Genomic DNA, 140,981 nt, shown 5'->3' with positions numbered 1-140,981 from the left:
CGTTGGCCTCATTGTCATCAGCTAACTCCTTTGGGTCAAGGTCTGGTAGTGCACTAAACATACTACGTATGTAAAGATTATTTGCTCTATTTTTTGGGTCTTTCAGTAGGTTTTTACTTTTTATCTCAATCTGTTGAACAATAATAAATCTTAAATTAATCTTACTTCCGATATTAAAATTCAAAGAACCCCCAAAGTTAACACAAAAGATGATTCATTTCAAAACATAATTGTTACATAACAAAAAAGATAGAACCAAAGAAAGTTACTTCTTGTTTACATTCATAAAAACCTAACCCTAATATTAGCATTTAACCAAGACTACAACAAACCTATATTACCTTCATCAAGATATAAACCTTAAATGACCAAATCACCTAAGAACGGCTAAACTCACCAACGGCTTTAAGCCCTTCACTAGCAGCATGCTTTGCGAGTTGACCAGAAAGAACAAGACGAACTGCATACACAACTTCCCGAAAAGTTATAGTTTGCTTCTTGTTGTATCTAGCCAACCTAGATGATTCCTGAGCAAGTCTCTCAAAGATATCATTAATGAAACTGTTCACAATCCCCATAGCTTTGCTTGAAATTCCCATATGAGGATGAACTTGTTTCAAAATTTTGAAGATGTAAATCTTGTAAGTTTCAACTCTCTTCTTTGATTTCTTTTTCTTCTTGTCGGTTGAAACTCCGTCTTTGGTGGGTAGTTTCTTCTCAGCCTTAGGTTTCTTCTCTGCAACTGGGGCTTTCTCGGCCTTCTTCTCTTCGGTGGCTGGTTTCTTCTCGGCGGGCTTCTTCTCGACTTTGGGTGCCATTGTTTATAACTTGGAAAGAGAGAGAGAAAATAAAGGAGATTTCTAGAGAGAGAGAAAGGAAGATGTTTTGATGGTATTGTTGAGAAGAAACCATCTTCTTTTTAACGGGTGTTATTGTAAAAAAGACAAAATATTTTATTGTGTTTTAATATTAAAGGTATGGTGTTTACAACCGTTAGCTGTAAAGGGACAACATCAAATCAACATCAAATCAATTGTTTTTTTCAAACAATTGTTTTTTTCAAACAATTGTTTTTTTAATATGAAAGATATAAACAACCCGATTTTCTTAGTACTTGTCAGACTTTATTCTTTGTAATTTTTTCAGATAAGTCAAATCAATTGTTTTTTTTCAAACTATTGTTATTTTAATATGAAAGATATAAACAACCAGATTTTATTAGTACTTGTCAGACTTTATACTTTTTTATTTTTTCAGATAAGTCAAATCGATATTTTTTTATTTTTTTTGTACTTTTTAGAGAAGTCAAATCGATAGTTAAATTACGAAAGGACCGATTTTTTATTTTTTATTTTCAATTTTTCCATTGAAATCAATGGCTTAAATTAAATCTCGAATTTAGATTTTTTTTCTCTTTGATCTTTTTTGGAAGTCAGACTACGATCTACGTAAGTAGTTACATTTGGCACTTGATACATCATACTGCCCACTCAAACACTCACAAAACCGTATCTATATCCCAACTAGACAATGGCCTAAAACCCAACAACATTATTTACACCCTAATAATCTCAATTTAAATAACCAAAGATTTCTTCCAAAGATTTCTTCTTCTCTGGGATTCGAACCTAGGACCTCTGAGGCTTTCTGGAGTTTATGTCAACACCTTGGAACCACTTGGGCTACCAATTGTTGACCTTTAATTGAACTTTTAGACTTATATAACATTTATACTTATTCTAAACAACAATCCTTCTTCTAAACATTCCTTCTTCTTTCAAAAACTTAGTTTTTCTTTCTTTTTCATCAAATAACTTCAAGTTCTTCCATAAGGTATGTAAAGGATACAACATAAACTATGTGATCCTTATATTTCTAACATTTCATGCATAAGTTATAAAACTACCCTAAGATGGTCAGTGGCGACTGCACCAGAAGCAGGCCACCAGTTAGATCAGACAGCTCTAGTGGCACCCCAAGTGGGCATAACTTGTCTTGTTTGTCCGATTATGGTTGTGTCTTTGTTGTTTAAACTTCATGTTGTAATCCACATTAGCCTATGGGCCTTTATATGAAGTTTGATTTCCAAAAAAAAAAAAAAAAACATTTCATACATGTCTTGTATTTCCAACATCTTTATGTTATTTTATTTGAAATGTTTTATTTCTTTTACTTTGTAGATTAGATAACATACATGGAGGATGTACGTGGAAAGTCTATAGTTGTACAAGAGTCGGATGATGATTTACAGGTAGAAGAAGATTTTGATGGAAGTGAAAAAGACGTGGATAGTTCAGAGGATTTAAGAACGACCCCCCAATATGGACCACAATACGATGATTCGGTAATGTTTTTCTAATCGAATATTTTTTCGGTTATTTATTTTGAAGTTCACAACATGAAACTCTATAAGATCTTTTTTTTGTAGAATATTGGTGGTCCATCTGAGATCTTGGCTACTCAAGAAAGCATTGATGCATCATCAATTCAAGGGAACAATTATTTTAATAAACATACAGACAATATGCTCATTTTGATCCTAATGGAAGTGTGATTGTTTCTATATTATATCGATACATAGACTAAAACCCATTTGGATTCAATCTGAGAAGTAGGTATTTGTCAGACTCCAATTTACTAATTACAAGTTCGGTTTTCTTCCAGTAACCCACATAATCAAGTCGTCAATCTCCCTCCATATAAAACAGTCGTCAATTCACTAGCAGCATGCTTTGCGAGTTGACCAGAAAGAACAAGACGAACTGCATACGCAACCTCCCGAAAAGTTATTGTTTGCTTTTTGTTGTATCTAGCCAACCTAGATGATTCCTGAGAAGTCTCTCAAAGATATCATTAATGAAACTGTTCACAATCCCCATAGCTTTGCGTGAAATTCCCATAAGAGGATGAACTTGTTTCAAAATTTGAAGATGTTAATATTGTAAGTTTCAACTCTCTTCTTTGATTTCTTTTTCTTCTTGTCGGTTGAAACTTCGTCTTTGGTGGGTAGTTTCTTCTCAACCTTAGGTTTCTACTCTGCAACTGGGGCTTTCTCGACCTTCTTCTCTTCGGTGGCTGGTTTCTTCTCGGCGGGCTTCTTCTCGGCTTTGGGTGCCATTGTTAATAACTTGGAAAAAGAAAGAGAAAATAAAGGAGATTTCTAGAGAGAGAGAGAAAGGAAGATGTTTTGATGGTAGTGTTGAGAAGAAACCATCTTCCTTTTAACGGGTGGTATTGTAAAAAAGACAAAATATTTTATTGTGTTTTAATATTAAAGGTATGGTGTTTCATACCGTTAGCTGTAAAGGGACAACATCAAATCAACATCAAATCAATTGTTTTTTTCAAACAATTGTTTTTTTAATATGAAAGATATAAACAACCAGATTTTCTTAGTACTTGTCAGACTTTTTTCTTTGTAATTTTTTCAGATAAGTCAAATCAATTGTTTTTTTTTCAAACTATTGTTTTTTAATATGAAAGATATAAACAACCAGATTTTATTAGTACTTGTCAGACTTTATACTTTTTTATTTTTTCAGATAAGTCAAATCGATACTTTTTTATTTGTACTTTTTAGAGAAGTCAAATCTTAAATTACGAAAGGACCGGTTTTTTATTTTTTATTTTCAATTTTGCCATTGAAATCAATGGCTTAAATTAAATCTCGAATTTAGATTTTTTTTTTCTCTTTGATCTTTTTTGGAAGTCAGACTACGATCTACGTAAGTAGTTACATTTGGCACTTGATACATCATACTGCCCACTCAAACACTCACAAAACCGGATCTATATCCCAACTAGACAATGGCCTAAAGCCCAACAACATTATTTACACCCTAATAATCTCAATTTAAATAACCAAAGATTTCTTCCAAAGATTTCTTCTTCTCTGGGATTCGAACCTAGGACCTCTGAGGCTTTCTGGAGTTTATGTCAACACCTTGAAACCACTTGGGCTACCAATTGTTGACCTTTGATTGAACTTTTAGACTTATATAACATTTATACTTATTCTAAACAACAATCCTTCTTCTAAACATTCCTTCTTCTTTCAAAAACTTAGTTTTTCTTTCTTTTTCATCAAATAACTTCAAGTTCTTCCATAAGGTATGTAAAGGATACAACATAAACTATGTGATCCTTATATTTCTAACATTTCATGCATAAGTTATAAAACTACCCTAAGATGGTCAGTGGCGACTGCACCAGAAGCAGACCACCAGTTAGATCAGACAGCTCTAGTGGCACCCCAAGTGGGCATAACTTGTCTAGTTTGTCCGATTATGGTTGTGTCTTTGTTGTTTAAACTTCATGTTGTAATTCTCATTAGCCTATTGGCCTTTATATGAAGATTGATTTCCAAAAAAAAAAAAACATTTCATACATGTCTTGTATTTCCAACATCTTTATGCTATTTTATTTGAAATGTTTTATTTCTTTTACTTTGTAGATTAGATAACATACATGGAGGATGTACGTGGAAAGTCTATAGTTGTACAAGAGTCGGATGATGATTTAGAGGTAGAAGAAGATTTTGATGGAAGTGAGAAAGACGTGGATAGTTCAGAGATTAGTTCAGGGGATTTAAGAACGACCCCCCCAATATGGATCACAATACGATGATTCGGTAATGTTTTTCTAATCGAATATTTTTTCGGTTATTTATGTTGAAGTTCATAACATGTAACTCTATAACATCTTTTTTTTTGTAGAATATTGGTGGTCCATCTGAGATGTTGGCTACTCAAGAATGCATTGATGCATCATCATTTCAAGGGAACAATTATTTTAATAAACATACAGACAATATGCTCATTTTGATCCTAATGGAAGTGTGATTGTTTCTATATTATATCGATACATAGACTAAAACCCATTTGGATTCAATCTGAGAAGTAGGTATTTATCAGACTCCAATTCACTAATTACAAGTTCGGTTTTCTTCCAGTAACCCACATAATCAAGTCGTCAACCTCCCTCCATATAAAACAGTCGTCAATTCACTAGCAGCATGCTTTGCGAGTTGACCAGAAAGAACAAGACGAACTGCATACGCAACCTCCCGAAAAGTTGTAGTTTGCTTTTTGTTGTATCTAGCCAACCTAGATTATTCCTGAGCAAGTCTCTCAAAGATATCATTAATGAAACTGTTCACAATCCCCATAGCTTTGCGTGAAATTCCCATAAGAGGATGAACTTGTTTCAAAATTTTGAAGATGTAAATCTTGTAAGTTTCAACTCTCTTCTTTGATTTCTTTTTCTTCTTGTCGGTTGAAACTCCGTCTTCGGTGGGTAGTTTCTTCTCAGCCTTAGGTTTCTTCTCTGCAACTGGGGCTTTCTCGGCCTTCTTCTCTTCGGTGGCTGGTTTCTTCTCGGCGGGCTTCTTCTCGGCTTTGGGTGCCATTGTTTATAACTTGGAAAAAGAGAGAGAAAATAAAGGAGATTTCTAGAGAGAGAGAAAGGAAGATGTTTTGATGGTAGTGTTGAGAAGAAACCATCTTCCTTTTAACGGGTGGTATTGTAAAAAAGACAAAATAATTTATTGTGTTTTAATATTAAAGGTATGGTGTTTACAACCGTTAGCTGTAAAGGGACAACATCAAATCAACATCAAATCAATTGTTTTTTTCAATCAATTGTTTTTTTAATATGAAAGATATAAACAACTAGATTTTCTTAGTACTTGTCAGACTTTATTCTTTGTAATTTTTTCAGATAAGTCAAATCAATTGTTTTTTTCTAACTATTGTTTTTTTAATATGAAAGATATAAACAACCAGATTTTATTAGTACTTGTCAGACTATATACTTTTTTATTTTTTCAGATAAGTCAAATCGATATTTTTTAATTTTTTTTGTACTTTTTAGAGAAGTCAAATCGATAGTTAAATTACGAAAGGACCGATTTTTTATTTTTTATTTTCAATTTTTCCATTGAAATCAATGGCTTAAATTAAATCTCGAATTTAGATTTTTTTTCTCTTTGATCTTTTTTGGAAGTCAGACTACGATCTACGTAAGTAGTTACATTTGGCACTTGATACATCATACTGCCCACTCAAACACTCACAAAACCGGATCTATATCCCAACTAGACAATGGCCTAAAACCCAACAACATTATTTAGACCCTAATAATCTTAATTTAAATAACCAAAGATTTCTTCCAAAGATTTCTTCTTCTCTGGGATTCGAACCTAGGACCTCTGAGGCTTCCTGGAGTTTATGTCAACACCTTGGAACGACTTGGGCTACCAATTGTTGACCTTTGATTGAACTTTTAGACTTATATAACATTTATACTTATTCTAAACAACAATCCTTCTTCTAAACATTCCTTCTTCTTTCAAAAACTTAGTTTTTCTTTCTTTTTCATCAAATAACTTCAAGTTCTTCCATAAGGTATGTAAAGGATACAACATAAACTATGTGATCCTTATATTTCTTACATTTCATGCATAAGTTATAAAACTACCCTAAGATGGTCAGTGGCGACTGCACCAGAAGCAGGCCACCAGTTAGATCAGACAGCTCTAGTGGCACCCCAAGTGGGCATAACTTGTCTTGTTTGTCCGATTATGGTTGTGTCTTTGTTGTTTAAACTTCATGTTGTAATTCTCATTAGCCTATTGGCCTTTATATGAAGTTTGATTTCCAAAAAAAAAAAGAAAACATTTCATACATGTCTTGTATTTCCAACATCTTTATGTTATTTTATTTGAAATGTTTTATTTCTTTTACTTTGTAGATTAGATAACATACATGGAGGATGTACGTGGAAAGTCTATAGTTGTACAAGAGTCGGATGATGATTTACAGGTAGAAGAAGATTTTGATGGAAGTGAAAAAGACGTGGATAGTTCAGAGGATTTAAGAACGACCCCCCAATATGGACCACAATACGATGATTCGGTAATGTTTTTCTAATCGAATATTTTTTCGGTTATTTATTTTGAAGTTCACAACATGTAACTCTATAACATCTTTTTTTTGTAGAATATTGGTGGTCCATCTGAGATCTTGGCTACTCAAGAAAGCATTGATGCATCATCAATTCAAGGGAACAATTATTTTAATAAACATACAGACAATATGCTCATTTTGATCCTAATGGAAGTGTGATTGTTTCTATATTTTATCGATACATAGACTAAAACCCATTTGGATTCAATCTGAGAAGTAGGTATTTGTCAGACTCCAATTTACTAATTACAAGTTCGGTTTTCTTCCAGTAACCCACATAATCAAGTCGTCAATCTTCCTCCATATAAAACAGTCGTCAATTCACTAGCAGCATGCTTTGCGAGTTGACCAGAAAGAACAAGACGAACTGCATACGCAACCTCCCGAAAAGTTGTAGTTTGCTTCTTGTTGTATCTAGCCAACCTAGATGATTCCTGAGCAAGTCTCTCAAAGATATCATTAATGAAACTGTTCACAATCCCCATAGCTTTGCGTGAAATTCCCATAAGAGGATGAACTTGTTTCAAAATTTTGAAGATGTAAATCTTGTAAGTTTCAACTCTCTTCTTTGATTTCTTTTTCTTCTTGTCGGTTGAAACTCCGTCTTTGGAGGGTAGTTTTTTCTCAGCCTTAGGTTTCTTCTCTGCAACTGGGGCTTTCTCGGCCTTCTTCTCTTCGGTGGCTGGTTTCTTCTCGGCGGGCTTCTTCTCGGCTTTGGGTGCCATTGTTTATAACTTGGAAAAAGAGAGAGAAAATAAAGGAGATTTCTAGAGAGAGAGAGAAAGGAAGATGTTTTGATGGTAGTGTTGAGAAGTAACCATCTTCCTTTTAACGGGTGGTATTGTAAAAAAGACAAAATATTTTATTGTGTTTTAATATTAAAGGTATGGTGTTTCATACCGTTAGCTGTAAAGGGACAACATCAAATCAATTGTTTTTTTCAAACAATTGTTTTTTTAATATGAAAGATATAAACAACCAGATTTTCTTCTTACTTGTCAGACTTTATTCTTTGTAATTTTTTCAGATAAGTCAAATCAATTGTTTTTTTTCAAACTATTGTTTTTTAATATGAAAGATATAAACAACCAGATTTTATTAGTACTTGTCAGTACTTTATACTTTTTTATTTTTTCAGATAAGTTAAATCGATACTTTTTTATTTGTACTTTTTAGAGAAGTCAAATCTTAAATTACGAAAGGACCGATTTTTTATTTTTTATTTTCAATTTTTCCATTGAAATCAATGGCTTAAATTAAATCTCGAATTTAGATTTTCTTTCTCTTTGATCTTTTTTGGAAGTCAGACTACGATCTACGTAAGTAGTTATATTTGGCACTTGATACATCATACTGCCCACTCAAACACTCACAAAACCGGATCTATATCCCAACTAGACAATGGCCTAAAGCCTAACAACATTATTTACACCCTAATAATCTCAATTTAAATAACCAAAGATTTCTTCCAAAGATTTCTTCTTCTCTGGGATTCGAACCTAGGACCTCTGAGGCTTTCTGGAGTTTATGTCAACACCTTGGAACCACTTGGGCTACCAATTGTTGACCTTTGATTGAACTTTTAGACTTATATAACATTTATACTTATTCTAAACAACAATCCTTCTTCTAAACATTCCTTCTTCTTTCAAAAACTTAGTTTTTCTTTCTTTTTCATCAAATAACTTCAAGTTCTTCCATAAGGTATGTAAAGGATACAACATAAACTATGTGATCCTTATATTTCTAACATTTCATGCATAAGTCATAAAACTACCCTAAGATGGTCAGTGGCGACTGCACCAGAAGCAGGCCACCAGTTAGATCAGACAGCTCTAGTGGCACCCTAAGTGGGCATAACTTGTCTTGTTTGTCCGATTATGGTTGTGTCTTTGTTGTTTAAACTTCATGTTGTAATTCTCATTAGCCTATTGGCCTTTATATGAAGTTTGAGTTCCAAAAAAAAAAGTAAACATTTCATACATGTCTTGTATTTCCAACATCTTTGTGTTATTTTATTTGAAATGTTTTATTTCTTTTACTTTGTAGATTAGATAACATACATGGAGGATGTACGTGGAAAGTCTATAGTTGTACAAGAGTCGGATGATGATTTAGAGGTAGAAGAAGATTTTGATGGAAGTGAAAAAGACGTGGATAGTTCAGAGGATTTAAGAACGACCCCCCAATATGGACCACAATACGATGATTCGGTAATGTTTTTCTAATCGAATATTTTTTCGGTTATTTATTTTGAAGTTCACAACATGTAACTCTATAACATCTTTTTTTTGTAGAATATTGGTGGTCCATCTGAGATGTTGGCTACTCAAGAAAGCATTGATGCATCATCAATTCAAGGGAACAATTATTTTAATAAACATACAGACAATATGCTCATTTTGATCCTAATGGAAGTGTGATTGTTTCTATATTATATCGATACATAGACTAAAACCCTTTTTGATTCAATCTGAGAAATAGGTATTTGTCAGACTCCAATTTACTAATTACAAGTTCGGTTTTCTTCCAGTAACCCACATAATCAAGTCGTCAATCTCCCTCCATATAAAACAGTCGTCAATTCACTAGCAGCATGCTTTGCGAGTTGACCAGAAAGAACAAGACGAACTGCATACGCAACCTCCCGAAAAGTTGTAGTTTGCTTCTTGTTGTATCTAGCCAACCTAGATGATTCCTGAGCAAGTCTCTCAAAGATATCATTAATGAAACTGTTCACAATCCCCATAGCTTTGCGTGAAATTCCCATAAGAGGATGAACTTGTTTCAAAATTTTGAAGATGTAAATCTTGTAAGTTTCAACTCTCTTCTTTGATTTCTTTTTCTTCTTGTCGGTTGAAACTCCGTCTTTGGAGGGTAGTTTTTTCTCAGCCTTAGGTTTCTTCTCTGCAACTGGGGCTTTCTCGGCCTTCTTCTCTTCGGTGGCTGGTTTCTTCTCGGCGGGCTTCTTCTCGGCTTTGGGTGCCATTGTTTATAACTTGGAAAAAGAGAGAGAAAATAAAGGAGATTTCTAGAGAGAGAGAGAAAGGAAGATGTTTTGATGGTAGTGTTGAGAAGTAACCATCTTCCTTTTAACGGGTGGTATTGTAAAAAAGACAAAATATTTTATTGTGTTTTAATATTAAAGGTATGGTGTTTCATACCGTTAGCTGTAAAGGGACAACATCAAATCAATTGTTTTTTTCAAACAATTGTTTTTTTAATATGAAAGATATAAACAACCAGATTTTCTTCTTACTTGTCAGACTTTATTCTTTGTAATTTTTTCAGATAAGTCAAATCAATTGTTTTTTTTCAAACTATTGTTTTTTAATATGAAAGATATAAACAACCAGATTTTATTAGTACTTGTCAGTACTTTATACTTTTTTATTTTTTCAGATAAGTTAAATCGATACTTTTTTATTTGTACTTTTTAGAGAAGTCAAATCTTAAATTACGAAAGGACCGATTTTTTATTTTTTATTTTCAATTTTTCCATTGAAATCAATGGCTTAAATTAAATCTCGAATTTAGATTTTCTTTCTCTTTGATCTTTTTTGGAAGTCAGACTACGATAGTTATATTTGGCACTTGATACATCATACTGCCCACTCAAACACTCACAAAACCGGATCTATATCCCAACTAGACAATGGCCTAAAGCCTAACAACATTATTTACACCCTAATAATCTCAATTTAAATAACCAAAGATTTCTTCCAAAGATTTCTTCTTCTCTGGGATTCGAACCTAGGACCTCTGAGGCTTTCTGGAGTTTATGTCAACACCTTGGAACCACTTGGGCTACCAATTGTTGACCTTTGATTGAACTTTTAGACTTATATAACATTTATACTTATTCTAAACAACAATCCTTCTTCTAAACATTCCTTCTTCTTTCAAAAACTTAGTTTTTCTTTCTTTTTCATCAAATAACTTCAAGTTCTTCCATAAGGTATGTAAAGGATACAACATAAACTATGTGATCCTTATATTTCTAACATTTCATGCATAAGTCATAAAACTACCCTAAGATGGTCAGTGGCGACTGCACCAGAAGCAGGCCACCAGTTAGATCAGACAGCTCTAGTGGCACCCTAAGTGGGCATAACTTGTCTTGTTTGTCCGATTATGGTTGTGTCTTTGTTGTTTAAACTTCATGTTGTAATTCTCATTAGCCTATTGGCCTTTATATGAAGTTTGAGTTCCAAAAAAAAAAGTAAACATTTCATACATGTCTTGTATTTCCAACATCTTTGTGTTATTTTATTTGAAATGTTTTATTTCTTTTACTTTGTAGATTAGATAACATACATGGAGGATGTACGTGGAAAGTCTATAGTTGTACAAGAGTCGGATGATGATTTAGAGGTAGAAGAAGATTTTGATGGAAGTGAAAAAGACGTGGATAGTTCAGAGGATTTAAGAACGACCCCCCAATATGGACCACAATACGATGATTCGGTAATGTTTTTCTAATCGAATATTTTTTCGGTTATTTATTTTGAAGTTCACAACATGTAACTCTATAACATCTTTTTTTTGTAGAATATTGGTGGTCCATCTGAGATGTTGGCTACTCAAGAAAGCATTGATGCATCATCAATTCAAGGGAACAATTATTTTAATAAACATACAGACAATATGCTCATTTTGATCCTAATGGAAGTGTGATTGTTTCTATATTATATCGATACATAGACTAAAACCCTTTTTGATTCAATCTGAGAAATAGGTATTTGTCAGACTCCAATTTACTAATTACAAGTTCGGTTTTCTTCCAGTAACCCACATAATCAAGTCGTCAATCTCCCTCCATATAAAACAGTCGTCAATTCACTAGCAGCATGCTTTGCGAGTTGACCAGAAAGAACAAGACGAACTGCATACGCAACCTCCCGAAAAGTTGTAGTTTGCTTCTTGTTGTATCTAGCCAACCTAGATGATTCCTGAGCAAGTCTCTCAAAGATATCATTAATGAAACTGTTCACAATCCCCATAGCTTTGCGTGAAATTCCCATAAGAGGATGAACTTGTTTCAAAATTTTGAAGATGTAAATCTTGTAAGTTTCAACTCTCTTCTTTGATTTCTTTTTCTTCTTGTCGGTTGAAACTCCGTCTTTGGAGGGTAGTTTTTTCTCAGCCTTAGGTTTCTTCTCTGCAACTGGGGCTTTCTCGGCCTTCTTCTCTTCGGTGGCTGGTTTCTTCTCGGCGGGCTTCTTCTCGGCTTTGGGTGCCATTGTTTATAACTTGGAAAAAGAGAGAGAAAATAAAGGAGATTTCTAGAGAGAGAGAGAAAGGAAGATGTTTTGATGGTAGTGTTGAGAAGTAACCATCTTCCTTTTAACGGGTGGTATTGTAAAAAAGACAAAATATTTTATTGTGTTTTAATATTAAAGGTATGGTGTTTCATACCGTTAGCTGTAAAGGGACAACATCAAATCAATTGTTTTTTTCAAACAATTGTTTTTTTAATATGAAAGATATAAACAACCAGATTTTCTTCTTACTTGTCAGACTTTATTCTTTGTAATTTTTTCAGATAAGTCAAATCAATTGTTTTTTTTCAAACTATTGTTTTTTAATATGAAAGATATAAACAACCAGATTTTATTAGTACTTGTCAGTACTTTATACTTTTTTATTTTTTCAGATAAGTTAAATCGATACTTTTTTATTTGTACTTTTTAGAGAAGTCAAATCTTAAATTACGAAAGGACCGATTTTTTATTTTTTATTTTCAATTTTTCCATTGAAATCAATGGCTTAAATTAAATCTCGAATTTAGATTTTCTTTCTCTTTGATCTTTTTTGGAAGTCAGACTACGATCTACGTAAGTAGTTATATTTGGCACTTGATACATCATACTGCCCACTCAAACACTCACAAAACCGGATCTATATCCCAACTAGACAATGGCCTAAAGGCTAACAACATTATTTACACCCTAATAATCTCAATTTAAATAACCAAAGATTTCTTCCAAAGATTTCTTCTTCTCTGGGATTCGAACCTAGGACCTCTGAGGCTTTCTGGAGTTTATGTCAACACCTTGGAACCACTTGGGCTACCAATTGTTGACCTTTGATTGAACTTTTAGACTTATATAACATTTATACTTATTCTAAACAACAATCCTTCTTCTAAACATTCCTTCTTCTTTCAAAAACTTAGTTTTTCTTTCTTTTTCATCAAATAACTTCAAGTTCTTCCATAAGGTATGTAAAGGATACAACATAAACTATGTGATCCTTATATTTCTAACATTTCATGCATAAGTCATAAAACTACCCTAAGATGGTCAGTGGCGACTGCACCAGAAGCAGGCCACCAGTTAGATCAGACAGCTCTAGTGGCACCCTAAGTGGGCATAACTTGTCTTGTTTGTCCGATTATGGTTGTGTCTTTGTTGTTTAAACTTCATGTTGTAATTCTCATTAGCCTATTGGCCTTTATATGAAGTTTGAGTTCCAAAAAAAAAAGTAAACATTTCATACATGTCTTGTATTTCCAACATCTTTGTGTTATTTTATTTGAAATGTTTTATTTCTTTTACTTTGTAGATTAGATAACATACATGGAGGATGTACGTGGAAAGTCTATAGTTGTACAAGAGTCGGATGATGATTTAGAGGTAGAAGAAGATTTTGATGGAAGTGAAAAAGACGTGGATAGTTCAGAGGATTTAAGAACGACCCCCCAATATGGACCACAATACGATGATTCGGTAATGTTTTTCTAATCGAATATTTTTTCGGTTATTTATTTTGAAGTTCACAACATGTAACTCTATAACATCTTTTTTTTGTAGAATATTGGTGGTCCATCTGAGATGTTGGCTACTCAAGAAAGCATTGATGCATCATCAATTCAAGGGAACAATTATTTTAATAAACATACAGACAATATGCTCATTTTGATCCTAATGGAAGTGTGATTGTTTCTATATTATATCGATACATAGACTAAAACCCTTTTTGATTCAATCTGAGAAATAGGTATTTGTCAGACTCCAATTTACTAATTACAAGTTCGGTTTTCTTCCAGTAACCCACATAATCAAGTCGTCAATCTCCCTCCATATAAAACAGTCGTCAATTCACTAGCAGCATGCTTTGCGAGTTGACCAGAAAGAACAAGACGAACTGCATACGCAACCTCCCGAAAAGTTGTAGTTTGCTTCTTGTTGTATCTAGCCAACCTAGATGATTCCTGAGCAAGTCTCTCAAAGATATCATTAATGAAACTGTTCACAATCCCCATAGCTTTGCGTGAAATTCCCATAAGAGGATGAACTTGTTTCAAAATTTTGAAGATGTAAATCTTGTAAGTTTCAACTCTCTTCTTTGATTTCTTTTTCTTCTTGTCGGTTGAAACTCCGTCTTTGGAGGGTAGTTTTTTCTCAGCCTTAGGTTTCTTCTCTGCAACTGGGGCTTTCTCGGCCTTCTTCTCTTCGGTGGCTGGTTTCTTCTCGGCGGGCTTCTTCTCGGCTTTGGGTGCCATTGTTTATAACTTGGAAAAAGAGAGAGAAAATAAAGGAGATTTCTAGAGAGAGAGAGAAAGGAAGATGTTTTGATGGTAGTGTTGAGAAGTAACCATCTTCCTTTTAACGGGTGGTATTGTAAAAAAGACAAAATATTTTATTGTGTTTTAATATTAAAGGTATGGTGTTTCATACCGTTAGCTGTAAAGGGACAACATCAAATCAATTGTTTTTTTCAAACAATTGTTTTTTTAATATGAAAGATATAAACAACCAGATTTTCTTCTTACTTGTCAGACTTTATTCTTTGTAATTTTTTCAGATAAGTCAAATCAATTGTTTTTTTTCAAACTATTGTTTTTTAATATGAAAGATATAAACAACCAGATTTTATTAGTACTTGTCAGTACTTTATACTTTTTTATTTTTTCAGATAAGTTAAATCGATACTTTTTTATTTGTACTTTTTAGAGAAGTCAAATCTTAAATTACGAAAGGACCGGTTTTTTATTTTTTATTTTCAATTTTGCCATTGAAATCAATGGCATAATTAAATCTCGAATTTAGATTTTTTTTCTCTTTGATCTTTTTTGGAAGTCAGACTACGATCTACGTAAGTAGTTACATTTGGCACTTGATACATCATGCTGCCCACTCAAACACTCACAAAACCAGATCTATATCCCAACTAGACAATGGCCTAAAGCCCAACAACATTATTTACACCCTAATAATCTCAATTTAAATAACCAAAGATTTCTTCCAAAGATTTCTTCTTCTCTGGGATTCGAACCTAGGACCTCTGAGGCTTTCTGGAGTTTATGTCAACACCTTGGAACCACTTGGGCTACCAATTGTTGACCTTTGATTGAACTTTTAGATTTATATAACATTTATACTTATTCTAAACAACAATCCTTCTTCTAAACATTCCTTCTTCTTTCAAAAACTTAGTTTTTCTTTCTTTTTCATCAAATAACTTCAAGTTCTTCCATAAGGTATGTAAAGGATACGACATAAACTATGTGATCCTTATATTTCTAACATTTCATGCATAAGTTATAAAACTACCCAAAGATGGTCAGTGGCGACTGCACCAGAAGCAGGCCACCAGTTAGATCAGACAGCTCTAGTGGCACCCCAAGTGGGCATAACTTGTCTTGTTTGTCCGATTATGGTTGTGTCTTTGTTGTTTAAACTTCATGTTGTAATTCTCATTAGCCTATTGGCCTTTATATGAAGTTTGAGTTCCAAAAAAAAAAGTAAACATTTCATACATGTCTTGTATTTCCAACATCTTTGTGTTATTTTATTTGAAATGTTTTATTTCTTTTACTTTGTAGATTAGATAACATACATGGAGGATGTACGTGGAAAGTCTATAGTTGTACAAGAGTCGGATGATGATTTAGAGGTAGAAGAAGATTTTGATGGAAGTGAAAAAGACGTGGATAGTTCAGAGGATTTAAGAACGACCCCCCAATATGGACCACAATACGATGATTCGGTAATGTTTTTCTAATCGAATATTTTTTCGGTTATTTATTTTGAAGTTCACAACATGTAACTCTATAACATCTTTTTTTTGTAGAATATTGGTGGTCCATCTGAGATGTTGGCTACTCAAGAAAGCATTGATGCATCATCAATTCAAGGGAACAATTATTTTAATAAACATACAAACAATATGCTCATTTTGATCCTAATGGAAGTGTGATTGTTTCTATATTATATCGATACATAGACTAAAACCCTTTTTGATTCAATCTGAGAAATAGGTATTTGTCAGACTCCAATTTACTAATTACAAGTTCGGTTTTCTTCCAGTAACCCACATAATCAAGTCGTCAATCTCCCTCCATATAAAACAGTCGTCAATTCACTAGCAGCATGCTTTGCGAGTTGACCAGAAAGAACAAGACGAACTGCATACGCAACCTCCCGAAAAGTTGTAGTTTGCTTCTTGTTGTATCTAGCCAACCTAGATGATTCCTGAGCAAGTCTCTCAAAGATATCATTAATGAAACTGTTCACAATCCCCATAGCTTTGCGTGAAATTCCCATAAGAGGATGAACTTGTTTCAAAATTTTGAAGATGTAAATCTTGTAAGTTTCAACTCTCTTCTTTGATTTCTTTTTCTTCTTGTCGGTTGAAACTCCGTCTTTGGTGGGTAGTTTTTTCTCAGCCTTAGGTTTCTTCTCTGCAACTGGGGCTTTCTCGGCCTTCTTCTCTTCGGTGGCTGGTTTCTTCTCGGCGGGCTTCTTCTCGGCTTTGGGTGCCATTGTTTATAACTTGGAAAAAGAGAGAGAAAATAAAGGAGATTTCTAGAGAGAGAGAGAAAGGAAGATGTTTTGATGGTAGTGTTGAGAAGTAACCATCTTCCTTTTAACGGGTGGTATTGTAAAAAAGACAAAATATTTTATTGTGTTTTAATATTAAAGGTATGGTGTTTCATACCGTTAGCTGTAAAGGGACAACATCAAATCAATTGTTTTTTTCAAACAATTGTTTTTTTAATATGAAAGATATAAACAACCAGATTTTCTTCTTACTTGTCAGACTTTATTCTTTGTAATTTTTTCAGATAAGTCAAATCAATTGTTTTTTTTCAAATTATTGTTTTTTAATATGAAAGATATAAACAACCAGATTTTATTAGTACTTGTCAGTACTTTATACTTTTTTATTTTTTCAGATAAGTTAAATCGATACTTTTTTATTTGTACTTTTTAGAGAAGTCAAATCTTAAATTACGAAAGGACCGGTTTTTTATTTTTTATTTTCAATTTTGCCATTGAAATCAATGGCTTAAATTAAATCTCGAATTTAGATTTTTTTTCTCTTTGATCTTTTTTGGAAGTCAGACTACGATCTACGTAAGTAGTTACATTTGGCACTTGATACATCATGCTGCCCACTCAAACACTCACAAAACCAGATCTATATCCCAACTAGACAATGGCCTAAAGCCCAACAACATTATTTACACCCTAATAATCTCAATTTAAATAACCAAAGATTTCTTCCAAAGATTTCTTCTTCTCTGGGATTCGAACCTAGGACCTCTGAGGCTTTCTGGAGTTTATGTCAACACCTTGGAACCACTTGGGATACCAATTGTTGACCTTTGATTGAACTTTTAGATTTATATAACACTAGGCATAACCCCCACCCTACGGGCGGGGGAATGCCCTTTAGGCAATATATAGAACATGTAGTTTCTTTAGTCACGTATAACAAACATTGGTCACCAATATAAAACTAATTCTACAACATATAGTTTCTGTAATCACTAACTCAAAAGATAAATATATTTATCTCATGATCTCCTCTAACCAAATGTACACTTCAAAGAAGAAATGTAAATCGTTGCATATACAGTCTTGTTTTATGCTCAGTTGACTTCACAAATCACATTTGAGCATAAAAGAAACAATTACGACCATAAAGTTTTCTAAACTACATCGAAGTCCATTCAAATTTCAAGCAATGATCACAAAGAAAGTAATCTTCAGCCAATAGGGTTTCTTTAATTTCTAGAGATAAAAATTACTATCAACATGTTGTCCAATTGGACCAGAATTTAAAACCAGGTTGCGAGAACTTCTAATGATAGACAACTTCAGATGATAGACAACTTAATAAAATAGATTACTACTAGAGAAGATTTAATTTTCCAACATCGCCTCTAAAGCTCCGAAACCAGTTTATAAACATGAAACCTAGCTATAAATTCAGTTTTTCTGTCTTCCATAAGGTACATAAAGCGTCGCTTTGGAGTTGCATTCCCAGTTTATAAACATGAAACCTAGCTATCATATTATAGAGCGTCGGCTTTGGAGTTGCATTCCCTGGGAGCATAAGTGAAGATTATATCTGTGAACTGATTCTTCAGATCTAGAGACTTTGAGATGACTTGTCTAGACTGTCAATGTAAACCGTCGCTTTGACCTTTAATGTACTTGATGATATTTTGATTGTCTCTTTCGATGTGAACATGTTGTATACGAAGTTGGATGGCCCATAAAATGCTGTAGCGTATAGCTAGACTTTCACATTCTTCTGCATTTTGTCCCCTGACTGTGTCTGTTGCCGCTATGATAAAGTTTTCTTCTTCATCATGGATAATACATCCTATTCCTGCTGGTTCGGGAAGTTGCGTAAAGGATGCGTCTACATTGATTTTAAGATATGGTCTCGATTGTTGTTGTCGTGGCTCATCCCTGCATTTGTTAGTTATTAGGAAATCAATTTTGAGTGGCGTGGTTGACGTGTTGTTGATGCGATTGATCATCTGCAAAGGAGTTTGTTTTTTAGCAGTAAAGCAATTTTCGCACCTAGCTTTCCATATAAATCATAGGATTTTGGCATATAAATTAGTAATCTCCTCATCCAAATTTTTCCATTGTTGAATCCATTGTCTTACCGGTGATTAATTGTTCCAATCTAACCTGAAAATGAAACCATATCGCTCTGGCGTAGTTGCAGTGTAACATCACATGGTCTAAAATTTCGTTATCATTACAGTTTATACAAGTACAAATGTTACCGATATACCTCCCAATTTCGTCCTTTACTGGTAGGCTATTCGTAGAACATTTCCAACGGAATAGTTTTATACGTGGTATGGTATTCAGATTCCATATGAAAAACCAGTCGTTGGAGTCATGCATAGGTCCATTGCTACCTTTTCTTAAATAATTATACATCGATTTAATCGAGAAATTACCTGATTTTGTGAGTGTCCATTTTGTTGAGTCCTCCTGATCAGTCTGGAAATTAATACTCAAAATCGCACTACAAGTTTCACTATCAAAAAAATTATTAATCAAGTCAGTATTTCAAGTATTATTAGTAATGAGCTGGGCAACCCAGTTGAGGTTAGAGTTACTTTGATTAGTGATGGGAAGGGGATGGTTCGGGATCCAGAAATCGTGCCAGATACTAATACGAGTGCATTTGTTAATATCACAAGAGACTAGACCATCCATTTGACTAAACTGTTTACTTATGGTTTTCCAAGGCCAGAAGTTGTTAGCTTTAGGAGGGGAGGGTTTATGCGGTTTAGGAAAATATTTACCCTTGAAGACTTGAACCCAAATGGCATAAGGATTATTGAGCAGCCGTCAGTTAAGTTTGTTGAGGAAAGCTTGATTATCAAGGAGAGGAAGTTGAAGCCCTAGTCCTCCTGATTTGCATGGCTTGCAAATGGCGGACCAGCTGATGGCATGGAATGTTTTGGATTTTCCCCACCAGAAAGTCCTTTGTAGGGACTCGATGATGTTACAAATGCCTTCGGAAATGGCAAAGCACAACATTTGGTATCGGGGAACGGCTGCTGCAATAGTTGAAATAACTATCGAGCGACCAGCTTGTGAAAGAAGGTTGGTTTGCCACTTGGAGAGTTTATTTTTAATTTAAGTGTGAAGGGATTTGAAAGCTTGTTTTTTGTTTCTGTCGATGAAAAGATTTGTTCTAAGGTATTTGTCTCCGGACGAAGATTGATGGACTTTGAGGTTACGAATGATCATTCTTTTGAATTTGGGATGCGAGTTTTTGGAAAAAAAAATGTTGGATTTAGTATAGTTTATAATTTGACCAGAGGCCTCACTGAATTCTTTCAGAATTCGTTTGAGTTTGTGCACATTCTCGAGAGTATTCTGGCAGAAAATGATGTAATCATTCGTTTGAGTTGTTGTTATTCTCCAGCAAACGACTAAGACCTTCGTTGGAAATTGCGAACAAGAAGAGAGAGAGAGAGGATCACCTTGCCTAATTCCTCGGCTAACCTCGAAAGCAGATCCAAGTCGGCCATTTATAAGCACTGCTATGGTGCTGGAGTTGAGACAAACTTTGATTAGATTTATCCATTGAGAAGAGAAACCCATGATACCCATGATTTTCTCCAGATAGCTCCATTCGATGCGGTCAAAAGCTTTAGACATGTCAAGTTTGAGTTCGAAGTAGCTTTTAGACCCGCAAAACTTTTTAAAGGAATGGACAAGTTCTTGGCTAATGAGAATGTTGTCAGTGATCTGCCTGCCTGAAACATAAGCTGCCTAAAAAGGAGAAATGAGATGTGGCAGAATGATTTTGAGACGATTTGCCATGATTTTGGTGATAAATTTATAAGCACTGCCTATAACTATACATAAGATTCAATCCCGCATTTAATCTCCAATGATGGTATATTTGATATAAGCCCATCACGACAATGTAACCATGTTGTTACTCATGATAGAATCCAACCCATACCTTGTATCCTTCTCATATTTGATTATGACTATACTTACTAATTACAAAAGGATAGAAGAAAGATTAATATTGCACAAATGAGATCTCAATGTCTTTCCATGGTCCACAAAAAAGGCGAGACCGAGATCGATTTAAAAACAATATAATTGATTGAAAGGTCTATGTTTCTAGTAAATTTTAAAGTCAATCAAATCTAACAAAAGATCACAAAGACCAATCAATTGATCATTAAATTGACTATTGAATGCGAAGTTCTGCACAAATAAGAAAAGAATGATGTGAAACAAAATCAGAGAATAATAATACCTTGTAAGATTTTTTAGATATCCTTTTGGTAACCATGACAGACCATAAAATTATGAAAAATAGAGAAGAAATAGAGAAGAAAAGATATATGTTTAGAAGCCATGGTGAAAGCTGAAACCCTAAGATCATAAAAGTCAGAGCAAAGATAGAGCAAAGTAAAATGGTTTAGTTTTCTGAAGTTACATGTTCTTATAGCGAAAAAAATGGGAAAACTGCGAGCATATGCGTGAAAAAAGTACTTTATTTTTGAAGAAAAATCCATTTCCCTTTCCCCGTTAATAATTGGATAGAATGATCCTCAGATGAATATACAGAAGAAAAAGTCAAATTATAAATGAAACGAAAAATATGAAGCATACTCAAACTTTGATCATATATTCTAAATGAAATAAATTTTGACTTAAACACCAATATAGATACTCACTTTGATTAAATAATAATTTCTCGAATTGAATTAATAATACATAACACACTTCTGTCAATGAAAGAAGCTCTCACCACCCCCCAACTATGATAAAATTTACATAAGCAGACCAAATAGAATTTCAGTTAAGGATGAAGATTCAAAATTAATAAAACAACAAGCAGAACCGTAGAGACTTCTCCAGGAAGTAACAAACCTGGAATTTCACAATCATTGCAATGAAATTGTCTTTTATTAGTCTAAAATTGCAGCCAAATAATAAAAACCGAGTAAAATACAAGATTGAAAACGATGCTCCGTAATTCAATAGGTGAATGAAAAATCACTCTAAAATACCAAAATATATGAGCAAATTATAGATAACATGGTTGAAATATTAATTTCTTAGTAAGTGGAAACCAAGACGTTGACTGCAACAAAAAAAACTTAGGGATCAAAGTAATTACCCAAGACCTAACTAATACTATTGTATTAATTTAAACATCCACTTCATAGAAAGTAATTACCCAAGATATATAAGCTAACATACTAAAATACCCGAAAATACAACCCAATGTTGTCGTATTGAACTGTTTCCACATTGAACAAGAAAAAAACAAAGAAAATCAAATAAAACAAAGAAAAAGAATTTTGTTTATAGAGAAGACGGTAAATAAAGGAATAACTCAATTGGGAATGTGGATACTACTTCCCAAATTTTGACTATGGAAAGATGAAAATCAAAACAAACCCATTGTTAACTATATCAGTGAAGGGAAAAACCAAAGAAATTTGCCTAAAGAAAAACAAGAATCCATTAGTAAATGTACCAACATACATAATCAGTAAAGAAAAATCCGATGAAGTTTCCTATGAAGAATAAACCAATATCTCCCTTGGATTTTTTTTTTTTAAATTGTTCAGCGTGTCTCGAACCCTTGACCTCTAGGATGGAAGATTATACCTCTACCACTCCAACCAAGGGTTGTTGACATCTCCCTTGGAATTGTAGTCTACTACTTCACCCATTTTGAATCTGGATTGATCAACACCATATTATATAATTCAACAATGACCATCTTAGTTTCAAACATCATCATAAGCAGTATTTTCATCAAACCATAAAACAATTCAGCAATGACCTTCAATCGGAAAAATTCAAACTCGAATACCTAAACCCAAACCAACCAGCAATATTCCCAGCTTTATAAATTCCAATCCTAACTTATTGGCACACTTAATAGACTGTTTGAGGAAATTTGGTGGGAGAGAAAGAGGTTGAGGGCGATGAAGTTTGAGTAGTGGGAGACACGTGGGAGGTGAAGAGTTTTGGATATAATTAAATGTAAAAAAGTTATGAAGGGAAACAATGAACATGAATGAAGAATATACGAACCAGATTAAAAGATGAGAGTACATGAATGAAGAATAGATGGACCAGATTAAAAGATAAGAATTTTCCTAGTCATATGTCTGCGTGGCTGTCCAGTCATCATATAGGAGTATTTATTTTGTCCTAGTCATATTGATCTGTTTTGTAATATAGATTTATACTTATTCTAAACAACAATCCTTCTTCTAAACATTCCTTCTTCTTTCAAAAACTTAGTTTTTCTTTCTTTTTCATCAAATAACTTCAAGTTCTTCCATAAGGTATGTAAAGGATACAACATAAACTATGTGATCCTTATATTTCTAACATTTCATGCATAAGTTATAAAACTACCCAAAGATGGTCAGTGGCGACTGCACCAGAAGCAGGCCACCAGTTAGATCAGACAGCTCTAGTGGCACCCCAAGTGGGCATAACTTGTCTTGTTTGTCCGATTATGGTTGTGTCTTTGTTGTTTAAACTTCATGTTGTAATTCTCATTAGCCTATTGGCCTTTATATGAAGTTTGAGTTCCAAAAAAAAAAGTAAACATTTCATACATGTCTTGTATTTCCAACATCTTTGTGTTATTTTATTTGAAATGTTTTATTTCTTTTACTTTGTAGATTAGATAACATACATGGAGGATGTACGTGGAAAGTCTATAGTTGTACAAGAGTCGGATGATGATTTAGAGGTAGAAGAAGATTTTGATGGAAGTGAAAAAGACGTGGATAGTTCAGAGGATTTAAGAACGACCCCCCAATATGGACCACAATACGATGATTCGGTAATGTTTTTCTAATCGAATATTTTTTCGGTTATTTATTTTGAAGTTCACAACATGTAACTCTATAACATCTTTTTTTTGTAGAATATTGGTGGTCCATCTGAGATGTTGGCTACTCAAGAAAGCATTGATGCATCATCAATTCAAGGGAACAATTATTTTAATAAACATACAGACAATATGCTCATTTTGATCCTAATGGAAGTGTGATTGTTTCTATATTATATCGATACATAGACTAAAACCCTTTTTGATTCAATCTGAGAAATAGGTATTTGTCAGACTCCAATTTACTAATTACAAGTTCGGTTTTCTTCCAGTAACCCACATAATCAAGTCGTCAATCTCCCTCCATATAAAACAGTCGTCAATTCACTAGCAGCATGCTTTGCGAGTTGACCAGAAAGAACAAGACGAACTGCATACGCAACCTCCCGAAAAGTTGTAGTTTGCTTCTTGTTGTATCTAGCCAACCTAGATGATTCCTGAGCAAGTCTCTCAAAGATATCATTAATGAAACTGTTCACAATCCCCATAGCTTTGCGTGAAATTCCCATAAGAGGATGAACTTGTTTCAAAATTTTGAAGATGTAAATCTTGTAAGTTTCAACTCTCTTCTTTGATTTCTTTTTCTTCTTGTCGGTTGAAACTCCGTCTTTGGTGGGTAGTTTTTTCTCAGCCTTAGGTTTCTTCTCTGCAACTGGGGCTTTCTCGGCCTTCTTCTCTTCGGTGGCTGGTTTCTTCTCGGCGGGCTTCTTCTCGGCTTTGGGTGCCATTGTTTATAACTTGGAAAAAGAGAGAGAAAATAAAGGAGATTTCTAGAGAGAGAGAGAAAGGAAGATGTTTTGATGGTAGTGTTGAGAAGTAACCATCTTCCTTTTAACGGGTGGTATTGTAAAAAAGACAAAATATTTTATTGTGTTTTAATATTAAAGGTATGGTGTTTCATACCGTTAGCTGTAAAGGGACAACATCAAATCAATTGTTTTTTTCAAACAATTGTTTTTTTAATATGAAAGATATAAACAACCAGATTTTCTTCTTACTTGTCAGACTTTATTCTTTGTAATTTTTTCAGATAAGTCAAATCAATTGTTTTTTTTCAAACTATTGTTTTTTAATATGAAAGATATAAACAACCAGATTTTATTAGTACTTGTCAGTACTTTATACTTTTTTATTTTTTCAGATAAGTTAAATCGATACTTTTTTATTTGTACTTTTTAGAGAAGTCAAATCTTAAATTACGAAAGGACCGGTTTTTTATTTTTTATTTTCAATTTTGCCATTGAAATCAATGGCTTAAATTAAATCTCGAATTTAGATTTTTTTTCTCTTTGATCTTTTTTGGAAGTCAGACTACGATCTACGTAAGTAGTTACATTTGGCACTTGATACATCATGCTGCCCACTCAAACACTCACAAAACCGGATCTATATCCCAACTAGACAATGGCCTAAAGCCCAACAACATTATTTACACCCTAATAATCTCAATTTAAATAACCAAAGATTTCTTCCAAAGATTTCTTCTTCTCTGGGATTCGAACCTAGGACCTCTGAGGCTTTCTGGAGTTTATGTCAACACCTTGGAACCACTTGGGCTACCAATTGTTGACCTTTGATTGAACTTTTAGATTTATATGACATTTATACTTATTCTAAACAACAATCCTTCTTCTAAACATTCCTTCTTCTTTCAAAAACTTAGTTTTTCTTTCTTTTTCATCAAATAACTTCAAGTTCTTCCATAAGGTATGTAAAGGATACAACATAAACTATGTGATCCTTATATTTCTAACATTTCATGCATAAGTTATAAAACTACCCTAAGATGGTCAGTGGCGACTGCACCAGAAGCAGACCACCAGTTAGATCAGACAGCTCTAGTGGCACCCCAAGTGGGCATAACTTGTCTTGTTTGTCCGATTATGGTTGTGTCTTTGTTGTTTAAACTTCATGTTGTAATTCTCATTAGCCTATTGGCCTTTATATGAAGTTTGATTTCCAAAAAAAAAAAAAAAACATTTCATACATGTCTTGTATTTCCAACATCTTTATGCTATTTTATTTGAAATGTTTTTTTTCTTTTACTTTGTAGATTAGATAACATACATGGAGGATGTACGTGGAAAGTCTATAGTTGTACAAGAGTCGGATGATGATTTAGAGGTAGAAGAAGATTTTGATGGAAGTGAAAAAGACGTGGATAGTTCAGAGATTAGTTCAGAGGATTTAAGAACGACCCCCCCAATATGGATCACAATACGATGATTCGGTAATGTTTTTCTAATCGAATATTTTTTCGGTTATTTATTTTGAAGTTCATAACATGTAACTCTATAACATCTTTTTTTTGTAGAATATTGGTGGTCCATCTGAGATGTTGGCTACTCAAGAAAGCATTGATGCATCATCAATTCAAGGGAACAATTATTTTATTAAACATACAGACAATATGCTCATTTTGAGCCTTATGGAAGTGTGATTGTTTCTATATTATATCGATACATAGACTAAAACCCATTTGGATTCAATCTGAGAAGTAGGTATTTGTCAGACTCCAATTTACTAATTAGAAGTTCGGTTTTCTTCCAGTAACCCACATAATCAAGTCGTCAATCTCCCTCCATATAAAACAGTCGTCAATTCACTAGCAGCATGCTTTGCGAGTTGACCAGAAAGAACATGACGAACTGCATACGCAACCTCCCGAAAAGTTATAGTTTGCTTCTTGTTGTATCTAGCCAACCTAGATGATTCGTGAGCAAGTCTCTCGAAGATATCATTAATGAAACTGTTCACAATCCCCATAGCTTTGCTTGAAATTCCCATATGAGGATGAACTTGTTTCAAAATTTTGAAGATGTAAATCTTGTAAGTTTCAACTCTCTTCTGTGATTTCTTTTTCTTCTTGTCGGTTGAAACTCCGTCTTTGGTGGGTAGTTTCTTCTCAGCCTTAGGTTTCTTCTCTGCAACTGGGGCTTTCTCGGCCTTCTTCTCTTCGGTGGCTGGTTTCTTCTCGGCGGGCTTCTTCTCGGCCTTGGGTGCCATTGTTTATAACTTGGAAAAAGAGAGAGAAAATAAAGGAGATTTCTAGAGAGAGAGAGAAAGGAAGATGTTTTGATGGTAGTGTTGAGAAGAAACCATCTTCCTTTTAACGGGTGGTATTGTAAAAAAGACAAAATATTTTATTGTGTTTTAATATTAAAGGTATGGTGTTTACAACCGTTAGCTGTAAAGGGACAACATCAAATCAACATCAAATCAATTGTTTTTTTCCAACAATTGTTTTTTTTAATGTGAAAGATATAAACAACCAGATTTTCTTAGTAATTGTCAGACTTTATTCTTTGTAATTTTTTCAGATAAGTCAAATCAATTGTTTTTTTTCAAACTATTGTTTCTTAATATGAAAGATATAAACAACCAGATTTTATTAGTACTTGTTTGACTTTATATTTTTTTATTTTTTCAGATAAGTCAAATCGATACTTTTTTATTTTTTTTTGTACTTTTTAGAGAAGTCAAATCTTAAATTACGAAAGGACCGGTTTTTTATTTTTTATTTTCAATTTTGCCATTGAAATCAATGGCTTAAATTAAATCTCGAATTTAGATTTTTTTTCTCTTTGATCTTTTTTGGAAGTCAGACTACGATCTACGTAAGTAGTTACATTTGGCACTTGATACATCATACTGCCCACTCAAACACTAACAAAACCGGATCTATATCCCAACTAGACAATGGCCTAAAGCCCAACAACATTATTTACACCCTAATAATCTCAATTTAAATAGCCAAAGATTTCTTCCAAAGATTTCTTCTTCTCTGAGATTCGAACCTAGGACCTCTGAGGCTTTCTGGAGTTTATGTCAACACCTTGGAACCACTTGGGCTACCAATTGTTGACCTTTGATTGAACTTTTAGACTTATATAACATTTATACTTATTCTAAACAACAGTCCTTCTTCTAAACATTCCTTCTTCTTTCAAAAACTTAGTTTTTCTTTCTTTTTCATCAAATAACTTCAAGTTCTTCCATAAGGTATGTAAAGGATACAACATAAACTATGTGATCCTTATATTTCTAACATTTCATGCATAAGTTATAAATCTACCCTAAGATGGTCAGTGGCGACTGCACCAGAAGCAGGCCACCAGTTAGATCAGACAGCTCTAGTGGCACCCCAAGTGGGCATAACTTGTCTTGTTTGTCCGATTATGGTTGTGTCTTTGTTGTTTAAACTTCATGTTGTAATTCTCATTAGCCTATTGGCCTTTATATGAAGTTTGATTTCCAAAATAAATAAAAAAAACATTTCATACATGTCTTGTATTTCCAACATCTTTATGCTATTTTATTTGAAATGTTTTATTTCTTTTACTTTGTAGATTAGATAACATACATGGAGGATGTACGTGGAAAGTCTATAGTTATACAAGAGTCGGATGATGATTTAGAGGTAGAAGAAGATTTTGATGGAAGTGAAAAAGACGTGGATAGTTCAGAGATTAGTTCAGAGGATTTAAGAACGACCCCCCCAATATGGATCACAATACGATGATTCGGTAATGTTTTTCTAATCGAATATTTTTTCGGTTATTTATTTTGAAGTTCATAACATGTAACTCTATAACATCTTTTTTTTGTAGAATATTGGTAGTCCATCTGAGATGTTGGCTACTCAACAAAGCATTGATGCATCATCAATTAAATGGAACAATTATTTTAATAAACATACAGACAATATGCTCATATTGATCCTTATGGAAGTGTGATTGTTTCTATATTATATCGATACATAGACTAAAACCCATTTGGATTCAATCTGAGAAGTAGGTATTTGTCAGACTCCAATTTACTAATTACAAGTTCGGTTTTCTTCCAGTAACTCACATAATCAAGTCGTCAATCTCCCTCCATATAAAACAGTCGTCAATTCACTAGCAGCATGCTTTGCGAGTTGACCAGAAAGAACAAGACGAACTGCATACGCAACCTCCCGAAAAGTTATAGTTTGCTTCTTGTTGTATCTAGCCAACCTAGATGATTCGTGAGCAAGTCTCTCAAAGATATCATTAATGAAACTGTTCACAATCCCCATAGTTTTGCTTGAAATTCCTATATGAGGATGAACTTGTTTCAAAATTTTGAAGATGTAAATCTTGTAAGTTTCAACTCTCTTCTGTGATTTCTTTTTCTTCTTGTCGGTTGAAACACCGTCTTTGGTGGGTAGTTTCTTCTCAGCCTTAGGTTTCTTCTCTGCAACTGGGGATTTCTTGGCCTTCTTCTCTTCGGTGGCTGGTTTCTTCTCGGCGGGCTTCTTCTCGGCTTTGGGTGCCATTGTTTATAACTTGGAAAAAGAGAGAGAAAATAAAAGAGATTTCTAGAGAGAGAGAAAGGAAGATGTTTTGATGGTAGTGTTGAGAAGAAACCATCTTCCTTTTAACGGGTGGTATTGTAAAAAAGATAAAATATTTTATTGTGTTTTAATATTAAAGGTATGGTGTTTACAACCGTTAGCTGTAAAGGGACAACATCAAATCAACATCAAATCAATTGTTTTTTTCAAACAATTGTTTTTTTTAATATGAAAGATATAAACAACCAGATTTTCTTAGTACTTGTCAGACTTTATTCTTTGTAATTTTTTCAGATAAGTCAAATCAATTGTTTTTTTTCAAACTATTGTTTTTTAATATGAAAGATATAAACAACCAGATTTTATTAGTACTTGTCAGACTTTATACTTTTTTATTTTTTCAGATAAGTCAAATCGATACTTTTTTATTTTTTTTTTTTATACTTTTTAGAGAAGTCAAATCATAAATTACGAAAGGACCGGTTTTTTATTTTTTATTTTCAATTTTGCCATTGAAATCAATGGCTTAAATTAAATCTCGAATTTAGATTTTTTTTTCTCTTTGATCTTTTTTGGAAGTCAGACTACGATCTACGTAAGTAGTTACATTTGGCACTTGATACATCATACTGCCCACTCAAACACTCACAAAACCGGATCTATATCCCAACTAGACAATGGCCTAAAGCCCAACAACATTATTTACACCCTAATAATCTCAATTTAAATAGCCAAAGATTTCTTCTTCTCTGGGATTCGAACCTAGGACCTCTGAGGCTTTCTGGAGTTTATGTCAACACCTTGGAACCACTAGGGCTACCAATTGTTGACCTTTGATTGAACTTTTAGACTTATATAACATTTATACTTATTCTAAACAACAGTCTTTCTTCTAAACATTCCTTCTTCTTTCAAAAACTTAGGTTTTCTTTCTTTTTCATCAAATAACTTCAAGTTCTTCCATAAGGTATGTAAAGGATACAACATAAACTATGTGATCCGTATATTTCTAACATTTCATGCATAAGTTATAAAACTACCCTAAGATGGTCAGTGGCGACTGCACCAGAAGCAGACCACCAGTTAGATCAGACAGCTCTAGTGGCACCCCAAGCGGGCATAACTTGTCTTGTTTGTCCGATTATGGTTGTGTCTTTGTTGTTTAAACTTCATTTTGTAATTCTCATTAGCCTATTGGCCTTTATATGAAGTTTGATTTCCAAAAAAAAAAAAACATTTCATACATGTCTTGTATTTCCAACATCTTTATGCTATTTTATTTGAAATGTTTTATTTCTTTTACTTTGTAGATTAGATAACATACATGGAGGATGTACGTGGAAAGTCTATAGTTGTACAAGAGTCGGATGATGATTTAGAGGTAGAAGAAGATTTTCATGGAAGTGAAAAAGACGTGGATAGTTCAGAGATAGTTCAGAGGATTTAAGAACGACCCCCCCAATATGGATCACAATACGATGATTCGGTAATGTTTTTCTAATCGAATATTTTTTCGGTTATTTATTTTGAAGTTCATAACATGTAACTCTATAACATCTTTTTTTTGTAAAATATTGGTGGTCCATCTGAGATGTTGGCTACTCAAGAAAGCATTGATGCATCATCAATTCAAGGGAACAATTATTTTAATAAACATACAGACAATATGCTCATTTTGATCCTAATGGAAGTGTGATTGTTTCTATATTATATCGATACATAGACTAAAACCCATTTGGATTCAATCTGAGAAGTAGGTATTTGTCAGACTCCAATTTACTAATTAGAAGTTCGGTTTTCTTCCAGTAACCCACATAATCAAGTCGTCAATCTCCCTCCATATAAAACAGTCGTCAATTCACTAGCAGCATGCTTTGCGAGTTGACCAGAAAGAACAAGACGAACTGCATACGCAACCTCCCGAAAAGTTGTAGTTTGCTTTTTGTTGTATCTAGCCAACCTAGATGATTCCTGAGCAAGTCTCACAAAGATATCATTAATGAAACTGTTCACAATCCCCATAGCTTTGCGTGAAATTCCCATAAGAGGATGAACTTGTTTCAAAATTTTGAAGATGTAAATCTTGTAAGTTTCAACTCTCTTCTTTGATTTCTTTTTCTTCTTGTCGGTTGAAACTCCGTCTTTGGTGGGTAGTTTTTTCTCAGCCTTAGGTTTCTTCTCTGCAACTGGGGCTTTCTCGGCCTTCTTCTCTTCGGTGGCTGGTTTCTTCTCGGCGGGCTTCTTCTCGGCTTTGGGTGCCATTGTTTATAACTTGGAAAAAGAGAGAGAAAATAAAGGAGATTTCTAGAGAGAGAGAGAAAGGAAGATGTTTTGATGGTAGTGTTGAGAAGTAACCATCTTCCTTTTAACGGGTGGTATTGTAAAAAAGACAAAATATTTTATTGTGTTTTAATATTAAAGGTATGGTGTTTCATACCGTTAGCTGTAAAGGGACAACATCAAATCAACATCAAATCAATTGTTTTTTTCAAACAATTGTTTTTTTAATATGAAAGATATAAACAACCAGATTTTCTTAGTACTTGTCAGACTTTATTCTTTGTAATTTTTTCAGATAAGTCAAATCAATTGTTTTTTTTCAAACTATTGTTTTTTAATATGAAAGATATAAACAACCAGATTTTATTGGTACTTGTCAGACTTTATACTTTTTTATTTTTTCAGATAAGTCAAATCGATACTTTTTTATTTGTACTTTTTAGAGAAGTCAAATCTTAAATTACGAAAGGACCGGTTTTTTATTTTTTATTTTCAATTTTGCCATTGAAATCAATGGCTTAAATTAAATCTCGAATTTAGATTTTTTTTCTCTTTGATCTTTTTTGGAATTCAGACTACGATCTACGTAAGTAGTTACATTTGGCACTTGATACATCATGCTGCCCACTCAAACACTCACAAAACCGGATCTATATCCCAACTAGACAATGGCCTAAAGCCCAACAACATTATTTACACCCTAATAATCTCAATTTAAATAACCAAAGATTTCTTCCAAAGATTTCTTCTTCTTTGGGATTCGAACCTAGGACCTCTGAGGCTTTCTGGAGTTTACGTCAACACCTTGGAACCACTTGGGCTACCAATTGTTGACCTTTGATTGAACTTTTAGACTTATATAACATTTATACTTATTCTAAACAACAATCCTTCTTCTTTCAAAAACTTAGTTTTTCTTTCTTTTTCATCAAATAACTTCAAGTTCTTCCATAAGGTATGTAAAGGATACAACATAAACTATGTGATCCTTATATTTCTAACATTTCATGCATAAGTTATAAAACTACCCTAAGATGGTCAGTGGCGACTGCACCAGAAGCAGACCACCAGTTAGATCAGACAGCTCTAGTGGCACCCCAAGTGGGCATAACTTGTCTTGTTTGTCCGATTATGGTTGTGTCTTTGTTGTTTAAACTTCATGTTGTAATTCTCATTAGCCTATTGGCCTTTATATGAAGATTGATTTCCAAAAAAAAAAAACATTTCATACATGTCTTGTATTTCCAACATCTTTATGCTATTTTATTTGAAATGTTTTATTTCTTTTACTTTGTAGATTAGATAACATACATGGAGGATGTACGTGGAAAGTCTATAGTTGTACAAGAGTCGGATGATGATTTAGAGGTAGAAGAAGATTTTGATGGAAGTGAGAAAGACATGGATAGTTCAGAGATTAGTTCAGAGGATTTAAGAACGACCCCTCCAATATGGATCACAATACGATGATTCGGTAATGTTTTTCTAATCGAATATTTTTTCGGTTATTTATTTTGAAGTTCATAACATGTAACTCTATAACATCTTTTTTTTGTAGAATATTGGTGGTCCATCTGAGATGTTGGCTACTCAAGAAAGCATTGATGCATCATCAATTCAAGGAAACAATTATTTTAATAAACATACAGACAATATGCTCATTTTGATCCTAATGGAAGTGTGATTGTTTCTATATTATATCGATACATAGACTAAAACCCATTTGGATTCAATCTGAGAAGTAGGTATTTGTCAGACTCCAATTTACTAATTACAAGTTCGGTTTTCTTCCAGTAACCCACATAATCAAGTCGTCAATCTCCCTCCATATAAAACAGTCGTCAATTCACTAGCAGCATGCTTTGCGAGTTGACCAGAAAGAACAAGACGAACTGCATACGCAACCTCCCGAAAAGTTGTAGTTCGCTTTTTGTTGTATCTAGCCAACCTAGATGATTCCTGAGCAAGTCTCTCAAAGATATCATTAATGAAACTGTTCACAATCCCCATAGCTTTGCGTGAAATTCCCATTAGAGGATGAACTTGTTTCAAAATTTTGAAGATGTAAATCTTGTAAGTTTCAACTCTCTTCTGTGATTTCTTTTTCTTCTTTTCGGTTGAAACTCCGTCTTTGGTGGGTAGTTTCTTCTCAGCCTTAGGTTTCTTCTCTGCAACTGGGGCTTTCTCGGCCTTCTTCTCTTCGGTGGCTGGTTTCTTCTCGGCGGGCTTCTTCTCGGCCTTGGGTGCCATTGTTTATAACTTGGAAAAAGAGAGAGAAAATAAAGGAGATTTCTAGAGAGAGAGAAAGGAAGATGTTTTGATGGTAGTGTTGAGAAGAAACCATCTTCCTTTTAACGGGTGGTATTGTAAAAAAGACAAAATATTTTATTGTGTTTTAATATTAAAGGTATGGTGTTTACCACCGTTAGCTGTAAAGGGACAACATCAAATCAACATCAAATCAATTGTTTTTTTCAAACAATTGTTTTTTTTTAATATGAAAGATATAAACAACCAGATTTTCTTAGTACTTGTCAGACTTTATTCTTTGTAATTTTTTCAGATAAGTCAAATCAATTGTTTTTTTTCAAACTATTGTTTTTTAATATGAAAGATATAAACAACCAGATTTTATTAGTACTTGTCAGACTTTATACTTTTTTATTTTTTCAGATAAGTCAAATCGATACTTTTTTATTTTATTTTTGTACTTTTTAGAGAAGTCAAATCTTAAATTACGAAAGGACCGGTTTTTTATTTTTTATTTTCAATTTTGCCATTGAAATCAATGGCTTAAATTAAATCTCGAATTTAGATTTTTTTTTCTCTTTGATCTTTTTTGGAAGTCAGACTACGATCTACGTACGTAGTTACATTTGGCACTTGATACATCATACTGCCCACTCAAACACTCACAAAACCGGATCTATATCCCAACTAGACAATGGCCTAAAGCCCAACAACATTATTTACACCCTAATAATCTCAATTTAAATAGCCAAAGATTTCTTCCAAAGATTTCTTCTTCTCTGGGATTCGAACCTAGGACCTCTGAGGCTTTCTGGAGTTTATGTCAACACCTTGGAACCACTTGGGCTACCAATTGTTGACCTTTGATTGAACTTTTAGACTTATATAACATTTATACTTATTCTAAACAACAATCCTTCTTCTAAACATTCCTTCTTCTTTCAAAAACTTAGTTTTTCTTTCTTTTTCATCAAATAACTTCAAGTTCTTCCATAAGGTATGTAAAGGATACAACATAAACTATGTGATCCTTATATTTCTAACATTTCATGCATAAGTTATAAAACTACCCTAAGATGGTCAGTGGCGACTGCACCAGAAGCAGGCCACCAGTTAGATCAGACAGCTCTAGTGGCACCCCAAGTGGGCATAACTTGTCTTGTTTGTCCGATTATGGTTGTGTCTTTGTTGTTTAAACTTCATGTTGTAATTCTCATTAGCCTATTGGCCTTTATATGAAGTTTGAGTTCCAAAAAAAAAAATAAACATTTCATACATGTCTTGTATTTCCAACATCTTTGTGTTATTTTATTTGAAATGTTTTATTTCTTTTACTTTGTAGATTAGATAACATACATGGAGGATGTACGTGGAAATTCTATAGTTGTACAAGAGTCGGATGATGATTTAGAGGTAGAAGAAGATTTTGATGGAAGTGAAAAAGACGTGGATAGTTCAGAGGATTTAAGAACGACCCCCCAATATGGACCACAATACGATGATTCGGTAATGTTTTTCTAATCGAATATTTTTTCTGTTATTTATTTTGAAGTTCACAACATGTAACTCTATAACATCTTTTTTTTGTAGAATATTGGTGGTCCATCTGAGATGTTGGCTACTCAAGAAAGCATTGATGCATCATCAATTCAAGGGAACAATTATTTTAATAAACATACAGACAATATGCTCATTTTGATCCTAATGGAAGTGTGATTGTTTCTATATTATATCGATACATAGACTAAAACCCTTTTTGATTCAATCTGAGAAATAGGTATTTGTCAGACTCCAATTTACTAATTACAAGTTCGGTTTTCTTCCAGTAACCCACATAATCAAGTCGTCAATCTCCCTCCATATAAAACAGTCGTCAATTCACTAGCAGCATGCTTTGCGAGTTGACCAGAAAGAACAAGACGAACTGCATACGCAACCTCCCGAAAAGTTGTAGTTTGCTTCTTGTTGTATCTAGCCAACCTAGATGATTCCTGAGCAAGTCTCTCAAAGATATCATTAATGAAACTGTTCACAATCCCCATAGCTTTGCGTGAAATTCCCATAAGAGGATGAACTTGTTTCAAAATTTTGAAGATGTAAATCTTGTAAGTTTCAACTCTCTTCTGTGATTTCTTTTTCTTCTTTTCGGTTGAAACTCCGTCTTTGGTGGGTAGTTTCTTCTCAGCCTTAGGTTTCTTCTCTGCAACTGGGGCTTTCTCGGCCTTCTTCTCTTCGGTGGCTGGTTTCTTCTCGGCGGGCTTCTTCTCGGCCTTGGGTGCCATTGTTTATAACTTGGAAAAAGAGAGAGAAAATAAAGGAGATTTCTAGAGAGAGAGAAAGGAAGATGTTTTGATGGTAGTGTTGAGAAGAAACCATCTTCCTTTTAACGGGTGGTATTGTAAAAAAGACAAAATATTTTATTGTGTTTTAATATTAAAGGTATGGTGTTTACCACCGTTAGCTGTAAAGGGACAACATCAAATCAACATCAAATCAATTGTTTTTTTCAAACAATTGTTTTTTTTTAATATGAAAGATATAAACAACCAGATTTTCTTAGTACTTGTCAGACTTTATTCTTTGTAATTTTTTCAGATAAGTCAAATCAATTGTTTTTTTTCAAACTATTGTTTTTTAATATGAAAGATATAAACAACCAGATTTTATTAGTACTTGTCAGACTTTATACTTTTTTATTTTTTCAGATAAGTCAAATCGATACTTTTTTATTTTATTTTTGTACTTTTTAGAGAAGTCAAATCTTAAATTACGAAAGGACCGGTTTTTTATTTTTTATTTTCAATTTTGCCATTGAAATCAATGGCTTAAATTAAATCTCGAATTTAGATTTTTTTTTCTCTTTGATCTTTTTTGGAAGTCAGACTACGATCTACGTAAGTAGTTACATTTGGCACTTGATACATCATACTGCCCACTCAAACACTCACAAAACCGGATCTATATCCCAACTAGACAATGGCCTAAAGCCCAACAACATTATTTACACCCTAATAATCTCAATTTAAATAGCCAAAGATTTCTTCCAAAGATTTCTTCTTCTCTGGGATTCGAACCTAGGACCTCTGAGGCTTTCTGGAGTTTATGTCAACACCTTGGAACCACTTGGGCTACCAATTGTTGACCTTTGATTGAACTTTTAGACTTATATAACATTTATACTTATTCTAAACAACAATCCTTCTTCTAAACATTCCTTCTTCTTTCAAAAACTTAGTTTTTCTTTCTTTTTCATCAAATAACTTCAAGTTCTTCCATAAGGTATGTAAAGGATACAACATAAACTATGTGATCCTTATATTTCTAACATTTCATGCATAAGTTATAAAACTACCCTAAGATGGTCAGTGGCGACTGCACCAGAAGCAGGCCACCAGTTAGATCAGACAGCTCTAGTGGCACCCCAAGTGGGCATAACTTGTCTTGTTTGTCCGATTATGGTTGTGTCTTTGTTGTTTAAACTTCATGTTGTAATTCTCATTAGCCTATTGGCCTTTATATGAAGTTTGAGTTCCAAAAAAAAAAGTAAACATTTCATACATGTCTTGTATTTCCAACATCTTTGTGTTATTTTATTTGAAATGTTTTATTTCTTTTACTTTGTAGATTAGATAACATACATGGAGGATGTACGTGGAAAGTCTATAGTTGTACAAGAGTCGGATGATGATTTAGAGGTAGAAGAAGATTTTGATGGAAGTGAAAAAGACGTGGATAGTTCAGAGGATTTAAGAACGACCCCCCAATATGGACCACAATACGATGATTCGGTAATGTTTTTCTAATCGAATATTTTTTCGGTTATTTATTTTGAAGTTCACAACATGTAACTCTATAACATCTTTTTTTTGTAGAATATTGGTGGTCCATCTGAGATGTTGGCTACTCAAGAAAGCATTGATGCATCATCAATTCAAGGGAACAATTATTTTAATAAACATACAGACAATATGCTCATTTTGATCCTAATGGAAGTGTGATTGTTTCTATATTATATCGATACATAGACTAAAACCCTTTTTGATTCAATCTGAGAAATAGGTATTTGTCAGACTCCAATTTACTAATTACAAGTTCGGTTTTCTTCCAGTAACCCACATAATCAAGTCGTCAATCTCCCTCCATATAAAACAGTCGTCAATTCACTAGCAGCATGCTTTGCGAGTTGACCAGAAAGAACAAGACGAACTGCATACGCAACCTCCCGAAAAGTTGTAGTTTGCTTCTTGTTGTATCTAGCCAACCTAGATGATTCCTGAGCAAGTCTCTCAAAGATATCATTAATGAAACTGTTCACAATCCCCATAGCTTTGCGTGAAATTCCCATAAGAGGATGAACTTGTTTCAAAATTTTGAAGATGTAAATCTTGTAAGTTTCAACTCTCTTCTTTGATTTCTTTTTCTTCTTGTCGGTTGAAACTCCGTCTTTGGTGGGTAGTTTTTTCTCAGCCTTAGGTTTCTTCTCTGCAACTGGGGCTTTCTCGGCCTTCTTCTCTTTGGTGGCTGGTTTCTTCTCGGCGGGCTTCTTCTCGGCTTTGGGTGCCATTGTTTATAACTTGGAAAAAGAGAGAGAAAATAAAGGAGATTTCTAGAGAGAGAGAGAAAGGAAGATGTTTTGATGGTAGTGTTGAGAAGTAACCATCTTCCTTTTAACGGGTGGTATTGTAAAAAAGACAAAATATTTTATTGTGTTTTAATATTAAAGGTATGGTGTTTCATACCGTTAGCTGTAAAGGGACAACATCAAATCAATTGTTTTTTTCAAACAATTGTTTTTTTAATATGAAAGATATAAACAACCAGATTTTCTTCTTACTTGTCAGACTTTATTCTTTGTAATTTTTTCAGATAAGTCAAATCAATTGTTTTTTTTCAAACTATTGTTTTTTAATATGAAAGATATAAACAACCAGATTTTATTAGTACTTGTCAGTACTTTATACTTTTTTATTTTTTCAGATAAGTTAAATCGATACTTTTTTATTTGTACTTTTTAGAGAAGTCAAATCTTAAATTACGAAAGGACCGGTTTTTTATTTTTTATTTTCAATTTTGCCATTGAAATCAATGGCTTAAATTAAATCTCGAATTTAGATTTTTTTTCTCTTTGATCTTTTTTGGAAGTCAGACTACGATCTACGTAAGTAGTTACATTTGGCACTTGATACATCATGCTGCCCACTCAAACACTCACAAAACCAGATCTATATCCCAACTAGACAATGGCCTAAAGCCCAACAACATTATTTACACCCTAATAATCTCAATTTAAATAACCAAAGATTTCTTCCAAAGATTTCTTCTTCTCTGGGATTCGAACCTAGGACCTCTGAGGCTTTCTGGAGTTTATGTCAACACCTTGGAACCACTTGGGCTACCAATTGTTGACCTTTGATTGAACTTTTAGATTTATATAACATTTATACTTATTCTAAACAACAATCCTTCTTCTAAACATTCCTTCTTCTTTCAAAAACTTAGTTTTTCTTTCTTTTTCATCAAATAACTTCAAGTTCTTCCATAAGGTATGTAAAGGATACAACATAAACTATGTGATCCTTATATTTCTAACATTTCATGCATAAGTTATAAAACTACCCTAAGATGGTCAGTGGCGACTGCACCAGAAGCAGGCCACCAGTTAGATCAGACAGCTCTAGTGGCACCCCAAGTGGGCATAACTTGTCTTGTTTGTCCGATTATGGTTGTGTCTTTGTTGTTTAAACTTCATGTTGTAATTCTCATTAGCCTATTGGCCTTTATATGAAGTTTGATTTCCAAAAAAAAAAAAAAACATTTCATACATGTCTTGTATTTCCAACATCTTTATGCTATTTTATTTGAAATGTTTTATTTCTTTTACTTTGTAGATTAGATAACATACATGGAGGATGTACGTGGAAAGTCTATAGTTGTACAAGAGTCGGATGATGATTTAGAGGTAGAAGAAGATTTTGATGGAAGTGAAAAAGACGTGGATAGTTCAGAGATTAGTTCAGAGGATTTAAGAACGACCCCCCCAATATGGATCACAATACGATGATTCGGTAATGTTTTTCTAATCGAATATTTTTTCGGTTATTTATTTTGAAGTTCATAACATGTAACTCTATAACATCTTTTTTTTGTAGAATATTGGTGGTCCATCTGAGATGTTGGCTACTCAAGAAAGCATTGATGCATCATCAATTCAAGGGAACAATTATTTTATTAAACATACAGACAATATGCTCATTTTGAGCCTTATGGAAGTGTGATTGTTTCTATATTATATCGATACATAGACTAAAACCCATTTGGATTCAATCTGAGAAGTAGGTATTTGTCAGACTCCAATTTACTAATTACAAGTTCGGTTTTCTTCCAGTAACCCACATAATCAAGTCGTCAATCTCCCTCCATATAAAACAGTCGTCAATTCACTAGCAGCATGCTTTGCGAGTTGACCAGAAAGAACAAGACGAACTGCATACGCAACCTCCCGAAAAGTTATAGTTTGCTTCTTGTTGTATCTAGCCAACCTAGATGATTCGTGAGCAAGTCTCTCGAAGATATCATTAATGAAACTGTTCACAATCCCCATAGCTTTGCTTGAAATTCCCATATGAGGATGAACTTGTTTCAAAATTTTGAAGATGTAAATCTTGTAAGTTTCAACTCTCTTCTGTGATTTCTTTTTCTTCTTGTCGGTTGAAACTCCGTCTTTGGTGGGTAGTTTCTTCTCAGCCTTAGGTTTCTTCTCTGCAACTGGGGCTTTCTCGGCCTTTTCTCTTCGGTGGCTGGTTTCTTCTCGGCGGGCTTCTTCTCGGCCTTGGGTGCCATTGTTTATAACTTGGAAAAAGAGAGAGAAAATAAAGGAGATTTCTAGAGAGAGAGAAAGGAAGATGTTTTGATGGTAGTGTTGAGAAGAAACCATCTTCCTTTTAACGGGTGGTATTGTAAAAAAGACAAAATATTTTATTGTGTTTTAATATTAAAGGTATGGTGTTTACAACCGTTAGCTGTAAAGGGACAACATCAAATCAACATCAAATCAATTGTTTTTTTCCAACAATTGTTTTTTTTAATGTGAAAGATATAAACAACCAGATTTTCTTAGTAATTGTCAGACTTTATTCTTAGTAATTTTTTCAGATAAGTCAAATCAATTGTTTTTTTTTCAAACTATTGTTTCTTAATATGAAAGATATAAACAACCAGATTTTATTAGTACTTGTTTGACTTTATATTTTTTTATTTTTTCAGATAAGTCAAATCGATACTTTTTTATTTTTTTTTGTACTTTTTAGAGAAGTCAAATCTTAAATTACGAAAGGACCGGTTTTTTATTTTTTATTTTCAATTTTGCCATTGAAATCAATGGCTTAAATTAAATCTCGAATTTAGATTTTTTTTCTCTTTGATCTTTTTTGGAAGTTTATGTCAACACCTTGGAACCACTTGGGCTACCAATTGTTGACCTTTGATTGAACTTTTAGACTTATATAACATTTATACTTATTCTAAACAACAGTCCTTCTTCTAAACATTCCTTCTTCTTTCAAAAACTTAGTTTTTCTTTCTTTTTCATCAAATAACTTCAAGTTCTTCCATATGGTATGTAAAGGATACAACATAAACTATGTGATCCTTATATTTCTAACATTTCATGCATAAGTTATAAATCTACCCTAAGATGGTCAGTGGCGACTGCACCAGAAGCAGGCCACCAGTTAGATCAGACAGCTCTAGTGGCACCCCAAGTGGGCATAACTTGTCTTGTTTGTCCGATTATGGTTGTGTCTTTGTTGTTTAAACTTCATGTTGTAATTCTCATTAGCCTATTGGCCTTTATATGAAGTTTGATTTCCAAAATAAATAAAAAAAACATTTCATACATGTCTTGTATTTCCAACATCTTTATGCTATTTTATTTGAAATGTTTTATTTCTTTTACTTTGTAGATTAGATAACATACATGGAGGATGTACGTGGAAAGTCTATAGTTATACAAGAGTCGGATGATGATTTAGAGGTAGAAGAAGATTTTGATGGAAGTGAAAAAGACGTGGATAGTTCAGAGATTAGTTCAGAGGATTTAAGAACGACCCCCCCAATATGGATCACAATACGATGATTCGGTAATGTTTTTCTAATCGAATATTTTTTCGGTTATTTATTTTGAAGTTCATAACATGTAACTCTATAACATCTTTTTTTTGTAGAATATTGGTAGTCCATCTGAGATGTTGGCTACTCAACAAAGCATTGATGCATCATCAATTAAATGGAACAATTATTTTAATAAACATACAGACAATATGCTCATATTGATCCTTATGGAAGTGTGATTGTTTCTATATTATATCGATACATAGACTAAAACCCATTTGGATTCAATCTGAGAAGTAGGTATTTGTCAGACTCCAATTTACTAATTACAAGTTCGGTTTTCTTCCAGTAACTCACATAATCAAGTCGTCAATCTCCCTCCATATAAAACAGTCGTCAATTCACTAGCAGCATGCTTTGCGAGTTGACCAGAAAGAACAAGACGAACTGCATACGCAACCTCCCGAAAAGTTATAGTTTGCTTCTTGTTGTATCTAGCCAACCTAGATGATTCGTGAGCAAGTCTCTCAAAGATATCATTAATGAAACTGTTCACAATCCCCATAGCTTTGCTTGAAATTCCTATATGAGGATGAACTTGTTTCAAAATTTTGAAGATGTAAATCTTGTAAGTTTCAACTCTCTTCTGTGATTTCTTTTTCTTCTTGTCGGTTGAAACACCGTCTTTGGTGGGTAGTTTCTTCTCAGCCTTAGGTTTCTTCTCTGCAACTGGGGCTTTCTCGGCCTTCTTCTCTTCGGTGGCTGGTTTCTTCTCGGCGGGCTTCTTCTCGGCTTTGGGTGCCATTGTTTATAACTTGGAAAAAGATAGAGAAAATAAAAGAGATTTCTAGAGAGAGAGAAAGGAAGATGTTTTGATGGTAGTGTTGAGAAGAAACCATCTTCCTTTTAACGGGTGGTATTGTAAAAAAGATAAAATATTTTATTGTGTTTTAATATTAAAGGTATGGTGTTTACAACCGTTAGCTGTAAAGGGACAACATCAAATCAACATCAAATCAATTGTTTTTTTCAAACAATTGTTTTTTTTAATATGAAAGATATAAACAACCAGATTTTCTTAGTACTTGTCAGACTTTATTCTTTGTAATTTTTTCAGATAAGTCAAATCAATTGTTTTTTCGGGGGATGGGATTTAAGTCCAAAATCGCATGATCAACGAGTCTAGAGACCAAAGATAATCTGAAATAGAAAATAAATCCACTCAAAGTAAATTACATGTATATCCTTTTATTCTCTTTTACTGCCTAACCTATCCTAAGGTTAAAAAAAACAACCCAAAATAAAAGATACCATAATATATAGAGATTCATTAAATTATTTCTTCAAAAACAAACTTTCTTTCCCCGGAAAAATTTGCCTTTTCAGTTTAACATAACAATAAAAAATAGCCTTTTCTGTTTCAAAAAAATAACCAAAACAAAAAAGTTGCCTTTTCCTCAAATATCAAATCGAAGAGAGAGAGAGAGAGGGAAAGTCTTATCTTAAACACGCCCAAAATGAACCTAACAGAGAGAGAGAGAGCATCGAGTAGGAGAGAGGGAGAATCTATTGTTGGTTTCGTTCATCATCATCAACAGTAAAGAGTAAGTTATTTTGATTTTCATCATTTTTGTTGTTCCTTCAACTTTGTTTATGATTTAGATTGATTTCTACAACACAAAACGAATTAGGTTTTGATTTTTACAACTTTAACTATGATTTATTTTTCTGAAATTGATTAGCTAATAAGAAATTTCTAGGGTTTAGTTGTTTCGAAGTGATTTAATGGAAGTTATTTTCAAAACCCTAAATCAGTTCAAAGTGAAGAGTATGTTTCTTTTTTGCATGCAACAAAAAATTTGTATGGTTACCTTGTCTTTGTTGTTGTGTAATTTCTTTGAAGAAATAACATATGAAGCTTGATCTCTTTATAAATTGTAGTTACTACTACATCTTCTGCTTAAATTTTTATTTTAGACCGACAATTTAGGGTTCTATCTAATTTAGGATTTTGTATTGTAGACTTTCAAGCATAGTGTTAGATCCAGAATATAGTTACTTTCAATAAAAACTTAATATTTTGTCTAGCATTATTAAGTTTCTTATAAAACTTTACCAATGGTTACCTGTCAAATCTGATTTTTTGACAACCATAGAACATTACATGGTGTAATATGGAAAAAAAAATGAGAGAATAAATTGAATTGTAAAAACAATGTCATTTTTTTGGCTAGTATTTTTGAAGTTTATCATAAAACCTTGAAATGGTTACTGTTCAAAACTGGTTTCATAAGAAAAATGACTTGTTTGACTAGCATTTTTTAGTTTCTTATTGAAACGCATAAATGGTTACAACCCAAAGATGTTGAATTGGTTTGTTGTTTCAACTTTGACAAGCCTGATTGTGGGTTGTATGTGATTTTGCACATGGAAGAACTTTATATCGAATCGAACTATAAACATTTTCCTAACGAGATGGCAAAAGATGATTGGACAAAACTAGCGGAAAGGAAGAGGGGTGAACTAACTTGGTTGTTGCTGAATGAATCGAAGGATATATGGAGAAAAAATGTTTAAGTACTTTAACTTGTATTTTATAACAGGCTATGTGATAAAACGTAGCAAACATGTTTATGTTTTAAGTTTGAATAACATCTTGAGCAGTTATGGGATTATTTATCAATGTTCTATAATACCACAATTATATTATATTTTGGATGTCGTTCAACAGGTTTATAGATACGATAAAGATGTTACTCAAATTTCTTGGACACTACTCAAACTATACAATTATAATACATGGTAGGGCAAAGGCATGATGAACTCAAACACTTAATGTTGAATCCATTGACAACATATATAACTAAGGAAACAAATAGTTCGTACAAAAATATATAAAAAATCTGGACATTTTGATTAAAATATAACAAAGGCTAAAACCAACCTGCTTTGATTGTATTGAAAATTGCTAAATTGCTAGAAACATCAAACAAATTTTTCTAGCAATTTCCAATGGGTATAAAGATACCAGTAACATGTTGACAAAATTTCACCAACACTACCAGCATTTTTTCAGTTTTTCGACATTTTGTAACTTACTCTAGCCAAATCATAATACCAACTGAAACATTGATCCAAATACATATGAGTATAAGTAAATAATATCGTAATCATTGATAAAATTTAATAGGAAGTAGGAAAATCCTCTTGTTTAAATACGATAATCTGGTAACATTGATCAAATTCTCTAAACATATAAAAGACATAAGTAGAATATTTATGTTTCTAGCAGAATAAGTAAACCTGCATAATCAAAATTTAAGTTAGTTATTATATAGCTGCCGTGCATGAGGCACTGTTGTGATAAGCCGGTTTTTTACACCGACCGCAAACCCTCATTTTTTTGGGTATGTTTCCTGAGCTCTCTCTTCTTACTGTCCTTGGTCTTCCCGGTTTTCTCTTTGTCAACGGAGGTAGTGTTCTTGTTTCATCGTTGTACTCCATTGGCTCATCATAATTTGGTATTGGGTAGACATAATATTGATAAGTGTTGACGAACGCTTGTTTGGTGAAAATGATCAAAAAAACTTGTCGTATCACCATCATAATTCTTTATGCACAACATGGCATGTTGACAAGGGATACCACCTATCGACCACCTACCGCAACTACATGTGAGATCAATGAGATTGACAGAGTGGGTAGGAAATGAGCATACCTCATACACAAGCTACTGTAACAAATTCATAATAGATGACACTAGAATCAATAAAATGCTAGTAGAATACGGGAAATGTAACAAAAACAATTTCACCTTATACATTTTAATTACTGAAAAGTATTTGTTAACCTACTGTAACAAATTCATTCAACAGATATTGATAGATTGTAGAATATGCTAGTAGAATCAATAGGATGCTAGAAAAATAATATTTGCATTTTAACCTACTGTAATAAATACGTTCAACAGATGCTAATAGAATGTAAAAAATGTTATTAGAATCAATAAGATGCTAACAAAATAGTATTTACTTTTTAACCTATTGTAACAAATTCATAACAGATGCTAATAGAATATAGAAAATGCTAGTAGCATACAGAAAATGTAGCAAACACAATTTCACTTCATGAAATTTTTTTATTGAAAAAAATATTGAATTGATAAAGATTTCAACATTCACTTTTTACCAAAAAGTGATAAAAAATGTTACATATAAGTTTTTTGTTAGAATAAATAATTTTTTTTAAGAAGATTGTAGTAAAGAAATCGTAGTAATAGAGATTTATAGATTCTAACGATCAATTTAAGTTGGACATACCTCACAAACGAATTTGTAGATGTCTAATTAGATCGAGGTAGAGATAAAACGCAAATCAAAACTTCATACTTTCTTGAAGTTCAAAAAACAAAGAGTTACAGAGAGAGAAATTCGTTTTTGGGATTGAGCATCTCGTTTTAGGTAAATATCCATTGATTTGGTAGGTTACTTTAATCAAATACAACGGATTTAGAAATAATATACTTTCTTGAATTCAAAAAATATAGAGTTACATAGATAGAAACTCCTTTTTTTGAGAGGGTAACTCGTTTTTGTTAAATATCCACTGATTTGGTTAAATATTTATAGAGTTTATGGAAATAAAGATTCGTATTAAATATCCAACATAAATATTATTTCATAAAATTTATGGAAAGAGTTATTAAATTAACCAGTATAAACCTTTGGTTTACCAATGGTTAAAAAATATTTATGAAAGGGTAAAAATGAGAGATAATTAAAGGATTAATGCATGGGGCCCACCAAATAGTTAATTTTTGGACTTATTTTACATTTTTGATTTATTTTGGTTTTATTTTATTTATTGATTTAGGAGTGGATATATGACTCATTACCCCCCTTATTTTTGGACTTTAAACTCAAAAATCCTTGTTTTTTTTCAAACTATTGTTTTTTAATATGAAAGATATAAACAACCAGATTTTATTAGTACTTGTCAGACTTTATACTTTTTTATTTTTTCAGATAAGTCAAATCGATACTTTTTTATTTTTTTTTTGTACTTTTTAGAGAAGTCAAATCATAAATTACGAAAGGACCGGTTTTTTATTTTTTATTTTCAATTTTGCCATTGAAATCAATGGCTTAAATTAAATCTCGAATTTAGATTTTTTTTTCTCTTTGATCTTTTTTGGAAGTCAGACTACGATCTACGTAAGTAGTTACATTTGGCACTTGATACATCATACTGCCCACTCAAACACTCACAAAACCGGATCTATATCCCAACTAGACAATGGCCTAAAGCCCAACAACATTATTTACACCCTAATAATCTCAATTTAAATAGCCAAAGATTTCTTCTTCTCTGGGATTCGAACCTAGGACCTCTGAGGCTTTCTGGAGTTTATGTCAACACCTTGGAACCACTAGGGCTACCAATTGTTGACCTTTGATTGAACTTTTAGACTTATATAACATTTATACTTATTCTAAACAACAGTCCTTCTTCTAAACATTCCTTCTTCTTTCAAAAACTTAGTTTTTCTTTCTTTTTCATCAAATAACTTCAAGTTCTTCCATAAGGTATGTAAAGGATACAACATAAACTATGTGATCCGTATATTTCTAACATTTCATGCATAAGTTATAAAACTACCCTAAGATGGTCAGTGGCGACTGCACCAGAAGCAGACCACCAGTTAGATCAGACAGCTCTAGTGGCACCCCAAGCGGGCATAACTTGTCTTGTTTGTCCGATTATGGTTGTGTCTTTGTTGTTTAAACTTCATTTTGTAATTCTCATTAGCCTATTGGCCTTTATATGAAGTTTGATTTCCAAAAAAAAAAAAAACATTTCATACATGTCTTGTATTTCCAACATCTTTATGCTATTTTATTTGAAATGTTTTATTTCTTTTACTTTGTAGATTAGATAACATACATGGAGGATGTACGTGGAAAGTCTATAGTTGTACAAGAGTCGGATGATGATTTAGAGGTAGAAGAAGATTTTCATGGAAGTGAAAAAGACGTGGATAGTTCAGAGGATTTAAGAACGACCCCCCCAATATGGATCACAATACGATGATTCGGTAATGTTTTTCTAATCGAATATTTTTTCGGTTATTTATTTTGAAGTTCATAACATGTAACTCTATAACATCTTTTTTTTGTAAAATATTGGTGGTCCATCTGAGATGTTGGCTACTCAAGAAAGCATTGATGCATCATCAATTCAAGGGAACAATTATTTTAATAAACATACAGACAATATGCTCATTTTGATCCTAATGGAAGTGTGATTGTTTCTATATTATATCGATACATAGACTAAAACCCATTTGGATTCAATCTGAGAAGTAGGTATTTGTCAGACTCCAATTTACTAATTAGAAGTTCGGTTTTCTTCCAGTAACCCACATAATCAAGTCGTCAATCTCCCTCCATATAAAACAGTCGTCAATTCACTAGCAGCATGCTTTGCGAGTTGACCAGAAAGAACAAGACGAACTGCATACGCAACCTCCCGAAAAGTTGTAGTTTGCTTTTTGTTGTATCTAGCCAACCTAGATGATTCCTGAGCAAGTCTCTCAAAGATATCATTAATGAAACTGTTCACAATCCCCATAGCTTTGCGTGAAATTCCCATAAGAGGATGAACTTGTTTCAAAATTTTGAAGATGTAAATCTTGTAAGTTTCAACTCTCTTCTTTGATTTCTTTTTCTTCTTGTCGGTTGAAACTCCGTCTTTGGTGGGTAGTTTCTTCTCAGCCTTAGGTTTCTTCTCTGCAACTGGGCCTTTCTCGGCCTTCTTCTCTTCGGTGGCTGGTTTCTTCTTGGCGGGCTTCTTCTCGGCTTTGGGTGCCATTGTTTATAACTTGGAAAAATAGAGAGAAAATAAAGGAGATTTCTAAAGAGAGAGAAAGGAAGATGTTTTGATGGTAGTGTTGAGAAGAAACCATTTTCCTTTTAACGGGTGGTATTGTAAAAAAGACAAAATATTTTATTGTGTTTTAATATTAAAGGTATGGTGTTTACAACCGTTAGCTGTAAAGGGACAACATCAAATCAACATCAAATCAATTGTTTTTTTCAAACAATTGTTTTTTTCAAACAATTGTTTTTTTTTAATATGAAAGATATAAACAACCAGATTTTCTTAGTACTTGTCAGACTTTATTCTTTGTAATTTTTTCAGATAAGTCAAATCAATTGTTTTTTTTCAAACTATTGTTTTTTAATATGAAAGATATAAACAACCAGATTTTATTAGTACTTGTCAGACTTTATACTTTTTTATTTTTTCAGATAAGTCAAATCGATACTTTTTTAATTTTTTTTTGTACTTTTTAGAGAAGTCAAATCTTAAATTACGAAAGGACCAGTTTTTTATTTTTTATTTTCAATTTTGCCATTGAAATCAATGGCTTAAATTAAATCTCGAATTTAGATTTTTTTTCTCTTTGATCTTTTTTGGAAGTCAGACTACGATCTACGTAAGTAGTTACATTTGGCACTTGATACATCATACTGCCCACTCAAACACTCACAAAACCGGATCTATATCCCAACTAGACAATGGCCTAAAGCCCAACATCATTATTTACACCCTAATAATCTCAATTTAAATGGCCAAAGATTTCTTCCAAAGATTTCTTCTTCTCTAGGATTCGAACCTAGGACCTCTGAGGCTTTCTGGAGTTTATGTCAACACCTTGGAACCACTTGGGCTACCAATTGTTGACCTTTGATTGAACTTTTAGACTTATATAACATTTATACTTATTCTAAACAACAGTCCTTCTTCTAAACATTCCTTCTTCTTTCAAAAACTTAGTTTTTCTTTCTTTTTCATCAAATAACTTCAAGTTCTTCCATAAGGTATGTAAAGGATACAACATAAACTATGTGATCCTTATATTTCTAACATTTCATGCATAAGTTATAAATCTACCCTAAGATGGTCAGTGGCGACTGCACCAGAAGCAGGCCACCAGTTAGATCAGACAGCTCTAGTGGCACCCCAAGTGGGCATAACTTGTCTTGTTTGTCCGATTATGGTTGTGTCTTTGTTGTTTAAACTTCATGTTGTAATTCTCATTAGCCTATTGGCCTTTATATGAAGTTTGATTTCCAAAAAAAAAAAAAAAACATTTCATACATGTCTTGTATTTCCAACATCCTTATGCTATTTTACTTGAAATGTTTTATTTCTTTTACTTTGTAGATTAGATAACATACATGGAGGATGTACGTGGAAAGTCTATAGTTGTACAAGAGTCGGATGATGATTTAGAGGTAGAAGAAGATTTTGATGGAAGTGAAAAAGACGTGGATAGTTCAGAGATTAGTTCAGAGGATTTAAGAACGACCCCCCCCAATATGGATCACAATACGATGATTCGGTAATGTTTTTCTAATCGAATATTTTTTCGGTTATTTATTTTGAAGTTCATAACATGTAACTCTATAACATCTTTTTTTTGTAGAATATTGGTGGTCCATCTGAGATGTTGGCTACTCAAGAAAGCATTGATGCATCATCAATTCAAGGGAACAATTATTTTAATAAACATACAGACAATATGCTCATTTTGATCCTAATGGAAGTGTGATTGTTTCTATATTATATCGATACATAGACTAAAACCCATTTGGATTCAATCTGAGAAGTAGGTATTTGTCAGACTCCAATTTACTAATTACAAGTTCGGTTTTCTTCCAGTAACCCACATAATCAAGTCGTCAATCTCCCTCCATATAAAACAGTCGTCAATTCACTAGCAGCATGCTTTGCGAGTTGACCAGAAAGAACAAGACGAACTGCATACGCAACCTCCCGAAAAGTTATAGTTTGCTTCTTGTTGTATCTAGCCAACCTAGATGATTGATGTGGCGTGAAAATGCCACATTTAGGTCACTTAACTTTGATGAGTTAGTTCTTTTTGAGTTTTATTTCTTATTATTTATGTGTTTTTATTGCTAGGTAATTTATTTGGGGTTTGACGTGTAGTTCGGAATAAAGAGAGCGAATTATCACATTTTCATCTTATGCGGCAAAAGGGAAGAAAAGAGCACCAGGGGTATTTTGGTCATTTTGGTCAAACTCAGAAGTCAAACAACAAGTGAAGTCAATGACGAGTCCGACGGTGAAAACGAAAGTCGATTCGGAGTTCGGACGGAGAAGTTGTGAATGAAAGAAGCCGAGGTTCGGTCTTGAAACAAGGATTCTATGAAGGCACCCCCCTTGGTTCTAAATGTGGAGACAAGATGAAGGCACTCCCTTGCTTTAGAAAGAAGCCCAACCCAAGAGCCCAAAGAGGAAGAGAATAATGGAGAACTTATGAGCACCCTCTCTTTGGTCCAAGTCAAATGGTTTAAGACTTAGTCAAGTTTGACTAAGTCTAGGGTTGTGTATACACAAGTGAGAAAAAGGGGTCAAAAGAGAAAATGAACTATTCATCATCTTCTTCACCAAGCACCAAGGAAAGGAGAGTGTTCTAGAGTGGGAAAGAAAGCAAGAAAGAGGAAGGAAGCAAGGAGGAACAAGGGAGATAAAGAACAAGGTTAAGAGGTAAAGAGGGCTGCTCCTTGGCCGACCATTAATGGTAGCAGCTCGGTCCGAACTGCTGCTGCTCCTGTCCGGCCGGACAGGGCAGCAGCAGGCCGAGCTGCTCCTTGCCGGTCCGGCCAAGGAGTGCACCCGGTCGGACATAAGGTTCTTGGTCCGGCCGGAAGCTTCATGCTCCATTTCCTCTTCTTTGTTCTTGTTCTCTTTATGTTTTCTTCTTGACTTTTCTACTTTAGATCTTCTTAAATCTTCTTGTTACTTTTAGATCTAGGTTTCTAGAGTGAGAAGGGGTTAATTTCAATAGTTTTGGGTTGGCTTTACTTGGTTTTGATTCTATTGTTAGAGAGAGAAAGCTTCATTTAAGCTTCCATGGAGTTTGAATTATTTTGGGGAAGAACATGAAGTGGATATGGGGAAACAAGATTCCTACTAGGGGAGTGAATATTTCACTGCTAAGGGGACCCACAATTCTGCTATTGGGAGGTCTGCTGCAACAATATGGATTATCTTTCGATCAACCATAGCTTGCGATCAAATCGAAAGGGGGATTCTCTAACTCTAGCTATTTAATTTTCTTCTTTCACTTGCTTTAATGTATAATAACTCCATGGTTAGCTAATTATTTTGAGTCGAGGTTAAGGGATGATGTATTTCGGTTAAACGACTATATATATGTGTGTTCAAATATTTGATAATAAATTGATGCTCCTTTTATTCGATTATTTGTTTCTATCGTATTTTCATGTGTTTTGTCATGCATCTCGCATAGTTAATAGATGAAGCAAAGTGATCGATATCGATCGTTGTTTAGATCTACTTTCATGGGATATGTCATGCATCTTCCATAGTTAGGCGAATAGACGACACTCTCGACGACTCGGTATTAACCGACAACGACGTTTGTTTGACTAAGTATGATCAATAGATATACGTAGTGCTTATAGACATCTATCTTAGGAGTCGAGCTAGATTTAGTATTGATTCGTTCGATCGCACCATACATAGACGTAGAATCGTCATAATAGATTCCCGAGCACTCGACACCTCTCTCACCCATCTCTCTTACTCGCCCCTATTCTCAACTCCTCTCTCGTCCGTTACGTTGATTATTTAGTTTAGCTTTACTTGCTTTCTTCTCTTATTACTTATTCATATTAAAAACCCTCATTTATCTTTGTTTCCTTTCCTATTTAGTCTAAGTTAGCATTTGACACATAGACCGGGGGATAAGACCCTTCGATATCTAAACTACCTTCCTATCCTTGGATCGATCCCGGCTTTGCCGGATTACTACTTGATACCTCCGCTTGGGTGTGCAACCTTTTCGGGTGCATCAAGTTTTTGGCGCCGCTGCCGGGGATAGGTTTAGTAGTTTAGATATCGATTACGTGTTTTGTTCATTAGCTTAGTGTTGTTTGCCTACTTGGACGTTTATTTTCTTTGTTTTTTTTAGTTTCTTTTCAATTCTTGTTTTCTTTGAGGTACTTATCCAAGGAGCTTTAAAGGACGAAAGCAAACAAGTTTGGGGATAAAAAGGTAGAGACAAGAAAAGGGAAGAGGATCCAATTGTGGTAACAAACGCCACCTCTAGTATCGTTCTCTAACCTTTACCTATTTGAGCAGCTTAAGTGCATTTGCATCTTGTCTATTATTGATAGTTGTAGTCGAATTGAACACTTGTGATTGCTTGCATTTTTTTAATTGTGCTTCAATGGATGTTAATGGGACTGATAGTTGGAATGATGGGTATGAGGTTCATCGACCGCCTAGAAGTCTTAGGGACTACCTTGAACCTAATATGGCGAGCATACCTTCATGCATCATATTTCCGAGTAATGTGTGTAATTTAGACATAGACCCTAAGATTATTCCATTACTTCCTATATTCCGAGGCCTAGAGAATGAAGATCCATATTTTCATTTGAGAGAGTTCGATGAGATTTGCTCGATACTCCCAATCAATGGAGTACTTGAGGAAGTCGCTAAGCTCAAACTATTTCCATTATCATTAAAAGAAAAGTCGAAGATATGGTTTCATTCTCTAAGGCCTAGGACTATAAGAAGTTGGGATGAGATGACTAGGGCGTTTTTGAAAAAGTTTTTCCCAATCCATCGAACCAACACCTTAAGAAGAGAAATTATGAATTTTGAGCAACACAAAGAGGAGACCTTCTTTGGGTGTTGGGAGAGATTTAAAGACCTCCTTCTCGCATGTCCACATCATAACTATGAAATATGGAGGGTCATCGGGTTCTTTTACGATGGCTTGACCTCCAAAATGAAACATTTCGTGGAAGTGATGTGCAACGGAGGGTTTATGAGTAAAAATCCTAATGAGGCTTGGGAGTATCTCGACCTCTTAGCGGAGAAGGCCCAAGATTGGGACACACCCGTTAAGAGTGACAAAGATATAGCCGAAGGAAACCATTACTCAAAAGGAGGCATATGCTTTTTAAAGGAGAACGGGAAAGTAGAAGATAAAATTGCCTACATGACTCGAAAAGAATTTATAGATATGCATGATGGTGATTTAGCGATTGATAGTGTCTGTAGCATTTGTGCAAGTCGAGAACACCTAGCGAGTAAATGCCCTACTATTTCTCTTTGTCGAGATGTCTCGCTAGGATGCACAAATGTCGTAAACACTCATATGAAGCCCGTAGGTTCGAGGAGTGATGTCTTTACCAATGATTATGAGAATCTTCAAGAGCCCTTAGTTAGTTCTTATGCGTCTCATCATGAGAGAACTCTTGAAGATGTTTCGAAATCATTTTATGAGGCAAAAACTCAGATTAGCCAAAACACCTTGCACGCCCTTGAAGAGATGGAGGAAAAATTAAAAGACATCGAGAAAAGGGTTTCACAACCCCAAACTCCAACAGATCTCAAGGGTATAGGTGAGGGTAATACACCTAGTGCTAATGTTAAGTCCAGCTTCATTCTTGGAAGTGATGAAATGATTAGATTGGATACTCCTATGAAGGTAGACATACCCGAGGATCTTACAAATTCCGAGAGAGGAGATGGACATAACGAGGTTTTAAAGTCGAAATCTGAGTCTGAACTAGTTGATGAACCTCATTCCACTTTTCATAAACAATTGTTCCCTACTCGTGATATGAATATGCTTGCATTGATAGTTAAGAGGGACAATACTACTAGTGCTCAGGAGAATCATAACGACATGACTAATTTTTTACCTGAGACCTTTGTAGCTAGTAAAAATGGACGAGATGTGGATGCCCTCTTGAGCGGGGCTATAGATTTTCCTAAGGACACATATGATATCGAGACAAGAATAATGTTTAAAGGATTGGTTGAACCCTCACTTAAGGAAACTTCTGACTTAGTCTTGAGCCTTATGGGCAGCCCCTTAGGTTTTAGTTCGACATCTCAACCAATATCTCATACATATGTAGATCCTTTTAGTGAAATGCATGTTTTCCCTGTTATTATATCAAACTTTGTTGCATTGTCATCATCCAAGTTTGGGGATTACCTCTTATTTTTTACCGTCTCACTTATGTACCAATGTCATTACATTGTTGTGAGACGGTTCTTACCGGTTACATCTTTTCTTTGGGAAGACCCCCAAATCTTTCGTCTTTTGTTATATGATTGGTTGGTCTATTGAGGTGGGACCTTGATGTTTGTGGGTAGCATCTCTGAAAACCCTCCACGAGACAAAACTCGTGCTCTCGTGCATACGAGAGACTCAAAGGCTAGTTGCATAGCTTGATGCAATCGAGTGATCCCGCGTGAGTGGTCATTTTATATGGTCATGCTTATGCTTCATTCTTATTCTATTATTGATGTGTTAGGAGCGTTTCTCAATTTGTATACCTTTGGGACGTGGTTCGTTCCAAGTTTGGGGATGGCGTTGGGCTCATCATCAACTTGGAACTCGAATACACAAGTCTTGGTAGTATTATCTTTTATCTCCTTCGGCTATGGTAATATCCTTCCACTCTTCTCTTTAACTTATTGTACCTCTTATATTTTAGTGAACATATGCTTAGAACATTGAGGACAATGTTAGTTTTAAGTTTGGGGATGGGGATACGACCTTTTGGTCGCATGACATCATGACCTTAGATTTCAAAAGGCAAGAGGGTTCAACAAATTGACCAAATTTGAAAATTGTTCAACAAATTGACCAAATTTGAAAATTTTTGGGTAGATTTGGTATGACTCTAGTGGTATTTTTAAGTATGTTGATACATGTGGTTCTTTCTTGATAAATCTTATGCATGCTCTTAGTCTTTTCATGAATGTTAAGTCCTTTGGTGTTGGTGTCTTATCATGTGAGTAGCATCTTAAGGAAGAAGGAACACTTCTAAGTGACCTAAAATAGTCATTAGTGGAGACTTCAACCCATGTGAGATATCTGAGCCTTTCTATTGCTTTTGAGTGTACTCTTCCGCGCTAACTCCGAGTAGAATGAAGAGCTACTCAACTTCGCAACTTTCAAAAGAGCTTAGATGATCTCATGAGCTCAACTTCCTTAGCCACTAGGAGTGACATCGGGATAGCGAATAAACCTTACTCTTGTAGTCCATGAAACTCGATAATAGTGTCGACTTTAGGGAAACGGATACTCCACCATCCATTCATCATACTACTCCCGAGAATGAAGGCATGAAAAGTAAAGAAGAAAGAATGTGAAAGCAAAGTGTGAAAGTAAAGGTGATTTGTTGAGAATACTAGTTTGTACTTTTGTGTTTGGTTATGTGTGTAAAAAAGAGAAAAGAGAAAGAAAAAAAGAAGAGAAAAATAAAAAAGAGAAAAAAAAAGAAAAAAAAAAGAAAGAAACTTGTTTTTGTGTAAAAGTTCATGTGAACTTTTGAGTGTTTATGTAAGTATTTGGAATAAATAAAGTATTCAAAGCAAAAAGTCAAGTTAAAGGTTGTTTGAGTGTTCTTTTATCATTGAAGGCGTCGACATTCTCGGGATTTCATCATCTTCCATTCCATCACTTGTATCCGTTTACCTTTAGGAGACATTATTAGAGGGTACAGTGGGTGAGAAGGGTGAGTGAGCTTCCCCATTCCGTTAGTGGTTATTTCCATTCCTAAGAGATCATTTCGTTTTAGAACTTGATATCCTCATTTAATTTTTATATGTGTCGAGTTTACTTTATTCCATGCTCACACATGAGAGTGAACCATTAGATTCCATTTTGAGTGATTTCATGTTTAAGAGCGTATGACCGTGAGGCCAAAGTCGAGGCGAAATGTGCTATGATAGGAAACAAAGTTTTGTTACTTTAGACTTGGATGATACTCATGATGATGGGATACTTACATTTGAGTATAAAACTATCAGTGAGGAGATTCTTAGCATGCTTTTGTGTTTATTGGTTTGATTCATATGTTTGACATACTTAAGTCTCTCACTTGTTGATCATCACCTTATTTGCATCGATAGTTGAACCCTTATGTCTCTTGGAAATCTAGAATTTTGTGGGTGTATTCACTGGAAACCCTCACGAGACAAAACTCGTCCTTTAGGGGTAACCTAAGGGTTTAAAGGCTTGTTGCATACGCTAAATGCAACCGGGAGTCCTCCGAAAGTGAGTTAGGTTTACTTTATTGTCTTGTTTTGTTTGTTTGCTCGAGGACTAGCAAATTCTAAGTTTGGGGATGTTTGATGTGGCGTGAAAATGCCACATTTAGGTCACTTAACTTTGATGAGTTAGTTCTTTTTGAGTTTTATTTCTTATTATTTATGTGTTTTTATTGCTAGGTAATTTATTTGGGGTTTGACGTGTAGTTCGGAATAAAGAGAGCGAATTATCACATTTTCATCTTATGCGGCAAAAGGGAAGAAAAGAGCACCAGGGGTATTTTGGTCATTTTGGTCAAACTCAGAAGTCAAACAACAAGTGAAGTCAATGACGAGTCCGACGGTGAAAACGAAAGTCGATTCGGAGTTCGGACGGAGAAGTTGTGAATGAAAGAAGCCGAGGTTCGGTCTTGAAACAAGGATTCTATGAAGGCACCCCCCTTGGTTCTAAATGTGGAGACAAGATGAAGGCACTCCCTTGCTTTAGAAAGAAGCCCAACCCAAGAGCCCAAAGAGGAAGAGAATAATGGAGAACTTATGAGCACCCTCTCTTTGGTCCAAGTCAAATGGTTTAAGACTTAGTCAAGTTTGACTAAGTCTAGGGTTGTGTATACACAAGTGAGAAAAAGGGGTCAAAAGAGAAAATGAACTATTCATCATCTTCTTCACCAAGCACCAAGGAAAGGAGAGTGTTCTAGAGTGGGAAAGAAAGCAAGAAAGAGGAAGGAAGCAAGGAGGAACAAGGGAGATAAAGAACAAGGTTAAGAGGTAAAGAGGGCTGCTCCTTGGCCGACCATTAATGGTAGCAGCTCGGTCCGAACTGCTGCTGCTCCTGTCCGGCCGGACAGGGCAGCAGCAGGCCGAGCTGCTCCTTGCCGGTCCGGCCAAGGAGTGCACCCGGTCGGACATAAGGTTCTTGGTCCGGCCGGAAGCTTCATGCTCCATTTCCTCTTCTTTGTTCTTGTTCTCTTTATGTTTTCTTCTTGACTTTTCTACTTTAGATCTTCTTAAATCTTCTTGTTACTTTTAGATCTAGGTTTCTAGAGTGAGAAGGGGTTAATTTCAATAGTTTTGGGTTGGCTTTACTTGGTTTTGATTCTATTGTTAGAGAGAGAAAGCTTCATTTAAGCTTCCATGGAGTTTGAATTATTTTGGGGAAGAACATGAAGTGGATATGGGGAAACAAGATTCCTACTAGGGGAGTGAATATTTCACTGCTAAGGGGACCCACAATTCTGCTATTGGGAGGTCTGCTGCAACAATATGGATTATCTTTCGATCAACCATAGCTTGCGATCAAATCGAAAGGGGGATTCTCTAACTCTAGCTATTTAATTTTCTTCTTTCACTTGCTTTAATGTATAATAACTCCATGGTTAGCTAATTATTTTGAGTCGAGGTTAAGGGATGATGTATTTCGGTTAAACGACTATATATATGTGTGTTCAAATATTTGATAATAAATTGATGCTCCTTTTATTCGATTATTTGTTTCTATCGTATTTTCATGTGTTTTGTCATGCATCTCGCATAGTTAATAGATGAAGCAAAGTGATCGATATCGATCGTTGTTTAGATCTACTTTCATGGGATATGTCATGCATCTTCCATAGTTAGGCGAATAGACGACACTCTCGACGACTCGGTATTAACCGACAACGACGTTTGTTTGACTAAGTATGATCAATAGATATACGTAGTGCTTATAGACATCTATCTTAGGAGTCGAGCTAGATTTAGTATTGATTCGTTCGATCGCACCATACATAGACGTAGAATCGTCATAATAGATTCCCGAGCACTCGACACCTCTCTCACCCATCTCTCTTACTCGCCCCTATTCTCAACTCCTCTCTCGTCCGTTACGTTGATTATTTAGTTTAGCTTTACTTGCTTTCTTCTCTTATTACTTATTCATATTAAAAACCCTCATTTATCTTTGTTTCCTTTCCTATTTAGTCTAAGTTAGCATTTGACACATAGACCGGGGGATAAGACCCTTCGATATCTAAACTACCTTCCTATCCTTGGATCGATCCCGGCTTTGCCGGATTACTACTTGATACCTCCGCTTGGGTGTGCAACCTTTTCGGGTGCATCAATGATTCGTGAGCAAGTCTCTCAAAGATATCATTAATGAAACTGTTCACAATCCCCATAGCTTTGCTTGAAATTCCCATATGAGGATGAACTTGTTTCAAAATTTTGAAGATGTAAATCTTGTAAGTTTCAACTCTCTTCTGTGATTTCTTTTTCTTCTTGTCGGTTGAAACTCCGTCTTTGGTGGGTAGTTTCATCTCAGCCTTAGGTTTCTTCTCTGCAACTGGGGCTTTCTCGGCCTTCTTCTCTGCAACTGGGGCTTTTTCGGCCTTCTTCTCTTCGGTGGCTGGTTTCTTCTCGGCGGGCTTCTTCTCGGCCTTGGGTGCCATAGTTTATAACTTGGAAAAAAGAGACAAAATAAAGGAGATTTCTAGAGAGAGAGAAAGGAAGATGTTTTGATGGTAGTGTTGAGAAGAAACCATCTTCCTTTTAACGGGTGGTATTGTAAAAAAGACAAAATATTTTATTGTGTTTTAATATTAAAGGTATGGTGTTTACAACCGTTAGCTGTAAAGGGACAACATCAAATCAACATCAAATCAATTGTTTTTTTCAAACAATTGTTTTTTTTAATATGAAAGATATAAACAACCAGATTTTCTTAGTACTTGTCAGACTTTATTCTTTGTAATTTTTTCAGATAAGTCAAATCAATTGTTTTTTTTCAAACTATTGTTTTTTAATATGAAAGATATAAACAACCAGATTTTATTAGTACTTGTCAGACTTTATACTTTTTTATTTTTTCAGATAAGTCAAATCGATACTTTTTTATTTTTTTTTGTACTTTTTAGAGAAGTCAAATCTTAAATTACGAAAGGACCGGTTTTTTATTTTTTATTTTCAATTTTGCCATTGAAATCAATGGCTTAAATTAAATCTCGAATTTAGATTTTTTTTTCACTTTGATCTTTTTTGGAAGTCAGACTACGATCTACGTAAGTAGTTACATTTGGCACTTGATACATCATACTGCCCACTCAAACACTCACAAAACCGGATCTATATCCCAACTAGATGGCGACTGCACCAGAAGCAGGCCACCAGTTAGATCAGACAGCTCTAGTGGCACCCCAAGTGGGCATAACTTGTCTTGTTTGTCCGATTATGGTTGTGTCTTTGTTGTTTAAACTTCATGTTGTAATTCTCATTAGCCTATTGGCCTTTACATGAAGTTTGAATTCCAAAAAAAAAAAAAAACATTTCATACATGTCTTGTATTTCCAACATCTTTATGCTATTTTATTTGAAATGTTTTATTTCTTTTACTTTGTAGATTAGATAACATACATGGAGGATGTACGTGGAAAGTCTATAGTTGTACAAGAGTCGGATGATGATTTAGAGGTAGAAGAAGATTTTCATGGAAGTGAAAAAGACGTGGATAGTTCAGAGGATTTAAGAACGACCCCCCAATATGGATCACAATACGATGATTCGGTAATGTTTTTCTAATCGAATATTTTTTCGGTTATTTATTTTGAAGTTCATAACATGTAACTCTATAACATCTTTTTTTTGTAGAATATTGGTGGTCCATCTGAGATGTTGGCTACTCAAGAAAGCATTGATGCATCATCAATTCAAGGGAACAATTATTTTAATAAACATACAGACAATATGCTCATTTTGATCCTTATGGAAGTGTGATTGTTTCTATATTATATCGATACATAGACTAAAACCCATTTGGATTGAATCTGAGAAGTAGGTATTTGTCAGACTCCAATTTACTAATTACAAGTTCGGTTTTCTTCCAGTAACCCACATAATCAAGTCGTCAATCTCCCTCCATATAAAACAATCGTCAATTCACTAGCAGCATGCTTTGCGAGTTGACCAGAAAGAACAAGAGGAACTGCATACGCAACCTCCCGAAAAGTTATAGTTTGCTTCTTGTTGTATCTAGCCAACCTAGATGATTCGTGAGCAAGTCTCTCAAAGATATCATTAATGAAACTGTTCACAATCCCCATAGCTTTGCTTGAAATTCCCATATGAGGATGAACTTGTTTCAAAATTTTGAAGATGTAAATCTTGTAAGTTTCAACTCTCTTCTGTGATTTCTTTTTCTTCTTGTCGGTTGAAACTCCGTCTTTGGTGGGTAGTTTCTTCTCAGTCTTAGGTTTCTTCTCTGCAACTGGGGATTTCTCGGCCTTCTTCTCTTCGGTGGCTGGTTTCTTCTCGGCGGGCTTCTTCTCGGCCTTGGGTGCCATTGTTTATAACTTGAAAAAAGAGAGAGAAAATAAAGGAGATTTCTAGAGAGAGAGAAAGGAAGATGTTTTGATGGTAGTGTTGAGAAGAAACCATCTTCCTTTTAACGGGTGGTATTGTAAAAAAGACAAAATATTTTATTGTGTTTTAATATTAAATGTATGGTGTTTACAACCGTTAGCTGTAAAGGGACAACATCAAATCAATTGTTTTTTTCAAACAATTGTTTTTTTTAATATGAAAGATATAAACAACCAGATTTTCTTAGTACTTGTCTGACTTTATTCTTTGTAATTTTTTCAGATAAGTCAAATCAATTGTTTTTTTTCAAACTATTGTTTTTTAATATGAAAGATATAAACAACCAGATTTTATTAGTACTTGTCAGACTTTATACTTTTTTATTTTTTCAGATAAGTCAAATCGATACTTTTTTTTTTTTTTTTTGTACTTTTTAGAGAAGTCAAATCATAAATTACGAAAGGACCGGTTTTTTATTTTTTATTTTCAATTTTTCCATTGAAATCAATGGCTTAAATTAAATCTCGAATTTAGATTTTTTTTTTCTCTTTGATCTTTTTTGGAAGTCAGACTACGATCTACGTAAGTAGTTACATTTGGCACTTGATACATCATACTGCCCACTCAAACACTCACAAAACCGGATCTATATCCCAACTAAACAAAGGCCTAAAGCCCAACAACATTATTTACACCCTAATAATCTCAATTTAAATAGCCAAAGATTTCTTCTTCTCTGGGATTCGAACCTAGGACCTCTGAGGCTTTCTGGAGTTTATGTCAACACCTTGGAACCACTAGGGCTACCAATTGTTGACCTTTGATTGAACTTTTAGACTTATATAACATTTATACTTATTCTAAACAACAGTCCTTCTTCTAAACATTCCTTCTTCTTTCAAAAACTTAGTTTTTCTTTCTTTTTCATCAAATAACTTCAAGTTCTTCCATAAGGTATGTAAAGGATACAACATAAACTATGTGATCCGTATATTTCTAACATTTCATGCATAAGTTATAAAACTACCCTAAGATGGTCAGTGGCGACTGCACCAGAAGCAGGCCACCAGTTAGATCAGACAGCTCTAGTGGCACCCCAAGCGGGCATAACTTGTCTTGTTTGTCCGATTATGGTTGTGTCTTTGTTGTTTAAACTTCATGTTGTAATTCTCATTAGCCTATTGGCCTTTATATGAAGTTTGATTTCCAAAAAAAAAAAAACATTTCATACATGTCTTGTATTTCCAACATCTTTATGCTATTTTATTTGAAATGTTTTATTTCTTTTACTTTGTAGATTAGATAACATACATGGAGGATGTACGTGGAAAGTCTATAGTTGTACAAGAGTCGGATGATGATTTAGAGGTAGAAGAAGATTTTCATGGAAGTGAAAAAGACGTGGATAGTTCAGAGATAGTTCAGAGGATTTAAGAACGACCCCCCCAATATGGATCACAATACGATGATTCGGTAATGTTTTTCTAATCGAATATTTTTTCGGTTATTTATTTTGAAGTTCATAACATGTAACTCTATAACATCTTTTTTTTGTAAAATATTGGTGGTCCATCTGAGATGTTGGCTACTCAAGAAAGCATTGATGCATCATCAATTCAAGGGAACAATTATTTTAAGGGTTATTTAGTGTATAGACCCCAATTATTTACCTATATTAGGGATCCACCCCCAAAACGATAATGCTTTAGGGGTTACCCCCCATTCTCTATTTTTCCGTCAAAAGCCCGTTAAGTTGCGAGCGTGCCAGTCACGTGAGCTTCCTTTGACAAATTTGCCCTCTCCATCAGCTTTACTGTTGGGGGTCTTTCCCTAAATAGTTGTTTTACAGTGGGGTCATTCACCATTTTAATACTACTTCCTATTTTTCATAAGAAAGTTGTGATTTTAGTGAAAACAAAGTTCAACTCTCTTCCAAGTGAGTAACTAGGTCGAGGTTTAACCTGGGTTTTGGAGTTCAGCTATAATGGAGTTCTAGAAAAGAAAGTTTCAGATAAATGCCAGCTAAAATTCAGAAGTTTTTCAATCTTTTTCTCTTTTTCTCAAGATCAGACTGTTATTCGTGTAATGTAGTTGGTATTTCAATTTGTTCAAGATCAAGATCAAGAGAAAAAGATTGAAATACCAACTACATTACATGAATAACAATCTGATCTTGAGAAAAAGAGAAAAAGATTGAAAAACTTTTGAATTTTTTTCAAAAGCAAAGAACTTTTGTTTAATTACTTCAAATTCAAGATCAAGTACTAAATTGAAGAACACAAATTTACAAAGAACCATTAAAATTGAGCATGATGACTCAAACCTAACAATTATCTCCAATTTTAGCTAGCATTTATCTGAAACCTTCTTTTCTAAACTCCATTATAGCTGAGCTCCCAAACCCAAGTTAAACCTCGACCTAGTTACTCAATTGGAAGAGAGTTGAACTTTGTTTTCACTAAAATCACAGCTTTCTTATGAAAAGATAGGAAGTAGTATTAAAATGGTGAAGGACCCCCACTATAAAACAACTATTTAGGGAAGGACCCCCAACAGTAAAGCTGATGGAGAGGGCAAATTTGTCAAAGGAAGCTCATGTGAGTGGCACGCTCGCAACTTAACAGCCTTTTGACGGAAAAATAGAGAATGGGGGGTAACCCCTAAAGCATTATCGTTTTGGGGGTGGATCCCTAATATAGGTAAATAACTGGGGTCTATACACTAAATAACCCTTATTTTAATAAACATACAGACAATATGCTCATTTTGATCCTAATGAAAGTGTGATTGTTTCTATATTATATCGATACATAGACTAAAACCCATTTGGATTCAATCTGAGAAGTAGGTATTTGTCAGACTCCAATTTACTAATTAGAAGTTCGGTTTTCTTCCAGTAACCCACATAATCAAGTCGTCAATCTCCCTCCATATAAAACAGTCGTCAATTCACTAGCAACATGCTTTGCGAGTTGACCAGAAAGAACAAGACGAACTGCATACGCAACCTCCCGAAAAGTTGTAGTTTGCTTTTTGTTGTATCTAGCCAACCAAGATGATTCCTGAGCAAGTCTCTCAAAGATATCATTAATGAAACTGTTCACAATCCCCATAGCTTTGCGTGAAATTCCCATAAGAGGATGAACTTGTTTCAAAATTTTGAAGATGTAAATCTTGTAAGTTTCAACTCTCTTCTTTGATTTCTTTTTCTTCTTGTCGGTTGAAACTCCGTCTTTGGTGGGTAGTTTCTTCTCAGCCTTAGGTTTCTTCTCTGCAACTGGGCCTTTCTCGGCCTTCTTCTCTTCGGTGGCTGGTTTCTTCTTGGCGGGCTTCTTCTCGGCTTTGGGTGCCATTGTTTATAACTTGGAAAAAGAGAGAGAAAATAAAGGAGATTTCTAAAGAGAGAGAAAGGAAGATGTTTTGATGGTAGTGTTGAGAAGAAACCATCTTCCTTTTAACGGGTGGTATTGTAAAAAAGACAAAATATTTTATTGTGTTTTAATATTAAAGGTATGGTGTTTACAACCGTTAGCTGTAAAGGGACAACATCAAATCAACATCAAATCAATTGTTTTTTTCAAACAATTGTTTTTTTTTAATATGAAAGATATAAACAACCAGATTTTCTTAGTACTTGTCAGACTTTATTCTTTGTAATTTTTTCAGATAAGTCAAATCAATTGTTTTTTTTCAAACTATTGTTTTTTAATATGAAAGATATAAACAACCAGATTTTATTAGTACTTGTCAGACTTTATACTTTTTTATTTTTTTCAGATAAGTCAAATCGATACTTTTTTATTTTTTTTTTGTACTTTTTAGAGAAGTCAAATCTTAAATTACGAAAGGACCGGTTTTTTATTTTTTATTTTCAATTTTGCCATTGAAATCAATGGCTTAAATTAAATCTCGAATTTAGATTTTTTTTTCTCTTTGATCTTTTTTGGAAGTCAGACTACGATCTACGTAAGTAGTTACATTTGGCACTTGATACATCATACTGCCCACTCAAACACTCACAAAACCGGATCTATATCCCAACTAGACAATAGCCTAAAGCCCAACATCATTATTTACACCCTAATAATCTCAATTTAAATGGCCAAAGATTTCTTCCAAAGATTTCTTCTTCTCTAGGATTCGAACCTAGGACCTCTGAGGCTTTCTGGAGTTTATGTCAACACCTTGGAACCACTTGGGCGACCAATTGTTGACCTTTGATTGAACTTTTAGACTTATATAACATTTATACTTATTCTAAACAACAGTCCTTCTTCTAAACATTCCTTCTTCTTTCAAAAACTTAGTTTTTATTTCTTTTTCATCAAATAACTTCAAGTTCTTCCATAAGGTATGTAAAGGATACAACATAAACTATGTGATCCTTATATTTCTAACATTTCATGCATAAGTTATAAAACTACCCTAAGATGGTCAGTGGCGACTGCACCAGAAGCAGGCCACCAGTTAGATCAGACAGCTCTAGTGGCACCCCAAGTGGGCATAACTTGTCTTGTTTGTCCGATTATGGTTGTGTCTTTGTTGTTTAAACTTCATGTTGTAATTCTCATTAGCCTATTGGCCTTTATATGAAGTTTGATTTCCAAAAAAAAAAAAAAAAACATTTCATACATGTCTTGTATTTCCAACATCCTTATGCTATTTTACTTGAAATGTTTTATTTCTTTTACTTTGTAGATTAGATAACATACATGGAGGATGTACGTGGAAAGTCTATAGTTGTACAAGACTCGGATGATGATTTAGAGGTAGAAGAAGATTTTGATGGAAGTGAAAAAGACGTGGATAGTTCAGAGATTAGTTCAGAGGATTTAAGAACGACCACCCCAATATGGATCACAATACGATGATTCGGTAATGTTTTTCTAATCGAATATTTTTTCGGTTATTTATTTTGAAGTTCATAACATGTAACTCTATAACATCTTTTTTTTGTAGAATATTGGTGGTCCATCTGAGATGTTGGCTACTCAAGAAAGCATTGATGCATCATCAATTCAAGGGAACAATTATTTTAATAAACATACAGACAATATGCTCATTTTGATCCTAATGGAAGTGTGATTGTTTCTATATTATATCGATACATAGACTAAAACCCATTTGGATTCAATCTGAGAAGTAGGTATTTGTCAGACTCCAATTTACTAATTACAAGTTCGGTTTTCTTCCAGTAACCCACATAATCAAGTCGTCAATCTCCCTCCATATAAAACAGTCGTCAATTCACTAGCAGCATGCTTTGCGAGTTGACCAGAAAGAACAAGACGAACTGCATACGCAACCTCCCGAAAAGTTATAGTTTGTTTCTTGTTGTATCTAGCCAACCTAGATGATTCGTGAGCAAGTCTCTCAAAGATATCATTAATGAAACTGTTCACAATCCCCATAGCTTTGCTTGAAATTCCCATATGAGGATGAACTTGTTTCAAAATTTTGAAGATGTAAATCTTGTAAGTTTCAACTCTCTTCTGTGATTTCTTTTTCTTCTTGTCGGTTGAAACTCTGTCTTTGGTGGGTAGTTTCATCTCAGCCTTAGGTTTCTTCTCTGCAACTGGGGCTTTCTCGGCCTTCTTCTCTGCAACTGGGGCTTTCTCGGCCTTCTTTTCTTCGGTGGCTGGTTTCTTCTCGGCGGGCTTCTTCTCGGCCTTGGGTGCCATTGTTTATAACTTGGAAAAAAAGAGAGAAAATAAAGGAGATTTCTAGAGAGAGAGAAAGGAAGATGTTTTGATGGTAGTGTTGAGAAGAAACCATCTTCCTTTTAACGGGTGGTATTGTAAAAAAGACAAAATATTTTATTGTGTTTTAATATTAAAGGTATGGTGTTTACAACCGTTAGCTGTAAAGGGACAACATCAAATCAACATCAAATCAATTGTTTTTTTCAAACAATTGTTTTTTTTAATATGAAAGATATAAACAACCAGATTTTCTTAGTACTTGTCAGACTTTATTCTTTGTAATTTTTTCAGATAAGTCAAATCAATTGTTTTTTTTCAAACTATTGTTTTTTAATATGAAAGATATAAACAACCAGATTTTATTAGTACTTGTCAGACTTTATACTTTTTTATTTTTTCAGATAAGTCAAATCGATACTTTTTTATTTTATTTTTTGTACTTTTTAGAGAAGTCAAATCTTAAATTACGAAAGGACCGGTTTTTTATTTTTTATTTTCAATTTTGCCATTGAAATCAATGGCTTAAATTAAATCTCGAATTTAGTTACATTTGGCACTTGATACATCATACTGCCCACTCAAACACTCACAAAACCGGATCTATATCCCAACTAGACAATGGCCTAAAGCCCAACAACATTATTTACACCCTAATAATCTCAATTTAAATAGCCAAAGATTTCTTCCAAAGATTTCTTCTTCTCTGGGATTCGAACCTAGGACCACTGAGGCTTTCTGGAGTTTATGTCAACACCTTGGAACCACTTGGGCTACCAATTGTTGACCTTTGATTGAACTTTTAGACTTATATAACATTTATATTTATTCTAAACAACAGTCCTTCTTCTAAACATTCCTTCTTCTTTCAAAAACTTAGTTTTTCTTTCTTTTTCATCAAATAACTTCAAGTTCTTCCATAAGGTATGTAAAGGATACAACATAAACTATGTGATCCTTATATTTCTAACATTTCATGCATAAGTTATAAAACTACCCTAAGATGGTCAGTGGCGACTGCACCAGAAGTAGGCCACCAGTTAGATCAGACAGCTCTAGTGGCACCCCAAGTGGGCATAACTTGTCTTGTTTGTCCGATTATGGTTGTGTCTTTGTTGTTTAAACTTCATGTTGTAATTCTCATTAGCCTATTGGCCTTTATATGAAGTTTGATTTCCAAAAAAAAAAAAAAAACATTTCATACATGTCTTGTATTTCCAACATCTTTATGCTATTTTACTTGAAATGTTTTATTTCTCTTTTACTTTGTAGATTAGATAACATACATGGAGGATCTACGTGGAAAGTCTATAGTTGTACAAGAGTCGGATGATGATTTAGAGGTAGAAGAAGATTTTGATGGAAGTGAAAAAGACGTGGATAGTTCAGAGATTAGTTCAGAGGATTTAAGAACGACCCCCCAATATGGATCACAATACGATGATTCGGTAATGTTTTTCTAATCGAATATTTTTTCGGTTATTTATTTTGAAGTTCATAACATGTAACTCTATAACATCTTTTTTTTGTAGAATATTGGTGGTCCATCTGAGATGTTGGCTACTCAAGAAAGCATTGATGCATCATCAATTCAAGGGAACAATTATTTTAATAAACATACAGACAATATGCTCATTTTGATCCTAATGGAAGTGTGATTGTTTCTATATTATATCGATACATAGACTAAAACCCATTTGGATTCAATCTGAGAAGTAGGTATTTGTTAGACTCCAATTTACTAATTACAAGTTCAGTTTTCTTCCAGTAACCCACATAATCAAGTCGTCAATCTCCCTCCATATAAAACAGTCGTCAATTCACTAGCAGCATGCTTTGCGAGTTGACCAGAAAGAACAAGACGAACTGCATACGCAACCTCCCGAAAAGTTATAGTTTGCTTCTTGTTGTATCCAGCCAACCTAGATGATTCCTAAGCAAGTCTCTCAAAGATATCATTAATGAAACTGTTCACAATCCCCATAGCTTTGCTTGAAATTCCCATATGAGGATGAACTTGTTTCAAAATTTTGAAGATGTAAATCTTGTAAGTTTCAACTCTCTTCTGTGATTTCTTTTTCTTCTTGTCGGTTGAAACTCCGTCTTTGGTGGGTAGTTTCTTCTCATCCTTAGGTTTTTCTCTGCAACTGGGCCTTTCTCGGCCTTCTTCTCTTCGGTGGCTGGTTTCTTCTCGGCGGGCTTCTTCTCGACTTTGGGTGCCATTATTTATAACTTGGAAAGAGAGAGAGAAAATAAAGGAGATTTCTAGAGAGAGAGAAAGGAAGATGTTTTGATGGTATTGTTGAGAAGAAACCATCTTCCTTTTAACGGGTGTTATTGTAAAAAAGACAAAATATTTTATTGTGTTTTAATATTAAAGGTATGGTGTTTACAACCGTTAGCTGTAAAGGGACAACATCAAATCAATTGTTTTTTTCAAACAATTGTTTTTTTTAATATGAAAGATATAAACAACCAGATTTTCTTAATACTTGTTAGACTTTATTCTTTGTAATTTTTTCAGATAAGTCAAATAAATTGTTTTTTTGTCAAACTATTGTTTTTTTAATATGAAAGATATAAACAACCAGATTTTATTAGTACTTGTCAGACTTTATACTTTTTTATTTTTTCAGATAAGTCAAATCGATATTTTTTTATTTTTTTTGTACTTTTTAGAGAAGTCAAATCGATAGTTAAATTACGAAAGGACCGATTTTTTATTTTTTATTTTCAATTTTTCCAATGAAATCAATGGCTTAAATTAAATCTCGAATTTAGATTTTTTTTCTCTTTGATCTTTTTTGGAAGTCAGACTACGATCTACGTAAGTAGTTACATTTGGCACTTGATACATCATACTGCCCACTCAAACACTCACAAAACCGGACCTATATCCCAACTAGACAATGGCCTAAAGCCCAACAACATTATTTACACCCTAATAATCTCAATTTAAATAACCAAAGATTTCATCTTCTCTGGGATTCGAACCTAGGACCTCTGAGGCTTTCTGGAGTTTATGTCAACACCTTGGAACCACTTAGGCTACCAATTGTTGACCTTTGATTGAAATTTTAGACTTATATAACATTTATACTTATTATAAACAACAATCCTTCTTCCAAATATTCCTTCTTCTTTCAAAAACTTAGTTTTTCTTTTTTTTTTCATCAAATAACTTCAAGTTCTTTCTTCAACATTTCAAGTCCACTTGTTAAAATTTCTTCCATAAGGTATGTAAAGGATACAACATAAACTATGTGATCCTTATATTTCTAACATTTCATGCATAAGTTATAAAACTACCCTAAGATGGTCAGTGGCGACTGCACGAAAAGCAGGCCACCAGTTAGATCAGACAGCTCTAGTGGCACCCCATGTGGGCATAACTTGTCTTGTTTGTCCGATTATGGTTGTGTCTTTGTTGTTTAAACTTCATGTTGTAATTCTCATTAGCCTATTGGCCTTTATATGAAGTTTGATTTCCAAAAAAAAAAAAACATTTCATACATGTCTTGTATTTCCAACATCTTTATGCTATTTTATTTGAAATGTTTTATTTCTTTTACTTTGTGGATTAGATAACATACATGGAGGATGTACGTGGAAAGTCTATAGTTGTACAAGAGTCGGATGATGATTTAGAGGTAGAAGAAGATTTTGATGGAAGTGAAAAAGACGTAGATAGTTCAGAGGATTTAAGAACGACCCCCCAATATGGATCACAATACGATGATTCGGTAATGTTTTTCTAATCGAATATTTTTTCGGTTATTTATTTTGAAGTTCATAACATGTAACTCTATAACATCTTTTTTTTGTAGAATATTGGTGGTCCATCTGAGATGTTGGCTACTCAAGAAAGCATTGATGCATCATCAATTCAAGGGAACAATTATTTTAATAAACATACAGACAATATGCTCATTTTGATCCTTATGGAAGTGTGACTGTTTCTATATTATATCGATACATAGGCTAAAACACATTTGGATTCAATCTGAGAAGTAGGTATTTTACAGACTCCAATTTACTAATTACAAGTTCGGTTTTCTTCCAGTAACCCACATAATCAAGTCGTCAATCTCCCTCCATATAAAACAGTGTCAAAATCAAAATTGAAGCTTTCATCTTTGTTCCTTTCAGAAATCCCTAAAAGAATGAAAAAGTTGGATCTTTCATACCTTTCCTTGAAGCAATAGGTAATCCAGGAGACCCCAATTTAATTTCTTTGTCAAATCCAAAGAGTATACTTGATACTTTGTTGATTAAATAGACTTTTCTGAGTCTTCGGTCATTAGCAAAATCTTTCATTCCTTTCCTAAGTCTCTCTTCCGTTAAAGGAGTACCAATAATGGTGATTTCATGAACTTGAACTTCAGTCTTCTTCACCGATTGGTTTGGCGATGAACAAATTATTTCTGTCACTTCCCATGACTCATTTGAAAATCATATGATTCAGAACTAAATATACATCATATACTACTAAATTCGTGAAACTTGGTTTTCATTTTAACCACTTAATTGGGGCGTTATAGTGGGAATAATATGAATTTGTACAAGAATTTTATATAATCCACCCCAAGAACTACTATGGATTATTTAGTTCTTGGATTTGAGTAATTTGAGAGAGAGAGAGAAGGAGAGAGCTCTGGTTTTGTGGAGAGAGAGAAGAGGGGGCGAGATTTTGGGAGATCTGGTTTCCATATGATTTGAACCGTTGACATCCTCAACGGTCTAGATCATATTTTAGATGAAGGACCTGGAACAAAACACGGTAAAATTGAGGACTCAAATGTAAGTTATATGTAATTCCAGAAATCGCGTCATTTTGCCAGGTGGCGTCAAACGATTGGTTCGCTTTTCCCATTTGCTCCAAACAGCATTTCCGTTCAAACTTTAATTGGGTAGTATTAAAAGTTTTACTGAGAGGTATTCAAAATTTCAATTGGCAGTATTGTGATGGGATGTGCTTTTTCTGGAATACCAACTATGACGTGGAAATCATTTACGCGGATCAGAACATGATCCATGCTCATAGCACTCATATGGTATCGGGCACCAAAAGTTATCTCACTGGTTTCTATGGTTGTCCTTATACAAACAATAAGATGAAACCATGGGATAATTTGGCCAATGTGGCTCCTAAGGATGACACTCCCTGGATTGTCATTGGAGACTTAAACTGTATTCTCGACCCTTCTGAGAAGTCGGGAGGTCAGCCGGCTCAGCTTCCCAAGATTCAGCAGCATAAAAATGTAATCAATAGCCTAGGCCTTCATGACCTAGGATATATTGGTTATCCGTTTACTTGGACGAACAGACAATTTGCGGGAAATCTGATTGAAGAAAGGCTGGACCGAGCGATGGCTAGCTACAACTGGCTCATCAATTACCCTCACTCCCGGATAAATCATCTGGATACCCTGGGCTCTGATCACAATCCTATCCTGCTTTCTACTGATAATCAGGCTAATAAAGGTCGTAAACCCTTCAAATTCATTCGAACTTGGATGTCTCATCCCAACTGTGCTAGTTTCATCAAATCTAACTGGCTTTCTAACCCTAATCCTATCCACTCTAAGCTCAACTTTCTTGCCATTAAGCTATCCAAATGGAACAAAGAAGTCTTCGGTAATCTTGATACCAACATTAAACAACTCACTCATAATCTGCAAAGGACTAAGAATGCTGAAGATTTCCGATCCATTTACTCCCAAATTGAAAATCTTCTCCTTCAGCAAGAGAGTTTATGGAAGGAAAAGTCTAGAGTAGCAAACATTAACTTAGGTGATAGAAACACCCAATTTTTTCATGCGAAAGCCACTACTAGACTCCGAAAAAACAAGATTCTGTCCATTAAAAGACAAGACAATACCTGGCCCAATGATGATACCGAAATAGCTTCGATTTTTACTAATCATATTCAACAAATTTCTACCACGGCTGGTTCCTCGATGTCAGCTAGGCTTCAAGACTGCTTCTTCCACCAAATCTCAGATACTCAGAATGAAGCGCTCAATACCATTCCTAGCCCCGACGAGATCAGAATGGCCACTTTCGCTCTTAAACCCGGCGCGGCTCCGGGCCCTGACGGCTTTCCGCCGCATTTCTATCAAACTAATTGGGAGACAGTGAAAGAAGACACTCGGTTGATGATCTCTTCGTTCTTTCAGGATGCTACGCTTCCGACTAATTCCAATCACACTCATATCTGCCTTCTTCCCAAAACAAAAACCCCTCAGACTCCAGCGGATTATCGGCCCATCAGTTTACTAAACACCACTTACAAAATCATTACCAAAATATTGGCCAATAGACTTAAACCGGTTTTGGTTGATATTATTTCTCCTTTTCAGGGTGCATATGTTCCAGGTCGGCAAATCACTGATAATATCATCATTTGCCAAGAACTCATCCATTCCTTCAAAAAAGTTAAGGGCCCCAAAAGTTATTTCGGTCTTAAGTTGGACATGTCTAAAGCTTTTGATAGAATCGAATGGAGTTATCTGGAAAACATTATGAACTTGATGGGCTTTTCGAACTCTTGGATCAATCTTATCCAGACCTGTATCACTTCTAGCTCGATGGCGGTTCTCATCAATGGGCGCCCAGGCTGCACTTTCAATGTGAGCAGGGGAATTCGGCAGGGTGACCCTCTCTCCCCATTTCTTTTTGCCATAGCGATGGAAGGTCTTAGTCGTCTTTTAGAGAAGAATCACAACGAGTCTTCTTTCATAGGCTTTCTGATTCCGCATTCCAACCTCTCGATTAAACATCTACTTTTTGCAGACGATTGTATCATTTTCGGGCAAAACTCTCTGGAGAATATCTACAATTTAAAACAGATTCTCAAGGAATTCAGCGAGGCTTCGAGGCAAATGATTAATTATGCTAAATCGAATATTTTTTTCTCCAAAAATTCTCACCCGAAATTCAAACGGATGATTATCCGGGAACTCAAAGTTCATCAGTCGTCGTCCGGGGATAAATACTTAGGCACCAAGCTCTTCATTGATCGAAACAAAAAACAAGCTTTCAACTCCCTTATCACTCAGATTAAAAATAAACTTGCCAAATGGCAATCTCATCTTCTCTCGCAAGCTGGCCGCTCGGTAGTCATTTCTACTATCGCAGCGGCTGTTCCCCGATACCAAATGCAGTGCTTTGCCCTTCCTAAAGGCATTAGTGACAGCATTGAGTCCATTCAAAGGACTTTTTGGTGGGGAAAACCCAAAACCTTTCACACCATAAACTGGAACTCCATTTGCAAACCTCGTAATCAGGGTGGACTAGGTCTGCGCCTGCCTAAGCTAGATAATCAAGCTTTTCTGCATAAGCTCAATTGGCGCATTGTTAATAATCCGGAAGCTATTTGGGTTCAAGTGCTCAAAGGTAAGTACTTTCATAACTCTCCCAAACCTACACCGCCTAAGAATCATCATTCTTGGACTTGGAAATCGATTTCCAAATACCATCATAATCTTGACAATCTTATCTTTTGGAATATTAATACAGGTGAACATATCCATATTTGGACTGACTACTGGATCCCTAATCATCCCCCTCCTATTTCTAATGAAAGAGGATGCACTATTGAACTGGTTTCCCAACTCATCACGAATGGTAACTGGAACACTAATTTAATTCAAATGTGTTTTGACAATGACATATGCAGATCGATCCTAAGCATCAACCTTAATCCTAACGAAGAGGATAATGCCATATGGACACTGACCAAATCAGGTAATTTCTCTCTCAAATCCATGTACAATTTTCTTAGAAATCAAACTATTTATAATAATGAGGTTCAGATGGACTGGTTCTTTATATGGAACATGAATACTATCCCTCGGATTAAATTATTCCTTTGGAAATGCTGCACCAACAGTCTACCAGTCAGATCTAAGATAGGTAAATTCATCGATAATAACTACTCATGTGTTAATTGCAATGAAGAGGAGACTCTTGATCATGCTTTATTGCATTGCTCTTTTGCAAAAGCAATATGGTTCCATTTTAATATTAGAACGGACACGATCACTACGACCATACAATGGATTCAACAATGGAAACTACTAGATGAGAATAATATCAATCTCAATGCAAAAATATTATGGTTCCTGTGGAAAGCCAGATGCGAGAACTGCTTTACTACGAATAAACAAAACCCTGTACAGATCATAGAAAGGATTTTGAACACCTCTACGACACCTCTCAAAACCGAGTCCAGTATGAGCAAGAAAGGTAAGGATAAAACCATTACACAAACATGGAGACCTCCATCGACACCATATACGAAGGTTAATGTGGATGCTTCTTTTATAAATATGAAAGAACCGGCGGGCATTGGCTTCATCATCCGTGATGCAGAGGCGAACTACATAATGGCGGTAGCAGACACAGTACGTGGACAAAATGCGGAGGAATGCGAAAGCTTAGCAATATTATCCGGCCTAAAAGAGGCATTGCAACTCCAAATTCAATATGTGCACATAGAGAGTGACAATCAAGCGATAATTTTAGCGCTTAATGGGAAGGGAGGAAACCTGCACTGGCAAACTCAGAGTATTATTCACCAGATAAATGACATCAAAGATAGCTTTACAGGCACTATATTTTCTCATATCTCTCGTAGTTGTAACACTTATGCTGATGCTTTAGCTAAATGGGGACGTACCCATGGCCAAAAGAAAAGATGGCAAGACGTTCTTTCTTTATTTTCGGACTTTTAGCTCATTGTATTAGACTCTTTGTTTAATGCAAGTTTATTTCATCAAAAAAAAAAAAAGTATTGTGATGGGATGGGAGAGTGAAAACGCACGTGAGAAAACCGATTTTGCCTTTGAAAGTCGTCACCAATGCCATGACCTCTCAATCTCGCCTTTCAGTTTTCGAGGGCTTAGATTGAGAGCTCCAATTAAAGATCAAATGTCATTTTTTTCATCCCCAAATCACAGTTAGCTTCAACTCAACCCAGACCCTCCACATTGGACCCAAAAAGTTGAGATTCAAAATTTAAATTTGAGAGCTCACCACTTTGAGTTGGAATTGCACTTAAAACCACGATATTTGGATTCAAATCAAGACATAGAATACTCAAACCTACGATAAAATCATAAGAAAATATTTTTTTTGAATTGTTTAACGTGCCTCCAACCTTTAACCTCTAAGGTGAAAGACTATATCTCTTACTATTTTAACCAATCGTTTCGCATAAGCGAAAAAAATTTGAGATAAGTAATTTGTGTTAGAGTATAAAGATCGAGATGAATCGAGATCCGTAGATATCCGTATCAACCGTCCAAGATATATGAAGATATTATTTATAGAGTGATTCGGGTATCTTATTTTCCTAGGACTCTATCTAGGATAAGTATAAATAATATCTTCATATATCTTGGACGGTTGATACGGATATCTACGGATCTCGATTCATCTCGATCTTTATACTCTAACAATTTGTACAAGGAAGGAACACATGATATATTTTGAAGAAGCAAATATATATAGATTTGTTGAAACTAGCTAATGACATGGTCTAGGTACGTTTAGCAATGAATGAATGCAATAATAGGGGTGTGTTCCCAATACCCGGGCTTGTTGCTCCATAAGTAGGGGTGGGAATCGGTCCGGACCGGTCGGTATCGGACTCTAACTTCATCGAACCGGTCGACTCGGACATAAACTGTTGGTGACCATCTATTTACTCGGGCGGACTCGGACGGTCACTCTCAAGAATTCTTTGTCCATTGACCGTCCAGGACCGTTTATTTTACCGGTCTAGTCGGACACCGGACGGTCTCGGTCCGGACTTTCCAATAAATTTACTTAATTCAAAACTTTATTTTTATTACCACAAACAAAATTACTTACAAATGAAGATGTTTAGCCAAGAAATCGAAAGTAAATATAAAAAAGAAAAAACACAGTTGATCATCATTTGACAAGATATAATTAAGCCATTCACTAATGTTTGGTCTTCTAGAGGACTATATGACTATAGCCAACTATCATCATATATTTATATGTCTATAAAATTCAACGGTCAACTTCTAAAAATGAGGACAGTTTAGTCGGTCAACCTATTCGGTCACTCGTACCGGTCGGTCAGCGGTCGGTCCTTCGACATAAAATTTTGACCGTGACCGTCCGCCAATTCTTTCGGGCCGGTCGGACACTGACCGTTATGACCATCAGGTGTCCATGGACACTTTTTATCTCGGTCGAACGGGTCGGATAGCGGTCTTCCGGATCTTTTTCCCACCCCTATCCATAAGTACGTACAGTGTCACTATCTCCTTAAAGCTATGAAAGCTAGATATAGATGAAAGGATGGAAATTATAATGAAGGTGGGAAGAAGAAAGAGTAACTCTAGGGTTTTGTGGGACTTAATCTCATCGCCAGATCCTATAATACCTTGGAGGCTTTATCGTCAAATCTACGGTTTACGTCTTAGCACGAGGGAACGACACGTGATTTCGGCGTTTTGACCTAGAGAGGCAACCAGCCTGGCGCACACTATGGCAGCAAATGTACTTCCCGTTTAACACGTGAAGTGTTCTGCTCGAGGATAATTTGTCTTACCTTTTAGTCCTTTTGTCTTTATCGCTTTTTCTTTTCAAGGACTGTCGTAAGCTTGCTTTATTAATGTTATTTCTTTCTCAAAAGAATAAAAAAAAAACTTATGTGGAGGAAATAAATAATATGCCATATTATTTTATTGTTGAAGATATATTGGTCTAGAATCTAGTTAGATGCAACTCAATAACCGAGGGAACAAAAGGAGCAAAAGGAAATGATGAATGAATTGATTGATTGCTATCAACAAACACCTTTTGTCAGATCCAGCTTCTCTAGGTCATAGATAACATGTGAAATAAAGTGTTCTAAATGTTTACATTACTTGCCTCATAAATTGACGAGGGTGTAACCCGTGCCCGTGGGGCACGGACAGCTCTTCCGATTGCTTAACAGATCGAGCAAACTATGTGAATGAGCATAAATTACATTTGAGTGACTCACTACTTATTCGTTACGTTAGTAGTTGTTTACTTTCTTCAACAACACATTTTTATAAGCACTTACAATGTAAGTTTCAATGTAAAAATAGTCTTAAACTAATAAGTTCAAACATTTAAACATTCCTAATCAGAATACTCTAACACCTGGATATGTATGTAACATGAACATCCAAAATGTAAGAAACATAATGAAGAACTAATCACAAAATTTACAGGAGATTCTTTTGTGACCAACAAGATCTCTGGTTGTTCTTTAACTTCAACCTGTAAAAAAGACCAACAAAAAGATGGATTAGAATTGTAAATTTGGGGTGATACACTGAATCAAAGATAACCGATTTTGAGTTTAATCTAGACCACACCAAAGATAAGAACCATACAAAATTAAAAATATAAGAAAATTGACACACATGGTGCTGCTATAATGCGTCGAAAGAAGCTAAAGAAAATTGCAGTCTATAAAGAAAACTGTTTACTAAATGCAAAACACATCTGCCAGCGCTATTTCAAGGAGCCTTAAGGTACTCAAAGAGCAAATGGTACAAAATCTGTATAAATAAATGACGGATGAAGAGTTCTATAAGAGGTCTCACCATTAATCATCAAGGCATAAAAGCAAATTGAAACGGCATAAAGAATTCTATAGACAAAAACAAATTGAAACTAAATATTGGTAATAGGTTAATTTCAAAACACACCAACCTATCTCAATCATCAAACAAAAACACACCGACCTACCTCGAGAGAGAGAAAGATGTTCTACGCATGTGCGAGAGAAAGAGCCACAGAGAGAGAGAATACCTGAGATCAGAGAGGGTTGCGTGAGAGAGGCAGAGAGGAAGGACGAAGTCGCAGTGAACCTTAAGAGGCAAAGAATTCACTAAAACTGTAGCAGCAAAAGGCAAAAAAAAAATTAGTAAACTACATAGAGAGAGACGTGACAAAGTGTTAATAAAGGATCCTAATCACGAAAGTATTGATAAAGGAAATGCCAAAATCATGGTTTATGATAATGACACAAATATATTATGCCCTTCCCAATCAACTAAACTTAATATGAATTATGATAAGTTGAATCGCGAAAATGACGTGGGTGAATCCAAGGGTGTAGGTGAATGCTGATGTGGGACGGACGACCGGATTTATCCAGGAGTTTGTCCCAGTCAGCACCCATCCACCTGTTTTATTATATAGATTTTGTTTGGATCATATTTGCAACAGAAGTCAGGATGGCCGAGTGGTCTAAGGCGCCAGACTCAAGTTCTGGTCTTCGTGAGAGGGCGTGGGTTCAAATCCCACTTCTGACATATTTTACTATTTAATTCTGTCTTTTTTTTTCGATTCAATGCAAATTTTTGGTACTCTTGTTTTATACAAGGCTTACAACATCACTAAAACCATCCAACCATTAATTTGAACGGCAACAAATTACGCTTAACTGAAAGGGATTTCACTCAATTTTTGATGGTACATCTAAAAAATATGGTTTACATAACATTGTATCTTATAATTTAATCTTTAAAACGTTCCCAATACAACATCAAGCCTCCAAAATTCAGAATGCTATATAAAAATGTGTAGAATTTTTGTTTCATTTTCAATTAAGAAAGAATATATATTCATTATCCTCTTGATATTCTATCATGTCATATAGACCAAATGTTAATGTTGAATCTCGACTGAATTAAAGCTCGAAGAATCGGACCAAACCGACCAACTGAGTCAAACCGAATCAGACCGATCGAAGTCGGTTGACGATTTGATGGGCTCGGCTTTAGCGGATGATTTAGTCAAACCACCATTGAATGGTAGAAATGAGCTTTCATTCTCCTAGGATGATCTTAAAGGTCTTTATATGACCTCTAAAATCCTAGATTTATTTAGTGATGGTAGGTGATTGATGTATTTTTTCATGATGTATCCACACTATGTTGATTTAAGGACTCTTAGAGTCCATGCAAAAAAATAAATAAAAATTGCATTATAGTAATATATTTTATATGATAATAATGTATAATAATATCATATTGGTTATTAATCTATTTATCACCATATAATACACTTTCGTAGACGTGACATCCATGAAAGTCCAGAAAATGTCAATGAAAATTGTCAATGAGAATCCGTGAAGGATTATACAATGTCAATAGAGATGGCATTGAAATGATAATGAGAAGATTTTGCATTGGAGATGAGCTAAGTGACAAACAAAGACACTCTAAACCTTTTTGGTCTCAAATAAAAATCTCTAAAATAACTATATTTGATACACATGTCACTCTTAAATTTAATAGGAAAAAAAAATCTTTTTTTTTTTGTTGCAAGAGGAAAAAAGTAGTTAAAAAGTGAAGTTTACGATTGGTTTATATTTTAAAGTTTAATAAGGTGCCATTTAGCGAAACTCAATCGGACACTCTAAAATTAGAGGGTTTCTTTTGAGAGTTTCTATAATAAATGCTCCCGCATCATAATGACGTGGTTGTTCCAATGAAGAAAGTTTTTTTTTTGACATAAATTCTAATTCTAAGTGATGCTCTATGTTTTAGAACTCGAGTGTCTTATTAAAGATGCTCTAAGATCTCTCTCTCTCTCAAAGCTATATCTTTTCGGTCTTTATCGTATCTCTCTCTCTCTCATCTCTCCCTCTCTCTCGGCTAAAAGTCTAGGTTTAAGTCGATTGAAACCATTTTCATCCGAGAATGAGAGAGAGAGAGAGAGAGAGAGAGAGAGAGAGAGATAAATCAAAGAGTGATCAGAGATAGAAATGAAAGAGTGATTGGAGAGAGAAAAGAAATCTGAGAGAAAGGTGGTCAGAGGTTGTTGGAGGTAGGGGTGGGGATTGAGCGGGTATGGGCGTCCATGAGCACTTGAAACATCGGGCTGGGCGGGTCGGACACCAAATTTCAATGGCTATTAGGGTAAGCGGGTTAATCGGGCGGGCAATTTTAAAATCCGCCTTGCCCATTATCCGTCTAAGCCTATTAAGAAGCTCGGGTAATTCAGGTATGGGCGGGCGGGTAAGTTTATGACTTGAAAAAATTCACTTTTTTTTCTCTTTTTATAAAGTCTTCAAACACCTTTCCAATTCTAAGGAGACAATTTGGGATTAAAACTAGACATTATTTTTGTTGTTCTTTTTAGGAATTTAATCTCACATTAATAACTAATGAAGAATTCTCATGAAATACAATATAAACTTATCCCTATCCTTGCTCCTTCAAAACCAAACACTACTTCAGTAACTCTACACTGCTAGAAATTCTCTTGGGTCATTGCAAAACAATGCATTGGGTTCGTATGGTTGCCCTTAAACATATTGTTTACCATCTTATATAGGCTTAGCAACATGGACTGTTGGGCTTCATCAACTCAAAAAATTGATGTAATTTGGTTGGTTATTATTGGGCGACGTTAAGTGGGTGCGGGCGTGGGCGGGTGCACGGGTAGAGGTTTTAAACCATGTCCGTCCACCAAAATATGGCGGGCGGGGCAGATTTTGTCCGAGACGGGCGCGGGCGTCTATGGTCGTCGTTGGGCTCGAGTGCCCGTAGACGGGTGTGGCTCATGGGCAGAATCCCCACCCCTAGTTGGAGGTAGTGGTCCGAGGAGGAGAGAGAAAGATATGAAAAATGAAAATTTCCTATCAAATCTTTTTGTTCAAAGTTTTGTACTCTGAAAAATTTTCTTGTTTGTCGTGCAAAAATTAACCGGTTGGTGAGAGTGAGAGAAGGCTAGACGGCCCGAACTTGAGCAGGTGAACCCGGAGGGCGCATACGAATAGTCATGTTAATTCCAGCCCGCCGACCCTATATTTTTGTGAAATTGACATGATTCTACAAGGTAATCACAAACTTCGGATTCTAGAAGAGAGAGGGAGAGATGCTTTGATTGGTGTTGAATTTGGTTAATTAATGGCGACGAGAGTACAAGAAATACAAGGAGGTGGAGAATTATAGAGAGAATCTTATAGCTCTCATCACCTGTCTTATACAAACCCTAGATTCATCTCCTTCACCATCACGAGGGGCGGCCCAGGCCCAAAGCAGCCAAAGCGGCTCTTTGGGCCTCACCTTGTGGAAGGGCCCCAAGTTCAGATTAATTAAAAGAGGGTGCCTGAAAAAAAAACAAATACCCAGTAAGACTTCTTAAACTCTTAAGCATGACGGCCCTAAAATCCCTTCCCACAGTACTTTGGAAGAAAGTGTGATTAGTGATGAAAATCATGGGGCCCACCATAAAGAAATATAAACATACTCTAACCTAATCAAGTTTCTAATCCCTTGGTCAAAAAAAAAGTTTCTAATCCAGCAGACTTACAAGTTTCTCGAACATTATATTTATTTTTTTTGTTTTCTTTTTCTCTGTGAATCTTTTTTCCCTCTTTAATATTTTTTGTTCTCTCTCCTCTCTAGTGGCTTCTACCAATCCAATTGTCTATTTTTCTTTCTCTAAACTTTACCTAGAGGTAATGGTCCCTCTTTTTCTTCTTTATTTTTATGATTGTTCATTTTCTTTTTTTCTTTCCTACATGTTTAGTTCACTATATTTGATATATATATTTTTTTTTTTCGTGAGAGTCATTCTGTTATGATGTTATCTCCTTTTAAAAAGACAAATTCACATCATATTGTTGAAGATAAGTGTTGATTTTGTTATTTTTAAAATAAAGTCTTAACAAACAATAATTACTAAATTATATCCTCTTCTCTTTCAACTTTCTTTAATTGTTATATTAGATTTTAACTAAACATCTTTTTTTGTTAGATCGGCAATAGGCATTGCCTCCTCAACTCACACTGTCTTCAACTAAACTAGGGATTGCCTTTAGCGAAATTGCATATAACAATTTTAGGCATTGCCAGTAAAACTTCCCCAACTTTTTATAGGGCCCCAAAATTTTCTTCGCTTTAGGCCACCCAACTACTTGGGCCGCCCCTGACCATCACCTTCAACGTTCAGCATCATCATTACTATCTTCACATAATTCTCACACCTACTCATCTCCTCCTTTCCTTGCTCCGTCAAGATCAAATTCCTTACGAACACCGGAGTTCATCCTACCTCTATCGCTACTCTCTATCTCTCTCTCTAAACATTATTATATAGATCTATGTTCAGAATTTTTAATGAAAATTGATATATTGGATTTATACACAATTAGACATATATATATTTTTTTTAATGAAAATTGAATCATGGGATATTTGGTACTGCAGTAAAAGAATGCCTATTTCATTTTGTGCCTAATAACCAGAACTGATCCTTCAACAAAAAAAAAAAAACAGAACTGATCCCATGTAACTGTAGTCTTGTTGTACAAATCACCTGTATAGAGAAATGTCAGAAATAGTAGAAATCTGGACGGCAATTTTTTTTTTTTTTTTTCAGAGATGGGATTTAGTGCGTTAAGCAGGGGCGTGGGAGAGGGGGTGCGACCGGTGCGGTCGCACAGGGCCCCTCTCCATCTAAGGGCCCCATTTTAGTTATCTCAATGCTTTTTTGATAAAAAACATAGAGCGTTGGAAACATACAATGAAATGTCAATAGCTCAGATGGTCGGGAACATAATCACGCGCCCGCGAGGTCTCGTGTTCGAGTCCCCTCGTACACAAGCTAAAATCATTTTTTCACATGTTTTTATAAGATATGATACTTAAGGGCACCCAACCCAATATATATGGCCCATATTATTACATTTTAACTATTTTAAAGGCATCTCCAATCTCTCTCTATTTGGGCTTTAATATTTTATCTAACCTTATCTTTATGAGGCTATGTTTCTCATTTCTTTTCACTCTCTACTATTGTCTTTATTTTTCTTTGTTTCTCTCTCTCTCTTTAAATTACAATAGGATTGTATGTCTTTTTCTATAATTTTTTAGGCAAAAGGTATTGGCTTTACGTGTTGAATTGGGTTCTCCAAGTCATACTTATTTACTATATTCTTCTTTAATTCATATAATTGCATCTTTCAAATACTCATATTGTGTTCTTGGACTTATTTACGTACATTAAATATAATTTAAATATTCTTTTTTTTTTTTTTTTGTTAAAGGTTAATATATTAAAACACTAAGTCAGAGATCCATTACAATACATATTAATAAGAAAATACGGAATACAGTTCCATTTTTTGAATCTATTCTTTCGCCGTGCCCACTTGGCTAGCTTGTCTGCTTGAGTATTCAACTCCCTCTTGATGTACTGGAATTTGACCTGCTGCATTTCCTTCTTTATGTTTTTGATCTGTCTCAAGTGCACTAGAGATTGCCACTGAACCTGATGTTTTGGATTATTCAAATGCTTGATTATGTTTATGTTGTCGCTTTCAATGATGATCTGCCTGTAGTTGTTTTCTTTAGCCCAGTACATGCCATTCAGAATCGCTAAAGCTTCTCCTTCCTCACTGTTTCTTGCCCTTCCTGTGTTTATGCTTGCACCTATAAATTTAGACCTGTAATCATGAGCGATCAAGCTAGTGCCTATATTTTGAGCCACATTAATAAAAGATGCATCAACGTTGATTTTCACGTAGGGTTGCTTTGGGGGTTGCCATTTCGAGCTTATTTTGTTATCAGAATTTACTCTATTTTCATTAATTTTTTGGAATGATTTTATCGATTCTATTACCTTGTTGACATCGTATGACGTTTGTTGGAAGCAGTTATCACATCTCATTTTCCATATGAACCATAAGATAGTAGCTAAATAAGAATTGCTAATTATGCACTCTGTATATTCCTGATTCTGCCAAGACATGATCCATTCAGCAACTGAAGGAATGTTTTCAGAAATGATATTAAAGTGGAACCATATTCTCTTAGCTAAGGGGCAGTATAAAAGCGCGTGTTCTATCGTCTCTATTTCTGTACAATTATGGCAGTTAGTTATATTTCCGATGTATTTGCCAATGCGTTGCCTAACCGGTAAAGCATTAGCGCAAATTTTCCATATGAACAGCTTAATTCTAGGAATCGTGGGTAAAGACCAAATAAAATTCCAGTTCGTGTTCTCAGGAGGATGAGCTTGGTCTAAGGAGCTCAGATGTCTGTACATAGATTTTACAGTGAAATTGCCAGACTGCGTAAGATTCCATATCATCTTGTCTGTCCCTTCTTGCTGGATTGGAATAGCTTTAATGAGGTTGCATATATTCTCCGGGAAAGTTTGTCTAAGGATTCTCGCGTCCCATCTGTTATTGCTAATAAGATCAGACACTTTGTTAACTCCAGCATTATTCGAGTTTTGAAGGTTTTGGACTTCTCCAGGAATCCATTTATCTTTCCAGATGTCTATGTGCTCTCCAGTATGGACTTCCCATATAATGTGATTATTTATGAGATCGTACTGTTTTCTCAGGTTCTTCCATATCCAGGAGTGATTAGCTTTTGCCGGACCTGGTTCATCAGATTGATGGAAATATTTAGCTTTGAGGAATTTGACCACATCGCATCTGAGTCAGTCTTTAGACGCCAAGCCAGCTTGCTCAGGAGGGCTTGATTGTCCAGGTCCGGATGATGAATGCCTAAACCTCTTAGCTTTTTCGGTTGACAAATATATGACCAAGCCTTGGTACATATACCTTTAGATTTTCCCCACCAGAAAGACTTCTGAGAAGTCGCTATGCGTTTGCTTATGCTCTTAGGAAGAGCAAAACATTGCATCTGATATCGAGGAACGGCTGCTGCGACGGCCGAAACTACTACCGTGCGCCCTGCCTGAGAGAGAAAAGCGTGATTCCATTTGGATAACTTATTATCTATTTGATCTAAAATGGAATTAAAAACTTGAGTTTTCTTAGGACCTATAAATAACTGCGCTCCTAAGTATTTCTCCGAAGTAGACGCATATTTGACTTTAAGAGTTTTCATGATAATTCGTTTAAATTTTGGGTGAGAGTTTTTAGAGTAAAAGATATTAGATTTATTATAATTAATCATTTGACCAGAAGCCGAGCAAAAAGTGGATAAGATGTTCTTAAGGTTATGAACATTTTCTATCGAGTTTTTTCCGAAGATGATACAATCATCAGCGAAGAGAAGATGAGAAATAGTCAGGTTTTGATTTTTTGTGGGGAAGCCAAAAAACGCACCTTCCCCTAAATCAGCGGAGAGCATCCGGCTTAGGCCCTCCATTGCAATCGTGAAGAGAAAAGGGGATAGAGGGTCTCCTTGCCTGATACCCCGGGTAGGAAGAAATGTAGGACCCGGGTGACCATTAATGAGGACAGCCATTGAGGCCATGGACATACATTTAAAAATCATTCTTCTCCAATGGTCAGAAAATCCTAGCCTTTCCATTATGTTAATAAGAAAGGACCACTCTATTCTGTCATAGGCTTTAGACATGTCTAGTTTTAGCCCGAAGTAGCCAACAGCTCCTTTCATCTGTTTGAACGAATGAATGAGTTCTTGTCCCATGATGATATTATCCGAAATCTGTCTGCCGGGGATGTAGGCTGCTTGAAAAGGGGAGATGAAGTCTTTGAGATAAACTTTAAGTCTCTCTGCTAGGATTTTGGTGATGATTTTGTATGTGGTATTGAGCAGGCTGATAGGTCTGTAGTCTGCTGGACTTTGGGGAACTGCTGTTTTTGGAATAAGACAAATATGAGTATGGTTTGTTCCTGGGGGGAGTTCCGCGGTTTGAAAGAAGGACTGCACCATCTGATGTATGTCTTTGTTGATGGTATCCCAATTTGCTTGGAAAAAGAAAGGCGGGTAACCATCAGGACCAGGGGCTGCATCTTTCTTCAACCATTGAATAGCCAAGTCAATTTCTGTATTATCTGGGATTGAAGTCAAGTCCTGATTTTGGGCGGGTGTAATGATCGGTTGAAAAAGATCTAGGAAACTGGGAGCGCTATTACCATTAGAAGAAGTGGTAATATTGAGCAGATGATTGGTGAAGATGTTTGTGACTACATCCGTATTATCCTGCCACTCTCCGTTATGATCTTTGATAGCTAATATTCTATTATTACGGTTTCTGTGAATAGCCTGCGAATGGAAGTATTTTGTGTTTTTATCCCCTAAGTCAATAAAATTGTTGCGCGATTTCTCTTTCCACAAGCTCTCCTGCTGCCTATAAAGCTCCTCAAGACGATAGTTCAGATTGATCCTGTCATTTCCGCTTATGTTTTTTACTTTGAAGATATTCTATTGTTCTGTCCAGTCTCTCTTGAATGAGCTTTCCATCCAGCTGTCGGTTACTCCAGGTGTATGGATTGCCCTTATAGCCTATGTCTACTAGTCCTAGCGATTGAATAATCTTGTGTATTTTTGGAATGTGAGAGTTAGACGTCTCATTTCCCCCACTTTTTTCTCTAGGATCAAGAATGCTATTGAGATCTCCTATAACAGCCCATGGAGTATCAGAGTTAATATTAAGATCAGTAAACCTCTTCCATGGCTCCATTTTATTTTTTGTATACGGGCACCCATAGAAACCCGTAACAAAGGAAACTGAGTTATTGGCATCTTTAATTTCAGCATGAATGAAATTTGAGTTAGACTGAAGGATTTTCACATTGATGTGATGCCTCCAGAAAAACGCTAGCCCTCCAGCTGTGTTAACCTTGATAATGTATTTTAGTCATGATAATTTTCACATTGATGTGATGCTTCCAGAAAAACTATTAAATATTCTTACTAGTGTTATGCAATACATTAATACTTTTACATAATGTATTTTAGTCATGATAAATTTTTTTTCAGTTAATTTTAGCTATTTACTAATATATCGCATGTAAATATTTTTCGGTTCTTACATTATATGAAGGGCCCCGGTTTAAAGTTCGCACCGAGCCTCTAAAATCTCAGCCACGCCACTGGCGTTAAGATTCATTTTTGATTTAGACGTGAGATTATAATTTGTTTTTAAGTTTTTTATTCATTTTGGGATATGAGTAGACTATTAGTACTATTAAGACCTTTTTTTTGGACTTCTGCCCCACTTTTTCTTTGGAAAATTAGAAAGCTCACTTTTTAGTATACGAGATGCTGTTGGCTTTTGCCATGGCCAAAAATTGCAAAGTAGCATGATATTATATTAATATTATTCTTTTTTTAGAAATGGACTGCGATCAATGCACGATAACTGCCCAAGTTAAACCACTAATCAAAGGGGCCTAAAGCTCAACTAGTAGTGATCAACGGACCGTGCCGACACGAAAACGGACTGGCACGACCCGTTTATTTAAGAACACGAAACGGTCCGTTCCATGCCGACCCGTCACGGGCCAGGCGTTCTGCGGCGGGGCTGGGATTCTATAGTCCCAGACCCGTTAGACACGACACGTTGGAAACGTAGGAACGCCACATGCACGTCACGATCCGTGGAACAGGAACGGGCTGCCACGGGAACGCCCCATGCACGACCCGCCACAGAAACGCCAGCAACGAAAAGTCCAACCACAAACCCATTACCCACCTTGGTTATTTAAATTAAAAAACTAAAATCACCTAAGTTAGATTTTACGAGAACTTTATACTACAAAAAGAACAAACATAAAAAAGACTTAACAAAAAAAGTAATACTTGGACTTAACAAAAAAAGCTTTATTATATTTTTTTTGGTTGAAAGAGAGACAAAGAGTCGGTACTTAGACTTAGTTAAAACAAATAAAAAAAATATTTATGAGGGGATCGTAGCCACAAGAACAAACACGGGAACACACACGGAAACACACCTTGAAACGCCACAGGAACGGTCACGACAGGAAACGACACGGGAATGCCACAGAAACGGCTGGGGCGTTCCTATGGGCCGTTTCTGTGCCCAGACCTTTGTGGTCTGGGCACGCCACGGCTGTCAAACGGGATTAAAGAGTCTAAAACCCAAAAAACATAGTATTGTTTACACTTTTAATAACCAACAACCATGGATTTCAGCCTCTCTACGAATGAAACCACAAACTTCGACAGTTTTGAAGTTTATGTCAACACTATCAACCACTTGGGCAACCAAGTATTGACTCTATATCTCTATTATGGGGACCATGATTCTTCTCTTCATCATGGAGGTGGATCATAGGTCTATAATCACGTTAAAACATGTCTTACAATAACCGTCAAAAACATTGATTTACTTCTTCATGGTTGCAACCGAAAGACATATGTATAGGCAACACAAATAGTTCTTATTTTAAATACTGTAACAACAAAATAGTACACACTTCTCTGTTGCAACCATGAAGAAGAAAAGACTGAGAGGGATGAGGTGGATAATAGGTCTGTTATCAGGTTAAAATAGGCCTTACATAGTACAACCGTCAAAACATTGATTTATTTCTTCATGGTTGCAAGTTTCCAACCGAAAATACATACGTAGAGTCAACAAGAATAGGTCTTACAATCGTCAAACAATTCAAACTCAAACCTTACAAAATTATATAATAGTCACCTTTTTTTTGTGTCAATCATCATCGTTGAATTCGAAGGTAAACCATATAACTGTCTTCATATTGATTTACTTCTTCTCTCTCTTTTGGTCGAACTCTTAGGTGACATTGACCTAGATTGATCCACATTTTGTCGTAAAATGACTACTAAATCCACAAATGCACATAAAATACACTTAAATGACTCTTTCTGATTCAAGTTCAAAAAACAAAATAGTAGTTCCTCCATGAAATCCCAATCAACAGACAGGTTTTGATCAAATCTAGCTTCAATCATTTCTTGCATTGAATGTCGAAAATCGATGTATGGGTTGACAGAATTCATTGAAAATGTTATATAATCATTGGGTAAGTTTGGAACTTCTTCTTTTATATTTGAATTATTTGTGGTAATTGAAGTACTAGAACCAATATTTGATAATCTTGCTTCTTCTATTAATGAACTTGATGAACCAAGTGAAATAAAGAAACGTTTCGTTGCATGAATTGGTTCCTTTGTTGGGTAAAAAAGCCTCACAGGATCGAATAAAACTTCTTCTTCACTCTTGTTCTTGTTTTTGTCACGACTCTTACCTTTCAGAGGAAGAGTATTGAGGTGTTTGTGAAATCGGGAACGGATTACAGAGTTGGAAGAACTCAACAGATTTGGGTTTGGTCTTTTGAGCTTTGAGAGGTAATCATCAAAGGATTTTGTGATTTGTTTAGGCATTTCGGAATTTGGAAGTTTAACTTTGTAGAAAAAGTTGAGCTTCAACCATAGGGATAGAAGAGAGAGGGAGGGAGAGATAGGGGGTTGGTTATATAGAGAGAAATAATGAATTCACTCATATTTGAAGCTAATATTTTAGTGAGAATTAATAAGATTGTAATTATGGATATTTATTTCCCATATTTAAAGTAGGAGCTAATATGGATGGATCCTGCTGTGATATATTAATATGGGTTGAACAAAACTACAAAACACTGTTAACCATTCTAATATACGTGGGGAAAACACCCATGGTGTGTTTGGATGATGGAGGATTCATGAGTTCTTTCCTGACTGCATCAACCGATGATTACAAAATATTTTTCTTAATATATATGGTAACTATATAATAAGAATTCTAGAATTCTTGAGTATTCCATTCAAATTTTTTTGGTCTAACCAGCAACCAAAACAAAATCGGGTTAATTTCGTTTTGGCCCTCAATTTGTTACCAACTGGCCACTTAAGCCCCTATAAATGTGCAACAGTTCGATTTGATTTTAATTGTGTCTCGAGCCAAATTTTTCGAACTTTTCATTTATATCCTTATGTCATATTTGTAATTATAATTTTTATATTTGCCCACCTCATATCTCTTTGTATTCTACAACCTTCTCTCCTCCACCTCACCTCTTTTAACTTAAGAAGGTTGCTGGTCGGCGACTTTGTGCTGACATATCATGACATAGTCTATAACTGAAAGGGTCAAATTCGTGCTTGCCTTTCATTTGGAATTGAAAGCCTGTTTTCCTTTCATTAAGAATTGAAAGAGTAGTCTCAAGCCATGCTCTTCTGCTATGAGAAGGGAAGATCAGATTGAACTCCGACAACCTTGATTTTTTTTAATTCTCCCAACTTCTTCTTCAACCGCCACCACGTACCTTCTTCATCACCAACATTTTCTATCTCTCCTCTTCCTCCCCCTCCTCTCCCCCCTTCCTATCTCCCTCACACGCTCTCTCTGTTCTGTTGGAAGGGACTACCCCTTTTCCGAAATTTCTTCTGAAAACTCGAATGAAGATGGGTTCCTCTTCGTCTAGAAATCCAAGACAAAGAAGGTTTAATCCTCGTCTGAAAAACCCAGACAGAGAGGGGTTTCTCGTCGTCCGAAAAACCAAGACAAGGAAGGATTCCTTTTTGTTTAGTTTTCCGAGGAAGAGGGCTTCTTCTTCGCCTGATTTTAAAAAGAATAGGCCTTCCTATTCGTTTGGAAACCAGACAAAGAGGGTTCTCCCCTTCGTTGGGACATATGAAGACCGAATGTGGGAGGGGGGGGGGGGGGGGGGGGGGGTAGAAAAGTTCAAAAATATCAACATCGCTGGTAGAAAGTCGACACCACCACCACAAAACCTCCAATGCCACCATCGTGCCTCCATCGCCACCGCATTCCACCACCATGCCTCAAATACCACCACTTACCTCCATCACCGATACCCTTCTTCCACCAATACCGTACCTTCCACCACTACTACCATACCACCACACCCACCACTAGCGTACTGCTACCACCAGCACCACCGCCGCCGTTCCTCCACCACAATGACACCTCTACCAACGCATCTTAACTAAAACACCTTCATCATCATACCTACATGGCTTCAACACCACTGTCGCTACCATGACCACCAACATTGTTATCATCACCACCGTCACCATAACAATCAGAATGAAAATTATAAATAATAAAAAAACAAGTAACTCCACGGGAAATGAAAAATAAAAAGAAAATGCTACAAAATAATTTTTGGACTTTGTTGTTATTTACAAACAGTTATTTTGTCCGTTACACTTTTGATAATTTTATATTTTATTAAAAAAAGTACTTCTACTACAAAAAGAGACTATACTTTTAGTTGCCAAACAACACCTTATAGCAACGCGCATTGAAGTTTGACTTAAAAATGTAAGGAAAGAAATAGATATTATGCTTGATTCAATGGACAACCCCATGGATTTGTAAAGTTAATCAAAGAGCAATAACTCTTTTCTTTCAGCTTAAGAAAACAACAATGTTACTTGGTGCGATTAAATGCGGCCGGATAATGCGACAAAATCAAATTTGCACATGATATCATGACATTAGCAATTTAGTCATGTGAGATCACATTTTGTGAGTCCAAATAGCATTTTCAAATAGAAATAACATGCCAACAACTGATAACTTAGTTGGTAGTACAAGTAATCCAAAACCTTGGAGATCAAATTCAAAAGATCACATCGAGACGATCAGGAAGCACACCTCGCACTTTAAAGGCATTATCTCTTCTCGCATACTTCCCGCAAAGGAAATCTCAAAGCTGACAGTATTAGGATCCACCCGACGATCCACCCGACCCTACTCGGCCTCACTAGGCATCATTCGGTTATGAGAAGATTTAGTTTGAATTGGCTTGAGTTGGTCAAATGTAAATAGTCTGATTAATAGCTTTTGGTTAAGATTTTCTAATTTGAATTTGATTCACCTTGTAATCTATATATATTGTACTTATCATATACAAATAAAATCAAGTGAGTAGAAATATTTTCACATCTATCTCTCTCTCTGTCTCTCGGCTTCTCCTCCATCTCTCTTTCATATTTTCGGTTTCACCATTAATACTAAGAGGGTGAATCCTCTTCACATGGTATAAGAGCTATTCGATTTTTTTTTTACTATGACTACTCCTGGCGATTCTTCCGAAACCACTAATGTTCCTACTCAAAACACTAAAGGTTTTGATGTTCATCATTCCGACTCCCCAACCACTGTCCTCATAACCCCTCCACTCACTGGCGATAACTATTCATCATGGGCTCGAGCTATGACAATGGCACTTCGAGCAAAGGATAAGTTGGGATTTGTGGATGGTTCCATCCCAAAACCAACATCTCCCAATGAGATTCATTCATGGGAAAGGTGCAATGATCTCGTAGCAAGTTGGATCATGAACTCAGTTGCTACCGATATTCGATCATCAATTTTGTATGATGAAAGTGCTTCTGACATTTGGAGAAATCTCCATGATCGGTTTTATCAAACAAACGCACCCAAAATCTATCAACTCAAGCGTGCGATTTCAACTCTCAAACAAAATGATTCGGATGTGTCTTCTTACTTTACTCATTTGAAATCTTTGCAGGATGAGCTTAACTCTCTTTTGGCTATCGAACCGTGCATTTGTGGACACGGGAAATCAATCATGGATCGTTCGAATCAAGAACGAGCCATGGAATTTCTCCAAGTCCTCAATGATCGATTCTCGGCCATTAGGAGTCAAATTCTTATCATGGATCCGTTTCCCTCTATACTTCGGATACATTCTCTCGTGAAACAAGAGGAGGTCCAGCAACACATTGTCTCCTCTCCTTCCATCGAAGTTGAAGCTGCTGCCCTCGCGGTTGGGCATTCAAACACCAACAACAACTCTCGGTTTGACAAACCGAGATCCAAACGTTTGAGACCCTTCTGTGATCATTGCCAAGTTCATGGCCACACCGTTACTACTTGTTATCAGTTAAATGGTTATCCTCCAAAGACCGGCTTTCGTCCTCGCAATTCAAATCGCAATGGACCGGTTACTGCCTCTGTTGGCAACTCAGACAACTCCTCAGCCTCAAAGGTGCCCCTAGCTACTTCTCTTTCACCCGACGAGTACAAGGCATTACTGTCCTTGCTGGCCCAACAGAAATCTGCTGCAGGCACCTCCACTTCGGGCACCCTTCCTGACGTCAACAATTCTGTAGGCACTCCTTCTGACCCACATATCAATCTCACAGGTAACTCAACTTACATTTACCCGTGGGTAATAGACTCCGGGGCAGCTAAGAATATATGTTCTAACCTTACTTGTTTCTGTGATTACATTCCGGCACCACCGAACTACTACGTGCGTTTACCCGATGGTTCAAGGGTTCGAGTTATGAACATTGGTTCGATTTATTTTTCTAAACAATTTCATTTATCTAACGTTTTACATATTCCATCATTTCAGTTTAATTTAATTTCCGTCTCTGAGGTTTCTCGCTCCCTCTCTTGTCGTGTTAGTTTTGACACTGATTCATGTATCTTTCAGGACCGAGCAACGAAGGAGACGATTGGACTTGGTGATCCCTATGATGGTTTATATTTCTTCCGCACGGAGCCTAGAATCTCTTTTGTTTCCATTAATAATTGCGCGAATAATTTATCTTTTGATGTATGGCACTGGCGATTAGGCCACCCTTCTTTGTCTCGTTTCAAGTATCTTTCTTCTAAGTTTCCATGTATGCGCTCAATTAGTATGAATAAAACTCCGTGTTATGTTTGTCCACAATCTAAACAAACTCGTCTTCCTTTTCCTACAAGCACCTCTTCCTCTTCTCGGCCATTTGAACTAATTCACATGGACCTATGGGGTCCCTTTTCAATCCCTTCACTGACGGGATGTCGTTATTTTTTAACAATTGTTGACGACTTCACAAGATGTACTTGGGTATTTTTTTTATCTAACAAATCTGAAACTACTAAATACATCATTCGTTTCTTTCATTATGTATTCACTCAATTTAATTCTAATATCTCTAAATTCACATCCGGGAATGGAGATCCTATCTTTTCCCAAATTAAAACATTACGTACGGATAATGGTTCCGAATTCTTAAACAACGAATTACGCGAATTTCTTCACTTTCACGGTGTTATACACCAAAGAAGTTGTGTGTATACCCCACAACAAAATGGGGTGGTAGAACGTAAACACCGTCATATTCTTGAGGTGGCACGTTCTTTACGTATTCAAGCTCATCTTCCACTCTCCTTTTGGGGAGAGTGTATACTCACGGCCGTTTATATCATCAACAAACTCCCCACCCCAATTCTTCGTGGTTTATCTCCACATGAAAAACTACTTGGATCTCCTCCTAATTTGAACCATTTGCGAGTGTTTGGTTGTCTTTGTTACGCTCGTAACCCCTTAGTCAAGACAAAATTGGGCGCTCGATCTTCTCCGGGTTTATTTATTGGCTACCCTCATGGTCAAAAAGGTTATAAAATTTTTTACCTCCACTCTCGTCGCATATACACATCTCGTGATGTTACTTTCCACGAAGATGTCTTTCCAATGACATCTACCTCTCCGTCACCTCGTTCCGATATTTTTAAACCTTTTGTCTCCATCGAAGACAATGGTTCTTTCCATTTCGAACCTCTCAACACACCTACTGTACCAACAGGGCATTCTTCTCTGTCCGGCTCTCCCATTCGTCATGTGGTGCCTCCAGCGCTTTCTCCCTCTAATCGGGCCTCTGATTCGGGTACTAACCCAACATTCATTCCCGAGTTTCTGGAGGCGCCCCCATCTCCTTCGCCCACTTCTAACGCTCCTGACTTGGGCCCCCAGCCCACCACCACGTCATTTTCTTCTTCAGGCACTCCTGATTCGTCAATCATCCCAGCGTCTCGGCCGAACAGGACCCGACGACCCCCTTCCCACTTAAAGGATTACATATGTGTTGCTGGTTCCACCGTCACTTATCCACTCGAAAATTCCCTCTCAATTAATGAGTTCTCTCCACATCATCGGGTGTTCCTATCTTCGGTTCTATCCACTTCGGAACCAACGTGTTTCTCTCAGGCTATGAAATTTCCTCACTGGCGCGAGGCCATGGCTAATGAAATTAGAGCTTTAGAATCAAACAACACTTGGTCTATTGTTCCTCTTCCATCAAATAAAAAACCCATTGGATGTAAATGGGTTTACAAAGTAAAGTTTAAACCCGATGGGTCTATTGAACGCTACAAAGCTCGCTTAGTAGCTAAAGGATATACCCAAATTGAAGGTTTGGATTATCATGACACATTTGCTCCCGTTGCTAAATTAGTTACGGTTCGAGTTCTCCTATCTATTGCAGCCATCAAAGGATGGTCATTACATCAACTTGATGTTAACAATGCCTTTCTTCAAGGCGATCTGGATGAAGAAGTATTCATGAAACTTCCACCAGGATTTTCTAGTAAGGGGGAGCCTCGTGTCTGTCGTCTAAACAAATCTCTTTATGGTTTAAAACAGGCTTCTCGTCAATGGTTTTCGAAATTCTCTTCCGCTCTCATTTCTAAAGGTTTTTCTCAATCCAAGTCTGATTACTCTCTTTTTACCTTCTTTTCTGGATCCACTTCCATCTACATCCTTGTTTATGTAGATGATATTATCATTACAGGAAATGATAATTTAGCAATTTCTAAATTCAAAAAATTTCTCGATCAAACCTTTTCTCTGAAAGATTTAGGCCGTCTTCAGTACTTTCTAGGTATTGAAGTTTCTCGCTCTTCTAAGGGAATATTTTTATGTCAAAGAAAGTATGCTCTTGACATTATCAAGGATTCAGGATTAACTGCCTCTAAACCTTCTCCTTTTCCAATGGAACAAAGGCTACATCTCCAACTCTCTGACAATGATAAACTTTCCGACCCTACTCCATATCGTAGACTTATTGGTCGATTACTATACTTAACAGTAACTCGTCCTGATATAGCTTATTCAGTCAACAATCTAAGTCAATTTATGCAAGCTCCAGGTCAAATTCATCTAGACGCTGCTCATCGTATTCTTCGATATCTAAAAGGTTCCCTTGACAAGGGAATTTTTTTATCTGCTTCAAGTTCATTACATCTTTCTGGTTTTTGTGATTCTGATTGGGCCGGTTGTCCGACCACTCGGAGATCCACCACCGGTTATTTCACTCTTCTAGGTTCCAGTCCTCTTTCCTGGAAATCCAAGAAGCAACCTACTGTTGCGAAATCTTCAGCTGAAGCCGAGTATCGGGCACTTGCTACTGTTACTTGTGAACTTCAGTGGTTAAAATACTTACTCAAGGATTTGGGTTTTGATCATTCTTCTCCAATGACCGTTTATTGTGACAACAAGGCAGCCCTTCACATTGCTGACAACCCGGTATTTCATGAAAGAACGAAGCATATAGAGATCGACTGCCATTTTGTTCGGGAGAAGATACAAAATCACACGATTGAGACTAAATTTACACCAACGAATGAGCAACTTGCAGACATTTTTACTAAACCGTTGGGTGCAGAACAATTTCAAAAGCTCATAGGCAAGTTGGGCGTTATCTCTATTGCCGCTCCAACTTGAGGGGGAGTATTAGGATCCACCCGACGATCCACCCGACCCTACTCGGCCTCACTAGGCATCATTCGGTTATGAGAAGATTTAGTTTGAATTGGCTTGAGTTGGTCAAATGTAAATAGTCTGATTAATAGCTTTTGGTTAAGATTTTCTAATTTGAATTTGATTCACCTTGTAATCTATATATATTGTACTTATCATATACAAATAAAATCAAGTGAGTAGAAATATTTTCACATCTATCTCTCTCTCTGTCTCTCGGCTTCTCCTCCATCTCTCTTTCATATTTTCGGTTTCACCATTAATACTAAGAGGGTGAATCCTCTTCACAGACAGACTGACCAAATGGATGCGGTTCCAGAATTGTACTCGTACTTGGAGCACCTTCCCCCACTTCCTTCATACCTGGTTGTTGTATTTCTGTGTTTCTCGGTTTTCTTCTTCTTCTTCAACAAAAAAAAATAATTTTTTTTTTCAAAAGATTACAGGCCTGTCTGGCTGCACATAGTTGGGAAGTGTTTTTTGCTTATCTTCTCTATACTTACTTTCTTGTACTTATTTTTCCCATTGCTTTCACTTTGTGCCATGAATAACTAACGTCTCCTTTTGGGTGTAGGATGAGGCCTATTGTAGTGATCGATTTGAATACATTGTTTTCTATTATCTCTTATATATGTGTTTTGATATTATAATAGATAACGCCGTTTGTGATCACCCATGTGACACTTTATTGAATAACGATCGTTCTTTTAGAAGACATGTTTTCAGTTTTTACATATAATACTTGTTGAAATTTGATGCTATGCACTTGGAGTTTGACATTCGATATTTTCATTTGATTACATTTTGGAAGGAAATCAGTACAACTTGGATTTGGACGTTTCTTTTATTGATTATTTGATGTTTTATACATGCTAGATGCAAAATGTTTTTTTTTTTTGTTGAACTTGCTAGATGCAAAATGCTTAGTCAGTGATGATTGTGCATGCTTATGTGATACAAGAAAGTGGCTCAAATTTTTATATGCTAAAATGACCTGTCATATTTTGTTTATTAAAAAACTCACACATTTGCATGTTGTTGGGGTGAAAAATTTGAAAATTTCTATTTTATTTGGTTAGAACTTTGAATGCAATGCAACATGTAAATATGTTTTGGAACTCTTTTGCAACTAGTTGAAAATCACGAAAATACTAAGAAAATTGAAGACTAAAAAAAATTCAGTGATAATTTCTCATCAAACCAAAAAATTTATAGAGAATTTTGACCAAATTCCCCTAATAATATGACATACTTGTATTTTGATAAAATTCTAATATTAGGTTTATTGACGATACTAGCACGTATGGAGCATGGCATGCGATTTGGTTTTTTGGTAGAATGAAGGTATAACTTACTTTACTTCATATCACAAGTTCAATACGTGGTGGGTGGGTGGTGGATGAAGATCCATCATTTGTTGACTTGTACTTTCGGGTATAAACAAAATAAAAGTAAAAACGGAAGAGTTTATGGGCCATATAAGCTTAAGGTTCTTTATATTGCCTTAAGAGCTCAAGACGTCCTTGATGATGACCATTATGGATCTAATTCAATTTCTTTTTGTTGTAAGAGCTTATTCAATTCATGTTTATGTATATTCACATTATATGTTACGTTACATTATATGTTCATAACGTAACGCGTATTTGTCATGAATGTAAACTTTGCAATCCATGTAAAACAGAAAAAAGATAAACCATAATAGCTCAATAGTTATGCATCCTAGTTTTCTGAAGTAATGTTTCTTCTTATAATTTATACAAAATTTCTGTTTCTGCTTAGTTTATCTCCTAAAGTTATTGTAATGGAGTAACTGAATAATGGAAACAAAGTTTTCCAAATAAATGAGATTTTGATCACCAAACTAATGTTGTACAATAAAGAAAAATAAAATAAATAAACACAAACTATATCTTAAATAAAGTAGGTTTTCAACAAAATAAACATAACAACATAAAAGTTATTTCTAAATGGCCCCCTAGTTTATGACCAACTTCCCTCCTAACCTTCTAGTTTATTGAAGATACCAACATAATTCTCTTTTCTTACTTTTCCGTCTATTGACTGTTAACTTTTTTTAAGACTTTTCAGAATTACTCTCCTTTTAATTCTTTCACACCAAGTCCACTTCTCTTTCTCTCTAAAAACTCTTTATTTCCTTCTCTCTAAAAACTCTCATTTCAGTCCACCAATCTTTGGTGCAGTGGTTGGGCACCCCTCTTAAGCCCATGAGGTCGTGTGATCGAATCTCGGTGGAAGCAGTTTGCCATCAAGATTTATCCCATGTAATTTAGACTATAAATAAAGTAAATAAATTTGTCGGGCTTTAGGCCTCTTTTATGTTGTTGGACCTTAGGCCTCTTTCATTCACGGTTTAAATTAAACGGTTATCGTGCTCATCACATCTTCATGATGTATCAATGACTTGTAACGACGAACGTAGATCGTAGTCGTTTTCTCAAAAAAAAACTTCCATTCCCGAAAATACCCAACAAATCCCAATAAACATAACTAAAGGGATTATTCCTATCGATCGTCCAAATAGGAGATATTTTTCAGAAACCCTAAATGAAAAGACTAGATTTAGAGAAAACTCAAATAATGATGACGAGATCTTTAGATTTGAAACAATTTTACCTTTTGAGTACGAGATTAATTCTAGAGGAAACCCAGATGATGATGAATCTTTGGTTATGATAATGATGATGAGATCTGTAGATTTGAAACGGTTTTACCTTTTGAGTAAGAGATTAAATCCAGAGCAAACCTAGATGATGACGAATCTTTGGTTATGATGTTGATGATGATGACGAGAACTTTAGATTTGAAACGAGTTTACCTTTGAAGTAAGGGATTAAATATCGAGAAAATCCAGATGATGATGATGATAAATCTTTGGTTATGATGATGATGATGAGATCTTTAGTTTCGATTGTGAGTCATCATTTCCTCCATTATTATTAGCTTTTAAGCTTTTTTCAGACTTGAAAGTGAATTTTGGTTAGGATGACGATGAAGATGAATCTTAAGGAATTGCTAAAGCAGATTAAGATGGAAAAAAGGAAAGTTGTAATTGGTTAAACCATCTGAGTTTGGTGAATGAAATGCTAATTGGTGAAATAAAGAAACAGACGAAATAAAAATTGTGGTTTGAAGACAGGCTTCTGAAACGTTTTTAAAGAGAGGGAGAGAAAGAAACAATGAGAGAGAGTTTTTAAAGAGAGATTAAGAGAGTTGATGTGAAATAATAGTATGAGGGTAATTCTGGAAAGTCCTTCAAAAAATTGACAGTCAATAGACAGAAAAGTAGAAATTGAGAGCATTTGGATATTTTCAATAAACTAGGGGTCTAAACAGGAAGCTGACCATAAACTAGAGGGCCATTTGGAAAATATAGAAGGGTTTTAAACCAAGTAAAAGTAATAAAATAAGGAAGGGGTGATGCTAATAGACGCAGAGTTTGATTCAGGTTAGGGATATTTTTTAGGCTTGAATTATTACTAGGGTAACTAATGGTGGGGTTGGTCGAGTGTTGTGAGTAGAGGTGGGAATTGGTTCAGACGGGCAGTCCACGAACAACTGCCTATTTGGTTCCGATGAAATGAACACAACTTAGACTTGTCAGCTTGAACAAATTGGACAATTTCGATTTTTCTTTGTGAAAATGTTTAATTGTCTATGTCCGTCTCTCTAGCCGGACATTAACTGGTCGGGCATCGAGTATACATCCTAGTTTGAGGAATAGTGAAAGAAAACTCACCAATTTCATTAACTTAGTGAACAATAACAACAAAATTAAACACACCAAGATAAAAGATCATAGATAAAAAAATTCTTTGATGATGAGAAAAATTCACGGTGTCGATTTTAGAGTTAGGGAAGTAAGGTTTCTCAAAATAGAGAGTCAAAGAAGCAAAAGACTCAACATCATGACTCAACAATTCCAGATATGGAAGCTTCTCAGAGAAAAATCAGAAGATAATGAAGCATCAATTCTGATTAAGGTTTAGAGTTTCGTCGTCAGAAGTCAGAAGAGACAAAAGTGGAGGAGAGTCGAAAGAGAAGGTGGAAGAAAAAGACTATGTCTCTTCTAATTTCGAGGGTTATATGAGCCTAATGTAACCTAACACTACCATCTCACCCCAACCATTCAAACTTGTGAACAGGTCGAACTGACGGGTAATCAAACATTCGAAACCGAAGGACTCAGGCAGTATGCCGAGTAGGCCCCCTTATCCCGTATGTCCGGTAAAAATCTATCGGGTGGACGAATTTCGATTGGTTCAGTCACCAGACACCCACGGACCCATTCAGACGTGGGCAGGTTCCGGGCCGCAAGCTAAAATCTTCACCTACTTGTGAGGTAGTGGGGGCTGGAGGGGGGCAATAAACCCTCCCCCAAATTGCTCCTCGCGATACACTCAACAGTGAGGAGGTGTACATGTAGGTCCGGAGGAAATAACCCCCCTGCCCGGCCCCTGCATACACTTACTTTCATCCCTTCTGTATCCACCACTGCATATCATTCATTTTTTTGGAACAGATACCCATTAATATGAATTCAATGGGTACAAGATCTTGTCTCAAAGTCCAATCAGGTTTATCCTTTATTAGGAAAATTAAATTGCATGGTCAAAACCTCATATATTCACCAAAAAGTTCTACTAATTTTTGTATATTTATTTCAACACAACAAATGATTTTCTATATTTCTTGTATTTGTTTTTGTTTTCTCTAAAATGGAAATAAAAAGCTATAGCCTAATGCCCCAACAGCGATATATTGCTAGACCCAATGTGAATAAATATTGTAGTTGGTCTTGTAATAAGAACACCATAAAAAATAATAAATGTGTATTTTCGATGTTGCAATCACTTGCCTTAGTTGGAGATGAATGCTGAACCAAATTTCAAATATTTTGTTAATTTAGTCTTATATCACGAAAGGAGAAACGAGTATTAAACTCCTCGGTCTAACGTGACTTAAAGAAAGCTCAACTGCATAGGCCATATATAGAGGACAACCATGAATGGGTAATAAGAAGTGAAATCAAGAAAAACAAATCTTTATTATAATATCTAGGGTAATTTATAACTGGGTGTTTCTAAAGGCACCGGGTCAAAAGGCTGTTAGCATCCATCTCTGTTAGCACCAGACCAAACCGCTCCTTTCTCTATTAGCACCAACCAACTACGTAGGCACCAGTCCCTTCTCAGTTAACCCTGACCCCTCCATCCATCTCTCACAAAACCAATTAGAAATTCCAATTTCAAACATTCTCTCTCTAAACAATTAACAGTAAAAGTAAATCAATAGGTCAGAACTCAGGGTGGATGAAAACAAATAAAAACCCGAAAGAGTTTTGAATGCACAACTCCAAAATAGCTGAACCAAAACCTTCAAAGACCCATCACTATCAACTTGTATTCATTACAAGGACAAAAAGACAGAGAGAGTTAATGAAATCATTCTGATATATACTATATGTACGTGGTCAATCCATGGACAAACCCTTAGATGAGAATTGCACGTACAAATTCGATGGGACCAAAGTAAAAGATAAAGCTCAAATCAAATCAAATGGCTGTAACATAAAAGATCAAGTTAGTTATGTTAAAATAAGGTCTAGTTTTTCTTTTTGGCATGTCCACTGAACTCAAAGCCCAAAGGTTAGAATCAATTGCTTTTTGGGCATGTTAGTGATTAAACTAAATTTGAGATGAAGGTTTGACTTGACATACAAACTCTGACTAGTGCATGTTAACATACTTGAACCCCAAGATGCCATAAATGTTAAGGCTATAATGCCTAGCTTAACCTGAATTAGATAGATCACTGTGGGTGTAAAGGGAAACATAAACGAGACACCTAGCGTCTAACCTCAGAGTTATCTAGAGAGGTTACTTCTACCCTTTTTCATGTTTCATGTTATCACATATGTGTCATCAATGTCGTTTTCTCTCCGTTTCTATTTGCTTTTTTACTTGAGCGATCTTAGTTTTGGAAGAAGAAGATGGAAGAAGCAAACGAAGGTGAACGTCACCCACATTAAAAACCGGTGCTTATAGAGACCTTAGGTCAATAGCCAATGACCCAAGTCAATAAAAATTTTAGATGCTAACAGCCTTTTGGCCCGGTGCCTTTAGAAGCACCCTTTATAACTTAGTACCCATATACAGCTAGACCTATCTGAATAAATATTGTAGGTTGTTTTGTAATAATAACTCATCAAAAGTAATAAATGTGTATTATAAAGTCTTAGAATGGCTACTCAAAAACAAAAAAAAAAATCTTAGATTTGGCATGTTGCAGTCCATTACCTTGGTTGGTGGAAAATGCTCAACCAAGTTATACAATAACTAGGGTTTCCATTGATCAGAAGGGTGGAAATGGGAAACAACAAATAACTTAGTGATAGTTGGATATTGGATCACAATATTTCATGTATTTTATTTTGGGCCTCAATTGCAACAAAATCACGAGGGCCGAGTTGTCTAAGGCGCCACTCAAGTTTTGGCCTTCGTGAGAGGGCTTGGGTTCAAGTTCCACTTTTAACATTTTCACAAATTGTTTCACTTTATATTATTTTTCTCAATTAAACGCAATTTTTTTGCTACTCTTGTTGTATACAAGCAACTTCACTTAATGTTTTTACGATACATCTAAAAAATATGATGTACCTAAATATGATAAACGCGATAACTGTCTGATAAGGAGTTTAAAGCTCATCCTAAATAAAGAGCCTACACATCTTATAGTTTTATCTTTAAAACATTTCCAATGCAAGACTAAGAGCATCTCCAATGGCTTTTAAAAGTCTTAGTTGTCAGGTGTTAGTGGAGATCTCTAATATACTTCTACTTGAAGCATCTCCAATGCATCCGTCAACAAAAACTCAATTAATCCAATGTGTCAAGTACTGATTGAGTTTCTTTTTCTTAGGTGGCACTATTGAGATACTCAATTCAAAATACTTCTCCAATGCAACACTCAAAAAACTCAACATTTACTTAAGATTTACTCTTGTTTTTTTTAATATATAAAATGATGATGTGGTCCAATTCAGATACTCAAAAGAAATTGAGTATCTAAATATTTATTGTTGCCACATCATATTGAGATTCTAGTTGAGTGCTGCATCAGAGAGTGTTCTTTGCTAAAAACTCAAATAGTCCCATGTGTCACTTTGAGTTTTTCAGTTAAGTGTTGGATTGACGGAACACTCAACACAAACTCTAAAAATCCTGTATGTCAGGTGTCAATTAAGATCCTCTTTTCTAAGTGGAAATATAGAGACACTCTAAAGTTTTTTTGTTTACAATGGGGATCTCTAAAATACCTATATTTGATACACATGGCAATCTTAAATTTAATAGGATAAAAGTAGTTTAAAAAGAAAGTTTTCTATTGGTTTAGAAAACTCAAGATGACACTCTAGTTTTAGAGTGTCTCTCTTGAGCCTCTCTATAATAATAGCATCCGCCTCATAATAGAGTGTCTAACAAAGTGTCTCATTGGAGGAATATTTTTAACAAAAACTCCAAAAAATCATATCTGACACTCTAAGTGTGAGAGTTTGATTGTCCACTGGAGATGCTCTTAATGCACATGTTACTCTTAAGTTTAATAGGAAAAAAATAGTTAAAAAGCAAGAGTTTCTATTGATTTAAATTTTAGAGTGACACTTAGATGTATCAAGAATACACTCTAATTTTAGAGTGTCTCTCTTGAGAGACTATAATAAATGCTCTTTATCATCATAAAGTGTCTAATAGAGTGTTCCATTGGAGAAGATTTTTTTTTATCAAAAACTCTAATTATCTTAAGTGGCAATCTAACTTTTAGAGATTGAGTGTTCTATTGAAGATGCTCTAAGTCTCGAAAATTTCGAATGCTATGTAAATGAGTAAAAATTTTGTTTTATTTTTCATTTCGTACAATATTTTGATGGCATCAATGATGCAGTTATGAAAGAGTATCATATTCATTATTCTCTTGATGATCTATCGTGTCATATAAACCAAATGATTGAACCTCAGACTATAGCTCGAAGAATTAGAGTTATCCGGGTGTTTTGAGTTAGAAATTAAAGATGAATATGGGTTGATTGCCAAATAGTTTTTGCTCAACTTAAGCCAACCCCATTAAGACATCACCCCATTAATTTTGGTCTAGTTCGAACCAGTTCGTCCCTCTTCCTCAGTTGGTCGGTAACTGATGTAAAAGAATCAATTTTATAGAACTCTAAAGCCTACTCATTTTTTCCTTCGATCTTCAACTTAAACAAATATTCCAACAACGTTTTACCAGTAAACTTTAAAGTGCCTCAGAATGATTAAGAGTAAGTGACTTTTGAAATATCACATACAATCTATATGTTAAGTCTTCTCAAAACGCTTAAATATATCAAACTTGCAGTATATTATGAATTAGGTGACCAAAATAAGTAATGCAATTGTGAGTATTTTTTAAGGAGATATCCTCAATCAAGATGACAATGCGTTCAATTTTTCGGATAGTAAAGTTGATGAAGAAGATCATCAAGTCTGGTTGTTTAACGGATCGTAATGTTTAGCTAGAAACAAATTACGATCAAAGAAATACTTAGATGATACGCGGCTAACTACGACCAGATCCTACAACGGGTTAGACCAAAAAAAGTCAACTCGATCAGAAATATGATTGAGGGAATGAGATGAAAGGGCGAGCAGACTACCTAAAAGTGCCTAAAAATGGTCCAGGAAAATCCCAGACAAAAATATCATCAAATGAGGCAAAAACGCCACAAGTTGTTCGGGCCCATGGCCCACAGAATGGCCTGGGGCACTAGACTAAAAGAGTCCCTAATGGGGCAAAATCCCATCTGGGAATTCTACTCATATTGGGACTCTTGAGTCTTTATGTGTTATGTGGTCCTTGTAGAATCCTAATTTGATTAGGTTTCTAATTATAGTCGTCTCCATATAAAGAGCGCATTAGAAAAGAAATACGTGTGAAATTTTCTCAAGTAAAACTATATCTCTGTCACATAAAGCAGAAGACAGGAATAAAGAAAACATTTTCAGCTATCTATCCAGTCTAAAGGAGAAACGGTTCTTCATCTTCACTTCTGAAGAAGGTATTAGCTAACTTAAAAGGCGATAGATCAAGTCGATGCTCTGGTGTCTTTAGTAGAGGAGTTGCACAAGTGGAACTTTTGATCTTCGAAAAAAGCAACCAAATCTGTACGAGAGAAAGCGATATAAGGTATATTTCTAACCTAACTAGTTCATCTTTAATTTATGCACGAGTTCCTTGACAACCTAATGTTAAACGTATAGACGTCCGAGATTCCGCTTACAATATTAGGAGACTCCATAATCTAGCAGTGGTGTCACAACCTCGTGCACGAGCTAATTTTGGCTAGTTTCAGACTAAATTTTGACTTGTTTAGCTACATAGATAAATTTAAAAAGAGGTTTACATGTCTAAATGGTTATTCTCAATGAATCAACAAAAAGGATTTGGGTCTTCAGGCAAAATGATGGATCTACATAACAAGTGATGCATCAACCAAGATGCCATATTTTATCTTGGACAATTAGGTAATTTATAGGAAGAGGTCTACATGTCTATATGGTTTCTCAATGAATCAACAAAAGAGGTTTGGATCTCGAGGCAAAAGGATGGATCTACATAATAAGTGGTGCATCAACCAAGAGTCATAAGAGCATGATCGGTAAAGATGTTTAGTCACTGAGGACGACGTGGTTAAGGGAAAGGCTCTAATCAACTTAACCTCGAAGGCATGAGATCTTGAAATCACATTATTCAACCAATGACGATTTTCATCGGATAATGTGACAAAAATGGACTTTTGCATTGATAACAAGTTTTAAGACTTCACGTTTTCTTTTATATATGTAGTTTTAGTGGTTATGAAAATTATATCCGACCTTCATTCAATCTTCTAGAAGGAGTTGAACAAAAGTAACACCTTTGATTGGAAAAGAAATTCGAGAGTGGTTCTCAGATTCGTAACAAAAAAAATGTCCCGGAACACCCTAATCCTAGTGTTGACTGCTATCTCAACAACTAAGGACAAAAAATAGGATATGTCTATCGGAGAAAAGCCTTTTGTAAGCAACCGTAATACATTTTCTTTGGAAGAGATTTGACAAATGGATGCATACAAAACCATTTGAAAGGCGGGGATCCTGTTCCCACAGAAGACACGAATGGAAAGTCACGAGACCTTTAAGGGGATTCTGAAAGTCATTTAAGAAATGAAAAATTATAGGGTTTTCATATCCTCGGTGTGATTTATCTGTTCGAAAATTTGAAGCAACTTCAATTTCCCTCTCATCGAGAAATGAGATACCAAAGCTATCCATCACCTGGTTCAAATCAGATTGAACTAAGATGGATAAGAACTTGGATGAGTCGCTCAATATGCTATGAATAACTGAGCAAAACATATGAGAATGTTGAATCTATTAAAAACTAAGGAATCTAAGAAAGAGTTGTTATGATTCATAGGACCAAGGGTGTGTAGAGAGGCAAAAGCACTTGAACAAGGATTGTTTTTCATAACTGTAAATGTTTTTAATATGATGGCTAGGCCATCGAAAGGGAAATACCCTAAGTACGTGGAGGACAAAATCGAACGAAATTGAGAACTCGGTTCAAGTATCTTCGTTATTGAAGTCAATTTATGACATACCGTAGACTCCCTTGTTTCAAACCAGATGTGGAGCTCAGTAGGTTCTTAAGGGAATTAGGACACGTTAACCTGAAAGGCATGTAGAAGCTTAATGTAAATGGGCTTCTAGGGTTGCGTACGTAACATTAAATGATACGATACATTCGGATCATGCTTAATGGGAAAAATGACAAAGTCGCTGTTTAAAAGAAATGTAGAACAAGATAGTGAACCATTATGGGTCATACATACAAATGTGTAGGCCCGTGGAAGGCCCAGTGCGGGCAGGGCGACCGCACTGGGCCCCCCAACATTAGGGGCTCATTTCTTAGAAATCTGGATACATACATTATATAATTAGAGCTTTATGATTAACGAGTTAAGTATTGTAGCCCAACTGCCAAGCAATCCTATTTCCAAGTAGGTGACGCGGGTTCAAGTCTTTCTGCCTCCAAATTTCCTTTCTTGTTTCAACTACAATCATTGACTAACTTCTAAATTCTGCTCCATTACACCTTATTTTTGTTAATAAATTATATTCATTTCGGATTAGTGATATTTAATCATTTGAAAACTAAATATTCAATACGATGTTATATTAAAATGCAAACAATCTATAAGAGTTGAAATTTCATTATGTTATTTGTATTTATAAACGAATAATCTAAGATATAATAGATAGATTTTTTTTCGTTCACGAGTGATTGTGGATTATTAGACTAGATTTCCTATAAAAATTTTGTAACTAATTTCTTCGAAACACGTTTGCATTCATCTATAATTTTCATCTTTCTGTTGTTAAACTATCTTGCACTTTGATTAATTTTTACTTGTATTTTCTTTATTGTTCGAAAAGTATTGACTCAAATTTGGCACAGGGCCCCGAAATTCTCATCCACGGCCCTGCAAATATTTGCGGACCCATGAGTACACTTGCTAGAGGTATCTATGGCTACTTCATTACGTTCACTGACGACTTCACGGTATAGTTACATATACCTGATGAAACATAAGTCCAAATTATTTGAAATATTCAAACAATTTCAGAACAAAGTAGAGAATCAATTTGATAAGAAAATAAAAGTTATTCGTTCAAATCAAGGTGGCGAAAATTTGAGTCGAGAATTTGAGAATCATCTGAGTTGTGGAATAGTATCCCAACTTAGTCCACCGGGAAAACCCCAGATGAACAGTGTGTCCGAAAAGAGAAATCGAACTTTGTTGGACATGGTTCGATCTATCATAAGCTTCGCCGGTCTTCTAAACACCTTTTAGGGGTATGCTCTAGAAACGATCCCAACCTTTTTATTGAAGACAAAGACGATGAAGCTTGAAGATGAGCAAACATTATTGGAGCTTTCTAAATGAAGATGATGAACTTAGACGATGATAAAACGATAATGGAGAAAGAAGGTGATGAAGCCAGAAGATAACACATAGCTTTATGACGAAAGCAAATAACATATTGTTGAAAACAACACATCTTTTTTAATAAGCAGAATATATTGCTTATTAAAAAAGATGATGAACTGTTATATTTAACATTCTTTTTGAAAAAGGGAGTCCAAACAGCAAGTCAATTATACGAAAGGGGATCCAAACAGCAAATCTTTCGAAAAAAAGCTGCATAGAGACACATATTTGTGCATGTGGATTAGTATTTTGAACTAGATTTCAATTAAATTTTTTATTTTGGAATATAAATATTTCTTTGAGATATTGGTGGACTAAATCTATTATCACGGGTCACTTTTTTGATGTAAAACATAAAATAGTTGTCTATATAAAAAAAATTGGTTGTTCTGTATTGGCCACCATTTGTAAACTCCCAAATAGTGGTGGCCAACGGGCCGTGCCGACACGGAAACGGACCGGCACGGCCCGTTTATTTGAGGACACGGCACAGAATGGTCCGTTCCGTGCCGACTCGTCACGGGTCTGGCGTGCCGTGTCGGGGCTGGGATTTTAGAGCCCCAGACCCGTTAAACACGGCCCATTAGACACGCAGGAACGACACGGAACGGATCGTACACGGCACGATCCGCGGGCACGGAACGACACGGAACGGAAACGGCAACAACGACACGCTAGCAACGGCCCAATTTAGTTATTTTCATGACAACTACTTTATATTACAAAAAGAAAAACACATTAAAAAAAACGTAATACTTGAATTAAAAAAGAAGTAATACTTAAAAAAAAGTAATACTTGAATTTAACAAAAGAGGTTTTACTTTATTTTTTTTTACTTAGATTTTTTTTTTTTTTTTGAAACAAACTAAAACATTTTTTCAAAAAAATAAACAAATAAAGTGGTAAAGATAGTCCCACAACTAAACCACAAAATATAAAAGTAAATGTGGAGAGTCTTTAACAACTTTTTTCCAATAAAATAAACAAAGGTATGACATAGACTCTAAAGTTTTTGTACATCACAATTTTTTACTTGAAAAAAAAATGTAATATTTCTTTTATTACTTTTTTTGATAAGTAAAAAAAATATTTATGAATGGGTCGGAGTCACGGGAACACCACGGAACGGCCACGGGAACGACTACGGGAACGCCACAGAAACGGCCAGAAACGCAACGGGAACGACTGGGCCGTTCCCATGGACCGTTTCTGTGCCCAGACCTTTGTGATCTGGGCATGACACGGAACGGCACGGCTCAAGCTGTGCCTGGCGTGGTCGTGGCGTGTCTGACACGCCACGACTGCCAAACGTGTCGTGCACGGCACGACCCGTTGGCCACCACTACTCCCAAAAGGTATTATTTCCCTTACCTAACTTTTATGTGTCCCCAACCACAATGTTTCCCCAACAACAAAGCTCAGCTCATCTTACCAATTTTCCTAAATTTGGATGCGGGAAGAAAGAGAGAGAGAGGGGATTCTAATTGATTGTTGTTGAAATTGATAAATTGTCGTCGATGATTACAAGGGAAGCTAGGAGGAGGAGAATCGTAGAAAGGGGAGAGGATCGTTTAGCTTTCTTCACCGGTTGTATACTAACCCTAATTCATCTCCTACCTCTATCGGTACTCTCTCTCTCTCTCTCTGTAGAAACATTATTGTATAGATCTGTGATAAAATTTCTTAATATTTTGTCCATTTCTGCATAATTTGTTTTGAAATTAGTATTGTCTGAGACAAATTTTATAAGGTATATGGTTCTCAATTCCATCTCTATGAGTGAGGCAATTTCACAAGCAATAGGCTTGCCAAAGCATCCGTTATTGATCGGAGTGGTTACGCCACTTTGGGATCCGAGATACTTAGAATTTCCTTAGGAGTTAGGAGGACAATAGTGAAAATAAATCGTCCACCGGCCTCTAGTGCAGTGGTTGGACACCCCTCTTAAGTCCATGAGGTTGTGGGATCGAATCTCGATGGAAGCAGTTTGCCAGCAAGATTTATCCCATGTAATTTAGGCGTGCGTATTGTTAAGTTTGTGGCCCTCTTAAGTCCATGAGCCTAGCACGTGTTTTTTTTCTTTACGGGTGACGTGGAGCACGTGTGGCTTTTAAGCCTATCACGTGTGGGCCTAGCTCTAATACCATGTTAAGTTTGTGGTCATCCATCGCATCTTCATGATGTATCACATTATATATAGCACTACAAAACAATACGGTATTAGCGACGGAATATTACCGACGGTTTTTCATAAAACCGTCGGTAATGTGTCTAATTACGACGGTTTGTAAAAAACCGTCGGTATTGACCTTTTGTACTAACGGTTTTGCACAAAGCCGTCGGCAAGAACCTTATTTTACGATGGAATTACAGGGAAAAAAAAGGAATGAGAGAAGTTGGCGTCAAGGTATTAACGACGGGTTGAAAAACCGTCGTCTATTACTACTACTAACGGCGTGGGAAAATGAAATTCCGTCGTTGGATGGAAAACAATTCCCGCAAAAAAATCCAAACGCGCCAAAACTTTCGCAACCACGGTAATTTCCCTAATCAGTTCACTTCTAAAAATTTCCCAAAACTATTCTTCACTCTCTCTCAAACCCACGATTTCTCCATCTCTTCTCATCTTCACTTCTCTTCTCTTCTCCATCTCAATCTCTCTAACTCTCCTTCTCCCTCTCTCATCTTTTCATCTTTTCAGCTCGAGTTTTCCTATTGGAAGTTGAGGTTTCCTTTGTTCCAAAACTAGGGTTCTCTGATTATTTCTCTTAGAAAGCTAGGGTTCTATTTTTCTTCTTCAAATTACGAATCCAAGGGTGGAGTTCTTCTTCATCACTAAGGGGCAAGACGAAGATATCTTTTTCCCTACAAATCGACCACATCTCTCTCTCTCTGCTTGAAGTTGATCCAGGTTATCTGTCCATCTTCATCTGGATTTCAGGTTTGTTATCTACTTTGAACTATGATTAAGAAATCCTATTATTTGATTTCCATTTCCATTGATCCTATTATTTGATTTAAGTTATGATTAAGAAACCCTTGAAGATTATGTTTTCTGTTCATAAGCCTGTGTCAATCAAAGAGACTAAGAAACCCTAATGTTTGTATTGATTGTTTGCCCTTGTTTTTTTATTTACCAGGGTAAACAAGCTTGTGTTCATATTGTTTTAGTTCTTTACCAAACCCTAATACTCATAAACCTGATGTCTACTGCTTTATAGAAAGAAGAGTTTAGGTTTTCTACTTGTTCATCTTCCCCTATTCACCCATATTCACGGGGGTTTAGATAAGGACTTAAGGCCACATTTCTAGTTGTCCCAACCCTATTTCATAATTGTCTTATGCAAGATAGTTATGTTCATAAAATTAATAAAGTTAGACATTAGCATAACTTGGTAATAGCACTAATTTGCTTGGTAGAATATCCCATTATACCTGTAGTAGCTCAGGGACAGTGAAACATGGATGGAGAAATAGTACTTTATACTCGAACTCTTCTTTTGGTGATTTCTAAGTGAAGATTAGGTTTCAATTACATTCGGAACAGTGAAAGATGTATTCTCCTGTTCTTTTCGTCGAGTTCATAACAAAAAGAGAAGAAGCTGGGGATTGTCCTCATTAGTAGGCACGACGTCACCCAGGATTGCGGTTCTGCCATTGCCTCTAACTAGTCCAACTAAAAGGCCATAACATCCCAAAGTAGATGATGGTATCCAGTTATGTGTAAGATCAAAACTGTTTGTCATTAATTTGATTAAACTTATTAATGTAGAAGACTCAATCTTGAGGGAAGTTATCTTCTGTTACCTTTCTGTAAAAACTCTCTATATATGCCTAACCATCAATATCTGACTTGGAAAATCTACTCCCCATCCTTTATTTTGTAATCGATCTTTCATCTGGACTAGTTACACTTGTTTTTTGTATCCCTTTGAGGTTTCTGTGGATATATCCACGTCTCATCTAGGCTGTCTTCCTATTGTTGTACAAGTATCCATTTGTTCATTCTAGATATGCCTGGTTTAAAATCAGAAGAGATCAAAGTTCAAGTTGAAGATAATAATGTACTTGTGATAAGTGGCGATCGTAAAAAGAGAGAAGAAGAAAAGGAAGAGGGGGTTAAGTATTTGAGAATGGAGAGAAGGATTGGTATGTTCATGAGGAAATTTGTACTTCCTGAAAATGCAAATGTTGAAGATGGAATTTCAGCTGTTTGTCAAGATGGGGTTTTGACTATTACTGTTAAAAAATTGCCTCCTCCTCAACCAAAGAAACCCAAGACTATTCATGTTCAAATTGCTTGAATCTGGTTCTAGCCCTTAATAGGGATTCAAAGTTGAGGGTGGTGAATTGGGATAAATATGTAGTTTTGTTGATCTTTTGGGGAGTGTTTTGTTTCTTTTGTCTAATGTTGTCTTTGTGACTTGTGTTTAGTAATGGAGTATGACTTATGGGAAGAAAGTTTATGTTATGAAATCTTAAGTTCTCTCTATTTTCTTGTCATATTTCTTCATCTACTTGTGTTTATCTGTGGCCTTTCTTGTCCGATTGGCTTCATTACACTCCCACTTGCATATGAATTATATATAGAACAATCTTTGATTATTATCCCACACCCATATGATGCATTTAATTTTCATGACAATGTCAAGGCTGTGCATACCTCACATGACCTAAATCTTCTCCATCAAGTAAACTAATACCACTCCACCTAATAACAACCACACATGCTATAATACAGGCCTCCAACAAACCTGTAATTTGTTTGAACTAGTGGTTGTGTAGTTTTTTGAACTAGCTAATGGGATTTGTGTCGGATGTGTTGTTTTTGAAGCTTCGTTTGATTAGAAAACATATGATAATATGACTAACAATCTCAAATTGTTGATGACAGACGGCTTGGGAGTAATTAATATTTTGTCAGGATCGATTCCCGATCTTAGCTCGTTAAAGAATCTGAAGACGTTGTAATCACTCTATCTCTCCTCTTTCTCTTATCCACATTAAGCTAAAAACCAGTCACATTACCAGTCAAACCATTCATCTATCTCATTTAGATTTGCTGATTCATATAGGCATTTAGAGAATAATCAGTTGGTTGGAGAGATACCTCCATCACTTGGCATCATTGGAAGTCTTCGTGAACGGTAAGCTCTACTCGTCAATGTTATACCCCTGTTTTACAATTTTTCTTCTGAATCGGAACATCGCTTCTGGTTTTTACGAGTCTAATTCGCTTATCTTTAATTTTGGAATATGAAGTTTGCCTATTCTAGATGATAATTAAGTAGTGGCTAATCTTACTTTACAGCAGTATTTAACTACTTCTATGCAAGCCTTGAGACTGTTTGGGGCTTATTGACTGATTACGAGAGATTGGCTGATTTTATTCCTGGTTTAGCTGTCAGTCAATTGCTTGAAAAGGGGGAAAATTTCGCCAGAATTTTTCAGGTAATTGGACTACTCGAAACGTATCATTCTTTTTCAAGCTTTCGATATTGAATTCATGATGTTGCCGATCAGTGAACACTTAATTGACCTATTTCAATCTTATTGGATTCATCTGTTGTGACATTGAGGTGATTTAGAAAACCAAGTTGAAGTCTTTGATCTTTTCTCGAAGTTGCTTCAAGTCACCGATTGTTTATATGTTTAATTTAATTTGGATTTTAGGGTTTGGCTCCTAGCTTCTTGTTTCCAATCAAAATGAGTAAATGTACAAAATCAGTGACCTTCACGATTTAGCACCCATTATGTATTGTTGAAGGTAGAGAAAAGAGTAAATGAACACCTAATGTTTGAAACGAGACAGGAATTTAGTTTAGTTAGATCTACCTCATATGCTCATTGGCTTTCGAATTTGTGCTTAAATTTGCTTTGATGTTGTCTATGTAAGTATCCCCACATGAACTATATTCGTATAGATAGGCTACTCGAAAGCACAATCTTTGCAATTTATGCCGCGAGTTTATTTGAAGATCATGTCATATCTTTTTCTCATAAATATTTGAGATATGGGGCATCTAAATCTGGACCATTTATTTCTCGTGTCGTGAAACTTGTTATCATTTTTGTGGGTGATGCCGCATCCTTATTGCTAATAGGGACGACAACGGGAGTTGATTATATAATTTGGTATGTAAAAAGAGATGGAAATCTATAGATTGCCATCTGGTATTCAAGCAGCTAGGAGTGGATCATGCTTACAATCTTGATTACATTTAGGCCTATCTAAACTTGCTGATTCTTAGAAATAAATAACTAGAAATCCCTCTAAGTTGACTCACCTTGCTCCAACTATGCACATAAGGTCAGGGCAATTTGTGTTATAGAGAAATATTCATTAAAAGGAAGTATTCCATTTTTTGTATGACTGGTTCACTAGAATACTGAAAGTTACCAAACTAATTTGCACACAAGAGGTCTCTCGTTCTCGTTAAAAGTGCGCTTCAAGGGCGTAATGGTGGATTTTGACAGTGTCAATCAAGGTTGTTGTTCACCTTGGTATTGGTACGTAGTTGGTCTAAGAGAAGGAACTTGACATGTTTAATCGTGTTTAGGGACGTTCCTAATATTGAGATGCTATTTTTGGGGTAACGTAGTGTCCCATTACGTCCATCTTACCCAATTTACTCGATGTTATTATTTTGTGATGTACAAATAATAACTACTTCTATGCGTTTATTGAATTTTTTCTCACAGGGGGTTTTTCATATTGAAATCTTTCGGAGGGTATTCTTATTTTTAGTGCTCAGGTATTACTCTTCTTCATCTGAATTTGAAAGGTTCTCTCTCTTTAATGCTTTCTTTAGTTAAATGTCATTTGGTGTTCATTATCTATTTAGTATATCAATAATTAATTTTATTTGTTAATTACGATTCAATTAGGACTAAGTTAAAGGCAATGGATAAGAGTTGGGTTTCCAAGAGTAGAGTTTCAAAAGAGTATGATGATGGAGTGCTTGCATTCTTGGAATATGCATTTGCTAATGGGTTTGTTACCAAAGATGACAAAATAAAATGCCCATGTGCCAAATGCAGAAATGTTCCGTATCTCGATAGAAATACAATTTATGAGCATTTGATTTGTAATGGGATGTTAAAATGTTATACAAACTGGTTTCTAGATGGAGAAGAGTTTAGTACAACATCTAATGTGCATACAACAAGAAATGCTACAAATGATGACGGCGGTGATAATAATGAAGACAATGAGGACAACGAAGACAATGAAGACTTAGATGGCATGTTGCAAGATATTTATGGAGTCCATGATACACGTGAAGATAGAGATGGTGTGAATGAGGTTTCCATGGATGATAATCCGTCAGTTGGGCGGTTTTATAAATTTTTAGAAGATTCAAAGAAAGAGTTGTATCCAGGATGTGATAAAATGACCATGCTTTCGTTCTTGATTAAACTATGGAACTATAAGTGTATTGGAGGGTGGAGTGACAAGTCGTTCAAACTATTGCTTCAATTGTTGAGAGATTCATTACCTGACGGATGTGCCTTGCCTGAGAACTTTACTCAGTGTAAAAAAATAATTTCAGACTTGGGATTAAGCTACAACAAAATTGATGCATGCCCAAACGATTGCATGTTATATTATAAGGAATCAGCTGATCTAAAAAAGTGTTCAAGGTGTGGCTTATCCCGGTATAAGGACGAAGAAAAAAAGACTCCTGCAAAGATACTTCGTCACTTTCCATTGAAACCGAGACTACAACGCTTATATATGTCATCTAAAACTGCAACGGATATGAGATGGCATGAAGAAGAGCGTAATAAAGATGGAATATTAAGACATCCGGCAGATTCAATCGCTTGGAAAGATTTTGATGAGAGAAATCCCACATTTGCTGCAGAACCAAGAAATGTCAGGTTAGGTTTAGCGAGTGATGGATTTAATCCATTCGGAACGATGAGTATTTCTCATAGCACGTGGCCAGTTGTTATCATTCCTTACAATCTGCCACCATGGCTGTGTATGAAACAACCTCATATGATACTCTCTTTGCTTATACCTGGACCTCATAGCCCGGGAAATGACATTGATATCTATTTAAGGCCGTTAATAGATGAACTCAAAGAATTGTGGGAAGAAGGGATAGAAACATATGATTCTTCTAAGAAAGAATTGTTCAGAATGCGTGCAGCTTTGTTGTGGACGATAAGTGATTATCCAGGACTTGCTATGTTATCTGGTTGGAGCACTAAAGGAAAAATGGCGTGTTCAACATGCTATCATCATACAAGTCATATGTATTTGCCTAATTGGCGGAAGACGTGTTATATGGGACACAGACGCTTCTTGCCTTCGGATCATAGGTTTCGAAAACTGAAGAAGGATTTTGATGGGACCGTAGATGATAGGCCACCTCCGAACCCTTTATTGGGACCAGATATCTTGCAAAAGCTAAGAGGTATTCCACATACATTTGGAAAGAAATTCGAGGAAAGTTTGAGAGGGGATACTTCTTCATCAAACAAAAAAAGAAAATGTGCAAGTTCATCTAGAAGAAAAGGAAAAGTGGCACATCGAAACCCCGAGATGCCGGATAATTGGAAAAAGCTGAGTATTTTTTATGAACTCCCATATTGGGAGCATAATTTACTCAAGCATAATTTAGATGTTATGCATATTGAAAAAAACATATGCGATAATATTCTGGGTACTATCATGGGCATTGAAGGGAAATCAAAAGACAATGTGAAGGCGAGATGGGACCTCGCGGCAATGCATATTCGACCAGAGCTTCACCCAATACGACAAGATAATGGCACCTTTTACATCCCATCTGCATGTTATTCAATGGATAAGGCTCGCAAAGAAATGTTTTGTAACATCTTGAAAAATCTTAAGATTCCAGATGGTTACTCCTCTAATATTGCCAGATGTGTCAATGTCAAACAACGAAAGATATATGGTTTGAAGAGTCATGATTTACATGTTATCATTCAACAATTTTTACCTTTGGCAGTCCGTAAAACATTGCCTAAGAAAGTTAGCTCGATTTTGTTAGAGTTAAGCACTTTTTTTCGTGAATTGTGCTCAAAAGTCAGTCGTGAAGAAGATTATGAACGATTAGAAAAGAAAATTCCCCTCATTCTGTGCAATCTAGAGAGGATCTTCCCACCTACTTTCTTTGACATAATGGTCCACTTGCCCATCCATTTGGCTTCAGAGGCACGTATTGGTGGACCTGTTCATTATCGATGGATGTATCCTATTGAAAGGTACGCATTGTATTTTTCTATTTTTAACTTAGGTACTTGTCTTGTTCTTATATGTATTTACCTGTGCGAATAGGTTCCTCTACACTTTGAAGAAATACGTGCGCAATAGAGCACAACCAGAGGGATCTATTGCTGAAGGATATCTTGCCAATGAGTGTGTGACATTTATGACAAGATATATGGGTGATCTTGAGTCACGCATGAATAGACCACCTAGGTATGAAGATGATGCTCCAATAGGAGGTGTTAACAACTTCATACTGAGTTATTCTGAAGTGAAGCAAGTACATAAATATATTTTGTCCAACGACGATGACGTCTCTTACTATATTAAGTAAGTTGGTTCTAAAATAAATTAGTCTATCTTTGATAATTATATATTATGTATATGACATATTTTATTTAACTATTAATTGCAGTCTTCACAAATCTAAGTTGAATATGGTCAGTCGAAAAATGCCGGCTCAAGCAATTCAAAACAAGCACAAAGAAGAGTTTGCTGATTGGTTTAAGGAACATCTTAATAGACTGAAGCGGGCAAGTCATTCATATCCCGGGAGACTTGACATACTTGCTGCGGGACCGCTTTCATGCGCTAAACGATACAAAGGTTATAGAATTAATGGATATAAATTCAAAATTGTTTCCAAAGAGGTCAAAGCTAAAACTCAAAGTAGTGGTGTAACTTTAGATGCAATTGCTCCCTGCGTCTCAAGTGCAAAGGATCGAAATCCAGCTGAAGCAAAGTTAACATATTATGGACGAGTGACTGGTATAATTGAAGTGACATACTGACAAGGTTGTAAATTTGTACTATTCAAGTGCGATTGGGTTGATGTTAACAAAGGTAAAGGAGTGAAAGTTGATGATCTAGGTTTCACACTAGTTAACTTCACATATCCATTGTCGACCCAGAATGAAGAGCCTTATGTATTGGCATCTCAGGTTTCACAAGCTTTTTATGTTCAAGATCCAAGTGAGCCGGAATGGCATGTTGTGGTAAGAAATAAACCGAGAGACACTTTTGACATGACTAGCCGCGAATTTGATGATCAATTACTAGATAGTGATCCATTTCTTATTCCTAACACTATTAGTCTTGATGATGAGGAAGAAGTTAATATTATCAATGAAGATGTGGCAGGCGAGATAGTTGTTGCAGATAAACCTGTGACTAGAACTGAATATGGAAATAATGAAAATAAAGACGAGGATGAGGACGTTTGCGACTATGAAGACGAGGATGAGGACACTTGCGAATATGAAGACGAAGATGAGGACGTGCACGAGGATGAGGAAGTGGACGGATATGAAGACAAGGATGAGGAGGGGGATGAATACGAAGACGAGGATGTGGACGTGGATGGAAATGATTCTTAAGCTATTTAAAATATGAATAGGGCTTGGTTGTTCATTTGATTGATTAGTTATACTATATTGACATTATATTAATTGTTTTGTGATGAACTAATTGATATTTTATTTGAGAAGTTGTCTTTTGATTAATTATATGGTATATCGGTATCTCTACATTGATTTTTACTAATCTTCATAGTTATTTGTCTCTTTAAGTTTATTGTTTATGATATAACAGGGTAATGGCTGAAGATCAACAAAGTCCAACAAAGAGAGGGAGGGGGCCAACCCAATTATCATAGTTAGATGACCTCCCACCAGGAGGAACGTTAAAAATTGAAGTTGACAAATATGAGCAGCCAATCGGATCAAATTCAACATACTTGTCGAGTTATATTAGATATTTGGCAAGGGATGTGAACAGATTTCCACTTTCGATAACTGATTGGAAGAAAATGGTTAAGTTTAGAGAGGAAGAGATAAATAAAGCTATAGATCAGATTAAGGTAAATATTCTAACCTACTATGTTTAAATTTTTATTGATGGATGTGTCTTAATTATTGTTTACTATTTTCTTTTTACAAGCAAATATTCGAGATTCCTTTTGAATGTAACAAATTTCTATCGGAGAGGTTGAATGCAAGATGGAAAGATCACAAATGCACCGTGGAAAAGGAACACTTTTCGTCATATGACAACCTAGACGAGTGCCTTGCTAATCCACCCGATGGGATTGAACCGAGCGAATGGATGAATGTTGTTGATTACTGGAATTCAGAAGATGCGAAGGTAGTTACTTATGGTAAACACTAGCTCTATTTATAGTGTATATTTTAGTAATTTTGATTATTTAATATAGAAATAAAGTCGTCAAAATGCAAAAAATAAGGTTCTTCAGCAAATTCCGCATACAGGAGGTTCAAAGTCCCATGCCAAATATGCTGATGAGGTAAATTACTTTCGTCTCATTCATATCAAATCATAATATTCAATTAATTTTGTGTTTAACTCTTTCAGTAATTGCTTTAACAGTTAAGAAAAGAGCTTAATGCATCCCCTCCTCGGACAACAGTATACAAAAGGACTCATACATGGAAAAGAAATCTTGCTCCAGTAAACGAATTGGCAGCAGAGAAGATTGTAATTATTTCGTTTATATATATGATATGTTATATTTACTATATGATTTAATTCTAACTTATTAGATGTGGTTGCATTGACAGGATAAAATGGAAAAACTACAACATCAAATGACTCAGGAAGATGGAGAATTTGTTGATTCAGGTCCGAACGATATTTTCACTCAAGTGATGGGACGTGATAGAGGCGGTCGAGTTCGTTGTTATGGTCCAGTAAAGCCAAAGCAGTTTTGGGACAGAGATACTTTAAATTCAAGAAAGAAGAGAAGATCAGATGATGTTGAAAAAAATCAACAAATAAAGGATTTACAAGATCAACTCAACAGTGCATTAGAGAGGTTGGAACAACTTGAAAATGATCGTTCTGGTGGCAGCAACACTCAAAAGGTGTGGGCTCTTAAGCTTTTTAATCAAAAAATTTAGTGACCAATTTTATATTTTGACTATTATGTTTAGGTTTTGATGATCAAATTCTTATGTAGGATTCCTAAGGCCCAACACCAGGCCAATCTTGATCGATGCTTCATCTTATTTTGGCTTTGAGAAGACGATCATAGTAAGTTATTATTTATTTGACATTGTGATAAGTTACTTATTCATGTTAACAACTCATATGTTACTGGCCATGATAAGAGTGAGTCTGACCAATCGTTTTCTGTTTAAGAGTGATCAAATTAGTTTAGAGTTAATCTTATTACTAACGGTACATATAGGTTGCCTTATCGTTCTTTAGCCAGCCTTAGTCACAAAGTGATGGTTATGTTAGTGATGCTGAATTTGTATGCTGGTTTGGAATATGAAAAAGAATGTTTCTTTCGATCAGAAGAGGCATGTGCAGCAAAAATCCATAAGTTAGAACTCGAAACCTATCATAACATTATGTTGAGTCCTGTTGATATTGTTTATCTTGCTCTTCAGTAGTAAATTATAGATGTCTTTGTATTTTTATCTCTTCTCCGATAAGACTTTTTAATAAATTGTGCGACTTAATCGATAGATACAAAATTATATCCTTGCAATTAAGATAGCAACCGTCTGATTGGGACCAACACCAGCACGAAGGGGACAACCTGACCTCCCTAGCAATGGAATTACCATAATTAGTTATATTAGTATATACTCGAGGAATTGATAACTCAATAATGAATGATTTTCTTATCTTATTAGTTAACGCCAATGATTTCGTAATCTACATTATTCTTCTGAATTATGTATGCGTTTAATTTTCATACCATTTCATCCAAAATTTTAACTCTGATTGATATCATGTGGGTATAGATTTACATGTTTCCAAGTGATTTTTAGAGTAAATTCATTAGTCTTCTTGACTTGATATTACTTGGTTTGAATCGAGTGATTCACTTGAATAACTTATGAAATCAGATTTGAATTGAGATAATTCTATATTGAAACCCCCGATCGAGTTAATTAGCATATGATTGAAACTTTATGCATTTGTTTAATTTGTTCATTGTTTGAGTGTTTAGTACTCACATGTTAAAACCTTGTTATGCAGGATATACATGGAGTTTTGAGAGGATAAAGAAGATTTTTAATGAAGATTAAGGGTCGTAAAGTAGTAGACACTAAAGTATGCACTTTTTATGTGTTTCGCATATTTGAATACAATTTAAATGTTGTTTCTTTTCAGGTGTCGACATTTTGGGATATGTTTGTGTTCACATTTTGAGATATATTAGTGTTAATGTTCGTTTTGTTCAATGGATGTGAATTATTGTTGCTTTTTGTGTCTTTGAAGGAATTATCTTGAGGGTTAGGCATTCTGCCAGTTAAAAAACAGGGGAGATATTGGAAAAAGATTTAAAACATTAGCGACGACAAGAACCGTAAGTAATATTATTAGATTCGGTATATACATTGTCGGTAATAAGTATTACTAACGGTTTTTTCCCGTCGTTGATGTTTAAAATAAAGAAAATTAACGTTGCCAAGAATCAAACTACAACGACGGTATTGAAAAAACGTCGTAAATGCCCAAAACATCAGCGACGGTATGAGTAAAAACCGTCGCAAAGTCCGTCGGTAAAAGTGTCGCCGACGCCACTTGTACCGACGGTTTTACTGTCGTCGGGAATACTTTTGGCGACGGATTTTCACTATTAGTGACGGAATAAAACCGTCGGTAATAAGCTGTTTTTTTGTAGTGTAGGCTATCTATGGCGTTTTCTTTCATGTACAATGTAGAACAATCCAGCATATTGTAGATGGGATCCGCACATTGGTTTGGGTCTTAACATGTAATTACAAGCGATAAGTGGATAAATAAATAAGTGTAATATTTTTGGTATTTCAGTAAAGGAATGCTACTTCATTTAGTGCTTACTGAACAAAACGGATCCCATGTAACTGTAGTCTTGTGCATGACCTAAAACTATTATGATGTAGTCTTTGAAATTTTCGCACTTGGATCGCAAAAAGAAACAAATCACCTATATAGAGAAATGTCGGAAATAGTAGAACTTGACGACAGAAAATTTTGTTTAATATTATCCATGAACTTGATATTCTTGTTGTTATGCTGTTTGGAAATTGGAAAGCTCACTTTAGGATATGAGATGCTGTTGGCTTTTGCCATGACCAAAATTGCTAAGTAATATGATGATTCTGTGAGCAGTGCTTCGGTTGGCTGGTTGCATGTGTGTCTCTATTATGGAGACCAAGATTCTTATCTTGGTCATGGAGGTGGATCATAGGTCTATAATCACGTTGAAATAGGTCTTACATACAACCGTCAAAAACATGAATTTACTTCTTCATGGTTGCAACCGAAAGACATATGTATAGGCAACAAAAATAGGTCTTATTATTTTAAATAACAACAAAATAGTAAATCAACATAGAAAACTTTGACTTCTCTCTTACAACCATGAAGAAGAAAAAGACGAGAGGGATGAGGTGGATAATAGGTCTATAATCACGTTAAAATAGACCTTACGTACAACCATCAGAACATTGGTTTACTTCTTCATGGTTGCAACCGAAACACATAGGTAGAATCAACATAAATAGTCTTACTATCGTCAAACCATTCAAACTCAAACCTAACAAAATTATATAATGTAGTCACCTTTCTTGTGCCAATCATCATGGTTGCAATTTAATAGTAAACCATATTACCGTCTTCATATTGATTTACTTCTTCTTTTCTCTCTATTGCTCGAACTCTTAGGCGACATTGACCTAGATTCATCCACATTTAGTCGTAAAATGACTACCAAATCCACAAATGCACATAAAATACACTTAAATAACTCTTTCTGGTTCAAGTTCAGAAAACAAAATAGTAGTTCTTCCATGAAATCCCAATCAACAGATAGGTTTTGATCAGATCTAGCTTCAATCATTTCTTGCATTGAATGTCGAAAATCAATGTATGGGTTGAGAGAATGTATTGAAAGTGTTATACAATCCTTGGGTATGTTTGGAATTTCGTCTTTTGTATTTGAATTATTTGTAGCATATTTGGTAATCTTGCTTCTTCTATTAATGAACTTGATGAACTAGGGGAAATAAAGAACCGTTTCGTTGCACGAATTGGTTCTTTTGGTGGGTAAAAAAGCCTCGGAGGATCGAATAAAACTTCTCCTTCTTCACTCTTATTCTTGTTTTTGTTGTCATGACTCTTAGCTTTCAGAGGAAGAATATTGGGGTGTTTGTGAAATCTAGAGTGGATTACAGAGTTGGAAGAACTCAAGAGATTTGGGTTTGGTCTTTTGATATTTTGTGTTTTGTTTAGGCATTTTGGAGTTTGGAAGTTAAACTTAGTAGTTGAGGTTGAACAGTAGGGAGAGAGATAGGAGTTATATAGAGAGAGATTCTGAGAATTAATAGGATTGTAATTATGGATATTTATTTCCCATATTTAAAGTAGGAGCTAATATGGATGGATCCTGCTAAGGTATATTAATATGTGTTGAACAACTACCAGACATTGTTAGCAGTGCTAAAGTCAGGTAGGAAAAACATCGAAGCGTGTTTGGATGACGGAAGATTAATGAGTTCTTCGGATTCATTAGTTCTTCCGATTCACGACTCTAATAACTAATGATTACAAATTTTTCTTCGTCTATTCGGTAACCAATAAGGATTCTAGGACTATTATTCTTTCATTAAATAACTTTTTCTATGGAGCAACCAAGATAAAATTGGGTTAGTTTCGTTTTGGCCCCCGATTTGTTACCAGTTGGCCACGTAGACCCTATAAGTGTCCAAAAGATCCTTTCAACCCTAATAGTTGTGTCGATTTTGATCTCCAAATTTTGTCAAACTTTTCATTTATATCTTGTCATTTTTGTAATTGTTATGTTTTTATTTGTGCACCTCATATCTCCTTCCTTTTATCTTTCCTTCATCTCACCTCCTTTCACCTAAGAAGGTTGCTGGTAAGCGACTTTCTACTAGCATAACAAGACCTAGTGTATAGCTGAAAAGGTCAATTCTTGCTTGCCTTTCATTTGGAATTGAAAGAATAGTCTTTCTTTAAAAGTAATTGAAAGACTAGTCATTTTTTTTAAGTAATTGAAAGAGTAGTCTTGAGCCACGCTCTTTAACCAAGTGAAGGGAAGATCGGGTTAAGCCTGTCAATGGATATCCGAATATTCAACACCCGATCTGCATCTGTATCCGAATTGTAAAATAATATCCGAAATTCGGATATCGGATACGAATATTCCTTACTGGATATCTGCTTATCAGATACGGATACACTAATATTCGATCCGATAAATATACGTATCCGATAAGTAATATAAAAAATAATAAAAAATTACATTTATTCATAATAATATATAAAAATGTATGGTTGAGATTTATTATTTAGATGTAATGGTTAAAAATTTAAAGGAAAATTTTGAAATTTTGTTAAAGTTTCGGATATCAGATATTATTCGATATCCGTTAATATTATCGGATATTGATTTATGATATCCGTCAGATAATTATTGGATACGGATATTCGGATAGCTTATCGGATTCGAATACGGATATGCCTATATCTGATCCGATAAGCTACCGTTTACAGGCCTAGATCGAGTTGAACTCCGACAACTTTGAATTTATTTATTTTTTTAACTCTTCTATCTCATTCTTCTACCAGCGCCACCTTCATCACCAACATTTTCTATCCCTCTCTTCCATCCCGTCTCTCTCTCTTTCTCTCCCTTTCTATCTCCCTCCTACTCGTTGAAAGGAGATATCCCTTCGCTGAAACTTTGTCTGAAAAACTCAAACAAAAACGAGTTCCTTTTTGTCAGAAAATTCCAGACGAAGAAGGTTTAATCTTCTTGTGGAAAACCCAGACAGAGAGGGGTTCTTCTCTCTTGTAGACAATCAAGACACGAAGGCTTCTTCTTTGGTTAGTTTCCTAACAAAGAGGGCTTCTTCTTCGTCTTATTTTAAGACAAATGGCTTCCCTTTTGTCTGGAAACAAGACTAAGAAAGTTGTCCCCTATGCCAGAACATATAAATAGAGAGTGTGTGTGAGAGAGAGAAAGAGAGAGAGCGAGTGTGTTTAAGAGAGAGAGAGATAGTTAGTGCGTGCGTGCGTGCGTGCGTGCGTGCGTGAGTGCGTGCGTGCGTGCGTGCGTGCGTGAGAGAGAGGGAGACGAAAGAAAACGTGGTGGTGGAAGAACATACAAGAGTAAAAAAATCGTAACTGGTAAAAGTCGCCACCACCGCCACTGATGTGACACGAAATTGTCACATTTGGAGAGCCTAACTTAGACTAATTAGTCATTTTCGAGTGTTATCAATAATATTTTATGTGTTTTTCTTGTTTAGGTACCATATTTGGAGCTAAACATGGAATTCGGAATAAAGGGGACGAATTATCACTATCATTTCATGTGCCCAAAATGAGAGAAAAAGACTTCAAGCAAATCATATGAGAAGAGGAGTCAAAGACGAGCCCAACGGTGAAAACGGAAGTCAATTCCGAGTTCGGACGGAGAAGTTGTGAAAGAAAGAAGTCAAGGTTCGGTCTTAAAACAAGGATTCTATGAAGGCACCCTCCTTTGGTTATAATTCTAGAAGGCACCCTCTTGATTTCAAGTGAAGTCTCAAACCCAAGCCCAAAGAAGATGAAAGAAGGAAGAGATTTTGGAGGCACCCAATGGACTCAAGTTTGAGTCAAAGTCAAGGTTGACTAAAGCTAGGGTTTGAGTCAAGAGAGAAAGTGGTCAAAGACACTATTCATCTTCTTCTTTATTGATCATTCAACAACCAAGTAAGAGGGGAGAGAGGAGAGGCTAGGGTTTCAAGTTTGAGAAGTTGAAGGGTTTAGAGAGTTAAGAGGAGCTTGAGAGAGAGAAAAAGAGAGGAAGGAGAAGGAGGAGTGCCGGCCAAGCAAGGCCGGCCAAGTAGGGGTGTGCAAAAACAGACCGAACCAATTAAACCAAACCGATCCAAACCGGTCCAGTCGGTTTTCAAACCAAACCAAACTACGAGTGGTTTGGTACGGTTGTAGATTTCCAAAAACCAACTAGTTTGGTTCGGTAAGTGGATGTAATTTTTAGGAACCATTAAAACCAAACCGAACCAGTCAAGTTCAATTATTATATATAATTATATATTTACATAATTTTTTTCTAAAATATATCCATCATATCTCGATAATTTCATATAAATACATATCTTTGATCAAGTTCTTGCTAGAAACAAGAAAAACTACTACTCATACAAAACAATAACACTACCACAATGTAATGTTACTATCTAGTATTAGATTAAAACAATTCATGTATCCTAAATGTTACTAGCTACTATATAATATTTCGGTCGGTGGTCTGCACATGTCTTTAATGCTTTAAATGCTTTTCGACGTATTATGTTAGTTTGATTGTTTTTCCGGGTTTTTAAGGAGTGTTGTCTTGCTTTTATACGTCAATGTATGAAGAATGTAACTCGATTCGCCGATTTTCGTGGAGAACAAATTGTTTTTATGGATGGTTTGGTATCTACTAGTATCCAAACCTCTTATGATGGTTTGGGTAGTAACCGAACCAAACCATGAGCGGTTTGGTAACGGTTTGGAAAATCACTAACCAAACCATGAGTGGTTTGGTAACGGATGACACCAAAATACCGGATACCGAACCAACGAACACCCCTACGGCCAAGCTCAAGGCCGGCCAAGCTTGGCCGGCAGCAGCTCGGGCTGCATGGAGCAGCTCGGGCTGCTCGGGAGAGCTGCAACAGCAGCTGGCCGGCACGGGAAGGATGCACGGGAGCTGCTTCTGCAGCTCTCATGGACGCACAGCAGCAGATCTGCTCGGGACAGCAGCAGATCTGCCGGCAGCAAGCTCGGACTGTGTGGGTCTCGCTCGGGAAGGCACTAGGGACGCGCGCACAACACGGCAGCAGCTCGGGACGGATGCACACGGCCGGGACAGCACCTATGTGGCCGGAACCTCCATGTTTCTTGGCCGGATTTCTTGTTTCTTTGGCCGGAATTATCTAGGGTTTCCGGCCACTTTCTTGGCCGGAAACCTTAGGGCTTTTACTTCTCATGTCCTTGGCTAGCTTCCCATGTGATTTGATTTGATTTTGGGTTAGAAATTAGTAGAGAGAGAAAGCTAGGGTTTAGCTTTAATGGAGGTTTGTGATAAATGGAGAAGATGATGGTGGTCGCTATGGGGAACCCAGAAATTTGCTAAGGGGAGATCGGCTGCACCTTAAAGACTCATATTTTCCGACGATCTTAGCCTTGAACCACATCGAAAAAGGGGGATTCTCTCGTCATCTTCTTTCAATTTCTTATTTAATCACCATGTTTAGCTAACTTTAGTGTGTCGATTATATGAGATGAAATGTGATGAATTCGTGATTATGTTTAATATGATTTGATGTTTTGATTATGAATTGATGTTCATTTGATTCGATTATCGTTTTGATCGTATTTTCATGTGTCTTGTCAAGCACTTCGCATAGTTAGTAGACGAAACGAAGTATTCGATATCGATCGTAGTCTAAGTCATATTTTCATGTGTCTTGTCATGCACTTCACATAGTTAGGCGACTAGACGACACTTTCGATGACTCGGGATTAACCGAATTAGGCGTTTGTTTGACTAGGTATGATCGACGGATATACGTAGTACTTAGAAACATCTACTTTAGGAGTCGAACATCGATTATACTTCGACACATTAGATTGGATCATACGTAGTCGTAGGATTATCATTATGGATTCCCGGACTTCGACACCTCTCTCACTTATTTGTTGCCCGAATCGAGTCTTACCGTCTCCCGACTCTTGTTCCTCCGAACTCTTCTCTCGAATCTCTCTCGCCCGTTTACTTTTATTGTTAGTTTAGTTTATTTTACTCGTTTGCTTTATTCTCTTATCACCTTATTCGATCAAACCCCCATTTATCTTTGTTTCCTTTCCCTTTTTAGTCTAAGTTAGCATTTGATACATAGACCGGGGGACAAGACCCTTCGTTATCCAAATTACCAACCTATCCTTGGATCGACTCCGGTTTTACCGGTTACTACTTGATACCTCCGCTTGGGTGTGCAACCTTTTCGGGTGCATCAGCCACCACACTTTCACCACCCAAAACCTGCATCGCAACAAAACCTGCACCACATTTTCACTATCACAACAAAACCTCCAGCACCACCATCATGCCTCAACCATCACTATACCTCCACCTCCACCATTACCACCACAACTCCATACCACATCGCCGCTACAACATTCTACCACCATGCCTTTAGTATTACCACTTACCTCCACCACCACTGCCATACTTCCGCAACCACCAACACCACCATTACCATACCTCCATAACCACCACCAACAAACATCTACCACCACCACCTTCGAGCACCACTACCACTCTACAACTACCACCACGGTACCACCATCATACCTCCACCACCACCGTAGCACCATCTTACCTCCACCACCACAGTATACCAGCATCTTACCTCCACCAGCACTTATCGTACTTCCACCACCGCACCACAAAATTCAACTTTTGGGTAACAAACGACACCTCGTAGAGACTCTCATTGAAGTTTGACTTAAAAAAAAAAAGTTAAAAAAGAAAGATTTTATACTTTATAGAGATTGATAAATGTGCCTGAATAGCCCGAGTCAATTTGCCCATGACGTCACGGTGTTATCATGACATCAACAATTTAGTCTTGTCTGGTTACTTTTTGTGAGTCCAAATATCATTTTCTAAAAGAAATAACACACAAACAACTGATAATTCAGTTGGTAGTACATGTATTCCGAAACCGTAGAAGTTCATTCTCAATGCACGTGAAAACCCTACTGCATTGAACTTGGGTAAATGTATAATAAAGTAGTTAGATTTCTCTCAATAAAAAAAAGTAGTTGGGTCGGATTTAGAGTAGTTTAGTTGAGGTTTAGACCCGTAATGTAGTTGGACCTTAGGTTCTCTTTTGTAAGGGCATAAGTTACTTAGGTTCTCTTTTCTAAGGGCTTAAGTTCAACAATTATCGTACTTATCACATCTTATTGATGTGTCAATACCAATGTAATGAATACCATAGTTAATTCCAAAAGAAATAAAAGATAAGTTAGAAAAAATCACAGACCTGTTTGACTGCACATAGTTGGAATGTGCTCTTCCCTTATCTTTTTTATACTTACTTTCTTGGACTCACTTTTGCCATGAATAACTCATGTCTGCTTTCGAGTGTAGTATGAAGCCTAATTTAGTGTTAGATTTTAGTACATTGTTCTGTTTTATGTGCTTTGATAACTACAGTATTGGTCAGTGTATATACTCTGCAATGCAGAGGTCTCAAGTTCAATTCACTGAAGTGCAAATTTAAAAATATTAAACTTGTGTATTACAAAGTAGTTTATGTAGGTTTTAATCTATTTAATTCGTCAGGCTATAGGCCATTTAATTCGTCGGGGTTTAGGTCCAGTATTACTTCGACAGTTGTTGTGCTCATCACATTATCTCGATATATCAATGTCTTATACCCACTAATGTAAATCGTAGCCATTTCTCAAAAAAAAAAAATCACTTGGCATAACGCTACAAACCACCCATGTGACACTTTATTGAGTAATTATTGAATAATGATTGTTCTTTGGATGACATATTTTCAATTTTTACATATAATGTCTAGCAAATTTGGTAACATGTACTAGTTTGAGATTTTTCTTTTTTATGAGATATACTAGTTTGAGATTTGATATTTATGTTTGATTTTTTAAGACATATTTATGTTCTTTCAACAAAAAAAAAGACATATTTATGTTTGATCACATTTTGGAAGGCAATCGATACAACTTGGATTTGCACGTATATTTTCTGATTGTTTGATGTTTTATACATGTTTGATGTAAAATGCTATTGATCGTGCATGATGGCATGCTTATGTGATACAAGAAATTGGGTCGAATTTTTGTAAGTTCAAAACACATGTTATATTTTGTTTATTAAGAAACTCACACATCTGTAAATTTAAATATTTAAATTTGTTTAGTTAAAACTCCAAATGCAATATAACCAATGCAAATACGTTTTGCAACTCTTTTACACACTAGCTGCAATTATTTTACAACAAATTGCTAAAAAATACCAAGAGAGTTGGAGGCTAGAAAAAAATTGAGTGATTATTCAACGGAACAAAAATTGATAGAGAATTTTGACTAGATTTTCCCAATGATAGGGCATACATTTTTTGCAACATTTTCAAATTAAGTTGATTGAAGATGCACCTATAGAGCATGGTATTTGATGTTTTTTTTTTTTTTTTGTTAAGAGAGCATGGTATTTGATGTTGGTTATTTGGTTGAATGAAGGTATAAATCCCTTTACTTTATTTCACAAGTTTTTTTTTTTTTTTTTGTTGAAAGAAGAAATACAAACAAAAGCACTACAAATTAAGATCCCACTTCATGTTGTCTATAGAGAGCCACGTTCTGGGAATCCTGTGTTTCCGTCCCCACTTCGCGAGAGCGTCAGCCAGGCCATTCGTTTTCCTCGGACTGAACTGAAATCGGATTTGCTCGAAGTGGTTTATTCGAGCTCTGATTTGTTCGATGTTAGATACTGATTGCCAGTTAATAGCTATGTTTCTGTCATGAATATGCCTTATCAGATTGTTGTTGTCGCTTTCAATTATGATGTGGTGAAGATGTAGCTCTTCCGCCCATGTGACAGCTCTAAGGATAGCTATGCTTTCGCATTCTTCCGCCGTTTGTCCCCTGATGCAATCCACTCTAGCCATCCTGAAATCACCGTTAGCATCATGGATGATGTTTCCGATGCCTGCCGGCGTAGTGTGGTTTTTGAAAGAGGCGTCCACGTTTATTTTGAGAAAAGGTGGTGGAGGTGGTTGCCACTGAGGCGGGTCTGCCTTCCTTTTAGCTCTAAATTGCTCAGGGATGTTTGTTATATAGCATTGGATTTGCCGGATAGTCTGCGTCGGCTGGATGTTTTTCTTGCCGAAACTTTTCTCGCATCTAGCTTTCCATATAAACCACATAATTTTTGCCAGAAGCTCGGTCGTTTCATCTTCCAACGAGGCCCAATGTGTAATCCATTCCGGCACGGAGCCAATCTCATCCGTTTTTATGCTGTAATAGAACCAAATTGCCCGTGCAAAGTTGCAGTGGAGAAGAATATGGGTAACAGTTTCCCGATTGTCGCAAAAGGCACATGTATGATCGTTGCCAATGTATCTACCGATTTTGTCTTTTACCGGAAGGCTGTTGGTGCAGCATTTCCAAAGAAAAAGTTTGATTCTGGGGATGGTCCCAATGTTCCATATGAATGCCCAATCTACCTTTTCCGGAGTTCCGGAGTCAGAACTAAGATGCCTATACATAGATTTTATAGTGAATTGCCCAGAGTTTGTGAGTGTCCATACCATTTCATCCTCCTCCGAGGGGTGAAGGTTGATGCCAAGGATCGCGTTGCCGATGTCCTTGTCGAAGTATCTTTGCAGCAGGTTTCTCTTCCAAGAATTATTGGCGATTAGTTGATCAACTGTATTTAGGGGACAATTTTTTAGGTTGAGTAGCGGTGGAGGGTGGTTAGGTATCCAGAAGTCCTGCCAGATATTGATGTTGGTGCCTTGGTTAATGTTCCAGAAGATAAGTTTTGAGAGGTTTCCGATGGGTTCGGCAAGCGATTTCCAGACCCATGAGTGATTTTGTTTTGGGGGGGTGGGTTTATCCGTTTTTGGGTAGTATTTTGCTTTTAGGAGTTGAGCCCAGGGTGCTGAAGGATTTTTGAGAAGTCGCCAGCCAAGTTTACATAGAAAAGCTGCATTGTCGATGGCTGGTAATCTAAGTCCCAGTCCGCCAAGATTGCGAGGACGACAGATTGATGCCCAGTTAATAGTGTGAATGGATTTTGTTTTTCCCCACCAGAATGACCGTTGAATGGTCTCTATGCGTTTGCTGATGCCTTTGGGAATGGCAAAGCATTGCATCTGATATCGGGGAACCGCCGCGGTAATAGACGAGATGACTACAGTGCGGCCAGCTTGTGACAGTAGGTTAGTTTGCCACTTAGACAACTTATTCTGAATCTGAGCCAGCAGGGGTTCGAAGGTCTGTTGTTTTTGGGACCCTATGAACAGCTTGGTTCCAAGGTACTTGTCTAAATTCGAAGCTTGATGAACTTTCAGTGATTTGGTGATGATCCTTTTGAATTTGGGGTGAGTATTTTTGGAGAAGAAGATGGTCGATTTGTTGTAATTAATTACTTGACCCGACTCGGACCCGAATACTGATAGGATGGAAATGAGGTTGGAGATGTTGTCCAGAGTGTTCCTCCCGAAAATAATACAGTCGTCAGCAAAGAGAAGGTGGTTTATCTTGAAGGTGGCTCGAGCAGTGGAAAAACCGATGAATTTGTGAGGACTATCAGGAGAGTCAAGCAGGCGACTCAGGCCTTCCATGGCTAAGGCGAACAGGAAAGGCGACAGTGGGTCTCCCTGCCTTAAGCCTCTAGTCACATTAAAAGCTGGGCCCGGTCTGCCATTGATAAGCACTGCCATTGAGGAAGAGGAGATGCAGGCGTGTATCATTTTGATCCATTGTGTGTCATATCCTAGGTTAACCAGAATGTCTTCCAAATAATGCCATTCAACCCGATCGAAGGCTTTGGACATATCCAATTTCAAGCCAAAAAAGCCCTTCGATCCACGTTTATTCTTGAAGGAGTGAGAGATTTCCTGACTGATGATAATATTATCTGTGATTTGGCGACCGGGGACATAAGCCGCCTGAAAGGGGGATATGATGTCTGGGAGGGTAGTTTTCAGCCTGTTTGCCAGGATTTTGGTGATGATTTTATAGGTTGTATTTAGTAGGCTGATAGGTCTGAAATCAGCTGTGGTTTGAGGGGCTTTGGATTTAGGTATGAGACAGATGTGGGTGTGGTTTGTTGCGGGAGGTAAAGTGGCTGTGGTGAAAAAAGTTTTGACCAGCTGAAGGATGTCTGGTTTGACGGTTTCCCAGTTTGATTGGTAAAAGAAGGGAGGAAAACCATCCGGGCCTGGAGCAGCATCAGTTTTCAGGGAGAAGGTGGATGCTTTGATTTCCTCCTCGTTGGGAGATAGGATGAGGAGGTGATTTTGTGAAGCAGAAATCTGAGTAGTGAAAAGGTTTTTGATAGTGCTAGTGGGGAGTAGGTGGGCCGTGGTTGAGATATTTCGAAGGTTTGTCAGGAAGAGATTAGAAATCTCCTGGGAATCCGAGCACCAAGAATTGTCATCTCTTTTGATGTATGATATGTGATTTTTCCGGTTTCTGGTGATTGCTTTGGCGTGGAAGAATTTTGTATTTCTATCTCCCAGCTGAACATGCGCTACTCTGGATTTTTCCTTCCAGATACTCTCCTGCCGGTTGTAGGCCTCCTCCAGCTGGGTTGTGAGTTGAAGAACACCCACAGGATTATTCGAAGTCTGAAGCAGGGTGGTTAAGTGTTTGATTTTTTTCTCAATGTGGCCAAAGACCGTTCTATTCCACTGAGAAAGTTTGATGGCTAGCTGGTTAAGCTTCTGCTGAATCAAGTAGTTGTCCCTGGACCAGTGTTCGAGGATAAAGGCTTGACATTGTGGGTGGGACATCCAAGTTCTTAGGAATTTGAAGGGTTTTGCACTCAAGAAAGAAGAGGAGTGGGTGGTAAGTAAAATAGGTAGGTGATCAGATCCCACCCCTGGGAGGTGAGTGATGCTGGAGGAAGGGTAAGTAGTAAGCCAGTCCAAGTTGGCGAGCGCTCTGTCCAGACGCTCTTGGATCAGTGTACCATGGAATTGCCTATTGGACCAAGTGAATTGTGGGCCGCTGAAGCCTAAGTCCTGAAGGCCCATATCCTGAATGCTGGACACAATTTTCCTAGCCGAGGGAGGGATAGGTTTAGGGGGATCGCTTTTATCAGACGGGTACATGATAGTATTCAGGTCACCAATGACAATCCAAGGAGTGGGTTGGGCTGAGGATACTTCTTTAAGGATGTCCCAGGGTATTTGTTTGTCTTTGTTGTAGGGGCAGCCATAAAACCCGGTGATGAGTAGGTTGTTTGCCTGATCTTGAAAGTGAAGGGACACGTGAATCATGTTTTGTGAAGTCTGTAGAATCGAGAGGTCAATATCCGTTTTCCAGAAGAGGGCTAGACCCCCTGCTTTGTTGACTGGTTCAACTGTTACCTTCTTGTAACTATTATGAAGGTTGAGGAGCTTGTCCAGATTCATGTTCATGCATTTTGTCTCGGACAGAAAAAGAAGGTCAGGGTTGTGTTCTTTGAGGAGAAGCCAGAGGTGTTTTCGGTTTAAAAAGCCTCCACACCCCCGGACATTCCAGGCCAGGATGGTTAAGGGGCTCGGGTTTGGTAGGTTTTGAAGGGTGAAACCCGGGTTGCTCATAAGGGTTTGACTAGAAGAGGTCATCTCCAAAAACAGCAAGGGCCGGGGACTGCCGCGAGACGGGGAGAAAGAAAAAGAAGGGTCCACCAACAAGCACACGAAAGACTAGAGGCACCAACAGGATTAAACCGAAACAAAAAAGACAATAACCACTAAAAGCAAAATAAATCTAACGGCACCCCGGGGGGGGCGCCTACAAAACCTGGACGTCCTGGTTCACTTCGCAAGAGGCACAAAAGGTGGGGCCAGGCCACTACACTATCACCCTCGAAAGGGGACCAGACTCTTGCAACTGAACCAGGAGATAACTAACAGAAAAAAGGACAAAAAACAGAAAACTAACAACCAAACAAGCAAAAGCAGAAAAATAACTAAAAACAAGGAAACAGGCTGGACTAGACGGGTGGACTAGAGGCCCCCACCACTTCATGAGCATTGATCATCTCCAAGCTTTGGTAAATGGCATTGGATTGGTCGAGAAGGTGCCTGGTTTCCATGTCATCCACCAAACGGGCAAGCAGTCGGGATGAAGGGGGTGAGTCCTCTGAGGAACTGATCGAGAGGGGTGAGGAGTTGGTTCGAACTCGTTTTCCACTGGTGTTAATCCGAAGGGTTTCATGGTTATGGGCCCTCACTGGTGATGGTGGAGGTGCCCGAAGAATAGGTTCTTCTGGCCTAGGGTTTTGATGGTCTTCCTCTGTGTCCTCCATCGGCTCGTAACTGGAGTCGTCTTCGTCATCGGAGTTGGGGATTGGTTCTGGTTCTGGGCAATGGCCGAGAGGGTGTTCGATGATCCGGCATGATTGACATATTGCTCCGGGAAATTTTTGATAGCTAATATTAATGGAGCATTCTCTGTCGGCAAAGAGAAGGTTGATGACAGCAAGGAGTGGTGTACGAACATCATATAGAAAGTGAACTTTTATGACCTTGTTGTTGATGAAGCCCAAGCTTCTGGGTTTGATTTCAATGATCTTCCCCATCTTTTCAAAGATCACATCCAAGTCTTCTTTGTTTTGGATGGAGAGGGGAAGTTTGTAGAGGGTGCACCACATGGGCTCAAAGAATAGGTCGTCTACTTCCTCATTCAGTGGGAGTACCACCTGTTTGAGCACGAGAAGACGACCCCTCATAATCCAGGGTCTTCCAGCATTCAGGGTATTAAGGACGAAAAGGCTTTTGGGTTTGATCAAGAAAGTGTTCACCGGACCTTCAACACTAGAGTAAAAACAGTCCCTGAAAAAGACCGAGAGGGGATAGAGCATACGCCTCAGTTGAGCTAAGGAAGCCTCTTCCGGGCAGCACCAACGTGCTACCCAGCCTTCCGTTGTCTCCTGAAGCTCGTGGTTAACTGAGGGTTTCTGGTAGCGGAGAGAGAGGTGACCCCTTGGGGAGATAGCAAAGTGAGTGGCCATGAGGGGTTGGGAGGGAGACAGGGACGAGGGAGAAGGTGATGTTAGGGTAACTAGGATGGTGAGGAAAGAAGAAAGAAGGGAGAGGAGAAAAGAGAGGGTTCTGTTATGGATTCTTTGAAGTAGAAGAAGTGGAGATGAGGGAGGTTGAGGGTCGGGGAAGGGGTTTAAAAGGAGGAGAGGTAAGGGGGTAAAGCCTAAACCTACCATGCAATGATCATATTGCATGCTCTGTAATTGGTGGGAGCCAACCACCCGTCACTAACTACTCGTCGGACAAGACGAGCATCAAGTCGAGAAGCACAAAACAAACAAGAAGGAAAAGAGGAGGCGCAATAAAACCAGCTTCGGAAAACCAAACGACAAAAGGTAATAAATCAGAAGGAGAGAGAGGAGAGAGAGAGTAATAAATGGTCAAGAAGACCAAGAGATTCGCAGTAGCTCGAGGTGACGTACCTTAAATGAGAGAATCAGGCGTGTTCCAATCACTCTCGGGGTTGCCGAACGTCTGTGTTTGATGACCTACGAGATGACACTCCACCAACGGCGAAGTTACCGTCTGAGACTCAACCAAGCTGCATGCAAGAATGATGACGGAGGGTTTAGGAAGCTCTTCGTGTTATTGGGAGGAGGTCGAATCACTCAAGCTTGAGGTAGTGATTAGCCTAGAACGAACGATAAATGAATACCAGAGATGATTTGAGGCAGGATCTTAGAAGGATTCGGAAGCAAAAGGGTTGCCGATGGGAGATCTTAGGGTTTCTGAGCTTGGAAGTGGGGGAAGTGGAAAGGGGAGGGCTGACGTCACTGGGGAGTCTCTCTCTCCTAAAAAAACTTCCTCCCTGATGTGTGTTCTATTTATTTCACAAGTTGGTGAAGTGAAGATTCATTATTTATTGACTTGTACGGTATGAATAAAGTAAGGTTTTTCTGAGATTACCTCCTTCAGTAATTGGTAATTGAGTTTACTCCTTTCGATTTACAATCTTTGTCAAAACTACTAAGAACATGTTTGGCATATGATATTATAATTATAAATTAAATAATATACAAGCAAAATCAATCTTTTTTTTTTGTTGAGACAAACAAAATCAATCTTTATTAATCATATTTGCAACCAAATTAAATAATAAAGTAAGGTAGAATAACTACTAGGAATTATATTGAAGAATAATTGCTCTTGGTAGTCACAATTATTTCACGTAGACCAAACACAACCCTTAAGTTTTTGTTAAAAATAGTTGAACTAAAGGGTAAGCTAAATTACTCATTATTAAGGGGAGTAAACACAATTACTAATTAGTGAAGTGGAAGTAAACTCAAAGGAATGTATCAGTCTATAAGCAATTTTTTTTGTTGAGGAAGTTTATAAGCAATATAACCTAAGGTTCTTTATTGCCTTAAGGGCTCAAAATGACTTTGACGATGACCATTGTAAAGCTTATTCAATGCACGTTGATGTGTAAAATAGACAAAAAGAAAAAAAGAAAAAGAAGAGATAAACATAATTATGTTATTAGCAAGTTGTCATATTTTTTCTATAATCCCCTCTTTACTCTTTTATGTTGACAACATATATAAATGTGTTGTTAGAAACTGTTGAATATATACAATAATCTTTTGACTTGTTATAAAATGTTGACAACAAATATAATTGTCCGGACTTGTAAATGCTGACAACATAAATAATTATGTTGTTAACAACATACACAATGCATTAGCTAAAATATTAATTGTCCGTTAACGGATTTGTCAAATAGAAAGGACAATATGTATAACATTTTAATTTTTTTTAAAAGAAATATTAAAAAATACATTAGTCCAAATGTTTATGTCGAAAGCATAAAAAAAATGCGGAAATCATTTATTTATTGACAAGACAAATCAAAAAAAATTTTGCCAGTCAATGTGTTTGTCAAATGAAAAAGAAAAAAATGCAAAACACTTTTGCAAAACAATTTTTGAGCAAAAACGAATTTGTTCAGAAATTTACGAAATTGTTGAGAGCAAAATGACGTTTAATCAGAAATTTTCAAAAATGTTTTTCACTATGATTTTAGTGGCGTGGGGGGATTCATTTCGGGGGTAAAACTCTATTTTTACGAAATGATTTTTTTTACAATATTATTCAGATTCAGGTCTAATTTGTTATTATCCCCCAGATTTTGAGTTCTGTAATTATCCTCTCTAAAATAAAGGAAGGTTTACCTTTGAACAAAAATAAAAAAGAAAGGTTTCCAACAAAATAAAGGTAATAAATTGGGGAGAGAGTTGCATACTAGTAGAGGCAGGGTGTAAATAGGTTAGGGACTTTTCTCTTACAAGAGTTACTTATGGTGGGGTTCGTTGAGTGTTGTGAGTAGGGGTGAGAATTGGTCCAACCGGGCAGTCTAGGAACAATTACCCATCTAGTTCGGGCGAAATGAACGCAACTCAGATTTGTTTGTTTGGACAAACTGCACCGACATGTCAAATACCAATTGGTCGGGCATTGGATGTACATCCTAATTTAATAAAAAAATTAAAAAAATCACCAATTTCATCAACTTAGTAAACAATACGAACAAAATTAAAAACGCCAACATAAAAAATCATCAATAAGAAAATCTTCTGATAATGATAAAAATACACTAGGTCGATTTTAGAATCAGGGTGAAGGATTTCTCAAAATAGAGAGTCAAAGAAACAGATGATGATTCAACACCATAACTCAACAATTCTAGAGAGGTGAGCTTCTAAGAGAAAAATGAGAACAGATACTCATTATTATGAATTCAATGGGTACAGTATGAAAACTCAATGGGTACAAGATCTTGACTCAAAGCCAAATCAGGTTAATCATTAATTAGGAAAAATAAATTGCATTGTCAAAACCTCCTATATTCACTAACAAAACTCTACCAAATTTTGGTATATTTACTTCAACACAACAAATGCTCAGCATTTATGCTGTAATTTTCTATTTTTCTTGTATTTTCTTTCTAAAATGGAAATAAAAGTACATGGCCTAATAGCCATATGCGTGGGTATAAATATTGCAGTCGGTCTTGTAATAAAAACTCATCAAAAACAATAAATGTATATTATAAAGTCTTAGAATTCCCGTGTTGCAATCACCTGCATTGGTTGGAGAAAAAAGCTGAACCAAATGTCAAACGATTAGGTTTAGTCCTATGTTACGCAAGGACATTATTAAAGTCCTCGGTCTAACGTGAATTAAAGCGAGCTCAACTGCATATGTCATATACTGAAGACAGAGCCATGAATGAGTACAAGGACGGACTATGAATTGAAACCAATAAAAAAGCAATTAATCTTCAGATAATGTCTAGGGTAATATATAACTTAATACACCATATACACCTAGACCCTACATTTAAATATTTTAGTTGGTTTTGTAATAAAAACGCATCATAGTAGATGAGTATTATAAAGTCTTATTGGCATGTTACAGTCAATTACCTTGGTTGGTGGAAAATGTTCAATTAAGTTACACAATATATTCTCAACAAAAGAGAAAAAAAAAGTTACATAGTCATAGTATATGTTACTACAAAAAAAAAAAAGTTATATAATATCTAGGGTGTTCATTGATCAAAAGGGTGGAAATGGGAAACACCAAATAACCTAGTGATCTTTCAACAAAAAAAAAATAACCTAGTGATCTCTGGATATTGGGGGGTTGGGCTAAAGACCGAAAACAAAAACCCTAATAAGGGGATAGTCTGTGTCAGATGAAAAATTGGGAGTAGGTCCAACGGGTAAGAGGC

General features: G+C 35.8%; 23 protein-coding genes, 3 long non-coding RNA genes, 1 other non-coding gene and 4 pseudogenes across 27 annotated transcripts; 8 read left to right on the top strand and 23 right to left on the bottom strand.

Moving 5' to 3' along the window:
* Positions 1-250: 250 nt before the first annotated feature.
* On the bottom strand, positions 251-882 carry LOC147539663 (histone H2B-like). Its single transcript, XM_086638815.1, has one exon. The coding sequence runs from the start codon at positions 816-818 to the stop codon at positions 378-380; it is 441 nt and encodes a 146-aa protein (XP_086494941.1). The 5' UTR covers positions 819-882; the 3' UTR covers positions 251-377.
* Positions 883-4,963: 4,081 nt separating this feature from the next.
* On the bottom strand, positions 4,964-5,407 carry LOC147539662 (histone H2B-like; annotated as a pseudogene).
* Positions 5,408-7,246: 1,839 nt separating this feature from the next.
* LOC147539661 (histone H2B.7-like) lies at positions 7,247-7,690 on the bottom strand. Its single transcript, XM_086643160.1, has one exon. It carries the CDS (start codon positions 7,688-7,690, stop codon positions 7,247-7,249), a length of 444 nt encoding a protein of 147 aa, XP_086499286.1.
* Positions 7,691-9,510: 1,820 nt separating this feature from the next.
* Positions 9,511-9,954, bottom strand: LOC147539660 (histone H2B.7-like). Its single transcript, XM_086643159.1, has one exon. The coding sequence runs from the start codon at positions 9,952-9,954 to the stop codon at positions 9,511-9,513; it is 444 nt and encodes a 147-aa protein (XP_086499285.1).
* A 1,810-nt stretch (positions 9,955-11,764) lies between these two features.
* On the bottom strand, positions 11,765-12,208 carry LOC147539659 (histone H2B.7-like). The gene has a single exon (XM_086643158.1). The coding sequence runs from the start codon at positions 12,206-12,208 to the stop codon at positions 11,765-11,767; it is 444 nt and encodes a 147-aa protein (XP_086499284.1).
* Positions 12,209-14,028: 1,820 nt separating this feature from the next.
* Positions 14,029-14,472, bottom strand: LOC147539658 (histone H2B.7-like). Its single transcript, XM_086643157.1, has one exon. It carries the CDS (start codon positions 14,470-14,472, stop codon positions 14,029-14,031), a length of 444 nt encoding a protein of 147 aa, XP_086499283.1.
* A 1,819-nt stretch (positions 14,473-16,291) lies between these two features.
* Positions 16,292-16,735, bottom strand: LOC147539657 (histone H2B-like). Its single transcript, XM_086643156.1, has one exon. The coding sequence runs from the start codon at positions 16,733-16,735 to the stop codon at positions 16,292-16,294; it is 444 nt and encodes a 147-aa protein (XP_086499282.1).
* A 7,176-nt stretch (positions 16,736-23,911) lies between these two features.
* On the bottom strand, positions 23,912-24,355 carry LOC147539656 (histone H2B-like). The gene has a single exon (XM_086643155.1). It carries the CDS (start codon positions 24,353-24,355, stop codon positions 23,912-23,914), a length of 444 nt encoding a protein of 147 aa, XP_086499281.1.
* A 1,834-nt stretch (positions 24,356-26,189) lies between these two features.
* Positions 26,190-26,633, bottom strand: LOC147539655 (histone H2B-like). The gene has a single exon (XM_086643154.1). The coding sequence runs from the start codon at positions 26,631-26,633 to the stop codon at positions 26,190-26,192; it is 444 nt and encodes a 147-aa protein (XP_086499280.1).
* Positions 26,634-28,485: 1,852 nt separating this feature from the next.
* LOC147539654 (histone H2B.1-like) lies at positions 28,486-28,929 on the bottom strand. Its single transcript, XM_086643153.1, has one exon. It carries the CDS (start codon positions 28,927-28,929, stop codon positions 28,486-28,488), a length of 444 nt encoding a protein of 147 aa, XP_086499279.1.
* Positions 28,930-30,765: 1,836 nt separating this feature from the next.
* Positions 30,766-31,209, bottom strand: LOC147539653 (histone H2B-like). Its single transcript, XM_086643152.1, has one exon. The coding sequence runs from the start codon at positions 31,207-31,209 to the stop codon at positions 30,766-30,768; it is 444 nt and encodes a 147-aa protein (XP_086499278.1).
* Positions 31,210-33,033: 1,824 nt separating this feature from the next.
* On the bottom strand, positions 33,034-33,477 carry LOC147539652 (histone H2B-like). Its single transcript, XM_086643151.1, has one exon. It carries the CDS (start codon positions 33,475-33,477, stop codon positions 33,034-33,036), a length of 444 nt encoding a protein of 147 aa, XP_086499277.1.
* Positions 33,478-35,315: 1,838 nt separating this feature from the next.
* On the bottom strand, positions 35,316-35,759 carry LOC147539651 (histone H2B-like). The gene has a single exon (XM_086643149.1). The coding sequence runs from the start codon at positions 35,757-35,759 to the stop codon at positions 35,316-35,318; it is 444 nt and encodes a 147-aa protein (XP_086499275.1).
* Positions 35,760-37,597: 1,838 nt separating this feature from the next.
* Positions 37,598-38,041, bottom strand: LOC147539650 (histone H2B-like). Its single transcript, XM_086643148.1, has one exon. It carries the CDS (start codon positions 38,039-38,041, stop codon positions 37,598-37,600), a length of 444 nt encoding a protein of 147 aa, XP_086499274.1.
* Positions 38,042-39,874: 1,833 nt separating this feature from the next.
* On the bottom strand, positions 39,875-40,317 carry LOC147539649 (histone H2B-like; annotated as a pseudogene).
* Positions 40,318-41,947: 1,630 nt separating this feature from the next.
* Positions 41,948-42,391, bottom strand: LOC147539648 (histone H2B-like). The gene has a single exon (XM_086643147.1). It carries the CDS (start codon positions 42,389-42,391, stop codon positions 41,948-41,950), a length of 444 nt encoding a protein of 147 aa, XP_086499273.1.
* Positions 42,392-48,012: 5,621 nt separating this feature from the next.
* On the bottom strand, positions 48,013-48,456 carry LOC147539647 (histone H2B.7-like). Its single transcript, XM_086643146.1, has one exon. The coding sequence runs from the start codon at positions 48,454-48,456 to the stop codon at positions 48,013-48,015; it is 444 nt and encodes a 147-aa protein (XP_086499272.1).
* A 1,869-nt stretch (positions 48,457-50,325) lies between these two features.
* Positions 50,326-59,153, bottom strand: LOC147539646 (histone H2B.3-like). Its single transcript, XM_086643145.1, has 2 exons — positions 58,822-59,153; positions 50,326-50,467 (listed from the first exon to the last, which is right to left on the bottom strand). Exons 1-2 carry the CDS (start codon positions 59,151-59,153, stop codon positions 50,326-50,328), a joined length of 474 nt encoding a protein of 157 aa, XP_086499271.1.
* A 1,443-nt stretch (positions 59,154-60,596) lies between these two features.
* Positions 60,597-61,040, bottom strand: LOC147539645 (histone H2B-like). The gene has a single exon (XM_086643143.1). It carries the CDS (start codon positions 61,038-61,040, stop codon positions 60,597-60,599), a length of 444 nt encoding a protein of 147 aa, XP_086499269.1.
* A 2,928-nt stretch (positions 61,041-63,968) lies between these two features.
* On the bottom strand, positions 63,969-66,740 carry LOC147539644 (uncharacterized; annotated as a pseudogene).
* Positions 66,741-68,538: 1,798 nt separating this feature from the next.
* Positions 68,539-68,981, bottom strand: LOC147539643 (histone H2B.7-like; annotated as a pseudogene).
* Positions 68,982-70,351: 1,370 nt separating this feature from the next.
* On the top strand, positions 70,352-75,496 carry LOC147539642 (uncharacterized). Its single transcript, XM_086643142.1, has 5 exons — positions 70,352-70,501; positions 70,586-70,705; positions 71,717-73,390; positions 74,048-74,156; positions 74,280-75,496. The coding sequence occupies exons 1-5, from the start codon at positions 70,352-70,354 to the stop codon at positions 75,494-75,496; spliced, it is 3,270 nt and encodes a 1,089-aa protein (XP_086499268.1).
* A 2,306-nt stretch (positions 75,497-77,802) lies between these two features.
* Positions 77,803-78,867, bottom strand: LOC147539641 (uncharacterized). Its single transcript, XR_015225833.1, has 2 exons — positions 78,588-78,867; positions 77,803-78,334 (listed from the first exon to the last, which is right to left on the bottom strand). It is a non-coding gene; the product is annotated as an uncharacterized LOC147539641 (long non-coding RNA).
* Positions 78,868-79,009: 142 nt separating this feature from the next.
* TRNAL-CAA (transfer RNA leucine (anticodon CAA)) lies at positions 79,010-79,093 on the top strand. The gene has a single exon. It is a non-coding gene; the product is annotated as a tRNA-Leu (tRNA).
* Positions 79,094-83,858: 4,765 nt separating this feature from the next.
* LOC147539639 (uncharacterized) lies at positions 83,859-87,203 on the bottom strand. The gene is made up of 3 exons (XM_086643141.1): positions 86,933-87,203; positions 85,879-86,817; positions 83,859-85,183 (listed from the first exon to the last, which is right to left on the bottom strand). The coding sequence occupies exons 1-3, from the start codon at positions 87,201-87,203 to the stop codon at positions 83,859-83,861; spliced, it is 2,535 nt and encodes an 844-aa protein (XP_086499267.1).
* Positions 87,204-92,244: 5,041 nt separating this feature from the next.
* Positions 92,245-94,731, top strand: LOC147539638 (uncharacterized). The gene is made up of 2 exons (XM_086642404.1): positions 92,245-93,691; positions 93,988-94,731. Exons 1-2 carry the CDS (start codon positions 92,590-92,592, stop codon positions 94,020-94,022), a joined length of 1,137 nt encoding a protein of 378 aa, XP_086498530.1. The 5' UTR covers positions 92,245-92,589; the 3' UTR covers positions 94,023-94,731.
* Positions 94,732-110,540: 15,809 nt separating this feature from the next.
* LOC147539634 (uncharacterized) lies at positions 110,541-124,776 on the top strand. The gene is made up of 2 exons (XR_015225790.1): positions 110,541-111,209; positions 123,073-124,776. It is a non-coding gene; the product is annotated as an uncharacterized LOC147539634 (long non-coding RNA).
* Positions 111,533-113,663, top strand: LOC147539637 (17.1 kDa class II heat shock protein-like). Its single transcript, XM_086640013.1, has 2 exons — positions 111,533-111,708; positions 113,139-113,663. Exons 1-2 carry the CDS (start codon positions 111,533-111,535, stop codon positions 113,473-113,475), a joined length of 513 nt encoding a protein of 170 aa, XP_086496139.1. The 3' UTR covers positions 113,476-113,663.
* Positions 111,928-119,941, top strand: LOC147539636 (uncharacterized). Its single transcript, XM_086642403.1, has 6 exons — positions 111,928-112,112; positions 114,066-114,138; positions 115,874-115,926; positions 116,060-118,411; positions 118,485-118,745; positions 118,831-119,941. Exons 4-6 carry the CDS (start codon positions 116,076-116,078, stop codon positions 119,204-119,206), a joined length of 2,973 nt encoding a protein of 990 aa, XP_086498529.1. The 5' UTR covers positions 111,928-112,112; positions 114,066-114,138; positions 115,874-115,926; positions 116,060-116,075; the 3' UTR covers positions 119,207-119,941.
* On the top strand, positions 120,667-122,629 carry LOC147539635 (uncharacterized). The gene is made up of 5 exons (XM_086642405.1): positions 120,667-120,717; positions 120,801-120,908; positions 120,992-121,294; positions 121,390-121,463; positions 122,424-122,629. The coding sequence occupies exons 3-4, from the start codon at positions 120,998-121,000 to the stop codon at positions 121,396-121,398; spliced, it is 306 nt and encodes a 101-aa protein (XP_086498531.1). The 5' UTR covers positions 120,667-120,717; positions 120,801-120,908; positions 120,992-120,997; the 3' UTR covers positions 121,399-121,463; positions 122,424-122,629.
* A 1,831-nt stretch (positions 124,777-126,607) lies between the features above and the next one.
* On the top strand, positions 126,608-128,781 carry LOC147539633 (uncharacterized). Its single transcript, XR_015225812.1, has 2 exons — positions 126,608-127,284; positions 128,045-128,781. It is a non-coding gene; the product is annotated as an uncharacterized LOC147539633 (long non-coding RNA).
* The last annotated feature ends 12,200 nt before the right edge of the window (positions 128,782-140,981 follow it).

The sequence above is a fragment of the Eschscholzia californica genome, unplaced genomic scaffold, assembly GCF_041429995.1.
Source record: "Eschscholzia californica isolate CP2 unplaced genomic scaffold, dmEscCali1.0.p SCAF_5, whole genome shotgun sequence".
Classification (NCBI taxonomy): domain Eukaryota; kingdom Viridiplantae; phylum Streptophyta; class Magnoliopsida; order Ranunculales; family Papaveraceae; genus Eschscholzia; species Eschscholzia californica.
The sequence above is the reverse complement of the archived record's forward strand: the minus strand, read 5'-3'. Positions and strand labels throughout refer to the sequence as shown.

What these genes read in the sequence shown, in the direction of transcription:
- LOC147539663 (XM_086638815.1), bottom strand. Translation starts at nt 818, where the DNA reads ATGGCACCCAAAGTCGAGAAGAAGCCCGCCGAGAAGAAACCAGCCACC.
- LOC147539661 (XM_086643160.1), bottom strand. Translation starts at nt 7,690, where the DNA reads ATGGCACCCAAAGCCGAGAAGAAGCCCGCCGAGAAGAAACCAGCCACC.
- LOC147539660 (XM_086643159.1), bottom strand. Translation starts at nt 9,954, where the DNA reads ATGGCACCCAAAGCCGAGAAGAAGCCCGCCGAGAAGAAACCAGCCACC.
- LOC147539659 (XM_086643158.1), bottom strand. Translation starts at nt 12,208, where the DNA reads ATGGCACCCAAAGCCGAGAAGAAGCCCGCCGAGAAGAAACCAGCCACC.
- LOC147539658 (XM_086643157.1), bottom strand. Translation starts at nt 14,472, where the DNA reads ATGGCACCCAAAGCCGAGAAGAAGCCCGCCGAGAAGAAACCAGCCACC.
- LOC147539657 (XM_086643156.1), bottom strand. Translation starts at nt 16,735, where the DNA reads ATGGCACCCAAAGCCGAGAAGAAGCCCGCCGAGAAGAAACCAGCCACC.
- LOC147539656 (XM_086643155.1), bottom strand. Translation starts at nt 24,355, where the DNA reads ATGGCACCCAAAGCCGAGAAGAAGCCCGCCGAGAAGAAACCAGCCACC.
- LOC147539655 (XM_086643154.1), bottom strand. Translation starts at nt 26,633, where the DNA reads ATGGCACCCAAGGCCGAGAAGAAGCCCGCCGAGAAGAAACCAGCCACC.
- LOC147539654 (XM_086643153.1), bottom strand. Translation starts at nt 28,929, where the DNA reads ATGGCACCCAAAGCCGAGAAGAAGCCCGCCGAGAAGAAACCAGCCACC.
- LOC147539653 (XM_086643152.1), bottom strand. Translation starts at nt 31,209, where the DNA reads ATGGCACCCAAAGCCGAGAAGAAGCCCGCCGAGAAGAAACCAGCCACC.
- LOC147539652 (XM_086643151.1), bottom strand. Translation starts at nt 33,477, where the DNA reads ATGGCACCCAAGGCCGAGAAGAAGCCCGCCGAGAAGAAACCAGCCACC.
- LOC147539651 (XM_086643149.1), bottom strand. Translation starts at nt 35,759, where the DNA reads ATGGCACCCAAGGCCGAGAAGAAGCCCGCCGAGAAGAAACCAGCCACC.
- LOC147539650 (XM_086643148.1), bottom strand. Translation starts at nt 38,041, where the DNA reads ATGGCACCCAAAGCCGAGAAGAAGCCCGCCGAGAAGAAACCAGCCACC.
- LOC147539648 (XM_086643147.1), bottom strand. Translation starts at nt 42,391, where the DNA reads ATGGCACCCAAAGCCGAGAAGAAGCCCGCCGAGAAGAAACCAGCCACC.
- LOC147539647 (XM_086643146.1), bottom strand. Translation starts at nt 48,456, where the DNA reads ATGGCACCCAAAGCCGAGAAGAAGCCCGCCAAGAAGAAACCAGCCACC.
- LOC147539646 (XM_086643145.1), bottom strand. Translation starts at nt 59,153, where the DNA reads ATGGCACCCAAGGCCGAGAAGAAGCCCGCCGAGAAGAAACCAGCCACC. An exon ending in CTTGCTCACGAATCATTGAT is followed by an intron (nt 50,468 to 58,821) that starts GCACCCGAAAAG and finishes TCAATCATCTAG; the next exon opens with GTTGGCTAGATACAACAAGA.
- LOC147539645 (XM_086643143.1), bottom strand. Translation starts at nt 61,040, where the DNA reads ATGGCACCCAAGGCCGAGAAGAAGCCCGCCGAGAAGAAACCAGCCACC.
- LOC147539642 (XM_086643142.1), top strand. Translation starts at nt 70,352, where the DNA reads ATGGAGGATGTACGTGGAAAGTCTATAGTTGTACAAGAGTCGGATGAT. An exon ending in GATCACAATACGATGATTCG is followed by an intron (nt 70,502 to 70,585) that starts GTAATGTTTTTC and finishes TTTTTTTTGTAG; the next exon opens with AATATTGGTGGTCCATCTGA. An exon ending in TTGGGTTCAAGTGCTCAAAG is followed by an intron (nt 74,157 to 74,279) that starts GTAAGTACTTTC and finishes ATATTAATACAG; the next exon opens with GTGAACATATCCATATTTGG.
- LOC147539639 (XM_086643141.1), bottom strand. Translation starts at nt 87,203, where the DNA reads ATGGAGCCATGGAAGAGGTTTACTGATCTTAATATTAACTCTGATACT. An exon ending in AACAATAGAATATCTTCAAA is followed by an intron (nt 86,818 to 86,932) that starts GTAAAAAACATA and finishes TTATTGACTTAG; the next exon opens with GGGATAAAAACACAAAATAC. An exon ending in CTCCGCTGATTTAGGGGAAG is followed by an intron (nt 85,184 to 85,878) that starts GTGCGTTTTTTG and finishes CTGATGAACCAG; the next exon opens with GTCCGGCAAAAGCTAATCAC.
- LOC147539638 (XM_086642404.1), top strand. Translation starts at nt 92,590, where the DNA reads ATGACTACTCCTGGCGATTCTTCCGAAACCACTAATGTTCCTACTCAA. An exon ending in CCCACATATCAATCTCACAG is followed by an intron (nt 93,692 to 93,987) that starts GTAACTCAACTT and finishes TGTATCTTTCAG; the next exon opens with GACCGAGCAACGAAGGAGAC.
- LOC147539637 (XM_086640013.1), top strand. Translation starts at nt 111,533, where the DNA reads ATGGAATTACAGGGAAAAAAAAGGAATGAGAGAAGTTGGCGTCAAGGT. An exon ending in CCAAAACTTTCGCAACCACG is followed by an intron (nt 111,709 to 113,138) that starts GTAATTTCCCTA and finishes CGTCTCATCTAG; the next exon opens with GCTGTCTTCCTATTGTTGTA.
- LOC147539636 (XM_086642403.1), top strand. Translation starts at nt 116,076, where the DNA reads ATGGATAAGAGTTGGGTTTCCAAGAGTAGAGTTTCAAAAGAGTATGAT. An exon ending in TGGATGTATCCTATTGAAAG is followed by an intron (nt 118,412 to 118,484) that starts GTACGCATTGTA and finishes CTGTGCGAATAG; the next exon opens with GTTCCTCTACACTTTGAAGA. An exon ending in GACGTCTCTTACTATATTAA is followed by an intron (nt 118,746 to 118,830) that starts GTAAGTTGGTTC and finishes TATTAATTGCAG; the next exon opens with TCTTCACAAATCTAAGTTGA.
- LOC147539635 (XM_086642405.1), top strand. Translation starts at nt 120,998, where the DNA reads ATGGAAAAACTACAACATCAAATGACTCAGGAAGATGGAGAATTTGTT.